Here is a 144179-nt window from a genome sequence, read left to right as displayed (position 1 = left end):
GCAGTGCAGTCAGTCCTGTGAGTGTACTGGCACCACTGGGGATGCAGTGCAGTGAGTCCAGAGAGTGCACTGGCACCACTGAGAATGCACTTCAGTGAGTCCAGAGAGTGCACTGGCACCAGTGGGGATGCAGTGCAGTGAGTCCAGAGAGTGCACTGGCACCAACAGGGATGCACTGCAGTGAGTCCAGAGAGTGCACTGGCACCACTGGGGATGCAGTGCAGTGAGTCCAGAGAGTGCACTGGCACCACTGGGGATGCAGTGCAGTGAGTCCAGAGAGTGCACTGACACCACTGGGGATGCAGTGCAGTGAGTCCACAGAGTGCACTGGCACCACTGGGGATGCAGTGCAGTGAGTCCAGAGAGTGCACTGGCACCACTGGGGATGCAGTGTAGTGAGTGCAGAGAGTGCACTGTGAACACTGGGGATGCAGTGCAGTGAGTCCAGAGACTGCACTGGCACCACTGGGGATGCAGTGCAGTGAGTCCAGAGTGTGCCCTGGCACCACTGGGGATGCACTGCAGTGAGTCCAGAGATTGCACTGGCACCACTGGGGATGCAGTGCAGTGAGTCCAGAGAGTGCACTGGCACCACTGGTGATGCAGTTTAGTGAGTCCAGAGAGTGCACTGGCACCAGAGGGAATGCACTGCAGTGAGTCCAGTGAGTGCACTGGCACCACTGTGGATGCACTGCAGTGAGTCCAGAGAGTGCACTGGCACCACTGGGGATGCAGTGCAGTGTGTCCAGAGAGTGCACTGGCACCACTGGGGATGCACTGCAGTGAGTCCAGAGAGTGCACTGGCACCACTGGGGATGCAGTGCAGTGAGTCCAGAGAGTGCACTGTCACCACTGGGGATGCAGTACAGTGAGTCCACAGAGTGCACTGGTACCAGTGGGGATGCAGTACAGTGAGTCCAGAGAGTGCAGTGGCACCACTGGGCATGCAGTGCAGTGAGTCCAGAGAGTGCACTGGCACCACTGGGGATGCACTTCAGTGACTCCAGAGAGTGCACTGGCACCACTGGGGATGCAGTGCAGTGAGGCCAAAGACTTCACTGGCAAAACTGGAGCTGCAGTGCAGTGAGTCCAGAGAGTGCACTGGCACCACTGGGGATGCAGTGCAGTGAGTCCAGAGATTGCACTGGCACCACCGGGGCTGCACTGCAGTGAGTCCAGAGAGTGCACTGGCACCACTGGGGATGCAGTACAGTGAGTCCAGAGAGTGCACTGGCACCACTGGGGATGCACTGCAGTTAGTCCAGAGAGTGCACTGTCACCACTGGGGATGCAGTACAGTGAGTCCACATAGTGCACTGGCACCAGTGGGGATGCAGTACAGTGAGTCCAGAGAGTGCACTGGCACCACTGGACATGCAGTGCAGTGAGTCCAGAGAGTGCACTGGCACCACTGGGGATGCACTTGAGTGACTCCACAGAGTGCACTGGCAACACTGGGGATGCAGTGCAGTGAGTCCAAAGACTTCACTGGCACCACTGGGGATGCAGTGCAGTGAGTCCAGAGAGTGCACTGGCACCACTGGGGATGCAGTGAAGTGAGTGCAGAGAGTGCACTGGCACCACTGGGGATGCACTGCAGTGAGTCCAGAGAGTGCACTGGCACCACTGGGGATGCAGTGCAGTGAGTCCAGAGAGTGCACTGGCACCACTGGGGATGCAGTGCAGTGAGTCCAGTGAGTGTACTGGCACCACTGGGGATGCACTTCAGTGAGCCCAGAGAGTGCACTGGCACCACTGAGAATGCACTTCAGTGAGTCCAGAGAGTGCACTGGCACCAATGGGGATGCACTGCAGTGAGTCCAGAGAGTGCACTAGCACCACTGGGGATGCAGTGCAGTGAATCCTGTGAGTACACTGGCACCACTGGGGATGCAGAGCAGTGAGTCCAGAGAGCTCACTGGCACCACTGGGGATGCAGTGCAGTGAGTCCAGAGAGTGCACTGGCACCACTGGAGATGCAGTACAGTGAGTCCAGTGAATGCACTGGAACCACTGGTGATGCAGTACAGTGAGTCCAGAGAGTGCACTGGCACCACATGTGATGCAGTGCAGTGAGTCCAGTGAGTGCACTGGCACCACTGGGGATGCAGTGCTGTGACTGCAGAGAGCGCACTGGCACCACTGGGGATGCAGTGCAGTCAGTCCAGTGAGTGCACTGGCACCACTGGGGGTGCAGTACAGTGAGTCCAGAGAGTGCACTGACACCACTGGGGATGCACTGCAGTGAGTCCAGACAGTGCACTGGCACCACTGGGGATGCAGTGCAGTGAGTCCAGAGACTGCACTGGCACCACTGGGGATGCACTGCAGTGAGACCAGAGAGTGCACTGGCACCACTGGGGATGCACTGCAGTGAGTCCAGAGAGTGCACTGGCACCACTGGGGATGCATTGCAGTTAGTCCAGAGAGTGCACTGTCACCAGTGGGGATGCAGTACAGTGAGTCCACATAGTGCACTGGCACCAGTGGGGATGCAGTACAGTGAGTCCAGTGAGTGCACTGGCACCACTGGACATGCACTTCAGTGACTCCACAGAGTGCACTGGCACCACTGGGGATGCAGTGCAGTGAGTCCAAAGACTTCACTGGCACCACTGGGGATGCAGTGCAGTGAGTCCAGAGAGTGCACTGGCACCACTGGGGATGCACTGCAGTGAGTCCAGAGAGTGCACTGGCACAACTGGGTATGCACTTCAATGAGTCCAGAGAGTGCACTGACACCACTGGGGATGCAGTGCAGTGAGTCCAGAGAGTGCTCTGGCACCACTGGGGATGCAGTGCAGTGAGCCCAGAGAGTGCTCTGGCACCACTGGGGATGCACTGCAGTGAGTCCAGAGAGTACACTGGCACCACTGGGGATGCAGTGCAGTGAGTCCAGAGAGTGCACTGGCACCACTGGGGATGCAGTCCAGTGAGTGCACTGGCACCACTGGAGATGCAGTGCTGTGACTCCAGAGAGCGCACTGGCACCACTGGGGCTGCAGTGCAGTCAGTCCAGTGAGTGCACTGGCACCACTGGGGGTGCAGTACAGTGAGTCCAGAGAGTGCACTGACACCACTGGGGATGCACTGCAGTGAGTCCAGACAGTGCACTGGCACCACTGGGGATGCAGTGCAGTGAGTCCAGAGACTGCACTGGCACCACTGGGGATGCACTGCAGTGAGACCAGAGAGTGCACTGGCACCACTGGGGATGCACTGCAGTGAGTCCAGAGAGTGCACTGGCACCACTGGGGATGCAGTGCAGTTAGTCCAGAGAGTGCACTGGCACCACTGGGGATGCAGTACAGTGAGTCCACATAGTGCACTGGCACCAGTGGGGATGCAGTACAGTGAGTCCAGAGAGTGCACTGGCACCACTGGACATGCACTTCAGTGACTCCACAGAGTGCACTGGCACCACTGGGGATGCAGTGCAGTGAGTCCAAAGACTTCACTGGCACCACTGGGGATGCAGTGCAGTGAGTCCAGAGAGTGCACTGGCACCACTGGGGATGCACTGCAGTGAGTCCAGAGAGTGCACTGGCACCACTGGGGATGCACTACAGTGAGTCCAGAGAGTGCACTGGCACCACTGGGGATGCAGTGCAGTGAGTCCAGTGAGTGTACTGGCACCACTGGGGATGCACTTCAGTGAGCCCAGAGAGTGCACTGGCACCACTGAGAATGCACTTCAGTGAGTCCAGAGAGTGCACTGGCACCACTGGGGATGCACTGCAGTGAGTCCAGAGAGTGCACTGGCACCACTGGGGATGCAGTGCAGTGAGTCCAGAGAGTGCACTGGCACCACTGGGGATGCACTGCAGTGAGTCCAGAGAGTGCACTGGCACCACTGGGGATGCACTGCAGTGAGTCCAGAGAGTGCACTGTCACCACTGGGGATGCAGTACAGTGAGTCCACAGAGTGCACTGGTACCAGTGGGAATGCAGTACAGTGAGTCCAGAGAGTGCACTGGCACCACTGGGCATGCAGTGCAGTGAGTCCAGAGAGTGCACTGGCACCACTGGGGATGCACTTCAGTGACTCCAGAGAGTGCACTGGCACCACTGGGGATGCAGTGCAGTGAGTCCAGAGAGTGCACTGGCACCACTGGCGATGCAGTACAGTGAGTCCAGAGATTGCACTGGCACCACTGGGGATGCAGTGCACTGAGTCCAGAGAGTGCACTGGCACCACTGGGGATGCAGTGCATTGAGTCCAGAGAGTGCACTGGCACAACTGGGTATGCACTTCAGTGAGTCCAGAGAGTGCACTTACACCACTGGGGATGCAGTGCAGTGAGTCCAGAGAGTGCAGTGGCACCACTGGGGATGCAGTGCAGTTAGTCCAGAGAGTGCTCTGGCACCACTGGGGATGCACTGCAGTGAGTCCAGAGAGTACACTGGCACCACTGGGGATGCAGTGCAGTGAGTCCAGAGAGTACACTGGCACCACTAGGGATGCAGTGCAGTGAGTCCAGAGAGTGCACTGGCACCACTGGGGATGCAGTCCAGTGAGTGCACTGGCACCACTGGGGATGCAGTGCAGTGACTGCAGAGAGTACACTGGCACCACCGGGGATTCACTGCAGTGAGTCCAGAGAGTGCACTGGCAACACCTGTGATGCAGTGCAGTGAGTCCAGTGAGTGCACTGGCACCACTGGGGATGTAGTGCTGTGACTCCAGAGAGCGCACTGGCACCACTGGGGATGCAGTGCAGTCAGTCCAGTGAGTGCACTGGCACCACTGGGGGTGCAGTACAGTGAGTCCAGAGAGTGCACTGACACCACTGGGGATGCACTGCAGTGCGTCCAGACAGTGCACTGGCACCACTGGGGATGCAGTGCAGTGAGTCCAGAGAGTGCACTGGCACCACAGGGGATGCACTGCAGTGAGACCAGAGAGTGCACTGGCACCACTGGGGATGCACTGCAGTGAGTCCAGAGAGTGCACTGTCACCACTGGGGATGCAGTACAGTGAGTCCACATAGTGCACTGGCACCAGTGGGGATGCAGTACAGTGAGTCCAGAGAGTGCACTGGCACCACTGGACATGCACTTCAGTGACTCCACAGAGTGCACTGGCACCACAGGGGATGCAGTGCAGTGAGTCTAAAGACTTCACTGGCACCACTGGGGATGCAGTGCAGTGAGTCCAGAGAGTGCACTGGCACCACTGGGGATGCACTGCAGTGAGTCCAGAGAGTGCACTGGCACAACTGGGTATGCACTTCAGTGAGTCCAGAGAGTGCACTGACACCACTGGGGATGCAGTGCAGTGAGTCCAGAGAGTGCAGTGGCACCACTGGGGATGCAGTGCAGTGAGTCCAGAGAGTGCTCTATTACCACTGGGGATGCACTGCAGTGAGTCCAGAGAGTACACTGGCACCACTGGGGATGCAGTGCAGTGAGTCCAGAGAGTGCACTGGCACCACTGGGGATGCAGTCCAGTGAGTGCACTGGCACCACTGGGGATGCAGTGCAGTGACTGCAGAGAGTACACTGGCACCACCGGGGATTCACTGCAGTGAGTCCAGAGAGTGCACTGGCACCACCTGTGATGCAGTGCAGTGAGTCCAGTGAGTACACTGGCACCACTGGGGATGCAGTGCTGTGACTCCAGAGAGCGCACTGGCACCACTGGGGCTGCAGTGCAGTGAGTCCAGAGAGTACACTGGCACCACTAGGGATGCAGTGCAGTGAGTCCAGAGAGTGCACTGGCACCACTGGGGATGCAGTCCAGTGAGTGCACTGGCACCACTGGGGATGCAGTGCAGTGACTGCAGAGAGTACACTGGCACCACCGGGGATTCACTGCAGTGAGTCCAGAGAGTGCACTGGCAACACCTGTGATGCAGTGCAGTGAGTCCAGTGAGTGCACTGGCACCACTGGGGATGTAGTGCTGTGACTCCAGAGAGCGCACTGGCACCACTGGGGATGCAGTGCAGTCAGTCCAGTGAGTGCACTGGCACCACTGGGGGTGCAGTACAGTGAGTCCAGAGAGTGCACTGACACCACTGGGGATGCACTGCAGTGCGTCCAGACAGTGCACTGGCACCACTGGGGATGCAGTGCAGTGAGTCCAGAGAGTGCACTGGCACCACAGGGGATGCACTGCAGTGAGACCAGAGAGTGCACTGGCACCACTGGGGATGCACTGCAGTGAGTCCAGAGAGTGCACTGTCACCACTGGGGATGCAGTACAGTGAGTCCACATAGTGCACTGGCACCAGTGGGGATGCAGTACAGTGAGTCCAGAGAGTGCACTGGCACCACTGGACATGCACTTCAGTGACTCCACAGAGTGCACTGGCACCACAGGGGATGCAGTGCAGTGAGTCTAAAGACTTCACTGGCACCACTGGGGATGCAGTGCAGTGAGTCCAGAGAGTGCACTGGCACCACTGGGGATGCACTGCAGTGAGTCCAGAGAGTGCACTGGCACAACTGGGTATGCACTTCAGTGAGTCCAGAGAGTGCACTGACACCACTGGGGATGCAGTGCAGTGAGTCCAGAGAGTGCAGTGGCACCACTGGGGATGCAGTGCAGTGAGTCCAGAGAGTGCTCTGGTACCACTGGGGATGCACTGCAGTGAGTCCAGAGAGTACACTGGCACCACTGGGGATGCAGTGCAGTGAGTCCAGAGAGTGCACTGGCACCACTGGGGATGCAGTCCAGTGAGTGCACTGGCACCACTGGGGATGCAGTGCAGTGACTGCAGAGAGTACACTGGCACCACCGGGGATTCACTGCAGTGAGTCCAGAGAGTGCACTGGCACCACCTGTGATGCAGTGCAGTGAGTCCAGTGAGTGCACTGGCACCACTGGGGATGCAGTGCTGTGACTCCAGAGAGCGCACTGGCACCACTGGGGCTGCAGTGCAGTCAGTCCAGTGAGTGCACTGGCACCACTGGGGGTGCAGTACAGTGAGTCCAGAGAGTGCACTGACACCACTGGGGATGCACTGCAGTGAGTCCAGACAGTGCACTGGCACCACTGGGGATGCAGTGCAGTGAGTCCAGAGACTGCACTGGCACCACTGGGGATGCACTGCAGTGAGACCAGAGAGTGCACTGGCACCACTGGGGATGCACTGCAGTGAGTCCAGAGAGTGCACTGGCACCACTGGGGATGCATTGCAGTTAGTCCAGAGAGTGCACTGTCACCACTGGTGATGCAGTACAGTGAGTCCACATAGTGCACTGGCACCAGTGGGGATGCAGTACAGTGAGTCCAGAGAGTGCACTGGCACCACTGGACATGCACTTCAGTGACTCCACAGAGTGCACTGGCACCACTGGGGATGCAGTGCAGTGAGTCCAAAGACTTCACTGGCACCACTGGGGATGCAGTGCAGTGAGTCCAGAGAGTGCACTGGCACCACTGGGGATGCACTGCAGTGAGTCCAGAGAGTGCACTGGCACCACTGGGGATGCACTACAGTGAGTCCAGAGAGTGCACTGGCACCACTGGGGATGCAGTGCAGTGAGTCCAGTGAGTGTACTGGCACCACTGGGGGTGCAGTACAGTGAGCCCAGAGAGTGCACTGGCACCACTGAGAATGCACTTCAGTGAGTCCAGAGAGTGCACTGGCACCACTGGGGATGCACTGCAGTGAGTCCAGAGAGTGCACTGGCACCAATGGGGATGCACTGCAGTGAGTCCAGAGAGTGCACTGGCACCACTGGGGATGCAGTGCAGTGAGTCCAGAGAGTGCACTGTCACCACTGGGGATGCAGTACAGTGAGTCCACAGAGTGCACTGGTACCAGTGGGAATGCAGTACAGTGAGTCCAGAGAGTGCACTGGCACCACTGGGCATGCAGTGCAGTGAGTCCAGAGAGTGCACTGGCACCACTGGGGATGCACTTCAGTGACTCCAGAGAGTGCACTGGCACCACTGGGGATGCAGTGCAGTGAGTCCAGAGAGTGCACTGGCACCACTGGTGATGCAGTACAGTGAGTCCAGAGAGTGCACTGGCACCACTGGGGATGCAGTGCAGTGAGTCCAGAGAGTGCACTGGCACCACTGGGGATGCACTACAGTGAGTCCAGAGATTGCACTGGCACCACTGGGGATGCAGTGCACTGAGTCCAGAGAGTGCACTGGCACCACTGGGGACGCAGTGCATTGAGTCCAGAGAGTGCACTGGCACAACTGGGTATGCACTTCAGTGAGTCCAGAGAGTGCACTGACACCACTGGGGATGCAGTGCAGTGAGTCCAGAGAGTGCAGTGGCACCACTGGGGATGCAGTGCAGTGAGTCCAGAGAGTGCACTGGCACCACTGGGGATGCAGTCCAGTGAGTGCACTGGCACCACTGGGGATGCAGTGCAGTGACTGCAGAGAGAGTACACTGGCCCCACAGGGGATTCACTGCAGTGAGTCCAGAGAGTGCACTGGCAATACCTGTGATGCAGTGCAGTGAGTCCAGTGAGTGCACTGGCACCACTGGGGATGCAGTGCTGTGACTCCAGAGAGCGCACTGGCACCACTGGGGATGCAGTGCAGTCAGTCCAGTGAGTGCACTGGCACCACTGGGGGTGCAGTACAGTGAGTCCAGAGAGTGCACTGACACCACTGGGGATGCACTGCAGTGAGTCCAGACAGTGCACTGGCACCACTGGGGATGCAGTGCAGTGAGTCCAGAGACTGCACTGGCACCACTGGGGATGCACTGCAGTGAGTCCAGAGAGTGCACTGGCACCACTGGGGATGCATTGCAGTTAGTCCAGAGAGTGCACTGTCACCACTGGGGATGCAGTACAGTGAGTCCACATAGTGCACTGGCACCAGTGGGGATGCAGTACAGTGAGTCCAGAGAGTGCACTGGCACCACTGGACATGCACTTCAGTGACTCCACAGAGTGCACTGGCACCACTGGGGATGCAGTGCAGTGAGTCTAAAGACTTCACTGGCACCACTGGGGATGCAGTGCAGTGAGTCCAGAGAGTGCACTGGCACCACTGGGGATGCACTGCAGTGAGTCCAGAGAGTGCACTGGCACCACTGGGGATGCACTACAGTGAGTCCAGAGAGTGCACTGGCACCACTGGGGATGCAGTGCAGTGAGTCCAGTGAGTGTACTGGCACCACTGGGGATGCACTTCAGTGAGCCCAGAGAGTGCACTGGCACCACTGAGAATGCACTGCAGTGAGTCCAGAGAGTGCACTGGCACCACTGGGGATGCACTGCAGTGAGTCCAGAGAGTGCACTAGCACCACTGGGGATGCAGTACAGTGAATCCTGTGAGTGCACTGGCACCACTGGAGATGCAGTGCAGTGAGTCCAGAGAGCTCACTGGCACCACTGGGGATGCAGTGCAGTGAGTCCAGAGAGTGCACTGGCACCACTGGAGATGCAGTACAGTGAGTCCAGTGAATGCACTGGAACCACTGGGGATGCAGTGCAGTGAGTCCAGAGAGTGCACTGGCACCACTGGGGATGCAGTGCAGTGAGTCCAGAGACTTCACTGGCACCACTGGGAATGCAGTGCAGTGAGTGCAGAGAGTGCACTGGCACCACTGGGGATGCAGTGCAGTGAGTCCAGAGAGTGCACTGGCGCCACTGGGGATGCACTGCAGTGAGTCCAGAGAGTGCACTGGCACCACTGGTGATGCACTGCAGTGAGTCCAGAGAGTGCACTGGCACCACTGGGGATGCAGTACAGTGAGTCCAGAGAGTGCACTGGCACCACTGGGGATGCACTGCAGTGAGTCCAGAGAGTGCACTGGCACCACTGGGGATGCACTGCAGTTAGTCCAGAGAGTGCACTGTCACCACTGGGGATGCAGTACAGTGAGTCCACATAGTGCACTGGCACCAGTGGGGATGCAGTACAGTGAGTCCAGAGAGTGCACTGGCACCACTGGACATGCAGTGCAGTGAGTCCAGAGAGTGCACTGGCACCACTGGGGATGCACTTCAGTGACTCCACAGAGTGCACTGGCACCACTGGGGATGCAGTGCAGTGAGTCCAAAGACTTCACTGGCACCACTGGGGATGCAGTGCAGTGAGTCCAGAGAGTGCACTGGCACCACTGGGGATGCACTGCAGTGAGTCCAGAGAGTGCACTGGCACCACTGGGGATGCACTACAGTGAGTCCAGAGAGTGCACTGGCACCACTGGGGATGCAGTGCAGTGAGTCCAGAGAGTGCACCGACACCACTGGGGATGCAGTGCAGTGAGTCCAGTGAGTGTACTGGCACCACTGGGGATGCACTTCAGTGAGCCCAGAGAGTGCACTGGCACCACTGAGAATGCACTTCAGTGACTCCAGAGAGTGCACTGGCACCACTGGGGATGCACTGCAGTGAGTCCAGAGACTGCACTAGCACCACTGGGGATGCAGTGCAGTGAATCCTGTGAGTACACTGGCACCACTGGGGATGCAGTGCAGTGAGTCCAGAGAGCTCACTGGCACCACTGGGGATGCAGTGCAGTGAGTCCAGAGAGTGCACTGGCACCACTGGAGATGCAGTACAGTGAGTCCAGTGAATGCACTGGAACCACTGGGGATGCAGTGCAGTGAGTCCAGAGAGTGCACTGGCACCACTGGGGATGCAGTGCAGTGAGTCCAGAGACTTCACTGGCACCACTGGGAATGCAGTGCAGTGAGTGCAGAGAGTGCACTGGCACCACTGGGGATGCAGTGCAGTGAGTCCAGAGAGTGCACTGGCGCCACTGGGGATGCAGTGCAGTGAGTCCAGAGAGTGCACTGGCACCACTGGTGATGCACTGCAGTGAGTCCAGAGAGTGCACTGGCACCACTGGGGATGCAGTACAGTGAGTCCAGAGAGTGCACTGGCACCACTGGGGATGCACTGCAGTGAGTCCAGAGAGTGCACTGGCACCACTGGGGATGCACTGCAGTTAGTCCAGAGAGTGCACTGTCACCAGTGGGGATGCAGTACAGTGAGTCCACATAGTGCACTGGCACCAGTGGGGATGCAGTACAGTGAGTCCAGAGAGTGCACTGGCACCACTGGACATGCAGTGCAGTGAGTCCAGAGAGTGCACTGGCACCACTGGGGATGCACTTCAGTGACTCCACAGAGTGCACTGGCACCACTGGGGATGCAGTGCAGTGAGTCCAAAGACTTCACTGGCACCACTGGGGATGCAGTGCAGTGAGTCCAGAGAGTGCACTGGCACCACTGGGGATGCACTGCAGTGAGTCCAGAGAGTGCACTGGCACCACTGGGGATGCACTACAGTGAGTCCAGAGAGTGCACTGGCACCACTGGGGATGCAGTGCAGTGAGTCCAGAGAGTGCACTGGCACCACTGGGGATGCAGTGCAGTGAGTCCAGTGAGTGTACTGGCACCACTGGGGATGCACTTCAGTGAGCCCAGAGAGTGCACTGGCACCACTGAGAATGCACTTCAGTGAGTCCAGAGAGTGCACTGGCACCACTGGGGATGCACTGCAGTGAGTCCAGAGACTGCACTAGCACCACTGGGGATGCAGTGCAGTGAATCCTGTGAGTACACTGGCACCACTGGGGATGCAGTGCAGTGAGTCCAGAGAGCTCACTGGCACCACTGGGGATGCAGTGCAGTGAGTCCAGACAGTGCACTGGCACCACTGGAGATGCTGTACAGTGAGACCAGTGAATGCACTGGAACCACTGGGGATGCAGTGCAGTGAGTCCAGAGAGTGCACTGGCACCACTGGTGATGCAGTGCAGTGAGTCCAGTGAGTGCACTGGTACCACTGGTCCTGCAGTGCAGTGATTCCAGAGAGTACACTGGCACCACTGGGGATGCAGTGCAGTGAGTCCAGAGAGTGCACTGGCACCACCGATGATGCAGTACAGTGAGTCCAGTGAAGTGCACTGGCACTACTGGGGATGTAGTGCAGTGACTCGAGAGAGTGCACTGGCACCACTGGGGATGCAGTGCAGTGAGTCCAGAGAGTGCACTGGCACCACTGGGGATGCAGTGCAGTGAGTCCAGAGAGTGCACTGGCAGCAGTGGGGATGCAGTGCAGTGAGTCCAGAGAGTGCACTGGCACTACTGGGGATGCAGTGCAGTGAGTCCAGAGACTTCACTGGCACCACTGGGAATGCAGTGCAGTGAGTGCAGAGAGTGCACTGGCACCACTGGGGATGCAGTGCAGTGAGTCCAGAGAGTGCACTGGCGCCACTGGGGATGCACTGCAGTGAGTCCAGAGAGTGCACTGGCACCACTGGGGATGCACTGCAGTGAGTCCAGAGAGTGCACTGGCACCACTGGGGATGCACTGCAGTGAGTCCAGAGAGTGCACTGGCACCACTGGGGATGCACTACAGTGAGTCCAGAGATTGCACTGGCACCACTGGTGATGCAGTGCAGTGAGTCCAGAGAGTGCACTGGCACCACTGGGGATGCACTGCAGTGAGTCCAGAGAGTGCACTGGCACCACTGGGGATGCAGTGCACTGAGTCCAGAGAGTGCACTGACACCACTGGGGATGCGGTGCAGTGAGTCCAGAGAGTGCACTGGCACCACTGGGGATGCAGTGCAGTGAGTCCAGAGAGTGCTCTGGCACCACTGGGGATGCAGTGCAGTGAGTCCAGAGACTGCACTGGCACCACTGGGGATGCACTGCAGTGAGTCCAGAGAGTGCACTGGCACCACTGGAGATGCACTGCAGTGAGTCCAGAGAGTGCACTGGCACCACTGGTGATGCAGTCCAGTGAGTCCAGAGAGTGCACTGGCACCACTGGGGATGCTGTGCAGTGAGTGCAGAGAGTGCACTGGTACCACCTGTGATGCAGTACAGTGTGTCCAGTGAGTGCACTGGCACCACTGGGGATGCAGTGCTGTGACTCCGGAGAGCGCACTGGCACCACTGGGGATGCAGTGTAGTCAGTCCAGTGAGTGCACTGGCACCACTGGGGATGCAGTGCAGTGAGTGCAGAGAGTGCAATGGCACCAATGGGGATGCACTTCAGTGAGTCCAGAGAGTGCACTGGCACCACTGGGGATGCAGTGCAGTGAGTCCAGAGATTGCACTGGCACCACTGGGGATGCAGTGCTGTGACTCCAGAGAGCGCACTGGCACCACTGGGGATGCAGTGCAGTGAGTCCAGAGAGTGCACTGGCACCACTGGGGATGCACTGCAGTGAGAGCAGAGAGTGCAATGGCACCAATGGGGATGCACTTCAGTGAGTCCAGAGAGTGCACTGGCACCACTGGGGATGCAGTGCAGTGAGTCCAGAGATTGCACTGGCACCACTGGGGATGCAGTGCTGTGACTCCAGAGAGCGCACTGGCACCACTGGGGATGCAGTGCAGTGAGTCCAGAGAGTGCACTGGCACCACTGGGGATGCACTGCAGTGAGTCCAGAGAGTGCACTGGCACCACTGGGGATGCAGTGCAGTGAGTCCAGAGAGTGCACTGGCACCACTGGGGCTGCAGTGCAGTGAGTCCAGAGAGTGCACTGGCACCACTGGGGATGCACTGCAGTGAGTCCAGAGATTGCACTGGCACCACTGGGGATGCAGTGCAGTGAGTGCAGAGAGTGCACTGGCACCACTGGGGATGCACTTCAGTGAGTTCAGAGAGTGCACTTGCACCACTGGGGATGGGTTTCAAGCCAACTGCATTAACCGCTCATGCTTCTTTCTTATGAGACGTTAGTAAACCAATTACATAGCCTTGTCAAGACTAAATCACAGGTAAAAATCCTGTACATCTCATGTGGCCAACCACTCCCAACTAGGATTCCAAGAACCAGGAGGTTCGGTGAAAATAGGGCTAGTGCTATTAGAGGGGTGATTATTAGGGTAAGCCCTAAGCTGTCTTTAATGGAGAAGTATGGGTGGAATGGGATTTTGTCGCAGTCTGATACGATTCCTAGTGGGTTATTTGAGCCTGATTCGTGTAGGAAGGTTAGGTGGACTAGGGTGATTCCTGCAATTAGGAAGGGCAGTAGGAAGTGGATGGCGAAGAATCGGGTTAAGGTTGGATTGTCTACTGAGAATCCTCCTCAGGCTCATTCTACTAGAGTTTGCCCAATGTACGGGATGGCTGAGAATAGGTTGGTGATTACGGTGGCCCCTCAGAATGACATTTGTCCTCATGGTAGGACATACCCTACGAAGGCAGTTGCTATTAGGGTGAGTAGGAGGATTACTCCTGTGTTTCAGGTTTCTTTGTATAGGTAGGAGCCGTAGTAGAGGCCTCGTCCGATGTGTAAGTAGATGCAGATAAAGAAGAGCGAAGCACCGTTGGCGTGGAGGTTGCGGATGAGCCATCCGTACTGGACGTCTCGGCATGTGTGAGCTACTGAGGAGAAGGCGAGTGAAGTGTCTGCGGTGTAGTGTATGGCTAGTAGCAGGCCTGTTAGGATTTGTGTGGCTAAGCAGATGGCTAGAAGGGAGCCGAAGTTTCATCAGGCAGAGATGTTGGAGGGGGCGGGTAGGTCGATTAGGGAGTTGTTGATTATTTTTAGTAGGGGATGGGATTTGCGGATGTTAGGGGCCATTAGTGAGTCTGTGTGTTATTAGGATTATTACCAGGATGGAGAGGGCGAAGGATCCTAGGTAGGCCTTAATTAGCCCTGTGTGTATTGAGGTTGCGGCTTTGCTTGCGGCTACTTGTAGTTCAGCAAGGCCCTCTGGCCCTATTTTTTTGAGTCAGGAGAGGTCGATCAAGTGTAGGGCAATGTTTTGTCCCTTTTCTAGTAGGTTTTTGGAGAAGAATCGGTGTACTAGGGGGTTGAAGTACCCTAATGCAGAGGAGAAGTTTATGAGGGGGTTTGGTTTGGGGTGAGTGAGGGTGTGTGTTATGTTCGATAGTTCTAGGGCTAGGATGATTCCTAGGATTGTTATGAGGATGGCAGCGGTTTTGGTGATAAGGGGTATGGTTATTGGGGGGGTTTTGGTTGGTGTGATGAAAGAGGTAATGATTATTCCTGCTGTAATGCTGCCTAGGGCGAGTCGGGTTAGGGGGGCGGTGATTAGTGGGTTGTTTTCGTTTATTGATACTATTGGGGGGATTCGGGTTTGTCCAGCTTGGACTAGGATGGTTATGCGGATGCTGTAGGTTGCGGTGAATGCTGTGGCTATAAGGGTTAGGAGTAGGGCTCAAGTATTTAGGTATGATGTGTTTAAGCTTTCGATGATGAGGTCTTTTGAGTAGAATCCGGCTAGGAATGGGGTTCCTATCAGCGCCAGGTTTCCGATGGTTAGGCAGGAAGTAGTGACTGGGAGTATTTTCTGTAGGCCTCCTATCTTTCGGATATCTTGTTCTCCGTTTAGGTTGTGGATGATAGACCCTGAGCATAGGAATAGTATGGCTTTAAAGAAGGCATGGGTTGAGATGTGTAGGAAGGCTAGTTGTGGGAGGTTTAGTCCGATAGTGACTATTATTAGTCCTAGTTGGCTGGATGTTGAGAAAGCAATGATTTTTTTGATGTCATTTTGGGTTAGGGCGCATGTGGCAGCGAATAGGGTTGATAGAGCACCTAGGCATAGGCAGGCAGTTAGGGCTGTCTGGTTGGTGGCTAGCAGGGGGTGCATGCGGATGAGCAGGAAGATTCCGGCTACTACTATGGTACTGGAGTGCAGTAGGGCTGATACTGGGGTGGGGCCTTCTATTGCTGCGGGCAGTCATGGGTGGAGTCCAAATTGGGCGGATTTTCCTGCGGCTGCGAGGATTAATCCTATGAGGGGGAGGATTGGGGTTTGGTGGGGGTGTACGGCTTGTTGGATCTCTCAGGTGTTGAATGTTGAAGCTAGTCATGCTATGCTCAGGGTCAGTCCGACGTCTCCGATTCGGTTGTAGATTACGGCTTGTAGGGCGGCGGTGTTGGCATCTGCTCGGCCTTGTCATCAGCCGATGAGAAGGAAGGACATGATTCCTACTCCTTCCCAGCCTACGAATAGGAGGAATATGTTGTTTGCGGTTGTTAGGAGGAGTATGGCGACTAGGAATGTCAGTAGGTAGGTGAAAAATTTTGTTACGTATGGCTCTGAGGCCATGTATCATATGGCGAATTGTAGGATTGATCATGTTACAAATAGGGCGATTGGAAGAAATGTTATTGAGTATTGGTCTATTTTTAGGCTCAGGGGGATTTTAAAGTTTATAATGAATTTTCACTCCCAGTGGCAGGTGACAGATTCTACTCCCGAGTAGATGAATGCGGTTGTAGGGGCTAGGCTAATTAGGAATGCGGTTTTAACAGCGCGGGTGGTGGCTTGTGGGGTGTTTTTAAAGTTTTTAAATAGAAATGGCAGGATGATTGGGGTTAGGAGGATTGTCAGCGTGAGTAGTGTGAGGGAGTTGATTAGTAGTGTGGGGTTCACTACTTTTACTTGGATTTGCACCAAGATGGGTGGTTCCTAAGACCAGTGGATTGCTGTTATCCTTTAAAAGTAAGGGGGCTGAGGTTTTAGGCTCAGATGTAAGAGTTAGCAGCTCTTGTTGGTTAAACCCTCCCCTCGGCAGGTAAGAAGGTTTGAACTTCTATTCTTAGAATCACAGTCTAATGTTTGGTTTAAACTATACTTGCATGAGGGGATTCCGGAGATCAGTTCGGGTTTGAGGATTAGGAGGAATATTGGGATAATGTGGAGTGTTATGAGCAGGTGTTCTCGCGTGGTTGAGTTTTGCATAGATGTGATGTGGGAGGGGATTGAGCCTCGTTGGGTCATTAGTAGTATGAATAAGGTGTAGGAGGCGGTTAGTAGGGTTGCGATTCCTGTTAGGATGATCGTGAAGGCAGATCAGTTGAATAAGGTGATTATAATGGTTAGCTCTGCTATGAGGTTTGTTGTTGGGGGTAAGGCTATGTTTGTTAGATTGGCCAGCAATCATCAGGTAGCTATGAGTGGTAGGAGAGGTTGTAGGCCTCGTGTGAGTAGTAGAATTCGGCTGTGCGTACGTTCATAGTTTGTGTTGGCTAGGCAGAATAGTATGGAGGAAGTTAGTCCATGGGAAATTATTAGGATCATTGCCCCTGAGAATGATCAGTGGGTTTGGATTATTCCTGCGGCGATAACTAGGCCTATGTGGCTAACGGATGAATAAGCGATTAGTGATTTTAGGTCTGTCTGTCGTAGGCAGATTGAGCTAGTCATTAGGGCGCCTCATAGGGCCAGGGTTAGGAAGGGGTAGTGCAGGAGGTTGGACAGTGGGCCCATAAATAGAGTGACTCGTATAATTCCGTATCCTCCTAGCTTTAGTAGTAGGGCGGCGAGGAGTATTGAGCCTGCGATGGGTGCTTCTACGTGGGCTTTTGGCAGTCAGAGGTGTAGGCCGTATAGTGGGGCTTTTACTATGAATGCTATGAGCAGTGCTAGACCTGTTAGTATTCCTGTCCATGAGGTGGATAGGGTTGGGTGGGTTAGTTGTAGGGTTGGCAGGTGCAGGGTGCCAATTTTCACGTATAGGTGTATGATTGTGATTAGCAGGGGTAGAGAGCTTACTGGCGTGTAGAATAGCAGGTAGATGCCAGCGCTTAGGCGTTCTGGTTGGTTCCCCCATCGGGTGATTAAGATTAGGGTGGGAATGAGGGTTGCTTCAAATGAGATGTAAAATAGTGCTAGTTCTGTGGTGGAAAAGGCTAGTAGGATGAATGGCTGGACTGCGACTAAGGTTGAGATAAAGATTCGTTTGCGTTGTAGGGGTTCTTGTTGCAGGTGGTTTTGGCTTGCTATGATTATGAGTGGGAGTAGTCAGCAGGATAGTACTAGGAGGGGGGATGAGATTTGGTCAATTCCTGTTCAGTTGGATAAAAATTTGTAGGGGTAGTAGGTTGGGATTAATCACTGTAGGCTTAGGGCAGCGATTAGGAGGCTGTATAAGGTGGTGTTAGTCCATAGAAATTTTGGTGGAGACAGCAGGGCTGTTGGAAGAAGTATGATTGTGGGTAGGATGATTTTTAGCATTGCAGGAGGTTTAGGTTGTGTAGATGGTCGGAGCCATGTGTGCGGGTGGAGGCTACTAGGATGGCCAGGCCTGTGCCCGCCTCACACGCTGAGAAGGTTAGCATGAGAATTGGTACCATGGTGAATGAGGAGACTTGGTTTTCGATGGATCATATTGATAGGCCTACGAATATCGATAATATTATGCTTTCAAGGCATAGTAGGGCGGATACTAGGTGGGTTCGGTGGAAGGCTAGTCCTAGTCCGCTGAAAATGAAGGCTGAGTAGAAGCTTAAATGTAGGGGCGACATAAGAAAGTTACAGGGTTGGCTGTAATCTGCTGGGTCGAAACCAGCTATCTTTTTGGTTAGACTAACTTTCTGTTATTCTGCTCATTCTAGGCCCCCTTGAATTCACTCGTAGGCCAGTCCGAGTGTTAGGAGAAGGAGGATCACTACAGTTCAGGTGAGGGTCATTAGGGGGGATTGGAGTTGGACGGCTCATGGCAGGGGGAGTAGGAGGGCGATTTCTAGGTCGAATAGGACGAACAGGATGGCTACTGAGGAAGAATCGGACTGAGAATGGTAATCGAGCAGATCCAAGTGGGTCGAATCCACATTCGTACGGTGAGAGTTTCTCTGAGTCGGGGTTTATTTGGGCGAGTCAGAAGTTTAATGCGGTTAGGGCGGCGCTTAGGATTGATGATAGGGCGAATATGAACATGAGTGCGTTCATTGCTCTCCTCTGGGTTTATACCAGATTCTAGAGATTGGAAGTCAATTGTAATTAATATACTAGAAGAGCAAGATCCTCATCAGTAGATGGTTATGTAGAGGAATAGTCAGATGACGTCTACGAAGTGTCAGTATCAGGCTGCTGCCTCGAATCCGAAGTGGTGGTCTGATGTAAAGTGGAACTTGATCAGTCGGAAGAGGCAGACGGTCAGGAAGGAGGATCCGATGATTACGTGGAGTCCGTGGAATCCAGTGGCAACGAAGAAGGTAGATCCGTAGACGCTATCGGCGATTGAGAATGGGGCTTCGTGGTATTCTATTGCTTGTAGGGCTGTGAAGTAGAATCCCAGGAGGATCGTTAGGGTTAGGGCGTGGATGGCGTGTTTTCGGTTTCCTTCTGTGATGCTGTGATGGGCTCACGTTACGGTAACGCCTGAGGCTAGTAGGATGGCTGTGTTTAGTAGGGGGACTTCTATCGGGTTGAGTGGTTTAATTCCTGTTGGGGGTCGTTGGCCTCCTAGTTCTGGGGTTGGGGCCAGGCTCGAGTGGAAGAACGCTCAGAAGAACCCTAAGAAGAAGAATGCTTCGGATGTGATGAAAAGGATTATGCCGTATCGTAGGCCTTTTTGGACTGTGGGAGTGTGATGGCCTTGGAAGGTGCTTTCTCGTACAATGTCTCGTCATCATTGGAGTATTACTAGGAGTATTGAGATGAGGCCTAGGGTTAGTAGTATGGATGAGTTGTAGTGGAATCACATGATTAATCCTGAGGTTGTGAGTAGGGCGGCGGCTGCCCCGAAGATTGGTCAAGGGCTTGGGTCAACTATGTGGTATGAGTGTGCTTGGTGTGCCATTAGATGTTTTCTTGTAAGTATAGGCTTAGAAGGAGCACGAAGACGTAGGCCTGGATTATGGCTACTGCTACTTCTAGGATGGTTAGGAGTAGTAGGATGATTATTGTTAGGATGGATACTGCAGGAAGGGTGGGTATTAATGCAATGGAGGCTGTAGAGATGAGTTGGATGAGTAAGTGTCCTGCTGTAAGGTTGGCTGTAAGGCGGACTCCGAGGGCTAGGGGGCGGATTAGTAGGCTGGTTGTTTCGATCAGGATTAGTGCGGGGATTAGGGGTGTAGGGGTACCTTCGGGTAATAGGTGGGCTAAAGAGGCTGATGGTTGGTTTCGTAGGCCTGTTAGTAGTGTGGCGAGCCATAGTGGGAAGGCTAGGGCTATGTTCATAGATAGTTGGGTGGTTGGGGTGAATGTATATGGAAGGAGGCCTAGAAGGTTGATTGTAAGAAGTATGATTATTAGGGATGTAAATATTATGGCTCATTTGTGGCCATTTTTGTTGAGTGGGACTATTAGTTGTTTTGTGATTAGGTGAAGGAGTCATGTTTGGATAGTAGAAAGGCGGTTGTTGATTCATCGGTTGTTTGGGGACGGGAATAGTAGGGCTGGGAAGAGTAGGGATAGTAGGATTAAGGGGATGCCGAATAGATTGGGGCTGGAAAATTGGTCAAAGAAGCTTAGGTTCATGGTCAGGATCATGGTGTGGGTTTGGTAGTGAGGGAGGTCTTATTTGATGGGGGGTTGGTTGTGGTGAAGGCTAGTAGTTTTGGTTGGATGAGGAGTGCTAGGGTTAATCAGGTTATAACTATGATTGAAAATCATGGTGCGGGGTTAAGCTGTGGCATATCATTAAGGAGGGGGAAGTCCCTCTTTGGCTAGCTTAAAAGGCTAGTGCTGTTGCATAGCTTCTTAATGATTAGGATGATGATAGAAGGGACGATCAGGCCTCGAAATGTGGGAGTGGGGTTGATTCTACTACAATGGGTATGTAGCTGTGATTAGCCCCGCAAATTTCTGAGCATTGTCCGTAAAAAATCCCAGGCCGGGTGGTAATGAATGAAGTTTGGTTTAGTCGGCCTGGGATTGCGTCTCTTTTAACTCCGAGCGTTGGGACTGCTCAGGAGTGGAGTACGTCTCCTGCAGTAATGATCACGCGGATGGGGGATTCTATTGGGATAACTACGCGGTGGTCAACTTCTAGCAGTCGGAAGTGGCCGTTGGGTAAGTCTGGGGTGGGCACTATGTAGGAGTCGAATGATAGGTCTTTGAAGTCTGTGTATTCGTAGCTTCAGTATCATTGGTGGCCGATGGCTTTTAGGGTGAGGTCTGGTTCATCGATTTTGTCCATTATGTAGAGGATTTGTAGGGATGGGAGGGCGAGGAGTACCAGGACGATAGCAGGTAGGATTGTCCAGATCAGCTCTACTTCTTGGGCGTCTACAGCATTGGACGAGAGTTTTTCTGTTAGTATGTGGGCGAAAAGGTAGAGAACTAGGCTGCAGATAGCTAGGGCAACGATTAGGGCGTGGTCGTGGAATTCAACGAGTTCTTCTATGATGGGTGATGAGGCGTCTTGGAATCCTAGTTGGGAGTGGTTGGCCACATGAGATGTACAGGATTTTTACCTGTGATTTAGTCTTGACAAGGCTATGTAATTGGTTTACTAACGTCTCATAAGAAAGAAGCATGAGCGGTTAATGCAGTTGGCTTGAAACCAGCATGTGAGGGTTCGATTCCTTCCTTTCTTGTACTTGGACGAAGGCCGGTTCCTCGAAAGTATGGTATGGGGGAGGGCAGCCGTGGATTCATTCAACGTTTGTGGTAGTTAGTTCTGGTTGTAGGACTTTTCGTTTGGCCGAAAAGGCTTCTCAGATGATGAATATTAGTATGATTACGGCTACTATTGAGATTAGGGAGCCGATGGAGGAAATGGTGTTTCATAGTGTGTAGGCGTCGGGATAGTCCGAGTATCGTCGGGGTATTCCTGCTAGGCCTAGGAAGTGCTGGGGGAAGAACGTTAGGTTTACTCCTGTAAATATTACCCCGAAGTGGGCTTTTGCTCATGTTTGGTGTAGGGTAAACCCAGTGAGTAGTGGGAATCAGTGAGTAAATCCTGCTAGAATGGCAAAGACGGCGCCTATGGATAGGACGTAGTGGAAGTGGGCAACTACGTAGTACGTGTCGTGCAGGGCGATGTCTAGGGAAGAGTTTGCAAGAACGATTCCTGTTAATCCTCCGATGGTAAATAGGAAGATAAATCCTAGAGCTCATAGTATTGGGGGGGTCTCATTTGATTGTTCCTCCGTGCAGGGTGGCTAGTCAGCTAAATACTTTGATTCCGGTAGGGATGGCAATGATTATAGTGGCTGATGTAAAGTAGGCTCGGGTATCAACGTCTATTCCTACTGTAAACATGTGGTGAGCTCAGACGATGAATCCTAGGAAGCCGATGGATAGTATGGCTCAGACTATTCCCATGTAGCCGAAGGGCTCCTTTTTGCCTGAGTAGTACGTGACTACGTGTGAGATGATTCCGAACCCCGGTAGGATCAGAATATAGACTTCTGGGTGTCCGAAGAATCAGAATAGGTGTTGGTACAGGATTGGGTCTCCTCCTCCAGCGGGGTCGAAGAATGTGGTGTTTAGGTTTCGATCAGTTAGTAATATTGTAATACCGGCGGCGAGTACGGGGAGTGATAGAAGGAGTAGGATGGCGGTAATTAGTACGGATCAGACAAATAGTGGGGTTTGGTATTGTGAGAGTGCGGGGGGTTTTATGTTGATGGCTGTGGTGATAAAGTTGATGGCCCCAAGGATGGAGGAGATACCGGCTAAGTGGAGTGAGAAGATAGCCAGGTCTACTGAAGCTCCGGCGTGGGCAAGGTCACCTGCTAGGGGAGGGTAGACAGTTCAGCCTGTGCCGGCGCCAGCTTCTACAGTGGATGAGGCTAGTAGGAGGAGGAATGATGGGGGGAGGAGTCAAAAGCTTATGTTGTTTATTCGCGGGAATGCTATGTCGGGGGCACCGATTATGAGGGGGACTAATCAGTTGCCGAATCCTCCGATCATGATGGGTATGACTATAAAGAAGCTTATTACAAAGGCGTGAGCGGTAACGATTACATTGTAAATTTGGTCGTCGCCTAGGAGAGTTCCTGGTTGTCCTAGTTCTGCGCGGATTAATAGGCTGAGTGCGGTGCCGACTATTCCTGCTCATGCCCCGAAGATGAGGTACAGGGTGCCAATATCCTTATGGTTAGTGGAAAATAGTCATCGGTTGATGAAGGTGACGGGTAAGATGGCTGAGTGTTGAAGCGTTAGGCTGTAGTCCTTTTTACAGAGGTTTAATTCCTCTTCTTATCGGCTCTGTAGTGAAATTCATGTTGAGTTGCAAGCTCATCGATGCGCACTAGGGTGCGTCAGGGTCTTTGTAGGCAGAAGCCAATTGGTTTAGGCATTTAGCTGTTAACTAGAGTTTTGTGGGATCGAAGCCCATCTGTCTAGGGAGGCTTTAGCTTAATTAAAGCGTCTGACTTGCATTCAGAAGATACAGGTTAATATTCTGTAAGTCTTAATGTGCAGAAACTAAGAGGGTTTAACTCTTATTTAAGGCTTTGAAGGCCTTCGGTTTGGGGTGTTATCCTAAGTTTCTAGACAATGGCATGTATTATTGGGGACAGGGGAAGTAAGAGGATTGATAGTGAGGCAAGGACCGCAGTAGGTGTGCTTGGGGCTTTGCTAGTGTATCATTGTTTTATGTGGTTAGAGGAGTTGGGGGGAAGGGTAATTGTTGAGTGGTATGCGAGGCGTAGGTAGAAGAAGAGGCTGAGCAGTGATAGCATGGCAATTGCCATGGCTGCTGGTGTTATTTCCTGTTTAGTTAGTTCTTGGATGATAAGTCACTTTGGTATAAAGCCTGTTAATGGGGGGAGGCCTGCTAGGGATAAAAGTACTAGTATTAGGGTGGCGTTTAGCACTGGGGTTTTTGTTCATGAGGTTGTGATCATGGATAGGTTAAGGGCTTTGATTTTGTTAAGGGCTAGGAATACGGCTGATGTTATGATTGTGTATAGGTAGAAGGTAAGTAAGGCCAATTTGGGGCTGTAAACTAGGATGATGGCGATTCAGCCTAAGTGGGAGATGGACGAGAAGGCTAGGATTTTGCGTGTTTGTGTTTGGTTCAGTCCTATTCAGCCTCCTAGTGCTGTTGAGGCTAGGGCCATGGCGGTGAGTAGAGCTGGGTCGAGGGATTTGGATGTTAGTAGGAGCAGGGTTAGTGGGGGGAATTTTATGAGGGTCGAGAGTAGCAGGGCTGTTATTAGTGGCGATCCTTGTAGTACTTCTGGGAATCAGAAGTGAAATGGCACTAGGCCCAGTTTAATAGCGATTGCTGCTGTCAGTAGTAGACAGGAGGTTGGGTGGTTTATTTGTGTGATGTCTCATTGGCCGGTGACTCAGGCATTGGTTATGCTAGAGAATAGGACCAGGGCGGAAGCAGCTGCTTGGGTTAGGAAGTATTTCGTTGCGGCTTCTACTGCTCGTGGGTGGTGGGATTTGGCAATTAGGGGAATGATGGCTAGTGCGTTGATCTCCAGTCCTGTCCAGGCCAGAACTCAGTGGTTGCTGGAAATTGTGATTGTGGTGCCCAAGATGAGGCTGAAGGTTATGATTGGGGTCGCGTAAGGGTTCATTAGTAGAGGAGGGGGTTAAACCATCATTTTCGGGGTATGGGCCCGATAGCTTGATTAGCTGACTCTACTAGAAAATAATATAAGGGAAGTATGGAGAATTTTGATTTCTCTTGTGTGGGTTCAATTCCTACTTTTCTAAGGTCAACAGGAAATGAGAGGGCTGTTATACCTCTATGTTCACTTTATCATAGTGACCCTTTGTAGTTCAGGCACATTTCCTTATGTAAGGAGGTAGGCCTGCATAGCAGATAGGTATGCTGATGTGTCAGAGGCACAGAGCTAGTGTGAGGGGTAGGAAGTTTTTTCATAGTAGGTGCATTAGTTGGTCATATCGGAATCGTGGGTATGAAGCTCGGACCCATAAGAAACCAGAAGATAGTAGGAGGACTTTTGTGGCTAGGATGACGGGGAATAGTTCTGTGGGTGGCCCTAGGGCGCTTGGGTTTAGGAATATGATGGCTGTAAGTGTATTTATTAGCATAATGTTCGCATATTCAGCTAGGAAGAATAAGGCGAAGGGTCCTGCGGCGTATTCAACGTTAAACCCTGAGACTAGCTCAGATTCACCCTCTGTGAGGTCAAAAGGAGCTCGGTTTGTCTCTGCTAGGGTGGATACGTATCATATTATTGCTAGGGGTCATGAGGAGAAAATGAAGTATAGAGGCTCCTGTGCGACGGCAAAGGAGCTGAGTGTGTAGCTTCCGCTTAGTATGATTATTGATAGCAGGATTATGGCCAGTGTCACTTCGTATGAAATGGTCTGTGCTACTGCCCGTAGGGCTCCGATTAGTGCGTATTTTGAGTTCGAGGCTCAGCCTGATCATAGGACTGAGTAGACGGCTAGGCTTGACATGGCTATTAGGAAGAGAACTCCGAGGTTTAGATCTGCTAGGGGAAATGGGAGTGGTAGTGGTGCTCAAGTGGTGAGGGCTAGGACAAGGGCTAGTATTGGTATCAGAATGAATAGAAGTGGGGAAGAGGTAGAGGGTCGGATGGGCTCTTTGGTAAATAGTTTCAGTCCGTCCGCAAATGGTTGAAGTAGGCCAAAAGGCCCGACAACGTTAGGGCCTTTGCGGGATTGTATGTAGCTTAGGATTTTCCGTTCTACTAGGGTTAGGAAGGCTACGGCAATCAGGATTGGGATGATGTATAGGAGGGATATAACGAGGCAGCTTAGTGTTGTTATTTGAATCATGGGTGAAGCTAGGGAGAGGATTTGAACCTCTGGGGAAAGGGCTTAAGCCTTCTGCACTTGCCGGGCTCTGCCACTCTAGCTGGTCCTTTTCTAGGATTGAAAGTGGTGGGGGAAGGCCCTCTTCACGGTTTAGTTGGTTTCACTGCTTAGAGGGGGGGGGCGTGCTTGTGGTATTGGCCCCACTTTCCCGGTCCTTTCGTACTGGGGAGAGTGTGTCATAGATAGAAACCGACCTGGATTGCTCCGGTCTGAACTCAGATCACGTAGGACTGTTAATCGTTGAACAAACGAACCCTTAATAGCGGCTGCACCATTAGGATGTCCTGATCCAACATCGAGGTCGTAAACCCCCCTGTCGATATGGGCTCTTGAGGGGGATTGCGCTGTTATCCCTGGGGTAGCTTGGTCCATTAATCAATTATATTGGGTCTGGTCACTGTTAGCACTTTGAGGGGTAGCTCTAGGTAAAGAGGTATGGTCTTGTTTTTGGAGGATTTGTTCTCCTCCAAGGTCGCCCCAACCGAAAAATATCGACCAGGCTCTGCGATGGTAGTGGCCCCAGTGGGGTTGATTGAGGATTCGCGGTGGTCGTTGATTTTTAAGTTCCACAGGGTCTTCTCGTCTTATGTTCACATCCCCGCTTTTGCACGGGGAGATCAATTTCACTGATTATCTGTGAGAGACAGTTAAGACCTCGTTTAGCCATTCATACAAGTCTCGATTTATGGGACAATTGATTGCGCTACCTTTGCACGGTTAGGATACCGCGGCCGTTAAACCTAAGTCACCGGGCAGGCATCACCTTCAATACTTGTTTAATTTGCTGAAGGCTATGTTTTTGGTAAACAGTCGGGCCTTATTAATTTGCCGAGTTCCTTTCACAGATTTTAATCGCTCTTATAGGCGCTCCTGAGTCGGGTTAACAGGGTTAGTTAATACGTGGTCTTGTAGGGGTTTTTGTATCTGTCTAGGTCTGTTAATAATGTTTCTATGTAAGCTTGCGCCGTTAGAGGGGTGTGGCCCTGAGTTACTTATTTTAGCATTAATTCTCCTATATTCATAGGTTGACCTGTTTGTGATAAGGGAATCATCTTATTTTGGTATTTTTAGGTGGTGGAGCTTTGACGCACTCTTTTTTGATGGCTGCTTTAGGGCCCACGGTAGGATCAGTAGTAAGAATTATCCGCTAGTCGAGGTTGTGTCCTTTTTTAATGGAGCTGTCCCTCCATTAAATAGCTCTTAATCATCTCATTAGGGTCCAGGATGTCCGGTAGGGAGGATTAAGGGGGAACTTAGATTCGTTTCACAGGTAACCAGCTATCACCCAGCTCGGTTGGCTTTTCACCTCTACTGACAAGTCATCCCACTCTTTTGCAACAGAGACGGGTTCGCTCTCTTTAACTGCTTGAAAGTAGCTCGCTTGGGTTTCGGGGGGGCAAACTTTAGTTCACTTTGCTTGGTTGTTCTCGCTAAACCATGATGCAAAAGGTACAAGGGTTGATCTTTGCTGTCTGTCGCTTTGATTGTTTCACTGCTATTTCATCTTTCCCTTACGGTACTGGGGTCTCTATCGCGTCTAAGTGTCTTTTCTATCGCCTATACTAAGACTGTAAAATGCTTTAGTTTAATTAGTTTAGTAAATTCTTTAGTTTTGGTGTACTATTTGTGTGGTTGAGCTAGAGGGGGGGCTTCAAGACGATCCGGTCTAGTAGATATCTTTCAGGTGTAAGCTGAGTGCTTTGGTGTTATAGCTACGTCTTGATATTCTAAGTACACCTTCCGGTACACTTACCTTGTTACGACTTACCTCATCTTCAGCGTATTTATGGTATTAGTTATGTGGGATGTGGCTTTTGAGGAGGGTGACGGGCGGTATGTACGTGCCCCAGGGCCGGCTTAAAGTAGGCTCTATTGTCCCACTTTACTGCTAAATCCGCCTTCCAGAAGTGGTTTCACGCTTCTTTCCGTGTGCCCTATGAATAGGGAATGTAGCCCATTTCTTCCACTCCATAGGCTATACCTTGACCTGTCTTATTAGCGGGGTGCTATTGTGTCCACTGTTGTGCTCTCATTCGAGGTGGGCTGGCGACGGCGGTATGTAGGCTGTGTTGGCAAGGGGTGGTTGGGTTAATCGGGGATTATCCCAATCCTGGTGGTTGCTGATTTCACGTGAGGAGTACGATTAATAAATCCGTCTGATACGAACTGCATGAGATATGTGGTGGAGAGTTGTTGTTGGAGCATGTCCTGTGAGCATTCATTAAAATGGGGTCTTGTTATGCGCTTGAGTGGAGTTGTATTGGGTGTTGTGGGGTATGGTCCTAGAACATTCATGCCGGGTGGTTTGGTAGGAGTGTGTTTAAGGGTTTAATGGCCGTGTACATGTATGGGTTTAGCACCTGCTTATAAGATAGTCCGTATATAATGTATATTACTGGTACTATAGTATGTATGTATATGGGGTATATAAATTTATGCACGAATATGCATAACCAAATACCCCCGCCTCGGGGGGGGAGGGGGGGGGGGGTTAAGCATAATGGCATAGATGGGGTAGAATTATTGGGGGCTTGCGGTTAGTTCCTGTAGTTGAGAACAATGGCGGCTTTTCGAGCCGCAGGCCTCGGGTAGTGTCCGGGCAGGAATAATGACTTATTTTATGTTTTTTTTAGGGATTTGCTTTGCGGTGGGTGTTTTGGGTGTGGCGTCGAATCCTTCGCCGTATTATGGGGTTGTTGGTTTGGTGTTAGCGTCTGTGGCGGGGTGCGGGTGGTTGCTGGGCCTTGGGGTTTCGTTCGTGGCTTTAGTGCTGTTTATGGTGTATTTGGGGGGTATGCTGGTGGTGTTTGTTTATTCAGTAGCTTTAGCAGCGGAGCCTTTCCCTGGGGCTTGGGGGGATTGACGGGTGATTGGATGTGCAGTAGCGTTTGTGGCAATTGTTTTTGGGGGGTTGGTGTTTGGGGGGTTTATGGGGGCTTGGAAGTTCGGGGTTTCTACTGTGAATAATGTTGGGGTGTTTGTTGTTCGGTCGGATTTTAGTGGAGTTTCCATGTTTTATTCACATGGGGCAGGGATGTTTTTAGTGGCGGGTTGGGGGCTGTTGTTGACTTTGTTTGTTGTATTGGAGCTTGTGCGGGGGTTGTCGCGGGGTGCTATTCGGGCGGTTTAGGGGTTAGGGTCAGAGAATAGTTTATTGAAAATGCCAGCTTTGGGAGCTGGAGATAAAGGTTTGAGTCCTTTTTTTCTGAGTTTGGGGTACTCTAAGAAGTGGTAAGTCTTCAATCTTTGGTTTACAAGACCAATGTTTTTATAAACTATTAGAGTATTTAGCAGTTGAGTATTTTGTTTTCTAGGGCGCTTGCGGCGGGGAGGAGAAATAGGAGGATAGTGAAGTAGGCGATTGAAGCGAGTTGGCCGATGATGATGAATGGGTGTTCGACGGGTTGGCTTCCTACTCATGTTAGGACGAGGAGGTCGGCGACTAGTACTCAGAATAGGAGCTGGGAGAGTGGTCGGAATGTTATTGCTCGTTGTTTTGATTTGTGCAGGAATGGGATTAGAAATAGGATCAGTACGGAGGCGGCCAGTGCTAATACGCCTCCTAGTTTATTTGGGATTGAACGTAGGATGGCGTAGGCGAATAGGAAGTATCATTCTGGCTTGATGTGTGGTGGGGTTACTAGTGGGTTTGCTGGGGTGAAGTTTTCTGGGTCTCCCAGGAGGTTAACCGCTCATGCTTCTTTCTTATGAGACGTTAGTAAACCAATTACATAGCCTTGTCAAGACTAAATCACAGGTAAAAATCCTGTACATCTCATGTGGCCAACCACTCCCAACTAGGATTCCAAGACGCCTCATCACCCATCATAGAAGAACTCGTTGAATTCCACGACCACGCCCTAATCGTTGCCCTAGCTATCTGCAGCCTAGTTCTCTACCTTTTAGCCCACATACTAACAGAAAAACTCTCGTCCAATGCTGTAGACGCCCAAGAAGTAGAGCTGATCTGGACAATCCTACCTGCTATCGTCCTGGTACTCCTCGCCCTCCCATCCCTACAAATCCTCTACATAATGGACGAAATCGATGAACCAGACCTCACCCTAAAAGCCATCGGCCACCAATGATACTGAAGCTACGAATACACAGACTTCAAAGACCTATCATTCGACTTCTACATAGTGCCCACCCCAGACTTACCCAACGGCCACTTCCGACTGCTAGAAGTTGACCACCGCGTAGTTATCCCAATAGAATCCCCCATCCGTGTGATCATTACTGCAGGAGACGTACTCCACTCCTGAGCAGTCCCAACGCTCGGAGTTAAAACAGACGCAATCCCAGGCCGACTAAACCAAACTTCATTCATTACCACCCGGCCTGGGATTTTTTACGGACAATGCTCAGAAATTTGCGGGGCTAATCACAGCTACATACCCATTGTAGTAGAATCAACCCCACTCCCACATTTCGAGGCCTGATCGTCCCTTCTATCATCATCCTAATCATTAAGAAGCTATGCAACAGCACTAGCCTTTTAAGCTAGCCAAAGAGGGACTTCCCCCTCCTTAATGATATGCCACAGCTTAACCCCGCACCATGATTTTCAATCATAGTTATAACCTGATTAACCCTAGCACTCCTCATCCAACCAAAACTACTAGCCTTCACCACAACCAACCCCCCATCAAATAAGACCTCCCTCACTACCAAACCCACACCATGATCCTGACCATGAACCTAAGCTTCTTTGACCAATTTTCCAGCCCCAATCTATTTGGCATCCCCTTAATCCTACTATCCCTACTCTTCCCAGCCCTACTATTCCCGTCCCCAAACAACCGATGAATCAACAACCGCCTTTCTACTATCCAAACATGACTCCTTCACCTAATCACAAAACAACTAATAGTCCCACTCAACAAAAATGGCCACAAATGAGCCATAATATTTACATCCCTAATAATCATACTTCTTACAATCAACCTTCTAGGCCTCCTTCCATATACATTCACCCCAACCACCCAACTATCTATGAACATAGCCCTAGCCTTCCCACTATGGCTCGCCACACTACTAACAGGCATGTTTAACCATGTACGTGCCCCAGGGCCGGCTTAAAGTAGGCTCTATTGTCCCACTTTACTGCTAAATCCGCCTTCCAGAAGTGGTTTCACGCTTCTTTCCGTGTGCCCTATGAATAGGGAATGTAGCCCATTTCTTCCACTCCATAGGCTATACCTTGACCTGTCTTATTAGCGGGGTGCTATTGTGTCCACTGTTGTGCTCTCATTCGAGGTGGGCTGGCGACGGCGGTATGTAGGCTGTGTTGGCAAGGGGTGGTTGGGTTAATCGGGGATTATCGATTGTAGAACAGGCTCCTCTAGGTGGGTTTGGGGCACCGCCAAGTCCTTAGAGTTTTAAGCGTTTGTGCTCGTAGTTCTCTGGCGGATACTTCGGTAAAGTAAGTATCAAGATTTAGGGCCAGGCATAGTGGGGTATCTAATCCCAGTTTGGGCCCTGGCTTTCGTGGGTTTAAATCAGTCGTTAGTTCCTAAGATCATCTTAATGGTGTGTTTAGGTGCATCTTGGGCTTATGACAGCTTAGTTGCATTTTGATCTTAGTTAGCTAGGATAGGCATTTTACCACTCTTTACGCCGTGTCAATAGGACGGTTGATTTGGGTTTCTTGTATGACCGCGGTGGCTGGCACAAGATTTACCAACCCTTGAAGTTAGGCTGTTGCTATAACTAAGTCAAGTTTGCACTCATTGCTTAATGTTAATTACTGCTGAATACCCGTGGGGGCGTGGCTTAGCGAGGCGTCTTGGGCTACTACTTGGGTGTGCCTGATACCCGCTCCTCAAGGCCTGTATGGGGGTAGGTGGTCGAGGGCGTTTACACTGGGGCGCGGATACTTGCATGTATATATTTAGCAAAAACCAACCGTAAGGTTAGGACTAAGTCTTTTGTCCGCAGGCATGTTTTATGCCATCTTGGCAACTTCAGTGCCATGCTTTGTGTTAAGCTATGTGGACGGGGGTGTGGTTAGCTGATAGTTGAGTGGTGAGTGAGAGTGAAGTATATGAAATTATTGCTTGTGTTTACTATTTTTAGTACTGGAGTTTCTCTAATAAGTTTAAGTTATTTTGTATGTGTTTGTGTGTATATATACATCGTTCCGATGATGTCATGGAAGGGATGATTAATGGAGTTTTAGAGGTAGTTTGCTGGGATTGGGCGATGAAGGTTTATGCTACATGGTGGTTAGCGAAAGTTTACTGGTTTAGTTTGTGAAGCGCAGGGGTTGCGCTTAATGATTTGTTGTTTTGTGCTATGTCCAACGAGCATTCATCCAATAGCCCCATTTAACCCGGAGGGTGGAGGTAACATTAACTGAATGTGGTCAAAGTGCATCAGTGTCAGGATGATTCCCCATATACGCCAACCGTCTCATCGAGGGACCCTTGAAATATAGGATAGGCCGTGAGGCAGGTGTGTCCAGGCTTAGATTGTGGGACCCCCGAGATCACTGGGAATAGCCACCTGTGAGGTAACCCCGGAAAAAATAAGAGGAACCAGAGGCGCCAAAAAGCTGGAACATGCCGCGATTACGCATTGAGAAGGTGAAAGTACTCACAGATGCCACTTTGAAGGGCAAGGAGGGGTGAGTGAACCCAATGGATGGCCCTGACCGAGGAACCAGAGGCGCAAAAATGTGAGGAGGGCGAGGGGTTTAGGGGGAACGTATGGGCCTGAAGCTAGTCATACCGGACATTATGTGCAACGGGTTGCTGATTTCACGTGAGGAGTACGATTAATAAATCCGTCTGATACGAACTGCATGAGATATGTGGTGGAGAGTTGTTGTTGGAGCATGTCCTGTGAGCATTCATTAAAATGGGGTCTTGTTATGCGCTTGAGTGGAGTTGTATTGGGTGTTGTGGGGTATGGTCCTAGAACATTCATGCCGGGTGGTTTGGTAGGAGTGTGTTTAAGGGTTTAATGGCCGTGTACATGTATGGGTTTAGCACCTGCTTATAAGATAGTCCGTATATAATGTATATTACTGGTACTATAGTATGTATGTATATGGGGTATATAAATTTATGCACGAATATGCATAACCAAATACCCCCGCCTCGGGGGGGGAGGGGGGGGGGGGTTAAGCATAATGGCATAGATGGGGTAGAATTATTGGGGGCTTGCGGTTAGTTCCTGTAGTTGAGAACAATGGCGGCTTTTCGAGCCGCAGGCCTCGGGTAGTGTCCGGGCAGGAATAATGACTTATTTTATGTTTTTTTTAGGGATTTGCTTTGCGGTGGGTGTTTTGGGTGTGGCGTCGAATCCTTCGCCGTATTATGGGGTTGTTGGTTTGGTGTTAGCGTCTGTGGCGGGGTGCGGGTGGTTGCTGGGCCTTGGGGTTTCGTTCGTGGCTTTAGTGCTGTTTATGGTGTATTTGGGGGGTATGCTGGTGGTGTTTGTTTATTCAGTAGCTTTAGCAGCGGAGCCTTTCCCTGGGGCTTGGGGGGATTGACGGGTGATTGGATGTGCAGTAGCGTTTGTGGCAATTGTTTTTGGGGGGTTGGTGTTTGGGGGGTTTATGGGGGCTTGGAAGTTCGGGGTTTCTACTGTGAATAATGTTGGGGTGTTTGTTGTTCGGTCGGATTTTAGTGGAGTTTCCATGTTTTATTCACATGGGGCAGGGATGTTTTTAGTGGCGGGTTGGGGGCTGTTGTTGACTTTGTTTGTTGTATTGGAGCTTGTGCGGGGGTTGTCACGGGGTGCTATTCGGGCGGTTTAGGGGTTAGGGTCAGAGAATAGTTTATTGAAAATGCCAGCTTTGGGAGCTGGAGATAAAGGTTTGAGTCCTTTTTTTCTGAGTTTGGGGTACTCTAAGAAGTGGTAAGTCTTCAATCTTTGGTTTACAAGACCAATGTTTTTATAAACTATTAGAGTATTTAGCAGTTGAGTATTTTGTTTTCTAGGGCGCTTGCGGCGGGGAGGAGAAATAGGAGGATAGTGAAGTAGGCGATTGAAGCGAGTTGGCCGATGATGATGAATGGGTGTTCGACGGGTTGGCTTCCTACTCATGTTAGGACGAGGAGGTCGGCGACTAGTACTCAGAATAGGAGCTGGGAGAGTGGTCGGAATGTTATTGCTCGTTGTTTTGATTTGTGCAGGAATGGGATTAGAAATAGGATCAGTACGGAGGCGGCCAGTGCTAATACGCCTCCTAGTTTATTTGGGATTGAACGTAGGATGGCGTAGGCGAATAGGAAGTATCATTCTGGCTTGATGTGTGGTGGGGTTACTAGTGGGTTTGCTGGGGTGAAGTTTTCTGGGTCTCCCAGGAGGTTAACCGCTCATGCTTCTTTCTTATGAGACGTTAGTAAACCAATTACATAGCCTTGTCAAGACTAAATCACAGGTAAAAATCCTGTACATCTCATGTGGCCAACCACTCCCAACTAGGATTCCAAGACGCCTCATCACCCATCATAGAAGAACTCGTTGAATTCCACGACCACGCCCTAATCGTTGCCCTAGCTATCTGCAGCCTAGTTCTCTACCTTTTAGCCCACATACTAACAGAAAAACTCTCGTCCAATGCTGTAGACGCCCAAGAAGTAGAGCTGATCTGGACAATCCTACCTGCTATCGTCCTGGTACTCCTCGCCCTCCCATCCCTACAAATCCTCTACATAATGGACGAAATCGATGAACCAGACCTCACCCTAAAAGCCATCGGCCACCAATGATACTGAAGCTACGAATACACAGACTTCAAAGACCTATCATTCGACTCCTACATAGTGCCCACCCCAGACTTACCCAACGGCCACTTCCGACTGCTAGAAGTTGACCACCGCGTAGTTATCCCAATAGAATCCCCCATCCGTGTGATCATTACTGCAGGAGACGTACTCCACTCCTGAGCAGTCCCAACGCTCGGAGTTAAAAGAGACGCAATCCCAGGCCGACTAAACCAAACTTCATTCATTACCACCCGGCCTGGGATTTTTTACGGACAATGCTCAGAAATTTGCGGGGCTAATCACAGCTACATACCCATTGTAGTAGAATCAACCCCACTCCCACATTTCGAGGCCTGATCGTCCCTTCTATCATCATCCTAATCATTAAGAAGCTATGCAACAGCACTAGCCTTTTAAGCTAGCCAAAGAGGGACTTCCCCCTCCTTAATGATATGCCACAGCTTAACCCCGCACCATGATTTTCAATCATAGTTATAACCTGATTAACCCTAGCACTCCTCATCCAACCAAAACTACTAGCCTTCACCACAACCAACCCCCCATCAAATAAGACCTCCCTCACTACCAAACCCACACCATGATCCTGACCATGAACCTAAGCTTCTTTGACCAATTTTCCAGCCCCAATCTATTTGGCATCCCCTTAATCCTACTATCCCTACTCTTCCCAGCCCTACTATTCCCGTCCCCAAACAACCGATGAATCAACAACCGCCTTTCTACTATCCAAACATGACTCCTTCACCTAATCACAAAACAACTAATAGTCCCACTCAACAAAAATGGCCACAAATGAGCCATAATATTTACATCCCTAATAATCATACTTCTTACAATCAACCTTCTAGGCCTCCTTCCATATACATTCACCCCAACCACCCAACTATCTATGAACATAGCCCTAGCCTTCCCACTATGGCTCGCCACACTACTAACAGGCATGTTTAACCATGTACGTGCCCCAGGGCCGGCTTAAAGTAGGCTCTATTGTCCCACTTTACTGCTAAATCCGCCTTCCAGAAGTGGTTTCACGCTTCTTTCCGTGTGCCCTATGAATAGGGAATGTAGCCCATTTCTTCCACTCCATAGGCTATACCTTGACCTGTCTTATTAGCGGGGTGCTATTGTGTCCACTGTTGTGCTCTCATTCGAGGTGGGCTGGCGACGGCGGTATGTAGGCTGTGTTGGCAAGGGGTGGTTGGGTTAATCGGGGATTATCGATTGTAGAACAGGCTCCTCTAGGTGGGTTTGGGGCACCGCCAAGTCCTTAGAGTTTTAAGCGTTTGTGCTCGTAGTTCTCTGGCGGATACTTCGGTAAAGTAAGTATCAAGATTTAGGGCCAGGCACAGTGGGGTATCTAATCCCAGTTTGGGCCCTGGCTTTCGTGGGTTTAAATCAGTCGTTAGTTCCTAAGATCATCTTAATGGTGTGTTTAGGTGCATCTTGGGCTTATGACAGCTTAGTTGCATTTTGATCTTAGTTAGCTAGGATAGGCATTTTACCACTCTTTACGCCGTGTCAATAGGACGGTTGATTTGGGTTTCTTGTATGACCGCGGTGGCTGGCACAAGATTTACCAACCCTTGAAGTTAGGCTGTTGCTATAACTAAGTCAAGTTTGCACTCATTGCTTAATGTTAATTACTGCTGAATACCCGTGGGGGCGTGGCTTAGCGAGGCGTCTTGGGCTACTACTTGGGTGTGCCTGATACCCGCTCCTCAAGGCCTGTATGGGGGTAGGTGGTCGAGGGCGTTTACACTGGGGCGCGGATACTTGCATGTATATATTTAGCAAAAACCAACCGTAAGGTTAGGACTAAGTCTTTTGTCCGCAGGCATGTTTTATGCCATCTTGGCAACTTCAGTGCCATGCTTTGTGTTAAGCTATGTGGACGGGGGTGTGGTTAGCTGATAGTTGAGTGGTGAGTGAGAGTGAAGTATATGAAATTATTGCTTGTGTTTACTATTTTTAGTACTGGAGTTTCTCTAATAAGTTTAAGTTATTTTGTATGTGTTTGTGTGTATATATACATCGTTCCGATGATGTCATGGAAGGGATGATTAATGGAGTTTTAGAGGTAGTTTGCTGGGATTGGGCGATGAAGGTTTATGCTACATGGTGGTTAGCGAAAGTTTACTGGTTTAGTTTGTGAAGCGCAGGGGTTGCGCTTAATGATTTGTTGTTTTGTGCTATGTCCAACGAGCATTCATCCAATAGCCCCATTTAACCCGGAGGGTGGAGGTAACATTAACTGAATGTGGTCAAAGTGCATCAGTGTCAGGATGATTCCCCATATACGCCAACCGTCTCATCGAGGGACCCTTGAAATATAGGATAGGCCGTGAGGCAGGTGTGTCCAGGCTTAGATTGTGGGACCCCCGAGATCACTGGGAATAGCCACCTGTGAGGTAACCCCGGAAAAAATAAGAGGAACCAGAGGCGCCAAAAAGCTGGAACATGCCGCGATTACGCATTGAGAAGGTGAAAGTACTCACAGATGCCACTTTGAAGGGCAAGGAGGGGTGAGTGAACCCAATGGATGGCCCTGACCGAGGAACCAGAGGCGCAAAAATGTGAGGAGGGCGAGGGGTTTAGGGGGAACGTATGGGCCTGAAGCTAGTCATACCGGACATTATGTGCAACTGGTTGCTGATTTCACGTGAGGAGTACGATTAATAAATCCGTCTGATACGAACTGCATGAGATATGTGGTGGAGAGTTGTTGTTGGAGCATGTCCTGTGAGCATTCATTAAAATGGGGTCTTGTTATGCGCTTGAGTGGAGTTGTATTGGGTGTTGTGGGGTATGGTCCTAGAACATTCATGCCGGGTGGTTTGGTAGGAGTGTGTTTAAGGGTTTAATGGCCGTGTACATGTATGGGTTTAGCACCTGCTTATAAGATAGTCCGTATATAATGTATATTACTGGTACTATAGTATGTATGTATATGGGGTATATAAATTTATGCACGAATATGCATAACCAAATACCCCCGCCTCGGGGGGGGAGGGGGGGGGGGGTTAAGCATAATGGCATAGATGGGGTAGAATTATTGGGGGCTTGCGGTTAGTTCCTGTAGTTGAGAACAATGGCGGCTTTTCGAGCCGCAGGCCTCGGGTAGTGTCCGGGCAGGAATAATGACTTATTTTATGTTTTTTTTAGGGATTTGCTTTGCGGTGGGTGTTTTGGGTGTGGCGTCGAATCCTTCGCCGTATTATGGGGTTGTTGGTTTGGTGTTAGCGTCTGTGGCGGGGTGCGGGTGGTTGCTGGGCCTTGGGGTTTCGTTCGTGGCTTTAGTGCTGTTTATGGTGTATTTGGGGGGTATGCTGGTGGTGTTTGTTTATTCAGTAGCTTTAGCAGCGGAGCCTTTCCCTGGGGCTTGGGGGGATTGACGGGTGATTGGATGTGCAGTAGCGTTTGTGGCAATTGTTTTTGGGGGGTTGGTGTTTGGGGGGTTTATGGGGGCTTGGAAGTTCGGGGTTTCTACTGTGAATAATGTTGGGGTGTTTGTTGTTCGGTCGGATTTTAGTGGAGTTTCCATGTTTTATTCACATGGGGCAGGGATGTTTTTAGTGGCGGGTTGGGGGCTGTTGTTGACTTTGTTTGTTGTATTGGAGCTTGTGCGGGGGTTGTCGCGGGGTGCTATTCGGGCGGTTTAGGGGTTAGGGTCAGAGAATAGTTTATTGAAAATGCCAGCTTTGGGAGCTGGAGATAAAGGTTTGAGTCCTTTTTTTCTGAGTTTGGGGTACTCTAAGAAGTGGTAAGTCTTCAATCTTTGGTTTACAAGACCAATGTTTTTATAAACTATTAGAGTATTTAGCAGTTGAGTATTTTGTTTTCTAGGGCGCTTGCGGCGGGGAGGAGAAATAGGAGGATAGTGAAGTAGGCGATTGAAGCGAGTTGGCCGATGATGATGAATGGGTGTTCGACGGGTTGGCTTCCTACTCATGTTAGGACGAGGAGGTCGGCGACTAGTACTCAGAATAGGAGCTGGGAGAGTGGTCGGAATGTTATTGCTCGTTGTTTTGATTTGTGCAGGAATGGGATTAGAAATAGGATCAGTACGGAGGCGGCCAGTGCTAATACGCCTCCTAGTTTATTTGGGATTGAACGTAGGATGGCGTAGGCGAATAGGAAGTATCATTCTGGCTTGATGTGTGGTGGGGTTACTAGTGGGTTTGCTGGGGTGAAGTTTTCTGGGTCTCCCAGGAGGTTAACCGCTCATGCTTCTTTCTTATGAGACGTTAGTAAACCAATTACATAGCCTTGTCAAGACTAAATCACAGGTAAAAATCCTGTACATCTCATGTGGCCAACCACTCCCAACTAGGATTCCAAGACGCCTCATCACCCATCATAGAAGAACTCGTTGAATTCCACGACCACGCCCTAATCGTTGCCCTAGCTATCTGCAGCCTAGTTCTCTACCTTTTAGCCCACATACTAACAGAAAAACTCTCGTCCAATGCTGTAGACGCCCAAGAAGTAGAGCTGATCTGGACAATCCTACCTGCTATCGTCCTGGTACTCCTCGCCCTCCCATCCCTACAAATCCTCTACATAATGGACGAAATCGATGAACCAGACCTCACCCTAAAAGCCATCGGCCACCAATGATACTGAAGCTACGAATACACAGACTTCAAAGACCTATCATTCGACTCCTACATAGTGCCCACCCCAGACTTACCCAACGGCCACTTCCGACTGCTAGAAGTTGACCACCGCGTAGTTATCCCAATAGAATCCCCCATCCGTGTGATCATTACTGCAGGAGACGTACTCCACTCCTGAGCAGTCCCAACGCTCGGAGTTAAAAGAGACGCAATCCCAGGCCGACTAAACCAAACTTCATTCATTACCACCCGGCCTGGGATTTTTTACGGACAATGCTCAGAAATTTGCGGGGCTAATCACAGCTACATACCCATTGTAGTAGAATCAACCCCACTCCCACATTTCGAGGCCTGATCGTCCCTTCTATCATCATCCTAATCATTAAGAAGCTATGCAACAGCACTAGCCTTTTAAGCTAGCCAAAGAGGGACTTCCCCCTCCTTAATGATATGCCACAGCTTAACCCCGCACCATGATTTTCAATCATAGTTATAACCTGATTAACCCTAGCACTCCTCATCCAACCAAAACTACTAGCCTTCACCACAACCAACCCCCCATCAAATAAGACCTCCCTCACTACCAAACCCACACCATGATCCTGACCATGAACCTAAGCTTCTTTGACCAATTTTCCAGCCCCAATCTATTTGGCATCCCCTTAATCCTACTATCCCTACTCTTCCCAGCCCTACTATTCCCGTCCCCAAACAACCGATGAATCAACAACCGCCTTTCTACTATCCAAACATGACTCCTTCACCTAATCACAAAACAACTAATAGTCCCACTCAACAAAAATGGCCACAAATGAGCCATAATATTTACATCCCTAATAATCATACTTCTTACAATCAACCTTCTAGGCCTCCTTCCATATACATTCACCCCAACCACCCAACTATCTATGAACATAGCCCTAGCCTTCCCACTATGGCTCGCCACACTACTAACAGGCATGTTTAACCATGTACGTGCCCCAGGGCCGGCTTAAAGTAGGCTCTATTGTCCCACTTTACTGCTAAATCCGCCTTCCAGAAGTGGTTTCACGCTTCTTTCCGTGTGCCCTATGAATAGGGAATGTAGCCCATTTCTTCCACTCCATAGGCTATACCTTGACCTGTCTTATTAGCGGGGTGCTATTGTGTCCACTGTTGTGCTCTCATTCGAGGTGGGCTGGCGACGGCGGTATGTAGGCTGTGTTGGCAAGGGGTGGTTGGGTTAATCGGGGATTATCGATTGTAGAACAGGCTCCTCTAGGTGGGTTTGGGGCACCGCCAAGTCCTTAGAGTTTTAAGCGTTTGTGCTCGTAGTTCTCTGGCGGATACTTCGGTAAAGTAAGTATCAAGATTTAGGGCCAGGCACAGTGGGGTATCTAATCCCAGTTTGGGCCCTGGCTTTCGTGGGTTTAAATCAGTCGTTAGTTCCTAAGATCATCTTAATGGTGTGTTTAGGTGCATCTTGGGCTTATGACAGCTTAGTTGCATTTTGATCTTAGTTAGCTAGGATAGGCATTTTACCACTCTTTACGCCGTGTCAATAGGACGGTTGATTTGGGTTTCTTGTATGACCGCGGTGGCTGGCACAAGATTTACCAACCCTTGAAGTTAGGCTGTTGCTATAACTAAGTCAAGTTTGCACTCATTGCTTAATGTTAATTACTGCTGAATACCCGTGGGGGCGTGGCTTAGCGAGGCGTCTTGGGCTACTACTTGGGTGTGCCTGATACCCGCTCCTCAAGGCCTGTATGGGGGTAGGTGGTCGAGGGCGTTTACACTGGGGCGCGGATACTTGCATGTATATATTTAGCAAAAACCAACCGTAAGGTTAGGACTAAGTCTTTTGTCCGCAGGCATGTTTTATGCCATCTTGGCAACTTCAGTGCCATGCTTTGTGTTAAGCTATGTGGACGGGGGTGTGGTTAGCTGATAGTTGAGTGGTGAGTGAGAGTGAAGTATATGAAATTATTGCTTGTGTTTACTATTTTTAGTACTGGAGTTTCTCTAATAAGTTTAAGTTATTTTGTATGTGTTTGTGTGTATATATACATCGTTCCGATGATGTCATGGAAGGGATGATTAATGGAGTTTTAGAGGTAGTTTGCTGGGATTGGGCGATGAAGGTTTATGCTACATGGTGGTTAGCGAAAGTTTACTGGTTTAGTTTGTGAAGCGCAGGGGTTGCGCTTAATGATTTGTTGTTTTGTGCTATGTCCAACGAGCATTCATCCAATAGCCCCATTTAACCCGGAGGGTGGAGGTAACATTAACTGAATGTGGTCAAAGTGCATCAGTGTCAGGATGATTCCCCATATACGCCAACCGTCTCATCGAGGGACCCTTGAAATATAGGATAGGCCGTGAGGCAGGTGTGTCCAGGCTTAGATTGTGGGACCCCCGAGATCACTGGGAATAGCCACCTGTGAGGTAACCCCGGAAAAAATAAGAGGAACCAGAGGCGCCAAAAAGCTGGAACATGCCGCGATTACGCATTGAGAAGGTGAAAGTACTCACAGATGCCACTTTGAAGGGCAAGGAGGGGTGAGTGAACCCAATGGATGGCCCTGACCGAGGAACCAGAGGCGCAAAAATGTGAGGAGGGCGAGGGGTTTAGGGGGAACGTATGGGCCTGAAGCTAGTCATACCGGACATTATGTGCAACGGGTTGCTGATTTCACGTGAGGAGTACGATTAATAAATCCGTCTGATACGAACTGCATGAGATATGTGGTGGAGAGTTGTTGTTGGAGCATGTCCTGTGAGCATTCATTAAAATGGGGTCTTGTTATGCGCTTGAGTGGAGTTGTATTGGGTGTTGTGGGGTATGGTCCTAGAACATTCATGCCGGGTGGTTTGGTAGGAGTGTGTTTAAGGGTTTAATGGCCGTGTACATGTATGGGTTTAGCACCTGCTTATAAGATAGTCCGTATATAATGTATATTACTGGTACTATAGTATGTATGTATATGGGGTATATAAATTTATGCACGAATATGCATAACCAAATACCCCCGCCTCGGGGGGGGAGGGGGGGGGGGTTAAGCATAATGGCATAGATGGGGTAGAATTATTGGGGGCTTGCGGTTAGTTCCTGTAGTTGAGAACAATGGCGGCTTTTCGAGCCGCAGGCCTCGGGTAGTGTCCGGGCAGGAATAATGACTTATTTTATGTTTTTTTTAGGGATTTGCTTTGCGGTGGGTGTTTTGGGTGTGGCGTCGAATCCTTCGCCGTATTATGGGGTTGTTGGTTTGGTGTTAGCGTCTGTGGCGGGGTGCGGGTGGTTGCTGGGCCTTGGGGTTTCGTTCGTGGCTTTAGTGCTGTTTATGGTGTATTTGGGGGGTATGCTGGTGGTGTTTGTTTATTCAGTAGCTTTAGCAGCGGAGCCTTTCCCTGGGGCTTGGGGGGATTGACGGGTGATTGGATGTGCAGTAGCGTTTGTGGCAATTGTTTTTGGGGGGTTGGTGTTTGGGGGGTTTATGGGGGCTTGGAAGTTCGGGGTTTCTACTGTGAATAATGTTGGGGTGTTTGTTGTTCGGTCGGATTTTAGTGGAGTTTCCATGTTTTATTCACATGGGGCAGGGATGTTTTTAGTGGCGGGTTGGGGGCTGTTGTTGACTTTGTTTGTTGTATTGGAGCTTGTGCGGGGGTTGTCACGGGGTGCTATTCGGGCGGTTTAGGGGTTAGGGTCAGAGAATAGTTTATTGAAAATGCCAGCTTTGGGAGCTGGAGATAAAGGTTTGAGTCCTTTTTTTCTGAGTTTGGGGTACTCTAAGAAGTGGTAAGTCTTCAATCTTTGGTTTACAAGACCAATGTTTTTATAAACTATTAGAGTATTTAGCAGTTGAGTATTTTGTTTTCTAGGGCGCTTGCGGCGGGGAGGAGAAATAGGAGGATAGTGAAGTAGGCGATTGAAGCGAGTTGGCCGATGATGATGAATGGGTGTTCGACGGGTTGGCTTCCTACTCATGTTAGGACGAGGAGGTCGGCGACTAGTACTCAGAATAGGAGCTGGGAGAGTGGTCGGAATGTTATTGCTCGTTGTTTTGATTTGTGCAGGAATGGGATTAGAAATAGGATCAGTACGGAGGCGGCCAGTGCTAATACGCCTCCTAGTTTATTTGGGATTGAACGTAGGATGGCGTAGGCGAATAGGAAGTATCATTCTGGCTTGATGTGTGGTGGGGTTACTAGTGGGTTTGCTGGGGTGAAGTTTTCTGGGTCTCCCAGGAGGTTAACCGCTCATGCTTCTTTCTTATGAGACGTTAGTAAACCAATTACATAGCCTTGTCAAGACTAAATCACAGGTAAAAATCCTGTACATCTCATGTGGCCAACCACTCCCAACTAGGATTCCAAGACGCCTCATCACCCATCATAGAAGAACTCGTTGAATTCCACGACCACGCCCTAATCGTTGCCCTAGCTATCTGCAGCCTAGTTCTCTACCTTTTCGCCCACATACTAACAGAAAAACTCTCGTCCAATGCTGTAGACGCCCAAGAAGTAGAGCTGATCTGGACAATCCTACCTGCTATCGTCCTGGTACTCCTCGCCCTCCCATCCCTACAAATCCTCTACATAATGGACGAAATCGATGAACCAGACCTCACCCTAAAAGCCATCGGCCACCAATGATACTGAAGCTACGAATACACAGACTTCAAAGACCTATCATTCGACTTCTACATAGTGCCCACCCCAGACTTACCCAACGGCCACTTCCGACTGCTAGAAGTTGACCACCGCGTAGTTATCCCAATAGAATCCCCCATCCGTGTGATCATTACTGCAGGAGACGTACTCCACTCCTGAGCAGTCCCAACGCTCGGAGTTAAAACAGACGCAATCCCAGGCCGACTAAACCAAACTTCATTCATTACCACCCGGCCTGGGATTTTTTACGGACAATGCTCAGAAATTTGCGGGGCTAATCACAGCTACATACCCATTGTAGTAGAATCAACCCCACTCCCACATTTCGAGGCCTGATCGTCCCTTCTATCATCATCCTAATCATTAAGAAGCTATGCAACAGCACTAGCCTTTTAAGCTAGCCAAAGAGGGACTTCCCCCTCCTTAATGATATGCCACAGCTTAACCCCGCACCATGATTTTCAATCATAGTTATAACCTGATTAACCCTAGCACTCCTCATCCAACCAAAACTACTAGCCTTCACCACAACCAACCCCCCATCAAATAAGACCTCCCTCACTACCAAACCCACACCATGATCCTGACCATGAACCTAAGCTTCTTTGACCAATTTTCCAGCCCCAATCTATTTGGCATCCCCTTAATCCTACTATCCCTACTCTTCCCAGCCCTACTATTCCCGTCCCCAAACAACCGATGAATCAACAACCGCCTTTCTACTATCCAAACATGACTCCTTCACCTAATCACAAAACAACTAATAGTCCCACTCAACAAAAATGGCCACAAATGAGCCATAATATTTACATCCCTAATAATCATACTTCTTACAATCAACCTTCTAGGCCTCCTTCCATATACATTCACCCCAACCACCCAACTATCTATGAACATAGCCCTAGCCTTCCCACTATGGCTCGCCACACTACTAACAGGCATGTTTAACCATGTACGTGCCCCAGGGCCGGCTTAAAGTAGGCTCTATTGTCCCACTTTACTGCTAAATCCGCCTTCCAGAAGTGGTTTCACGCTTCTTTCCGTGTGCCCTATGAATAGGGAATGTAGCCCATTTCTTCCACTCCATAGGCTATACCTTGACCTGTCTTATTAGCGGGGTGCTATTGTGTCCACTGTTGTGCTCTCATTCGAGGTGGGCTGGCGACGGCGGTATGTAGGCTGTGTTGGCAAGGGGTGGTTGGGTTAATCGGGGATTATCGATTGTAGAACAGGCTCCTCTAGGTGGGTTTGGGGCACCGCCAAGTCCTTAGAGTTTTAAGCGTTTGTGCTCGTAGTTCTCTGGCGGATACTTCGGTAAAGTAAGTATCAAGATTTAGGGCCAGGCATAGTGGGGTATCTAATCCCAGTTTGGGCCCTGGCTTTCGTGGGTTTAAATCAGTCGTTAGTTCCTAAGATCATCTTAATGGTGTGTTTAGGTGCATCTTGGGCTTATGACAGCTTAGTTGCATTTTGATCTTAGTTAGCTAGGATAGGCATTTTACCACTCTTTACGCCGTGTCAATAGGACGGTTGATTTGGGTTTCTTGTATGACCGCGGTGGCTGGCACAAGATTTACCAACCCTTGAAGTTAGGCTGTTGCTATAACTAAGTCAAGTTTGCACTCATTGCTTAATGTTAATTACTGCTGAATACCCGTGGGGGCGTGGCTTAGCGAGGCGTCTTGGGCTACTACTTGGGTGTGCCTGATACCCGCTCCTCAAGGCCTGTATGGGGGTAGGTGGTCGAGGGCGTTTACACTGGGGCGCGGATACTTGCATGTATATATTTAGCAAAAACCAACCGTAAGGTTAGGACTAAGTCTTTTGTCCGCAGGCATGTTTTATGCCATCTTGGCAACTTCAGTGCCATGCTTTGTGTTAAGCTATGTGGACGGGGGTGTGGTTAGCTGATAGTTGAGTGGTGAGTGAGAGTGAAGTATATGAAATTATTGCTTGTGTTTACTATTTTTAGTACTGGAGTTTCTCTAATAAGTTTAAGTTATTTTGTATGTGTTTGTGTGTATATATACATCGTTCCGATGATGTCATGGAAGGGATGATTAATGGAGTTTTAGAGGTAGTTTGCTGGGATTGGGCGATGAAGGTTTATGCTACATGGTGGTTAGCGAAAGTTTACTGGTTTAGTTTGTGAAGCGCAGGGGTTGCGCTTAATGATTTGTTGTTTTGTGCTATGTCCAACGAGCATTCATCCAATAGCCCCATTTAACCCGGAGGGTGGAGGTAACATTAACTGAATGTGGTCAAAGTGCATCAGTGTCAGGATGATTCCCCATATACGCCAACCGTCTCATCGAGGGACCCTTGAAATATAGGATAGGCCGTGAGGCAGGTGTGTCCAGGCTTAGATTGTGGGACCCCCGAGATCACTGGGAATAGCCACCTGTGAGGTAACCCCGGAAAAAATAAGAGGAACCAGAGGCGCCAAAAAGCTGGAACATGCCGCGATTACGCATTGAGAAGGTGAAAGTACTCACAGATGCCACTTTGAAGGGCAAGGAGGGGTGAGTGAACCCAATGGATGGCCCTGACCGAGGAACCAGAGGCGCAAAAATGTGAGGAGGGCGAGGGGTTTAGGGGGAACGTATGGGCCTGAAGCTAGTCATACCGGACATTATGTGCAACGGGTTGCTGATTTCACGTGAGGAGTACGATTAATAAATCCGTCTGATACGAACTGCATGAGATATGTGGTGGAGAGTTGTTGTTGGAGCATGTCCTGTGAGCATTCATTAAAATGGGGTCTTGTTATGCGCTTGAGTGGAGTTGTATTGGGTGTTGTGGGGTATGGTCCTAGAACATTCATGCCGGGTGGTTTGGTAGGAGTGTGTTTAAGGGTTTAATGGCCGTGTACATGTATGGGTTTAGCACCTGCTTATAAGATAGTCCGTATATAATGTATATTACTGGTACTATAGTATGTATGTATATGGGGTATATAAATTTATGCACGAATATGCATAACCAAATACCCCCGCCTCGGGGGGGGAGGGGGGGGGGGGTTAAGCATAATGGCATAGATGGGGTAGAATTATTGGGGGCTTGCGGTTAGTTCCTGTAGTTGAGAACAATGGCGGCTTTTCGAGCCGCAGGCCTCGGGTAGTGTCCGGGCAGGAATAATGACTTATTTTATGTTTTTTTTAGGGATTTGCTTTGCGGTGGGTGTTTTGGGTGTGGCGTCGAATCCTTCGCCGTATTATGGGGTTGTTGGTTTGGTGTTAGCGTCTGTGGCGGGGTGCGGGTGGTTGCTGGGCCTTGGGGTTTCGTTCGTGGCTTTAGTGCTGTTTATGGTGTATTTGGGGGGTATGCTGGTGGTGTTTGTTTATTCAGTAGCTTTAGCAGCGGAGCCTTTCCCTGGGGCTTGGGGGGATTGACGGGTGATTGGATGTGCAGTAGCGTTTGTGGCAATTGTTTTTGGGGGGTTGGTGTTTGGGGGGTTTATGGGGGCTTGGAAGTTCGGGGTTTCTACTGTGAATAATGTTGGGGTGTTTGTTGTTCGGTCGGATTTTAGTGGAGTTTCCATGTTTTATTCACATGGGGCAGGGATGTTTTTAGTGGCGGGTTGGGGGCTGTTGTTGACTTTGTTTGTTGTATTGGAGCTTGTGCGGGGGTTGTCGCGGGGTGCTATTCGGGCGGTTTAGGGGTTAGGGTCAGAGAATAGTTTATTGAAAATGCCAGCTTTGGGAGCTGGAGATAAAGGTTTGAGTCCTTTTTTTCTGAGTTTGGGGTACTCTAAGAAGTGGTAAGTCTTCAATCTTTGGTTTACAAGACCAATGTTTTTATAAACTATTAGAGTATTTAGCAGTTGAGTATTTTGTTTTCTAGGGCGCTTGCGGCGGGGAGGAGAAATAGGAGGATAGTGAAGTAGGCGATTGAAGCGAGTTGGCCGATGATGATGAATGGGTGTTCGACGGGTTGGCTTCCTACTCATGTTAGGACGAGGAGGTCGGCGACTAGTACTCAGAATAGGAGCTGGGAGAGTGGTCGGAATGTTATTGCTCGTTGTTTTGATTTGTGCAGGAATGGGATTAGAAATAGGATCAGTACGGAGGCGGCCAGTGCTAATACGCCTCCTAGTTTATTTGGGATTGAACGTAGGATGGCGTAGGCGAATAGGAAGTATCATTCTGGCTTGATGTGTGGTGGGGTTACTAGTGGGTTTGCTGGGGTGAAGTTTTCTGGGTCTCCCAGGAGGTTAACCGCTCATGCTTCTTTCTTATGAGACGTTAGTAAACCAATTACATAGCCTTGTCAAGACTAAATCACAGGTAAAAATCCTGTACATCTCATGTGGCCAACCACTCCCAACTAGGATTCCAAGACGCCTCATCACCCATCATAGAAGAACTCGTTGAATTCCACGACCACGCCCTAATCGTTGCCCTAGCTATCTGCAGCCTAGTTCTCTACCTTTTAGCCCACATACTAACAGAAAAACTCTCGTCCAATGCTGTAGACGCCCAAGAAGTAGAGCTGATCTGGACAATCCTACCTGCTATCGTCCTGGTACTCCTCGCCCTCCCATCCCTACAAATCCTCTACATAATGGACGAAATCGATGAACCAGACCTCACCCTAAAAGCCATCGGCCACCAATGATACTGAAGCTACGAATACACAGACTTCAAAGACCTATCATTCGACTCCTACATAGTGCCCACCCCAGACTTACCCAACGGCCACTTCCGACTGCTAGAAGTTGACCACCGCGTAGTTATCCCAATAGAATCCCCCATCCGTGTGATCATTACTGCAGGAGACGTACTCCACTCCTGAGCAGTCCCAACGCTCGGAGTTAAAAGAGACGCAATCCCAGGCCGACTAAACCAAACTTCATTCATTACCACCCGGCCTGGGATTTTTTACGGACAATGCTCAGAAATTTGCGGGGCTAATCACAGCTACATACCCATTGTAGTAGAATCAACCCCACTCCCACATTTCGAGGCCTGATCGTCCCTTCTATCATCATCCTAATCATTAAGAAGCTATGCAACAGCACTAGCCTTTTAAGCTAGCCAAAGAGGGACTTCCCCCTCCTTAATGATATGCCACAGCTTAACCCCGCACCATGATTTTCAATCATAGTTATAACCTGATTAACCCTAGCACTCCTCATCCAACCAAAACTACTAGCCTTCACCACAACCAACCCCCCATCAAATAAGACCTCCCTCACTACCAAACCCACACCATGATCCTGACCATGAACCTAAGCTTCTTTGACCAATTTTCCAGCCCCAATCTATTTGGCATCCCCTTAATCCTACTATCCCTACTCTTCCCAGCCCTACTATTCCCGTCCCCAAACAACCGATGAATCAACAACCGCCTTTCTACTATCCAAACATGACTCCTTCACCTAATCACAAAACAACTAATAGTCCCACTCAACAAAAATGGCCACAAATGAGCCATAATATTTACATCCCTAATAATCATACTTCTTACAATCAACCTTCTAGGCCTCCTTCCATATACATTCACCCCAACCACCCAACTATCTATGAACATAGCCCTAGCCTTCCCACTATGGCTCGCCACACTACTAACAGGCATGTTTAACCATGTACGTGCCCCAGGGCCGGCTTAAAGTAGGCTCTATTGTCCCACTTTACTGCTAAATCCGCCTTCCAGAAGTGGTTTCACGCTTCTTTCCGTGTGCCCTATGAATAGGGAATGTAGCCCATTTCTTCCACTCCATAGGCTATACCTTGACCTGTCTTATTAGCGGGGTGCTATTGTGTCCACTGTTGTGCTCTCATTCGAGGTGGGCTGGCGACGGCGGTATGTAGGCTGTGTTGGCAAGGGGTGGTTGGGTTAATCGGGGATTATCGATTGTAGAACAGGCTCCTCTAGGTGGGTTTGGGGCACCGCCAAGTCCTTAGAGTTTTAAGCGTTTGTGCTCGTAGTTCTCTGGCGGATACTTCGGTAAAGTAAGTATCAAGATTTAGGGCCAGGCACAGTGGGGTATCTAATCCCAGTTTGGGCCCTGGCTTTCGTGGGTTTAAATCAGTCGTTAGTTCCTAAGATCATCTTAATGGTGTGTTTAGGTGCATCTTGGGCTTATGACAGCTTAGTTGCATTTTGATCTTAGTTAGCTAGGATAGGCATTTTACCACTCTTTACGCCGTGTCAATAGGACGGTTGATTTGGGTTTCTTGTATGACCGCGGTGGCTGGCACAAGATTTACCAACCCTTGAAGTTAGGCTGTTGCTATAACTAAGTCAAGTTTGCACTCATTGCTTAATGTTAATTACTGCTGAATACCCGTGGGGGCGTGGCTTAGCGAGGCGTCTTGGGCTACTACTTGGGTGTGCCTGATACCCGCTCCTCAAGGCCTGTATGGGGGTAGGTGGTCGAGGGCGTTTACACTGGGGCGCGGATACTTGCATGTATATATTTAGCAAAAACCAACCGTAAGGTTAGGACTAAGTCTTTTGTCCGCAGGCATGTTTTATGCCATCTTGGCAACTTCAGTGCCATGCTTTGTGTTAAGCTATGTGGACGGGGGTGTGGTTAGCTGATAGTTGAGTGGTGAGTGAGAGTGAAGTATATGAAATTATTGCTTGTGTTTACTATTTTTAGTACTGGAGTTTCTCTAATAAGTTTAAGTTATTTTGTATGTGTTTGTGTGTATATATACATCGTTCCGATGATGTCATGGAAGGGATGATTAATGGAGTTTTAGAGGTAGTTTGCTGGGATTGGGCGATGAAGGTTTATGCTACATGGTGGTTAGCGAAAGTTTACTGGTTTAGTTTGTGAAGCGCAGGGGTTGCGCTTAATGATTTGTTGTTTTGTGCTATGTCCAACGAGCATTCATCCAATAGCCCCATTTAACCCGGAGGGTGGAGGTAACATTAACTGAATGTGGTCAAAGTGCATCAGTGTCAGGATGATTCCCCATATACGCCAACCGTCTCATCGAGGGACCCTTGAAATATAGGATAGGCCGTGAGGCAGGTGTGTCCAGGCTTAGATTGTGGGACCCCCGAGATCACTGGGAATAGCCACCTGTGAGGTAACCCCGGAAAAAATAAGAGGAACCAGAGGCGCCAAAAAGCTGGAACATGCCGCGATTACGCATTGAGAAGGTGAAAGTACTCACAGATGCCACTTTGAAGGGCAAGGAGGGGTGAGTGAACCCAATGGATGGCCCTGACCGAGGAACCAGAGGCGCAAAAATGTGAGGAGGGCGAGGGGTTTAGGGGGAACGTATGGGCCTGAAGCTAGTCATACCGGACATTATGTGCAACTGGTTGCTGATTTCACGTGAGGAGTACGATTAATAAATCCGTCTGATACGAACTGCATGAGATATGTGGTGGAGAGTTGTTGTTGGAGCATGTCCTGTGAGCATTCATTAAAATGGGGTCTTGTTATGCGCTTGAGTGGAGTTGTATTGGGTGTTGTGGGGTATGGTCCTAGAACATTCATGCCGGGTGGTTTGGTAGGAGTGTGTTTAAGGGTTTAATGGCCGTGTACATGTATGGGTTTAGCACCTGCTTATAAGATAGTCCGTATATAATGTATATTACTGGTACTATAGTATGTATGTATATGGGGTATATAAATTTATGCACGAATATGCATAACCAAATACCCCCGCCTCGGGGGGGGAGGGGGGGGGGGGTTAAGCATAATGGCATAGATGGGGTAGAATTATTGGGGGCTTGCGGTTAGTTCCTGTAGTTGAGAACAATGGCGGCTTTTCGAGCCGCAGGCCTCGGGTAGTGTCCGGGCAGGAATAATGACTTATTTTATGTTTTTTTTAGGGATTTGCTTTGCGGTGGGTGTTTTGGGTGTGGCGTCGAATCCTTCGCCGTATTATGGGGTTGTTGGTTTGGTGTTAGCGTCTGTGGCGGGGTGCGGGTGGTTGCTGGGCCTTGGGGTTTCGTTCGTGGCTTTAGTGCTGTTTATGGTGTATTTGGGGGGTATGCTGGTGGTGTTTGTTTATTCAGTAGCTTTAGCAGCGGAGCCTTTCCCTGGGGCTTGGGGGGATTGACGGGTGATTGGATGTGCAGTAGCGTTTGTGGCAATTGTTTTTGGGGGGTTGGTGTTTGGGGGGTTTATGGGGGCTTGGAAGTTCGGGGTTTCTACTGTGAATAATGTTGGGGTGTTTGTTGTTCGGTCGGATTTTAGTGGAGTTTCCATGTTTTATTCACATGGGGCAGGGATGTTTTTAGTGGCGGGTTGGGGGCTGTTGTTGACTTTGTTTGTTGTATTGGAGCTTGTGCGGGGGTTGTCGCGGGGTGCTATTCGGGCGGTTTAGGGGTTAGGGTCAGAGAATAGTTTATTGAAAATGCCAGCTTTGGGAGCTGGAGATAAAGGTTTGAGTCCTTTTTTTCTGAGTTTGGGGTACTCTAAGAAGTGGTAAGTCTTCAATCTTTGGTTTACAAGACCAATGTTTTTATAAACTATTAGAGTATTTAGCAGTTGAGTATTTTGTTTTCTAGGGCGCTTGCGGCGGGGAGGAGAAATAGGAGGATAGTGAAGTAGGCGATTGAAGCGAGTTGGCCGATGATGATGAATGGGTGTTCGACGGGTTGGCTTCCTACTCATGTTAGGACGAGGAGGTCGGCGACTAGTACTCAGAATAGGAGCTGGGAGAGTGGTCGGAATGTTATTGCTCGTTGTTTTGATTTGTGCAGGAATGGGATTAGAAATAGGATCAGTACGGAGGCGGCCAGTGCTAATACGCCTCCTAGTTTATTTGGGATTGAACGTAGGATGGCGTAGGCGAATAGGAAGTATCATTCTGGCTTGATGTGTGGTGGGGTTACTAGTGGGTTTGCTGGGGTGAAGTTTTCTGGGTCTCCCAGGAGGTTAACCGCTCATGCTTCTTTCTTATGAGACGTTAGTAAACCAATTACATAGCCTTGTCAAGACTAAATCACAGGTAAAAATCCTGTACATCTCATGTGGCCAACCACTCCCAACTAGGATTCCAAGACGCCTCATCACCCATCATAGAAGAACTCGTTGAATTCCACGACCACGCCCTAATCGTTGCCCTAGCTATCTGCAGCCTAGTTCTCTACCTTTTAGCCCACATACTAACAGAAAAACTCTCGTCCAATGCTGTAGACGCCCAAGAAGTAGAGCTGATCTGGACAATCCTACCTGCTATCGTCCTGGTACTCCTCGCCCTCCCATCCCTACAAATCCTCTACATAATGGACGAAATCGATGAACCAGACCTCACCCTAAAAGCCATCGGCCACCAATGATACTGAAGCTACGAATACACAGACTTCAAAGACCTATCATTCGACTCCTACATAGTGCCCACCCCAGACTTACCCAACGGCCACTTCCGACTGCTAGAAGTTGACCACCGCGTAGTTATCCCAATAGAATCCCCCATCCGTGTGATCATTACTGCAGGAGACGTACTCCACTCCTGAGCAGTCCCAACGCTCGGAGTTAAAAGAGACGCAATCCCAGGCCGACTAAACCAAACTTCATTCATTACCACCCGGCCTGGGATTTTTTACGGACAATGCTCAGAAATTTGCGGGGCTAATCACAGCTACATACCCATTGTAGTAGAATCAACCCCACTCCCACATTTCGAGGCCTGATCGTCCCTTCTATCATCATCCTAATCATTAAGAAGCTATGCAACAGCACTAGCCTTTTAAGCTAGCCAAAGAGGGACTTCCCCCTCCTTAATGATATGCCACAGCTTAACCCCGCACCATGATTTTCAATCATAGTTATAACCTGATTAACCCTAGCACTCCTCATCCAACCAAAACTACTAGCCTTCACCACAACCAACCCCCCATCAAATAAGACCTCCCTCACTACCAAACCCACACCATGATCCTGACCATGAACCTAAGCTTCTTTGACCAATTTTCCAGCCCCAATCTATTTGGCATCCCCTTAATCCTACTATCCCTACTCTTCCCAGCCCTACTATTCCCGTCCCCAAACAACCGATGAATCAACAACCGCCTTTCTACTATCCAAACATGACTCCTTCACCTAATCACAAAACAACTAATAGTCCCACTCAACAAAAATGGCCACAAATGAGCCATAATATTTACATCCCTAATAATCATACTTCTTACAATCAACCTTCTAGGCCTCCTTCCATATACATTCACCCCAACCACCCAACTATCTATGAACATAGCCCTAGCCTTCCCACTATGGCTCGCCACACTACTAACAGGCATGTTTAACCATGTACGTGCCCCAGGGCCGGCTTAAAGTAGGCTCTATTGTCCCACTTTACTGCTAAATCCGCCTTCCAGAAGTGGTTTCACGCTTCTTTCCGTGTGCCCTATGAATAGGGAATGTAGCCCATTTCTTCCACTCCATAGGCTATACCTTGACCTGTCTTATTAGCGGGGTGCTATTGTGTCCACTGTTGTGCTCTCATTCGAGGTGGGCTGGCGACGGCGGTATGTAGGCTGTGTTGGCAAGGGGTGGTTGGGTTAATCGGGGATTATCGATTGTAGAACAGGCTCCTCTAGGTGGGTTTGGGGCACCGCCAAGTCCTTAGAGTTTTAAGCGTTTGTGCTCGTAGTTCTCTGGCGGATACTTCGGTAAAGTAAGTATCAAGATTTAGGGCCAGGCACAGTGGGGTATCTAATCCCAGTTTGGGCCCTGGCTTTCGTGGGTTTAAATCAGTCGTTAGTTCCTAAGATCATCTTAATGGTGTGTTTAGGTGCATCTTGGGCTTATGACAGCTTAGTTGCATTTTGATCTTAGTTAGCTAGGATAGGCATTTTACCACTCTTTACGCCGTGTCAATAGGACGGTTGATTTGGGTTTCTTGTATGACCGCGGTGGCTGGCACAAGATTTACCAACCCTTGAAGTTAGGCTGTTGCTATAACTAAGTCAAGTTTGCACTCATTGCTTAATGTTAATTACTGCTGAATACCCGTGGGGGCGTGGCTTAGCGAGGCGTCTTGGGCTACTACTTGGGTGTGCCTGATACCCGCTCCTCAAGGCCTGTATGGGGGTAGGTGGTCGAGGGCGTTTACACTGGGGCGCGGATACTTGCATGTATATATTTAGCAAAAACCAACCGTAAGGTTAGGACTAAGTCTTTTGTCCGCAGGCATGTTTTATGCCATCTTGGCAACTTCAGTGCCATGCTTTGTGTTAAGCTATGTGGACGGGGGTGTGGTTAGCTGATAGTTGAGTGGTGAGTGAGAGTGAAGTATATGAAATTATTGCTTGTGTTTACTATTTTTAGTACTGGAGTTTCTCTAATAAGTTTAAGTTATTTTGTATGTGTTTGTGTGTATATATACATCGTTCCGATGATGTCATGGAAGGGATGATTAATGGAGTTTTAGAGGTAGTTTGCTGGGATTGGGCGATGAAGGTTTATGCTACATGGTGGTTAGCGAAAGTTTACTGGTTTAGTTTGTGAAGCGCAGGGGTTGCGCTTAATGATTTGTTGTTTTGTGCTATGTCCAACGAGCATTCATCCAATAGCCCCATTTAACCCGGAGGGTGGAGGTAACATTAACTGAATGTGGTCAAAGTGCATCAGTGTCAGGATGATTCCCCATATACGCCAACCGTCTCATCGAGGGACCCTTGAAATATAGGATAGGCCGTGAGGCAGGTGTGTCCAGGCTTAGATTGTGGGACCCCCGAGATCACTGGGAATAGCCACCTGTGAGGTAACCCCGGAAAAAATAAGAGGAACCAGAGGCGCCAAAAAGCTGGAACATGCCGCGATTACGCATTGAGAAGGTGAAAGTACTCACAGATGCCACTTTGAAGGGCAAGGAGGGGTGAGTGAACCCAATGGATGGCCCTGACCGAGGAACCAGAGGCGCAAAAATGTGAGGAGGGCGAGGGGTTTAGGGGGAACGTATGGGCCTGAAGCTAGTCATACCGGACATTATGTGCAACGGGTTGCTGATTTCACGTGAGGAGTACGATTAATAAATCCGTCTGATACGAACTGCATGAGATATGTGGTGGAGAGTTGTTGTTGGAGCATGTCCTGTGAGCATTCATTAAAATGGGGTCTTGTTATGCGCTTGAGTGGAGTTGTATTGGGTGTTGTGGGGTATGGTCCTAGAACATTCATGCCGGGTGGTTTGGTAGGAGTGTGTTTAAGGGTTTAATGGCCGTGTACATGTATGGGTTTAGCACCTGCTTATAAGATAGTCCGTATATAATGTATATTACTGGTACTATAGTATGTATGTATATGGGGTATATAAATTTATGCACGAATATGCATAACCAAATACCCCCGCCTCGGGGGGGGAGGGGGGGGGGGGTTAAGCATAATGGCATAGATGGGGTAGAATTATTGGGGGCTTGCGGTTAGTTCCTGTAGTTGAGAACAATGGCGGCTTTTCGAGCCGCAGGCCTCGGGTAGTGTCCGGGCAGGAATAATGACTTATTTTATGTTTTTTTTAGGGATTTGCTTTGCGGTGGGTGTTTTGGGTGTGGCGTCGAATCCTTCGCCGTATTATGGGGTTGTTGGTTTGGTGTTAGCGTCTGTGGCGGGGTGCGGGTGGTTGCTGGGCCTTGGGGTTTCGTTCGTGGCTTTAGTGCTGTTTATGGTGTATTTGGGGGGTATGCTGGTGGTGTTTGTTTATTCAGTAGCTTTAGCAGCGGAGCCTTTCCCTGGGGCTTGGGGGGATTGACGGGTGATTGGATGTGCAGTAGCGTTTGTGGCAATTGTTTTTGGGGGGTTGGTGTTTGGGGGGTTTATGGGGGCTTGGAAGTTCGGGGTTTCTACTGTGAATAATGTTGGGGTGTTTGTTGTTCGGTCGGATTTTAGTGGAGTTTCCATGTTTTATTCACATGGGGCAGGGATGTTTTTAGTGGCGGGTTGGGGGCTGTTGTTGACTTTGTTTGTTGTATTGGAGCTTGTGCGGGGGTTGTCACGGGGTGCTATTCGGGCGGTTTAGGGGTTAGGGTCAGAGAATAGTTTATTGAAAATGCCAGCTTTGGGAGCTGGAGATAAAGGTTTGAGTCCTTTTTTTCTGAGTTTGGGGTACTCTAAGAAGTGGTAAGTCTTCAATCTTTGGTTTACAAGACCAATGTTTTTATAAACTATTAGAGTATTTAGCAGTTGAGTATTTTGTTTTCTAGGGCGCTTGCGGCGGGGAGGAGAAATAGGAGGATAGTGAAGTAGGCGATTGAAGCGAGTTGGCCGATGATGATGAATGGGTGTTCGACGGGTTGGCTTCCTACTCATGTTAGGACGAGGAGGTCGGCGACTAGTACTCAGAATAGGAGCTGGGAGAGTGGTCGGAATGTTATTGCTCGTTGTTTTGATTTGTGCAGGAATGGGATTAGAAATAGGATCAGTACGGAGGCGGCCAGTGCTAATACGCCTCCTAGTTTATTTGGGATTGAACGTAGGATGGCGTAGGCGAATAGGAAGTATCATTCTGGCTTGATGTGTGGTGGGGTTACTAGTGGGTTTGCTGGGGTGAAGTTTTCTGGGTCTCCCAGGAGGTTAACCGCTCATGCTTCTTTCTTATGAGACGTTAGTAAACCAATTACATAGCCTTGTCAAGACTAAATCACAGGTAAAAATCCTGTACATCTCATGTGGCCAACCACTCCCAACTAGGATTCCAAGACGCCTCATCACCCATCATAGAAGAACTCGTTGAATTCCACGACCACGCCCTAATCGTTGCCCTAGCTATCTGCAGCCTAGTTCTCTACCTTTTAGCCCACATACTAACAGAAAAACTCTCGTCCAATGCTGTAGACGCCCAAGAAGTAGAGCTGATCTGGACAATCCTACCTGCTATCGTCCTGGTACTCCTCGCCCTCCCATCCCTACAAATCCTCTACATAATGGACGAAATCGATGAACCAGACCTCACCCTAAAAGCCATCGGCCACCAATGATACTGAAGCTACGAATACACAGACTTCAAAGACCTATCATTCGACTTCTACATAGTGCCCACCCCAGACTTACCCAACGGCCACTTCCGACTGCTAGAAGTTGACCACCGCGTAGTTATCCCAATAGAATCCCCCATCCGTGTGATCATTACTGCAGGAGACGTACTCCACTCCTGAGCAGTCCCAACGCTCGGAGTTAAAACAGACGCAATCCCAGGCCGACTAAACCAAACTTCATTCATTACCACCCGGCCTGGGATTTTTTACGGACAATGCTCAGAAATTTGCGGGGCTAATCACAGCTACATACCCATTGTAGTAGAATCAACCCCACTCCCACATTTCGAGGCCTGATCGTCCCTTCTATCATCATCCTAATCATTAAGAAGCTATGCAACAGCACTAGCCTTTTAAGCTAGCCAAAGAGGGACTTCCCCCTCCTTAATGATATGCCACAGCTTAACCCCGCACCATGATTTTCAATCATAGTTATAACCTGATTAACCCTAGCACTCCTCATCCAACCAAAACTACTAGCCTTCACCACAACCAACCCCCCATCAAATAAGACCTCCCTCACTACCAAACCCACACCATGATCCTGACCATGAACCTAAGCTTCTTTGACCAATTTTCCAGCCCCAATCTATTTGGCATCCCCTTAATCCTACTATCCCTACTCTTCCCAGCCCTACTATTCCCGTCCCCAAACAACCGATGAATCAACAACCGCCTTTCTACTATCCAAACATGACTCCTTCACCTAATCACAAAACAACTAATAGTCCCACTCAACAAAAATGGCCACAAATGAGCCATAATATTTACATCCCTAATAATCATACTTCTTACAATCAACCTTCTAGGCCTCCTTCCATATACATTCACCCCAACCACCCAACTATCTATGAACATAGCCCTAGCCTTCCCACTATGGCTCGCCACACTACTAACAGGCATGTTTAACCATGTACGTGCCCCAGGGCCGGCTTAAAGTAGGCTCTATTGTCCCACTTTACTGCTAAATCCGCCTTCCAGAAGTGGTTTCACGCTTCTTTCCGTGTGCCCTATGAATAGGGAATGTAGCCCATTTCTTCCACTCCATAGGCTATACCTTGACCTGTCTTATTAGCGGGGTGCTATTGTGTCCACTGTTGTGCTCTCATTCGAGGTGGGCTGGCGACGGCGGTATGTAGGCTGTGTTGGCAAGGGGTGGTTGGGTTAATCGGGGATTATCGATTGTAGAACAGGCTCCTCTAGGTGGGTTTGGGGCACCGCCAAGTCCTTAGAGTTTTAAGCGTTTGTGCTCGTAGTTCTCTGGCGGATACTTCGGTAAAGTAAGTATCAAGATTTAGGGCCAGGCATAGTGGGGTATCTAATCCCAGTTTGGGCCCTGGCTTTCGTGGGTTTAAATCAGTCGTTAGTTCCTAAGATCATCTTAATGGTGTGTTTAGGTGCATCTTGGGCTTATGACAGCTTAGTTGCATTTTGATCTTAGTTAGCTAGGATAGGCATTTTACCACTCTTTACGCCGTGTCAATAGGACGGTTGATTTGGGTTTCTTGTATGACCGCGGTGGCTGGCACAAGATTTACCAACCCTTGAAGTTAGGCTGTTGCTATAACTAAGTCAAGTTTGCACTCATTGCTTAATGTTAATTACTGCTGAATACCCGTGGGGGCGTGGCTTAGCGAGGCGTCTTGGGCTACTACTTGGGTGTGCCTGATACCCGCTCCTCAAGGCCTGTATGGGGGTAGGTGGTCGAGGGCGTTTACACTGGGGCGCGGATACTTGCATGTATATATTTAGCAAAAACCAACCGTAAGGTTAGGACTAAGTCTTTTGTCCGCAGGCATGTTTTATGCCATCTTGGCAACTTCAGTGCCATGCTTTGTGTTAAGCTATGTGGACGGGGGTGTGGTTAGCTGATAGTTGAGTGGTGAGTGAGAGTGAAGTATATGAAATTATTGCTTGTGTTTACTATTTTTAGTACTGGAGTTTCTCTAATAAGTTTAAGTTATTTTGTATGTGTTTGTGTGTATATATACATCGTTCCGATGATGTCATGGAAGGGATGATTAATGGAGTTTTAGAGGTAGTTTGCTGGGATTGGGCGATGAAGGTTTATGCTACATGGTGGTTAGCGAAAGTTTACTGGTTTAGTTTGTGAAGCGCAGGGGTTGCGCTTAATGATTTGTTGTTTTGTGCTATGTCCAACGAGCATTCATCCAATAGCCCCATTTAACCCGGAGGGTGGAGGTAACATTAACTGAATGTGGTCAAAGTGCATCAGTGTCAGGATGATTCCCCATATACGCCAACCGTCTCATCGAGGGACCCTTGAAATATAGGATAGGCCGTGAGGCAGGTGTGTCCAGGCTTAGATTGTGGGACCCCCGAGATCACTGGGAATAGCCACCTGTGAGGTAACCCCGGAAAAAATAAGAGGAACCAGAGGCGCCAAAAAGCTGGAACATGCCGCGATTACGCATTGAGAAGGTGAAAGTACTCACAGATGCCACTTTGAAGGGCAAGGAGGGGTGAGTGAACCCAATGGATGGCCCTGACCGAGGAACCAGAGGCGCAAAAATGTGAGGAGGGCGAGGGGTTTAGGGGGAACGTATGGGCCTGAAGCTAGTCATACCGGACATTATGTGCAACGGGTTGCTGATTTCACGTGAGGAGTACGATTAATAAATCCGTCTGATACGAACTGCATGAGATATGTGGTGGAGAGTTGTTGTTGGAGCATGTCCTGTGAGCATTCATTAAAATGGGGTCTTGTTATGCGCTTGAGTGGAGTTGTATTGGGTGTTGTGGGGTATGGTCCTAGAACATTCATGCCGGGTGGTTTGGTAGGAGTGTGTTTAAGGGTTTAATGGCCGTGTACATGTATGGGTTTAGCACCTGCTTATAAGATAGTCCGTATATAATGTATATTACTGGTACTATAGTATGTATGTATATGGGGTATATAAATTTATGCACGAATATGCATAACCAAATACCCCCGCCTCGGGGGGGGAGGGGGGGGGGGTTAAGCATAATGGCATAGATGGGGTAGAATTATTGGGGGCTTGCGGTTAGTTCCTGTAGTTGAGAACAATGGCGGCTTTTCGAGCCGCAGGCCTCGGGTAGTGTCCGGGCAGGAATAATGACTTATTTTATGTTTTTTTTAGGGATTTGCTTTGCGGTGGGTGTTTTGGGTGTGGCGTCGAATCCTTCGCCGTATTATGGGGTTGTTGGTTTGGTGTTAGCGTCTGTGGCGGGGTGCGGGTGGTTGCTGGGCCTTGGGGTTTCGTTCGTGGCTTTAGTGCTGTTTATGGTGTATTTGGGGGGTATGCTGGTGGTGTTTGTTTATTCAGTAGCTTTAGCAGCGGAGCCTTTCCCTGGGGCTTGGGGGGATTGACGGGTGATTGGATGTGCAGTAGCGTTTGTGGCAATTGTTTTTGGGGGGTTGGTGTTTGGGGGGTTTATGGGGGCTTGGAAGTTCGGGGTTTCTACTGTGAATAATGTTGGGGTGTTTGTTGTTCGGTCGGATTTTAGTGGAGTTTCCATGTTTTATTCACATGGGGCAGGGATGTTTTTAGTGGCGGGTTGGGGGCTGTTGTTGACTTTGTTTGTTGTATTGGAGCTTGTGCGGGGGTTGTCGCGGGGTGCTATTCGGGCGGTTTAGGGGTTAGGGTCAGAGAATAGTTTATTGAAAATGCCAGCTTTGGGAGCTGGAGATAAAGGTTTGAGTCCTTTTTTTCTGAGTTTGGGGTACTCTAAGAAGTGGTAAGTCTTCAATCTTTGGTTTACAAGACCAATGTTTTTATAAACTATTAGAGTATTTAGCAGTTGAGTATTTTGTTTTCTAGGGCGCTTGCGGCGGGGAGGAGAAATAGGAGGATAGTGAAGTAGGCGATTGAAGCGAGTTGGCCGATGATGATGAATGGGTGTTCGACGGGTTGGCTTCCTACTCATGTTAGGACGAGGAGGTCGGCGACTAGTACTCAGAATAGGAGCTGGGAGAGTGGTCGGAATGTTATTGCTCGTTGTTTTGATTTGTGCAGGAATGGGATTAGAAATAGGATCAGTACGGAGGCGGCCAGTGCTAATACGCCTCCTAGTTTATTTGGGATTGAACGTAGGATGGCGTAGGCGAATAGGAAGTATCATTCTGGCTTGATGTGTGGTGGGGTTACTAGTGGGTTTGCTGGGGTGAAGTTTTCTGGGTCTCCCAGGAGGTTAACCGCTCATGCTTCTTTCTTATGAGACGTTAGTAAACCAATTACATAGCCTTGTCAAGACTAAATCACAGGTAAAAATCCTGTACATCTCATGTGGCCAACCACTCCCAACTAGGATTCCAAGACGCCTCATCACCCATCATAGAAGAACTCGTTGAATTCCACGACCACGCCCTAATCGTTGCCCTAGCTATCTGCAGCCTAGTTCTCTACCTTTTAGCCCACATACTAACAGAAAAACTCTCGTCCAATGCTGTAGACGCCCAAGAAGTAGAGCTGATCTGGACAATCCTACCTGCTATCGTCCTGGTACTCCTCGCCCTCCCATCCCTACAAATCCTCTACATAATGGACGAAATCGATGAACCAGACCTCACCCTAAAAGCCATCGGCCACCAATGATACTGAAGCTACGAATACACAGACTTCAAAGACCTATCATTCGACTCCTACATAGTGCCCACCCCAGACTTACCCAACGGCCACTTCCGACTGCTAGAAGTTGACCACCGCGTAGTTATCCCAATAGAATCCCCCATCCGCGTGATCATTACTGCAGGAGACGTACTCCACTCCTGAGCAGTCCCAACGCTCGGAGTTAAAAGAGACGCAATCCCAGGCCGACTAAACCAAACTTCATTCATTACCACCCGGCCTGGGATTTTTTACGGACAATGCTCAGAAATTTGCGGGGCTAATCACAGCTACATACCCATTGTAGTAGAATCAACCCCACTCCCACATTTCGAGGCCTGATCGTCCCTTCTATCATCATCCTAATCATTAAGAAGCTATGCAACAGCACTAGCCTTTTAAGCTAGCCAAAGAGGGACTTCCCCCTCCTTAATGATATGCCACAGCTTAACCCCGCACCATGATTTTCAATCATAGTTATAACCTGATTAACCCTAGCACTCCTCATCCAACCAAAACTACTAGCCTTCACCACAACCAACCCCCCATCAAATAAGACCTCCCTCACTACCAAACCCACACCATGATCCTGACCATGAACCTAAGCTTCTTTGACCAATTTTCCAGCCCCAATCTATTTGGCATCCCCTTAATCCTACTATCCCTACTCTTCCCAGCCCTACTATTCCCGTCCCCAAACAACCGATGAATCAACAACCGCCTTTCTACTATCCAAACATGACTCCTTCACCTAATCACAAAACAACTAATAGTCCCACTCAACAAAAATGGCCACAAATGAGCCATAATATTTACATCCCTAATAATCATACTTCTTACAATCAACCTTCTAGGCCTCCTTCCATATACATTCACCCCAACCACCCAACTATCTATGAACATAGCCCTAGCCTTCCCACTATGGCTCGCCACACTACTAACAGGCATGTTTAACCATGTACGTGCCCCAGGGCCGGCTTAAAGTAGGCTCTATTGTCCCACTTTACTGCTAAATCCGCCTTCCAGAAGTGGTTTCACGCTTCTTTCCGTGTGCCCTATGAATAGGGAATGTAGCCCATTTCTTCCACTCCATAGGCTATACCTTGACCTGTCTTATTAGCGGGGTGCTATTGTGTCCACTGTTGTGCTCTCATTCGAGGTGGGCTGGCGACGGCGGTATGTAGGCTGTGTTGGCAAGGGGTGGTTGGGTTAATCGGGGATTATCGATTGTAGAACAGGCTCCTCTAGGTGGGTTTGGGGCACCGCCAAGTCCTTAGAGTTTTAAGCGTTTGTGCTCGTAGTTCTCTGGCGGATACTTCGGTAAAGTAAGTATCAAGATTTAGGGCCAGGCACAGTGGGGTATCTAATCCCAGTTTGGGCCCTGGCTTTCGTGGGTTTAAATCAGTCGTTAGTTCCTAAGATCATCTTAATGGTGTGTTTAGGTGCATCTTGGGCTTATGACAGCTTAGTTGCATTTTGATCTTAGTTAGCTAGGATAGGCATTTTACCACTCTTTACGCCGTGTCAATAGGACGGTTGATTTGGGTTTCTTGTATGACCGCGGTGGCTGGCACAAGATTTACCAACCCTTGAAGTTAGGCTGTTGCTATAACTAAGTCAAGTTTGCACTCATTGCTTAATGTTAATTACTGCTGAATACCCGTGGGGGCGTGGCTTAGCGAGGCGTCTTGGGCTACTACTTGGGTGTGCCTGATACCCGCTCCTCAAGGCCTGTATGGGGGTAGGTGGTCGAGGGCGTTTACACTGGGGCGCGGATACTTGCATGTATATATTTAGCAAAAACCAACCGTAAGGTTAGGACTAAGTCTTTTGTCCGCAGGCATGTTTTATGCCATCTTGGCAACTTCAGTGCCATGCTTTGTGTTAAGCTATGTGGACGGGGGTGTGGTTAGCTGATAGTTGAGTGGTGAGTGAGAGTGAAGTATATGAAATTATTGCTTGTGTTTACTATTTTTAGTACTGGAGTTTCTCTAAGTCCTAGGACTAGGAGGAAATGGTGTTTCATAGTGTGTAGGCGTCGGGATAGTCCGAGTATCGTCGGGGTATTCCTGCTAGGCCTAGGAAGTGCTGGGGGAAGAACGTTAGGTTTACTCCTGTAAATATTACCCCGAAGTGGGCTTTTGCTCATGTTTGGTGTAGGGTAAACCCAGTGAGTAGTGGGAATCAGTGAGTAAATCCTGCTAGAATGGCAAAGACGGCGCCTATGGATAGGACGTAGTGGAAGTGGGCAACTACGTAGTACGTGTCGTGCAGGGCGATGTCTAGGGAAGAGTTTGCAAGAACGATTCCTGTTAATCCTCCGATGGTAAATAGGAAGATAAATCCTAGAGCTCATAGTATTGGGGGGGGTCTCATTTGATTGTTCCTCCGTGCAGGGTGGCTAGTCAGCTAAATACTTTGATTCCGGTAGGGATGGCAATGATTATAGTGGCTGATGTAAAGTAGGCTCGGGTATCAACGTCTATTCCTACTGTAAACATGTGGTGAGCTCAGACGATGAATCCTAGGAAGCCGATGGATAGTATGGCTCAGACTATTCCCATGTAGCCGAAGAGCTCCTTTTTGCCTGAGTAGTACGTGACTACGTGTGAGATGATTCCGAACCCCGGTAGGATCAGAATATAGACTTCTGGGTGTCCGAAGAATCAGAATAGGTGTTGGTACAGGATTGGGTCTCCTCCTCCAGCGGGGTCGAAGAATGTGGTGTTTAGGTTTCGATCAGTTAGTAATATTGTAATACCGGCGGCGAGTACGGGGAGTGATAGAAGGAGTAGGATGGCGGTAATTAGTACGGATCAGACAAATAGTGGGGTTTGGTATTGTGAGAGTGCGGGGGGTTTTATGTTGATGGCTGTGGTGATAAAGTTGATGGCCCCAAGGATGGAGGAGATACCGGCTAAGTGGAGTGAGAAGATAGCCAGGTCTACTGAAGCTCCGGCGTGGGCAAGGTCACCTGCTAGGGGAGGGTAGACAGTTCAGCCTGTGCCGGCGCCAGCTTCTACAGTGGATGAGGCTAGTAGGAGGAGGAATGATGGGGGGAGGAGTCAAAAGCTTATGTTGTTTATTCGCGGGAATGCTATGTCGGGGGCACCGATTATGAGGGGGACTAATCAGTTGCCGAATCCTCCGATCATGATGGGTATGACTATAAAGAAGCTTATTACAAAGGCGTGAGCGGTAACGATTACATTGTAAATTTGGTCGTCGCCTAGGAGAGTTCCTGGTTGTCCTAGTTCTGCGCGGATTAATAGGCTGAGTGCGGTGCCGACTATTCCTGCTCATGCCCCGAAGATGAGGTACAGGGTGCCAATATCCTTATGGTTAGTGGAAAATAGTCATCGGTTGATGAAGGTGACGGGTAAGATGGCTGAGTGTTGAAGCGTTAGGCTGTAGTCCTTTTTACAGAGGTTTAATTCCTCTTCTTATCGGCTCTGTAGTGAAATTCATGTTGAGTTGCAAGCTCATCGATGCGCACTAGGGTGCGTCAGGGTCTTTGTAGGCAGAAGCCAATTGGTTTAGGCATTTAGCTGTTAACTAGAGTTTTGTGGGATCGAAGCCCATCTGTCTAGGGAGGCTTTAGCTTAATTAAAGCGTCTGACTTGCATTCAGAAGATACAGGTTAATATTCTGTAAGTCTTAATGTGCAGAAACTAAGAGGGTTTAACTCTTATTTAAGGCTTTGAAGGCCTTCGGTTTGGGGTGTTATCCTAAGTTTCTAGACAATGGCATGTATTATTGGGGACAGGGGAAGTAAGAGGATTGATAGTGAGGCAAGGACCGCAGTAGGTGTGCTTGGGGCTTTGCTAGTGTATCATTGTTTTATGTGGTTAGAGGAGTTGGGGGGAAGGGTAATTGTTGAGTGGTATGCGAGGCGTAGGTAGAAGAAGAGGCTGAGCAGTGATAGCATGGCAATTGCCATGGCTGCTGGTGTTATTTCCTGTTTAGTTAGTTCTTGGATGATAAGTCACTTTGGTATAAAGCCTGTTAATGGGGGGAGGCCTGCTAGGGATAAAAGTACTAGTATTAGGGTGGCGTTTAGCACTGGGGTTTTTGTTCATGAGGTTGTGATCATGGATAGGTTAAGGGCTTTGATTTTGTTAAGGGCTAGGAATACGGCTGATGTTATGATTGTGTATAGGTAGAAGGTAAGTAAGGCCAATTTGGGGCTGTAAACTAGGATGATGGCGATTCAGCCTAAGTGGGAGATGGACGAGAAGGCTAGGATTTTGCGTGTTTGTGTTTGGTTCAGTCCTATTCAGCCTCCTAGTGCTGTTGAGGCTAGGGCCATGGCGGTGAGTAGAGCTGGGTCGAGGGATTTGGATGTTAGTAGGAGCAGGGTTAGTGGGGGGAATTTTATGAGGGTCGAGAGTAGCAGGGCTGTTATTAGTGGCGATCCTTGTAGTACTTCTGGGAATCAGAAGTGAAATGGCACTAGGCCCAGTTTAATAGCGATTGCTGCTGTCAGTAGTAGACAGGAGGTTGGGTGGTTTATTTGTGTGATGTCTCATTGGCCGGTGACTCAGGCATTGGTTATGCTAGAGAATAGGACCAGGGCGGAAGCAGCTGCTTGGGTTAGGAAGTATTTCGTTGCGGCTTCTACTGCTCGTGGGTGGTGGGATTTGGCAATTAGGGGAATGATGGCTAGTGCGTTGATCTCCAGTCCTGTCCAGGCCAGAACTCAGTGGTTGCTGGAAATTGTGATTGTGGTGCCCAAGATGAGGCTGAAGGTTATGATTGGGGTCGCGTAAGGGTTCATTAGTAGAGGAGGGGGTTAAACCATCATTTTCGGGGTATGGGCCCGATAGCTTGATTAGCTGACTCTACTAGAAAATAATATAAGGGAAGTATGGAGAATTTTGATTTCTCTTGTGTGGGTTCAATTCCTACTTTTCTAAGGTCAACAGGAAATGAGAGGGCTGTTATACCTCTATGTTCACTTTATCATAGTGACCCTTTGTAGTTCAGGCACATTTCCTTATGTAAGGAGGTAGGCCTGCATAGCAGATAGGTATGCTGATGTGTCAGAGGCACAGAGCTAGTGTGAGGGGTAGGAAGTTTTTTCATAGTAGGTGCATTAGTTGGTCATATCGGAATCGTGGGTATGAAGCTCGGACCCATAAGAAACCAGAAGATAGTAGGAGGACTTTTGTGGCTAGGATGACGGGGAATAGTTCTGTGGGTGGCCCTAGGGCGCTTGGGTTTAGGAATATGATGGCTGTAAGTGTATTTATTAGCATAATGTTCGCATATTCAGCTAGGAAGAATAAGGCGAAGGGTCCTGCGGCGTATTCAACGTTAAACCCTGAGACTAGCTCAGATTCACCCTCTGTGAGGTCAAAAGGAGCTCGGTTTGTCTCTGCTAGGGTGGATACGTATCATATTATTGCTAGGGGTCATGAGGAGAAAATGAAGTATAGAGGCTCCTGTGCGACGGCAAAGGAGCTGAGTGTGTAGCTTCCGCTTAGTATGATTATTGATAGCAGGATTATGGCCAGTGTCACTTCGTATGAAATGGTCTGTGCTACTGCCCGTAGGGCTCCGATTAGTGCGTATTTTGAGTTCGAGGCTCAGCCTGATCATAGGACTGAGTAGACGGCTAGGCTTGACATGGCTATTAGGAAGAGAACTCCGAGGTTTAGATCTGCTAGGGGAAATGGGAGTGGTAGTGGTGCTCAAGTGGTGAGGGCTAGGACAAGGGCTAGTATTGGTATCAGAATGAATAGAAGTGGGGAAGAGGTAGAGGGTCGGATGGGCTCTTTGTAAATAGTTTCAGTCCGTCCGCAAATGGTTGAAGTAGGCCAAAAGGCCCGACAACGTTAGGGCCTTTGCGGGATTGTATGTAGCTTAGGATTTTCCGTTCTACTAGGGTTAGGAAGGCTACGGCAATCAGGATTGGGATGATGTATAGGAGGGATATAACGAGGCAGCTTAGTGTTGTTATTTGAATCATGGGTGAAGCTAGGGAGAGGATTTGAACCTCTGGGGAAAGGGCTTAAGCCTTCTGCACTTGCCGGGCTCTGCCACTCTAGCTGGTCCTTTTCTAGGATTGAAAGTGGTGGGGGAAGGCCCTCTTCACGGTTTAGTTGGTTTCACTGCTTAGAGGGGGGGGGCGTGCTTGTGGTATTGGCCCCACTTTCCCGGTCCTTTCGTACTGGGGAGAGTGTGTCATAGATAGAAACCGACCTGGATTGCTCCGGTCTGAACTCAGATCACGTAGGACTGTTAATCGTTGAACAAACGAACCCTTAATAGCGGCTGCACCATTAGGATGTCCTGATCCAACATCGAGGTCGTAAACCCCCCTGTCGATATGGGCTCTTGAGGGGGATTGCGCTGTTATCCCTGGGGTAGCTTGGTCCATTAATCAATTATATTGGGTCTGGTCACTGTTAGCACTTTGAGGGGTAGCTCTAGGTAAAGAGGTATGGTCTTGTTTTTGGAGGATTTGTTCTCCTCCAAGGTCGCCCCAACCGAAAAATATCGACCAGGCTCTGCGATGGTAGTGGCCCCAGTGGGGTTGATTGAGGATTCGCGGTGGTCGTTGATTTTTAAGTTCCACAGGGTCTTCTCGTCTTATGTTCACATCCCCGCTTTTGCACGGGGAGATCAATTTCACTGATTATCTGTGAGAGACAGTTAAGACCTCGTTTAGCCATTCATACAAGTCTCGATTTATGGGACAATTGATTGCGCTACCTTTGCACGGTTAGGATACCGCGGCCGTTAAACCTAAGTCACCGGGCAGGCATCACCTTCAATACTTGTTTAATTTGCTGAAGGCTATGTTTTTGGTAAACAGTCGGGCCTTATTAATTTGCCGAGTTCCTTTCACAGATTTTAATCGCTCTTATAGGCGCTCCTGAGTCGGGTTAACAGGGTTAGTTAATACGTGGTCTTGTAGGGGTTTTTGTATCTGTCTAGGTCTGTTAATAATGTTTCTATGTAAGCTTGCGCCGTTAGAGGGGTGTGGCCCTGAGTTACTTATTTTAGCATTAATTCTCCTATATTCATAGGTTGACCTGTTTGTGATAAGGGAATCATCTTATTTTGGTATTTTTAGGTGGTGGAGCTTTGACGCACTCTTTTTTGATGGCTGCTTTAGGGCCCACGGTAGGATCAGTAGTAAGAATTATCCGCTAGTCGAGGTTGTGTCCTTTTTTAATGGAGCTGTCCCTCCATTAAATAGCTCTTAATCATCTCATTAGGGTTCAGGATGTCCGGTAGGGAGGATTAAGGGGGAACTTAGATTCGTTTCACAGGTAACCAGCTATCACCCAGCTCGGTTGGCTTTTCACCTCTACTGACAAGTCATCCCACTCTTTTGCAACAGAGACGGGTTCGCTCTCTTTAACTGCTTGAAAGTAGCTCGCTTGGGTTTCGGGGGGGCAAACTTTAGTTCACTTTGCTTGGTTGTTCTCGCTAAACCATGATGCAAAAGGTACAAGGGTTGATCTTTGCTGTCTGTCGCTTTGATTGTTTCACTGCTATTTCATCTTTCCCTTACGGTACTGGGGTCTCTATCGCGTCTAAGTGTCTTTTCTATCGCCTATACTAAGACTGTAAAATGCTTTAGTTTAATTAGTTTAGTAAATTCTTTAGTTTTGGTGTACTATTTGTGTGGTTGAGCTAGAGGGGGGGCTTCAAGACGATCCGGTCTAGTAGATATCTTTCAGGTGTAAGCTGAGTGCTTTGGTGTTATAGCTACGTCTTGATATTCTAAGTACACCTTCCGGTACACTTACCTTGTTACGACTTACCTCATCTTCAGCGTATTTATGGTATTAGTTATGTGGGATGTGGCTTTTGAGGAGGGTGACGGGCGGTATGTACGTGCCCCAGGGCCGGCTTAAAGTAGGCTCTATTGTCCCACTTTACTGCTAAATCCGCCTTCCAGAAGTGGTTTCACGCTTCTTTCCGTGTGCCCTATGAATAGGGAATGTAGCCCATTTCTTCCACTCCATAGGCTATACCTTGACCTGTCTTATTAGCGGGGTGCTATTGTGTCCACTGTTGTGCTCTCATTCGAGGTGGGCTGGCGACGGCGGTATGTAGGCTGTGTTGGCAAGGGGTGGTTGGGTTAATCGGGGATTATCGATTGTAGAACAGGCTCCTCTAGGTGGGTTTGGGGCACCGCCAAGTCCTTAGAGTTTTAAGCGTTTGTGCTCGTAGTTCTCTGGCGGATACTTCGGTAAAGTAAGTATCAAGATTTAGGGCCAGGCATAGTGGGGTATCTAATCCCAGTTTGGGCCCTGGCTTTCGTGGGTTTAAATCAGTCGTTAGTTCCTAAGATCATCTTAATGGTGTGTTTAGGTGCATCTTGGGCTTATGACAGCTCAGTTGCATTTTGATCTTAGTTAGCTAGGATAGGCATTTTACCACTCTTTACGCCGTGTCAATAGGACGGTTGATTTGGGTTTCTTGTATGACCGCGGTGGCTGGCACAAGATTTACCAACCCTTGAAGTTAGGCTGTTGCTATAACTAAGTCAAGTTTGCACTCATTGCTTAATGTTAATTACTGCTGAATACCCGTGGGGGCGTGGCTTAGCGAGGCGTCTTGGGCTACTACTTGGGTGTGCCTGATACCCGCTCCTCAAGGCCTGTATGGGGGTAGGTGGTCGAGGGCGTTTACACTGGGGCGCGGATACTTGCATGTATATATTTAGCAAAAACCAACCGTAAGGTTAGGACTAAGTCTTTTGTCCGCAGGCATGTTTTATGCCATCTTGGCAACTTCAGTGCCATGCTTTGTGTTAAGCTATGTGGACGGGGGTGTGGTTAGCTGATAGTTGAGTGGTGAGTGAGAGTGAAGTATATGAAATTATTGCTTGTGTTTACTATTTTTAGTACTGGAGTTTCTCTAAGTCCTAGGACTAGGAGGAAATGGTGTTTCATAGTGTGTAGGCGTCGGGATAGTCCGAGTATCGTCGGGGTATTCCTGCTAGGCCTAGGAAGTGCTGGGGGAAGAACGTTAGGTTTACTCCTGTAAATATTACCCCGAAGTGGGCTTTTGCTCATGTTTGGTGTAGGGTAAACCCAGTGAGTAGTGGGAATCAGTGAGTAAATCCTGCTAGAATGGCAAAGACGGCGCCTATGGATAGGACGTAGTGGAAGTGGACACTATTTGTCTGATCCGTACTAATTACCGCCATCCTACTCCTTCTATCACTCCCCGTACTCGCCGCCGGTATTACAATATTACTAACTGATCGAAACCTAAACACCACATTCTTCGACCCCGCTGGAGGAGGAGACCCAATCCTGTACCAACACCTATTCTGATTCTTCGGACACCCAGAAGTCTATATTCTGATCCTACCGGGGTTCGGAATCATCTCACACGTAGTCACGTACTACTCAGGCAAAAAGGAGCCCTTCGGCTACATGGGAATAGTCTGAGCCATACTATCCATCAGCTTCCTAGGATTCATCGTCTGAGCTCACCACATGTTTACAGTAGGAATAGACGTTGATACCCGAGCCTACTTTACATCAGCCACTATAATCATTGCCATCCCTACCGGAATCAAAGTATTTAGCTGACTAGCCACCCTGCACGGAGGAACAATCAAATGAGACCCCCCCCAATACTATGAGCTCTAGGATTTATCTTCCTATTTACCATCGGAGGATTAACAGGAATCGTTCTTGCAAACTCTTCCCTAGACATCGCCCTGCACGACACGTACTACGTAGTTGCCCACTTCCACTACGTCCTATCCATAGGCGCCGTCTTTGCCATTCTAGCAGGATTTACTCACTGATTCCCACTACTCACTGGGTTTACCCTACACCAAACATGAGCAAAAGCCCACTTCGGGGTAATATTTACAGGAGTAAACCTAACATTCTTCCCCCAGCACTTCCTAGGCCTAGCAGGAATACCCCGACGATACTCGGACTATCCCGACGCCTACACACTATGAAACACCATTTCCTCCTAGTCCTAGGACTTAGAGAAACTCCAGTACTAAAAATAGTAAACACAAGCAATAATTTCATATACTTCACTCTCACTCACCACTCAACTATCAGCTAACCACACCCCCGTCCACATAGCTTAACACAAAGCATGGCACTGAAGTTGCCAAGATGGCATAAAACATGCCTGCGGACAAAAGACTTAGTCCTAACCTTACGGTTGGTTTTTGCTAAATATATACATGCAAGTATCCGCGCCCCAGTGTAAACGCCCTCGACCACCTACCCCCATACAGGCCTTGAGGAGCGGGTATCAGGCACACCCAAGTAGTAGCCCAAGACGCCTCGCTAAGCCACGCCCCCACGGGTATTCAGCAGTAATTAACATTAAGCAATGAGTGCAAACTTGACTTAGTTATAGCAACAGCCTAACTTCAAGGGTTGGTAAATCTTGTGCCAGCCACCGCGGTCATACAAGAAACCCAAATCAACCGTCCTATTGACACGGCGTAAAGAGTGGTAAAATGCCTATCCTAGCTAACTAAGATCAAAATGCAACTGAGCTGTCATAAGCCCAAGATGCACCTAAACACACCATTAAGATGATCTTAGGAACTAACGACTGATTTAAACCCACGAAAGCCAGGGCCCAAACTGGGATTAGATACCCCACTGTGCCTGGCCCTAAATCTTGATACTTACTTTACCGAAGTATCCGCCAGAGAACTACGAGCACAAACGCTTAAAACTCTAAGGACTTGGCGGTGCCCCAAACCCACCTAGAGGAGCCTGTTCTACAATCGATAATCCCCGATTAACCCAACCACCCCTTGCCAACACAGCCTACATACCGCCGTCGCCAGCCCACCTCGAATGAGAGCACAACAGTGGACACAATAGCACCCCGCTAATAAGACAGGTCAAGGTATAGCCTATGGAGTGGAAGAAATGGGCTACATTCCCTATTCATAGGGCACACGGAAAGAAGCGTGAAACCACTTCTGGAAGGCGGATTTAGCAGTAAAGTGGGGCAATAGAGCCTACTTTAAGCCGGCCCTGGGGCACGTACATGGTTAAACATGCCTGTTAGTAGTGTGGCGAGCCATAGTGGGAAGGCTAGGGCTATGTTCATAGATAGTTGGGTGGTTGGGGTGAATGTATATGGAAGGAGGCCTAGAAGGTTGATTGTAAGAAGTATGATTATTAGGGATGTAAATATTATGGCTCATTTGTGGCCATTTTTGTTGAGTGGGACTATTAGTTGTTTTGTGATTAGGTGAAGGAGTCATGTTTGGATAGTAGAAAGGCGGTTGTTGATTCATCGGTTGTTTGGGGACGGGAATAGTAGGGCTGGGAAGAGTAGGGATAGTAGGATTAAGGGGATGCCAAATAGATTGGGGCTGGAAAATTGGTCAAAGAAGCTTAGGTTCATGGTCAGGATCATGGTGTGGGTTTGGTAGTGAGGGAGGTCTTATTTGATGGGGGGTTGGTTGTGGTGAAGGCTAGTAGTTTTGGTTGGATGAGGAGTGCTAGGGTTAATCAGGTTATAACTATGATTGAAAATCATGGTGCGGGGTTAAGCTGTGGCATATCATTAAGGAGGGGGAAGTCCCTCTTTGGCTAGCTTAAAAGGCTAGTGCTGTTGCATAGCTTCTTAATGATTAGGATGATGATAGAAGGGACGATCAGGCCTCGAAATGTGGGAGTGGGGTTGATTCTACTACAATGGGTATGTAGCTGTGATTAGCCCCGCAAATTTCTGAGCATTGTCCGTAAAAAATCCCAGGCCGGGTGGTAATGAATGAAGTTTGGTTTAGTCGGCCTGGGATTGCGTCTCTTTTAACTCCGAGCGTTGGGACTGCTCAGGAGTGGAGTACGTCTCCTGCAGTAATGATCACGCGGATGGGGGATTCTATTGGGATAACTACGCGGTGGTCAACTTCTAGCAGTCGGAAGTGGCCGTTGGGTAAGTCTGGGGTGGGCACTATGTAGGAGTCGAATGATAGGTCTTTGAAGTCTGTGTATTCGTAGCTTCAGTATCATTGGTGGCCGATGGCTTTTAGGGTGAGGTCTGGTTCGTCGATTTCGTCCATTATGTAGAGGATTTGTAGGGATGGGAGGGCGAGGAGTACCAGGATGATAGCAGGTAGGATTGTCCAGATCAGCTCTACTTCTTGGGCGTCTACAGCATTGGACGAGAGTTTTTCTGTTAGTATGTGGGCTAAAAGGTAGAGAACTAGGCTGCAGATAGCTAGGGCAACGATTAGGGCGTGGTCGTGGAATTCAACGAGTTCTTCTATGATGGGTGATGAGGCGTCTTGGAATCCTAGTTGGGAGTGGTTGGCCACATGAGATGTACAGGATTTTTACCTGTGATTTAGTCTTGACAAGGCTATGTAATTGGTTTACTAACGTCTCATAAGAAAGAAGCATGAGCGGTTAACCTCCTGGGAGACCCAGAAAACTTCACCCCAGCAAACCCACTAGTAACCCCACCACACATCAAGCCAGAATGATACTTCCTATTCGCCTACGCCATCCTACGTTCAATCCCAAATAAACTAGGAGGCGTATTAGCACTGGCCGCCTCCGTACTGATCCTATTCCTAATCCCATTCCTGCACAAATCAAAACAACGAGCAATAACATTCCGACCACTCTCCCAGCTCCTATTCTGAGTACTAGTCGCCGACCTCCTCGTCCTAACATGAGTAGGAAGCCAACCCGTCGAACACCCATTCATCATCATCGGCCAACTCGCTTCAATCGCCTACTTCACTATCCTCCTATTTCTCCTCCCCGCCGCAAGCGCCCTAGAAAACAAAATACTCAACTGCTAAATACTCTAATAGTTTATAAAAACATTGGTCTTGTAAACCAAAGATTGAAGACTTACCACTTCTTAGAGTACCCCAAACTCAGAAAAAAAGGACTCAAACCTTTATCTCCAGCTCCCAAAGCTGGCATTTTCAATAAACTATTCTCTGACCCTAACCCCTAAACCGCCCGAATAGCACCCCGCAACAACCCCCGCACAAGCTCCAATACAACAAACAAAGTCAACAACAGCCCCCAACCCGCCACTAAAAACATCCCTGCCCCATGTGAATAAAACATGGAAACTCCACTAAAATCCGACCGAACAACAAACACCCCAACATTATTCACAGTAGAAACCCCGAACTTCCAAGCCCCCATAAACCCCCCAAACACCAACCCCCCAAAAACAATTGCCACAAACGCTACTGCACATCCAATCACCCGTCAATCCCCCCAAGCCCCAGGGAAAGGCTCCGCTGCTAAAGCTACTGAATAAACAAACACCACCAGCATACCCCCCAAATACACCATAAACAGCACTAAAGCCACGAACGAAACCCCAAGGCCCAGCAACCACCCGCACCCCGCCACAGACGCTAACACCAAACCAACAACCCCATAATACGGCGAAGGATTCGACGCCACACCCAAAACACCCACCGCAAAGCAAATCCCTAAAAAAAACATAAAATAAGTCATTATTCCTGCCCGGACACTACCCGAGGCCTGCGGCTCGAAAAGCCGCCATTGTTCTCAACTACAGGAACTAACCGCAAGCCCCCAATAATTCTACCCCATCTATGCCATTATGCTTAACCCCCCCCCCCCTCCCCCCCCGAGGCGGGGGTATTTGGTTATGCATATTCGTGCATAAATTTATATACCCCATATACATACATACTATAGTACCAGTAATATACATTATATACGGACTATCTTATAAGCAGGTGCTAAACCCATACATGTACACGGCCATTAAACCCTTAAACACACTCCTACCAAACCACCCGGCATGAATGTTCTAGGACCATACCCCACAACACCCAATACAACTCCACTCAAGCGCATAACAAGACCCCATTTTAATGAATGCTCACAGGACATGCTCCAACAACAACTCTCCACCACATATCTCATGCAGTTCGTATCAGACGGATTTATTAATCGTACTCCTCACGTGAAATCAGCAACCCGTTGCACATAATGTCCGGTATGACTAGCTTCAGGCCCATACGTTCCCCCTAAACCCCTCGCCCTCCTCACATTTTTGCGCCTCTGGTTCCTCGGTCAGGGCCATCCATTGGGTTCACTCACCCCTCCTTGCCCTTCAAAGTGGCATCTGTGAGTACTTTCACCTTCTCAATGCGTAATCGCGGCATGTTCCAGCTTTTTGGCGCCTCTGGTTCCTCTTATTTTTTCCGGGGTTACCTCACAGGTGGCTATTCCCAGTGATCTCGGGGGTCCCACAATCTAAGCCTGGACACACCTGCCTCACGGCCTATCCTATATTTCAAGGGTCCCTCGATGAGACGGTTGGCGTATATGGGGAATCATCCTGACACTGATGCACTTTGACCACATTCAGTTAATGTTACCTCCACCCTCCGGGTTAAATGGGGCTATTGGATGAATGCTCGTTGGACATAGCACAAAACAACAAATCATTAAGCGCAACCCCTGCGCTTCACAAACTAAACCAGTAAACTTTCGCTAACCACCATGTAGCATAAACCTTCATTGCCCAATCCCAGCAAACTACCTCTAAAACTCCATTAATCATCCCTTCCATGACATCATCGGAACGATGTATATATACACACAAACACATACAAAATAACTTAAACTTATTAGAGAAACTCCAGTACTAAAAATAGTAAACACAAGCAATAATTTCATATACTTCACTCTCACTCACCACTCAACTATCAGCTAACCACACCCCCGTCCACATAGCTTAACACAAAGCATGGCACTGAAGTTGCCAAGATGGCATAAAACATGCCTGCGGACAAAAGACTTAGTCCTAACCTTACGGTTGGTTTTTGCTAAATATATACATGCAAGTATCCGCGCCCCAGTGTAAACGCCCTCGACCACCTACCCCCATACAGGCCTTGAGGAGCGGGTATCAGGCACACCCAAGTAGTAGCCCAAGACGCCTCGCTAAGCCACGCCCCCACGGGTATTCAGCAGTAATTAACATTAAGCAATGAGTGCAAACTTGACTTAGTTATAGCAACAGCCTAACTTCAAGGGTTGGTAAATCTTGTGCCAGCCACCGCGGTCATACAAGAAACCCAAATCAACCGTCCTATTGACACGGCGTAAAGAGTGGTAAAATGCCTATCCTAGCTAACTAAGATCAAAATGCAACTAAGCTGTCATAAGCCCAAGATGCACCTAAACACACCATTAAGATGATCTTAGGAACTAACGACTGATTTAAACCCACGAAAGCCAGGGCCCAAACTGGGATTAGATACCCCACTATGCCTGGCCCTAAATCTTGATACTTACTTTACCGAAGTATCCGCCAGAGAACTACGAGCACAAACGCTTAAAACTCTAAGGACTTGGCGGTGCCCCAAACCCACCTAGAGGAGCCTGTTCTACAATCGATAATCCCCGATTAACCCAACCACCCCTTGCCAACACAGCCTACATACCGCCGTCGCCAGCCCACCTCGAATGAGAGCACAACAGTGGACACAATAGCACCCCGCTAATAAGACAGGTCAAGGTATAGCCTATGGAGTGGAAGAAATGGGCTACATTCCCTATTCATAGGGCACACGGAAAGAAGCGTGAAACCACTTCTGGAAGGCGGATTTAGCAGTAAAGTGGGACAATAGAGCCTACTTTAAGCCGGCCCTGGGGCACGTACATACCGCCCGTCACCCTCCTCAAAAGCCACATCCCACATAACTAATACCATAAATACGCTGAAGATGAGGTAAGTCGTAACAAGGTAAGTGTACCGGAAGGTGTACTTAGAATATCAAGACGTAGCTATAACACCAAAGCACTCAGCTTACACCTGAAAGATATCTACTAGACCGGATCGTCTTGAAGCCCCCCCTCTAGCTCAACCACACAAATAGTACACCAAAACTAAAGAATTTACTAAACTAATTAAACTAAAGCATTTTACAGTCTTAGTATAGGCGATAGAAAAGACACTTAGACGCGATAGAGACCCCAGTACCGTAAGGGAAAGATGAAATAGCAGTGAAACAATCAAAGCGACAGACAGCAAAGATCAACCCTTGTACCTTTTGCATCATGGTTTAGCGAGAACAACCAAGCAAAGTGAACTAAAGTTTGCCCCCCCGAAACCCAAGCGAGCTACTTTCAAGCAGTTAAAGAGAGCGAACCCGTCTCTGTTGCAAAAGAGTGGGATGACTTGTCAGTAGAGGTGAAAAGCCAACCGAGCTGGGTGATAGCTGGTTACCTGTGAAACGAATCTAAGTTCCCCCTTAATCCTCCCTACCGGACATCCTGAACCCTAATGAGATGATTAAGAGCTATTTAATGGAGGGACAGCTCCATTAAAAAAGGACACAACCTCGACTAGCGGATAATTCTTACTACTGATCCTACCGTGGGCCCTAAAGCAGCCATCAAAAAAGAGTGCGTCAAAGCTCCACCACCTAAAAATACCAAAATAAGATGATTCCCTTATCACAAACAGGTCAACCTATGAATATAGGAGAATTAATGCTAAAATAAGTAACTCAGGGCCACACCCCTCTAACGGCGCAAGCTTACATAGAAACATTATTAACAGACCTAGACAGATACAAAAACCCCTACAAGACCACGTATTAACTAACCCTGTTAACCCGACTCAGGAGCGCCTATAAGAGCGATTAAAATCTGTGAAAGGAACTCGGCAAATTAATAAGGCCCGACTGTTTACCAAAAACATAGCCTTCAGCAAATTAAACAAGTATTGAAGGTGATGCCTGCCCGGTGACTTAGGTTTAACGGCCGCGGTATCCTAACCGTGCAAAGGTAGCGCAATCAATTGTCCCATAAATCGAGACTTGTATGAATGGCTAAACGAGGTCTTAACTGTCTCTCACAGATAATCAGTGAAATTGATCTCCCCGTGCAAAAGCGGGGATGTGAACATAAGACGAGAAGACCCTGTGGAACTTAAAAATCAACGACCACCGCGAATCCTCAATCAACCCCACTGGGGCCACTACCATCGCAGAGCCTGGTCGATATTTTTCGGTTGGGGCGACCTTGGAGGAGAACAAATCCTCCAAAAACAAGACCATACCTCTTTACCTAGAGCTACCCCTCAAAGTGCTAACAGTGACCAGACCCAATATAATTGATTAATGGACCAAGCTACCCCAGGGATAACAGCGCAATCCCCCTCAAGAGCCCATATCGACAGGGGGGTTTACGACCTCGATGTTGGATCAGGACATCCTAATGGTGCAGCCGCTATTAAGGGTTCGTTTGTTCAACGATTAACAGTCCTACGTGATCTGAGTTCAGACCGGAGCAATCCAGGTCGGTTTCTATCTATGACACACTCTCCCCAGTACGAAAGGACCGGGAAAGTGGGGCCAATACCACAAGCACGCCCCCCCCCCTAAGCAGTGAAACCAACTAAACCGTGAAGAGGGCCTTCCCCCACCACTTTCAATCCTAGAAAAGGACCAGCTAGAGTGGCAGAGCCCGGCAAGTGCAGAAGGCTTAAGCCCTTTCCCCAGAGGTTCAAATCCTCTCCCTAGCTTCACCCATGATTCAAATAACAACACTAAGCTGCCTCGTTATATCCCTCCTATACATCATCCCAATCCTGATTGCCGTAGCCTTCCTAACCCTAGTAGAACGGAAAATCCTAAGCTACATACAATCCCGCAAAGGCCCTAACGTTGTCGGGCCTTTTGGCCTACTTCAACCATTTGCGGACGGACTGAAACTATTTACCAAAGAGCCCATCCGACCCTCTACCTCTTCCCCACTTCTATTCATTCTGATACCAATACTAGCCCTTGTCCTAGCCCTCACCACTTGAGCACCACTACCACTCCCATTTCCCCTAGCAGATCTAAACCTCGGAGTTCTCTTCCTAATAGCCATGTCAAGCCTAGCCGTCTACTCAGTCCTATGATCAGGCTGAGCCTCGAACTCAAAATACGCACTAATCGGAGCCCTACGGGCAGTAGCACAGACCATTTCATACGAAGTGACACTGGCCATAATCCTGCTATCAATAATCATACTAAGCGGAAGCTACACACTCAGCTCCTTTGCCGTCGCACAGGAGCCTCTATACTTCATTTTCTCCTCATGACCCCTAGCAATAATATGATACGTATCCACCCTAGCAGAGACAAACCGAGCTCCTTTTGACCTCACAGAGGGTGAATCTGAGCTAGTCTCAGGGTTTAACGTTGAATACGCCGCAGGACCCTTCGCCTTATTCTTCCTAGCTGAATATGCGAACATTATGCTAATAAATACACTTACAGCCATCATATTCCTAAACCCAAGCGCCCTAGGGCCACCCACAGAACTATTCCCCGTCATCCTAGCCACAAAAGTCCTCCTACTATCTTCTGGTTTCTTATGGGTCCGAGCTTCATACCCACGATTCCGATATGACCAACTAATGCACCTACTATGAAAAAACTTCCTACCCCTCACACTAGCTCTGTGCCTCTGACACATCAGCATACCTATCTGCTATGCAGGCCTACCTCCTTACATAAGGAAATGTGCCTGAACTACAAAGGGTCACTATGATAAAGTGAACATAGAGGTATAACAGCCCTCTCATTTCCTGTTGACCTTAGAAAAGTAGGAATTGAACCCACACAAGAGAAATCAAAATTCTCCATACTTCCCTTATATTATTTTCTAGTAGAGTCAGCTAATCAAGCTATCGGGCCCATACCCCGAAAATGATGGTTTAACCCCCTCCTCTACTAATGAACCCTTACGCGACCCCAATCATAACCTTCAGCCTCATCTTGGGCACCACAATCACAATTTCCAGCAACCACTGAGTTCTGGCCTGGACAGGACTGGAGATCAACGCACTAGCCATCATTCCCCTAATTGCCAAATCCCACCACCCACGAGCAGTAGAAGCCGCAACGAAATACTTCCTAACCCAAGCAGCTGCTTCCGCCCTGGTCCTATTCTCTAGCATAACCAATGCCTGAGTCACCGGCCAATGAGACATCACACAAATAAACCACCCAACCTCCTGTCTACTACTGACAGCAGCAATCGCTATTAAACTGGGCCTAGTGCCATTTCACTTCTGATTCCCAGAAGTACTACAAGGATCGCCACTAATAACAGCCCTGCTACTCTCGACCCTCATAAAATTCCCCCCACTAACCCTGCTCCTACTAACATCCAAATCCCTCGACCCAGCTCTACTCACCGCCATGGCCCTAGCCTCAACAGCACTAGGAGGCTGAATAGGACTGAACCAAACACAAACACGCAAAATCCTAGCCTTCTCGTCCATCTCCCACTTAGGCTGAATCGCCATCATCCTAGTTTACAGCCCCAAATTGGCCTTACTTACCTTCTACCTATACACAATCATAACATCAGCCGTATTCCTAGCCCTTAACAAAATCAAAGCCCTTAACCTATCCATGATCACAACCTCATGAACAAAAACCCCAGTGCTAAACGCCACCCTAATACTAGTACTTTTATCCCTAGCAGGCCTCCCCCCATTAACAGGCTTTATACCAAAGTGACTTATCATCCAAGAACTAACTAAACAGGAAATAACACCAGCAGCCATGGCAATTGCCATGCTATCACTGCTCAGCCTCTTCTTCTACCTACGCCTCGCATACCACTCAACAATTACCCTTCCCCCCAACTCCTCTAACCACATAAAACAATGATACACTAGCAAAGCCCCAAGCACACCTACTGCGGTCCTTGCCTCACTATCAATCCTCTTACTTCCCCTGTCCCCAATAATACATGCCATTGTCTAGAAACTTAGGATAACACCCCAAACCGAAGGCCTTCAAAGCCTTAAATAAGAGTTAAACCCTCTTAGTTTCTGCACATTAAGACTTACAGAATATTAACCTGTATCTTCTGAATGCAAGTCAGACGCTTTAATTAAGCTAAAGCCTCCCTAGACAGATGGGCTTCGATCCCACAAAACTCTAGTTAACAGCTAAATGCCTAAACCAATTGGCTTCTGCCTACAAAGACCCTGACGCACCCTAGTGCGCATCGATGAGCTTGCAACTCAACATGAATTTCACTACAGAGCCGATAAGAAGAGGAATTAAACCTCTGTAAAAAGGACTACAGCCTAACGCTTCAACACTCAGCCATCTTACCCGTCACCTTCATCAACCGATGACTATTTTCCACTAACCATAAGGATATTGGCACCCTGTACCTCATCTTCGGGGCATGAGCAGGAATAGTCGGCACCGCACTCAGCCTATTAATCCGCGCAGAACTAGGACAACCAGGAACTCTCCTAGGCGACGACCAAATTTACAATGTAATCGTTACCGCTCACGCCTTTGTAATAAGCTTCTTTATAGTCATACCCATCATGATCGGAGGATTCGGCAACTGATTAGTCCCCCTCATAATCGGTGCCCCCGACATAGCATTCCCGCGAATAAACAACATAAGCTTTTGACTCCTCCCCCCATCATTCCTCCTCCTACTAGCCTCATCCACTGTAGAAGCTGGCGCCGGCACAGGCTGAACTGTCTACCCTCCCCTAGCAGGTGACCTTGCCCACGCCGGAGCTTCAGTAGACCTGGCTATCTTCTCACTCCACTTAGCCGGTATCTCCTCCATCCTTGGGGCCATCAACTTTATCACCACAGCCATCAACATAAAACCCCCCGCACTCTCACAATACCAAACCCCACTATTTGTCTGATCCGTACTAATTACCGCCATCCTACTCCTTCTATCACTCCCCGTACTCGCCGCCGGTATTACAATATTACTAACTGATCGAAACCTAAACACCACATTCTTCGACCCCGCTGGAGGAGGAGACCCAATCCTGTACCAACACCTATTCTGATTCTTCGGACACCCAGAAGTCTATATTCTGATCCTACCGGGGTTCGGAATCATCTCACACGTAGTCACGTACTACTCAGGCAAAAAGGAGCCCTTCGGCTACATGGGAATAGTCTGAGCCATACTATCCATCGGCTTCCTAGGATTCATCGTCTGAGCTCACCACATGTTTACAGTAGGAATAGACGTTGATACCCGAGCCTACTTTACATCAGCCACTATAATCATTGCCATCCCTACCGGAATCAAAGTATTTAGCTGACTAGCCACCCTGCACGGAGGAACAATCAAATGAGACCCCCCCCAATACTATGAGCTCTAGGATTTATCTTCCTATTTACCATCGGAGGATTAACAGGAATCGTTCTTGCAAACTCTTCCCTAGACATCGCCCTGCACGACACGTACTACGTAGTTGCCCACTTCCACTACGTCCTATCCATAGGCGCCGTCTTTGCCATTCTAGCAGGATTTACTCACTGATTCCCACTACTCACTGGGTTTACCCTACACCAAACATGAGCAAAAGCCCACTTCGGGGTAATATTTACAGGAGTAAACCTAACGTTCTTCCCCCAGCACTTCCTAGGCCTAGCAGGAATACCCCGACGATACTCGGACTATCCCGATGCCTACACACTATGAAACACCATTTCCTCCTAGTCCTAGGACTTAGAGAAACTCCAGTACTAAAAATAGTAAACACAAGCAATAATTTCATATACTTCACTCTCACTCACCACTCAACTATCAGCTAACCACACCCCCGTCCACATAGCTTAACACAAAGCATGGCACTGAAGTTGCCAAGATGGCATAAAACATGCCTGCGGACAAAAGACTTAGTCCTAACCTTACGGTTGGTTTTTGCTAAATATATACATGCAAGTATCCGCGCCCCAGTGTAAACGCCCTCGACCACCTACCCCCATACAGGCCTTGAGGAGCGGGTATCAGGCACACCCAAGTAGTAGCCCAAGACGCCTCGCTAAGCCACGCCCCCACGGGTATTCAGCAGTAATTAACATTAAGCAATGAGTGCAAACTTGACTTAGTTATAGCAACAGCCTAACTTCAAGGGTTGGTAAATCTTGTGCCAGCCACCGCGGTCATACAAGAAACCCAAATCAACCGTCCTATTGACACGGCGTAAAGAGTGGTAAAATGCCTATCCTAGCTAACTAAGATCAAAATGCAACTGAGCTGTCATAAGCCCAAGATGCACCTAAACACACCATTAAGATGATCTTAGGAACTAACGACTGATTTAAACCCACGAAAGCCAGGGCCCAAACTGGGATTAGATACCCCACTATGCCTGGCCCTAAATCTTGATACTTACTTTACCGAAGTATCCGCCAGAGAACTACGAGCACAAATGCTTAAAACTCTAAGGACTTGGCGGTGCCCCAAACCCACCTAGAGGAGCCTGTTCTACAATCGATAATCCCCGATTAACCCAACCACCCCTTGCCAACACAGCCTACATACCGCCGTCGCCAGCCCACCTCGAATGAGAGCACAACAGTGGACACAATAGCACCCCGCTAATAAGACAGGTCAAGGTATAGCCTATGGAGTGGAAGAAATGGGCTACATTCCCTGTTCATAGGGCACACGGAAAGAAGCGTGAAACCACTTCTGGAAGGCGGATTTAGCAGTAAAGTGGGACAATAGAGCCTACTTTAAGCCGGCCCTGGGGCACGTACATGGTTAAACATGCCTGTTAGTAGTGTGGCGAGCCATAGTGGGAAGGCTAGGGCTATGTTCATAGATAGTTGGTTGGTTGGGGTGAATGTATATGGAAGGAGGCCTAGAAGGTTGATTGTAAGAAGTATGATTATTAGGGATGTAAATATTATGGCTCATTTGTGGCCATTTTTGTTGAGTGGGACTATTAGTTGTTTTGTGATTAGGTGAAGGAGTCATGTTTGGATAGTAGAAAGGCGGTTGTTGATTCATCGGTTGTTTGGGGACGGGAATAGTAGGGCTGGGAAGAGTAGGGATAGTAGGATTAAGGGGATGCCAAATAGATTGGGGCTGGAAAATTGGTCAAAGAAGCTTAGGTTCATGGTTAGGATCATGGTGTGGGTTTGGTAGTGAGGGAGGTCTTATTTGATGGGGGGTTGGTTGTGGTGAAGGCTAGTAGTTTTGGTTGGATGAGGAGTGCTAGGGTTAATCAGGTTATAATTATGATTGAAAATCATGGTGCGCGGTTAAGCTGTGGCATATCATTAAGGAGGGGGAAGTCCCTCTTTGGCTAGCTTAAAAGGCTAGTGCTGTTGCATAGCTTCTTAATGATTAGGATGATGATAGAAGGGACGATCAGGCCTCGAAATGTGGGAGTGGGGTTGATTCTACTACAATGGGTATGTAGCTGTGATTAGCCCCGCAAATTTCTGAGCATTGTCCGTAAAAAATCCCAGGCCGGGTGGTAATGAATGAAGTTTGGTTTAGTCGGCCTGGGATTGCGTCTCTTTTAACTCCGAGCGTTGGGACTGCTCAGGAGTGGAGTACGTCTCCTGCAGTAATGATCACGCGGATGGGGGATTCTATTGGGATAACTACGCGGTGGTCAACTTCTAGCAGTCGGAAGTGGCCGTTGGGTAAGTCTGGGGTGGGCACTATGTAGGAGTCGAATGATAGGTCTTTGAAGTCTGTGTATTCGTAGCTTCAGTATCATTGGTGGCCGATGGCTTTTAGGGTGAGGTCTGGTTCGTCGATTTCGTCCATTATGTAGAGGATTTGTAGGGATGGGAGGGCGAGGAGTACCAGGACGATAGCAGGTAGGATTGTCCAGATCAGCTCTACTTCTTGGGCGTCTACAGCATTGGACGAGAGTTTTTCTGTTAGTATGTGGGCTAAAAGGTAGAGAACTAGGCTGCAGATAGCTAGGGCAACGATTAGGGCGTGGTCGTGGAATTCAACGAGTTCTTCTATGATGGGTGATGAGGCGTCTTGGAATCCTAGTTGGGAGTGGTTGGCCACATGAGATGTACAGGATTTTTACCTGTGATTTAGTCTTGACAAGGCTATGTAATTGGTTTACTAACGTCTCATAAGAAAGAAGCATGAGCGGTTAACCTCCTGGGAGACCCAGAAAACTTCACCCCAGCAAACCCACTAGTAACCCCACCACACATCAAGCCAGAATGATACTTCCTATTCGCCTACGCCATCCTACGTTCAATCCCAAATAAACTAGGAGGCGTATTAGCACTGGCCGCCTCCGTACTGATCCTATTCCTAATCCCATTCCTGCACAAATCAAAACAACGAGCAATAACATTCCGACCACTCTCCCAGCTCCTATTCTGAGTACTAGTCGCTGACCTCCTCGTCCTAACATGAGTAGGAAGCCAACCCGTCGAACACCCATTCATCATCATCGGCCAACTCGCTTCAATCGCCTACTTCACTATCCTCCTATTTCTCCTCCCCGCCGCAAGCGCCCTAGAAAACAAAATACTCAACTGCTAAATACTCTAATAGTTTATAAAAACATTGGTCTTGTAAACCAAAGATTGAAGACTTACCACTTCTTAGAGTACCCCAAACTCAGAAAAAAAGGACTCAAACCTTTATCTCCAGCTCCCAAAGCTGGCATTTTCAATAAACTATTCTCTGACCCTAACCCTAAACCGCCCGAATAGCACCCCGCAACAACCCCCGCACAAGCTCCAATACAACAAACAAAGTCAACAACAGCCCCCAACCCGCCACTAAAAACATCCCTGCCCCATGTGAATAAAACATGGAAACTCCACTAAAATCCGACCGAACAACAAACACCCCAACATTATTCACAGTAGAAACCCCGAACTTCCAAGCCCCCATAAACCCCCCAAACACCAACCCCCCAAAAACAATTGCCACAAACGCTACTGCACATCCAATCACCCGTCAATCCCCCCAAGCCCCAGGGAAAGGCTCCGCTGCTAAAGCTACTGAATAAACAAACACCACCAGCATACCCCCCAAATACACCATAAACAGCACTAAAGCCACGAACGAAACCCCAAGGCCCAGCAACCACCCGCACCCCGCCACAGACGCTAACACCAAACCAACAACCCCATAATACGGCGAAGGATTCGACGCCACACCCAAAACACCCACCGCAAAGCAAATCCCTAAAAAAAACATAAAATAAGTCATTATTCCTGCCCGGACACTACCCGAGGCCTGCGGCTCGAAAAGCCGCCATTGTTCTCAACTACAGGAACTAACCGCAAGCCCCCAATAATTCTACCCCATCTATGCCATTATGCTTAACCCCCCCCCCCTCCCCCCCCGAGGCGGGGGTATTTGGTTATGCATATTCGTGCATAAATTTATATACCCCATATACATACATACTATAGTACCAGTAATATACATTATATACGGACTATCTTATAAGCAGGTGCTTATGTACACGGCCATTAAACCCTTAAACACACTCCTACCAAACCACCCGGCATGAATGTTCTAGGACCATACCCCACAACACCCAATACAACTCCACTCAAGCGCATAACAAGACCCCATTTTAATGAATGCTCACAGGACATGCTCCAACAACAACTCTCCACCACATATCTCATGCAGTTCGTATCAGACGGATTTATTAATCGTACTCCTCACGTGAAATCAGCAACCCGTTGCACATAATGTCTGGTATGACTAGCTTCAGGCCCATACGTTCCCCCTAAACCCCTCGCCCTCCTCACATTTTTGCGCCTCTGGTTCCTCGGTCAGGGCCATCCATTGGGTTCACTCACCCCTCCTTGCCCTTCAAAGTGGCATCTGTGAGTACTTTCACCTTCTCAATGCGTAATCGCGGCATGTTCCAGCTTTTTGGCGCCTCTGGTTCCTCTTATTTTTTCCGGGGTTACCTCACAGGTGGCTATTCCCAGTGATCTCGGGGGTCCCACAATCTAAGCCTGGACACACCTGCCTCACGGCCTATCCTATATTTCAAGGGTCCCTCGATGAGACGGTTGGCGTATATGGGGAATCATCCTGACACTGATGCACTTTGACCACATTCAGTTAATGTTACCTCCACCCTCCGGGTTAAATGGGGCTATTGGATGAATGCTCGTTGGACATAGCACAAAACAACAAATCATTAAGCGCAACCCCTGCGCTTCACAAACTAAACCAGTAAACTTTCGCTAACCACCATGTAGCATAAACCTTCATCGCCCAATCCCAGCAAACTACCTCTAAAACTCCATTAATCATCCCTTCCATGACATCATCGGAACGATGTATATATACACACAAACACATACAAAATAACTTAAACTTATTAGAGAAACTCCAGTACTAAAAATAGTAAACACAAGCAATAATTTCATATACTTCACTCTCACTCACCACTCAACTATCAGCTAACCACACCCCCGTCCACATAGCTTAACACAAAGCATGGCACTGAAGTTGCCAAGATGGCATAAAACATGCCTGCGGACAAAAGACTTAGTCCTAACCTTACGGTTGGTTTTTGCTAAATATATACATGCAAGTATCCGCGCCCCAGTGTAAACGCCCTCGACCACCTACCCCCATACAGGCCTTGAGGAGCGGGTATCAGGCACACCCAAGTAGTAGCCCAAGACGCCTCGCTAAGCCACGCCCCCACGGGTATTCAGCAGTAATTAACATTAAGCAATGAGTGCAAACTTGACTTAGTTATAGCAACAGCCTAACTTCAAGGGTTGGTAAATCTTGTGCCAGCCACCGCGGTCATACAAGAAACCCAAATCAACCGTCCTATTGACACGGCGTAAAGAGTGGTAAAATGCCTATCCTAGCTAACTAAGATCAAAATGCAACTGAGCTGTCATAAGCCCAAGATGCACCTAAACACACCATTAAGATGATCTTAGGAACTAACGACTGATTTAAACCCACGAAAGCCAGGGCCCAAACTGGGATTAGATACCCCACTATGCCTGGCCCTAAATCTTGATACTTACTTTACCGAAGTATCCGCCAGAGAACTACGAGCACAAACGCTTAAAACTCTAAGGACTTGGCGGTGCCCCAAACCCACCTAGAGGAGCCTGTTCTACAATCGATAATCCCCGATTAACCCAACCACCCCTTGCCAACACAGCCTACATACCGCCGTCGCCAGCCCACCTCGAATGAGAGCACAACAGTGGACACAATAGCACCCCGCTAATAAGACAGGTCAAGGTATAGCCTATGGAGTGGAAGAAATGGGCTACATTCCCTATTCATAGGGCACACGGAAAGAAGCGTGAAACCACTTCTGGAAGGCGGATTTAGCAGTAAAGTGGGACAATAGAGCCTACTTTAAGCCGGCCCTGGGGCACGTACATACCGCCCGTCACCCTCCTCAAAAGCCACATCCCACATAACTAATACCATAAATACGCTGAAGATGAGGTAAGTCGTAACAAGGTAAGTGTACCGGAAGGTGTACTTAGAATATCAAGACGTAGCTATAACACCAAAGCACTCAGCTTACACCTGAAAGATATCTACTAGACCGGATCGTCTTGAAGCCCCCCCTCTAGCTCAACCACACAAATAGTACACCAAAACTAAAGAATTTACTAAACTAATTAAACTAAAGCATTTTACAGTCTTAGTATAGGCGATAGAAAAGACACTTAGACGCGATAGAGACCCCAGTACCGTAAGGGAAAGATGAAATAGCAGTGAAACAATCAAAGCGACAGACAGCAAAGATCAACCCTTGTACCTTTTGCATCATGGTTTAGCGAGAACAACCAAGCAAAGTGAACTAAAGTTTGCCCCCCCGAAACCCAAGCGAGCTACTTTCAAGCAGTTAAAGAGAGCGAACCCGTCTCTGTTGCAAAAGAGTGGGATGACTTGTCAGTAGAGGTGAAAAGCCAACCGAGCTGGGTGATAGCTGGTTACCTGTGAAACGAATCTAAGTTCCCCCTTAATCCTCCCTACCGGACATCCTGAACCCTAATGAGATGATTAAGAGCTATTTAATGGAGGGACAGCTCCATTAAAAAAGGACACAACCTCGACTAGCGGATAATTCTTACTACTGATCCTACCGTGGGCCCTAAAGCAGCCATCAAAAAAGAGTGCGTCAAAGCTCCACCACCTAAAAATACCAAAATAAGATGATTCCCTTATCACAAACAGGTCAACCTATGAATATAGGAGAATTAATGCTAAAATAAGTAACTCAGGGCCACACCCCTCTAACGGCGCAAGCTTACATAGAAACATTATTAACAGACCTAGACAGATACAAAAACCCCTACAAGACCACGTATTAACTAACCCTGTTAACCCGACTCAGGAGCGCCTATAAGAGCGATTAAAATCTGTGAAAGGAACTCGGCAAATTAATAAGGCCCGACTGTTTACCAAAAACATAGCCTTCAGCAAATTAAACAAGTATTGAAGGTGATGCCTGCCCGGTGACTTAGGTTTAACGGCCGCGGTATCCTAACCGTGCAAAGGTAGCGCAATCAATTGTCCCATAAATCGAGACTTGTATGAATGGCTAAACGAGGTCTTAACTGTCTCTCACAGATAATCAGTGAAATTGATCTCCCCGTGCAAAAGCGGGGATGTGAACATAAGACGAGAAGACCCTGTGGAACTTAAAAATCAACGACCACCGCGAATCCTCAATCAACCCCACTGGGGCCACTACCATCGCAGAGCCTGGTCGATATTTTTCGGTTGGGGCGACCTTGGAGGAGAACAAATCCTCCAAAAACAAGACCATACCTCTTTACCTAGAGCTACCCCTCAAAGTGCTAACAGTGACCAGACCCAATATAATTGATTAATGGACCAAGCTACCCCAGGGATAACAGCGCAATCCCCCTCAAGAGCCCATATCGACAGGGGGGTTTACGACCTCGATGTTGGATCAGGACATCCTAATGGTGCAGCCGCTATTAAGGGTTCGTTTGTTCAACGATTAACAGTCCTACGTGATCTGAGTTCAGACCGGAGCAATCCAGGTCGGTTTCTATCTATGACACACTCTCCCCAGTACGAAAGGACCGGGAAAGTGGGGCCAATACCACAAGCACGCCCCCCCCCTCTAAGCAGTGAAACCAACTAAACCGTGAAGAGGGCCTTCCCCCACCACTTTCAATCCTAGAAAAGGACCAGCTAGAGTGGCAGAGCCCGGCAAGTGCAGAAGGCTTAAGCCCTTTCCCCAGAGGTTCAAATCCTCTCCCTAGCTTCACCCATGATTCAAATAACAACACTAAGCTGCCTCGTTATATCCCTCCTATACATCATCCCAATCCTGATTGCCGTAGCCTTCCTAACCCTAGTAGAACGGAAAATCCTAAGCTACATACAATCCCGCAAAGGCCCTAACGTTGTCGGGCCTTTTGGCCTACTTCAACCATTTGCGGACGGACTGAAACTATTTACAAAGAGCCCATCCGACCCTCTACCTCTTCCCCACTTCTATTCATTCTGATACCAATACTAGCCCTTGTCCTAGCCCTCACCACTTGAGCACCACTACCACTCCCATTTCCCCTAGCAGATCTAAACCTCGGAGTTCTCTTCCTAATAGCCATGTCAAGCCTAGCCGTCTACTCAGTCCTATGATCAGGCTGAGCCTCGAACTCAAAATACGCACTAATCGGAGCCCTACGGGCAGTAGCACAGACCATTTCATACGAAGTGACACTGGCCATAATCCTGCTATCAATAATCATACTAAGCGGAAGCTACACACTCAGCTCCTTTGCCGTCGCACAGGAGCCTCTATACTTCATTTTCTCCTCATGACCCCTAGCAATAATATGATACGTATCCACCCTAGCAGAGACAAACCGAGCTCCTTTTGACCTCACAGAGGGTGAATCTGAGCTAGTCTCAGGGTTTAACGTTGAATACGCCGCAGGACCCTTCGCCTTATTCTTCCTAGCTGAATATGCGAACATTATGCTAATAAATACACTTACAGCCATCATATTCCTAAACCCAAGCGCCCTAGGGCCACCCACAGAACTATTCCCCGTCATCCTAGCCACAAAAGTCCTCCTACTATCTTCTGGTTTCTTATGGGTCCGAGCTTCATACCCACGATTCCGATATGACCAACTAATGCACCTACTATGAAAAAACTTCCTACCCCTCACACTAGCTCTGTGCCTCTGACACATCAGCATACCTATCTGCTATGCAGGCCTACCTCCTTACATAAGGAAATGTGCCTGAACTACAAAGGGTCACTATGATAAAGTGAACATAGAGGTATAACAGCCCTCTCATTTCCTGTTGACCTTAGAAAAGTAGGAATTGAACCCACACAAGAGAAATCAAAATTCTCCATACTTCCCTTATATTATTTTCTAGTAGAGTCAGCTAATCAAGCTATCGGGCCCATACCCCGAAAATGATGGTTTAACCCCCTCCTCTACTAATGAACCCTTACGCGACCCCAATCATAACCTTCAGCCTCATCTTGGGCACCACAATCACAATTTCCAGCAACCACTGAGTTCTGGCCTGGACAGGACTGGAGATCAACGCACTAGCCATCATTCCCCTAATTGCCAAATCCCACCACCCACGAGCAGTAGAAGCCGCAACGAAATACTTCCTAACCCAAGCAGCTGCTTCCGCCCTGGTCCTATTCTCTAGCATAACCAATGCCTGAGTCACCGGCCAATGAGACATCACACAAATAAACCACCCAACCTCCTGTCTACTACTGACAGCAGCAATCGCTATTAAACTGGGCCTAGTGCCATTTCACTTCTGATTCCCAGAAGTACTACAAGGATCGCCACTAATAACAGCCCTGCTACTCTCGACCCTCATAAAATTCCCCCCACTAACCCTGCTCCTACTAACATCCAAATCCCTCGACCCAGCTCTACTCACCGCCATGGCCCTAGCCTCAACAGCACTAGGAGGCTGAATAGGACTGAACCAAACACAAACACGCAAAATCCTAGCCTTCTCGTCCATCTCCCACTTAGGCTGAATCGCCATCATCCTAGTTTACAGCCCCAAATTGGCCTTACTTACCTTCTACCTATACACAATCATAACATCAGCCGTATTCCTAGCCCTTAACAAAATCAAAGCCCTTAACCTATCCATGATCACAACCTCATGAACAAAAACCCCAGTGCTAAACGCCACCCTAATACTAGTACTTTTATCCCTAGCAGGCCTCCCCCCATTAACAGGCTTTATACCAAAGTGACTTATCATCCAAGAACTAACTAAACAGGAAATAACACCAGCAGCCATGGCAATTGCCATGCTATCACTGCTCAGCCTCTTCTTCTACCTACGCCTCGCATACCACTCAACAATTACCCTTCCCCCCAACTCCTCTAACCACATAAAACAATGATACACTAGCAAAGCCCCAAGCACACCTACTGCGGTCCTTGCCTCACTATCAATCCTCTTACTTCCCCTGTCCCCAATAATACATGCCATTGTCTAGAAACTTAGGATAACACCCCAAACCGAAGGCCTTCAAAGCCTTAAATAAGAGTTAAACCCTCTTAGTTTCTGCACATTAAGACTTACAGAATATTAACCTGTATCTTCTGAATGCAAGTCAGACGCTTTAATTAAGCTAAAGCCTCCCTAGACAGATGGGCTTCGATCCCACAAAACTCTAGTTAACAGCTAAATGCCTAAACCAATTGGCTTCTGCCTACAAAGACCCTGACGCACCCTAGTGCGCATCGATGAGCTTGCAACTCAACATGAATTTCACTACAGAGCCGATAAGAAGAGGAATTAAACCTCTGTAAAAAGGACTACAGCCTAACGCTTCAACACTCAGCCATCTTACCCGTCACCTTCATCAACCGATGACTATTTTCCACTAACCATAAGGATATTGGCACCCTGTACCTCATCTTCGGGGCATGAGCAGGAATAGTCGGCACCGCACTCAGCCTATTAATCCGCGCAGAACTAGGACAACCAGGAACTCTCCTAGGCGACGACCAAATTTACAATGTAATCGTTACCGCTCACGCCTTTGTAATAAGCTTCTTTATAGTCATACCCATCATGATCGGAGGATTCGGCAACTGATTAGTCCCCCTCATAATCGGTGCCCCCGACATAGCATTCCCGCGAATAAACAACATAAGCTTTTGACTCCTCCCCCCATCATTCCTCCTCCTACTAGCCTCATCCACTGTAGAAGCTGGCGCCGGCACAGGCTGAACTGTCTACCCTCCCCTAGCAGGTGACCTTGCCCACGCCGGAGCTTCAGTAGACCTGGCTATCTTCTCACTCCACTTAGCCGGTATCTCCTCCATCCTTGGGGCCATCAACTTTATCACCACAGCCATCAACATAAAACCCCCCGCACTCTCACAATACCAAACCCCACTATTTGTCTGATCCGTACTAATTACCGCCATCCTACTCCTTCTATCACTCCCCGTACTCGCCGCCGGTATTACAATATTACTAACTGATCGAAACCTAAACACCACATTCTTCGACCCCGCTGGAGGAGGAGACCCAATCCTGTACCAACACCTATTCTGATTCTTCGGACACCCAGAAGTCTATATTCTGATCCTACCGGGGTTCGGAATCATCTCACACGTAGTCACGTACTACTCAGGCAAAAAGGAGCCCTTCGGCTACATGGGAATAGTCTGAGCCATACTATCCATCGGCTTCCTAGGATTCATCGTCTGAGCTCACCACATGTTTACAGTAGGAATAGACGTTGATACCCGAGCCTACTTTACATCAGCCACTATAATCATTGCCATCCCTACCGGAATCAAAGTATTTAGCTGACTAGCCACCCTGCACGGAGGAACAATCAAATGAGACCCCCCCCAATACTATGAGCTCTAGGATTTATCTTCCTATTTACCATCGGAGGATTAACAGGAATCGTTCTTGCAAACTCTTCCCTAGACATCGCCCTGCACGACACGTACTACGTAGTTGCCCACTTCCACTACGTCCTATCCATAGGCGCCGTCTTTGCCATTCTAGCAGGATTTACTCACTGATTCCCACTACTCACTGGGTTTACCCTACACCAAACATGAGCAAAAGCCCACTTCGGGGTAATATTTACAGGAGTAAACCTAACGTTCTTCCCCCAGCACTTCCTAGGCCTAGCAGGAATACCCCGACGATACTCGGACTATCCCGACGCCTACACACTATGAAACACCATTTCCTCCTAGTCCTAGGACTTAGAGAAACTCCAGTACTAAAAATAGTGAAAAAAAAGAAGTGAAACCACTTCTGGAAGGCGGATTTAGCAGTAAAGTGGGACAATAGAGCCTACTTTAAGCCGGCCCTGGGGCACGTACATACCGCCCGTCACCCTCCTCAAAAGCCACATCCCACATAACTAATACCATAAATACGCTGAAGATGAGGTAAGTCGTAACAAGGTAAGTGTACCGGAAGGTGTACTTAGAATATCAAGACGTAGCTATAACACCAAAGCACTCAGCTTACACCTGAAAGATATCTACTAGACCGGATCGTCTTGAAGCCCCCCCTCTAGCTCAACCACACAAATAGTACACCAAAACTAAAGAATTTACTAAACTAATTAAACTAAAGCATTTTACAGTCTTAGTATAGGCGATAGAAAAGACACTTAGACGCGATAGAGACCCCAGTACCGTAAGGGAAAGATGAAATAGCAGTGAAACAATCAAAGCGACAGACAGCAAAGATCAACCCTTGTACCTTTTGCATCATGGTTTAGCGAGAACAACCAAGCAAAGTGAACTAAAGTTTGCCCCCCCGAAACCCAAGCGAGCTACTTTCAAGCAGTTAAAGAGAGCGAACCCGTCTCTGTTGCAAAAGAGTGGGATGACTTGTCAGTAGAGGTGAAAAGCCAACCGAGCTGGGTGATAGCTGGTTACCTGTGAAACGAATCTAAGTTCCCCCTTAATCCTCCCTACCGGACATCCTGAACCCTAATGAGATGATTAAGAGCTATTTAATGGAGGGACAGCTCCATTAAAAAAGGACACAACCTCGACTAGCGGATAATTCTTACTACTGATCCTACCGTGGGCCCTAAAGCAGCCATCAAAAAAGAGTGCGTCAAAGCTCCACCACCTAAAAATACCAAAATAAGATGATTCCCTTATCACAAACAGGTCAACCTATGAATATAGGAGAATTAATGCTAAAATAAGTAACTCAGGGCCACACCCCTCTAACGGCGCAAGCTTACATAGAAACATTATTAACAGACCTAGACAGATACAAAAACCCCTACAAGACCACGTATTAACTAACCCTGTTAACCCGACTCAGGAGCGCCTATAAGAGCGATTAAAATCTGTGAAAGGAACTCGGCAAATTAATAAGGCCCGACTGTTTACCAAAAACATAGCCTTCAGCAAATTAAACAAGTATTGAAGGTGATGCCTGCCCGGTGACTTAGGTTTAACGGCCGCGGTATCCTAACCGTGCAAAGGTAGCGCAATCAATTGTCCCATAAATCGAGACTTGTATGAATGGCTAAACGAGGTCTTAACTGTCTCTCACAGATAATCAGTGAAATTGATCTCCCCGTGCAAAAGCGGGGATGTGAACATAAGACGAGAAGACCCTGTGGAACTTAAAAATCAACGACCACCGCGAATCCTCAATCAACCCCACTGGGGCCACTACCATCGCAGAGCCTGGTCGATATTTTTCGGTTGGGGCGACCTTGGAGGAGAACAAATCCTCCAAAAACAAGACCATACCTCTTTACCTAGAGCTACCCCTCAAAGTGCTAACAGTGACCAGACCCAATATAATTGATTAATGGACCAAGCTACCCCAGGGATAACAGCGCAATCCCCCTCAAGAGCCCATATCGACAGGGGGGTTTACGACCTCGATGTTGGATCAGGACATCCTAATGGTGCAGCCGCTATTAAGGGTTCGTTTGTTCAACGATTAACAGTCCTACGTGATCTGAGTTCAGACCGGAGCAATCCAGGTCGGTTTCTATCTATGACACACTCTCCCCAGTACGAAAGGACCGGGAAAGTGGGGCCAATACCACAAGCACGCCCCCCCCCTCTAAGCAGTGAAACCAACTAAACCGTGAAGAGGGCCTTCCCCCACCACTTTCAATCCTAGAAAAGGACCAGCTAGAGTGGCAGAGCCCGGCAAGTGCAGAAGGCTTAAGCCCTTTCCCCAGAGGTTCAAATCCTCTCCCTAGCTTCACCCATGATTCAAATAACAACACTAAGCTGCCTCGTTATATCCCTCCTATACATCATCCCAATCCTGATTGCCGTAGCCTTCCTAACCCTAGTAGAACGGAAAATCCTAAGCTACATACAATCCCGCAAAGGCCCTAACGTTGTCGGGCCTTTTGGCCTACTTCAACCATTTGCGGACGGACTGAAACTATTTACCAAAGAGCCCATCCGACCCTCTACCTCTTCCCCACTTCTATTCATTCTGATACCAATACTAGCCCTTGTCCTAGCCCTCACCACTTGAGCACCACTACCACTCCCATTTCCCCTAGCAGATCTAAACCTCGGAGTTCTCTTCCTAATAGCCATGTCAAGCCTAGCCGTCTACTCAGTCCTATGATCAGGCTGAGCCTCGAACTCAAAATACGCACTAATCGGAGCCCTACGGGCAGTAGCACAGACCATTTCATACGAAGTGACACTGGCCATAATCCTGCTATCAATAATCATACTAAGCGGAAGCTACACACTCAGCTCCTTTGCCGTCGCACAGGAGCCTCTATACTTCATTTTCTCCTCATGACCCCTAGCAATAATATGATACGTATCCACCCTAGCAGAGACAAACCGAGCTCCTTTTGACCTCACAGAGGGTGAATCTGAGCTAGTCTCAGGGTTTAACGTTGAATACGCCGCAGGACCCTTCGCCTTATTCTTCCTAGCTGAATATGCGAACATTATGCTAATAAATACACTTACAGCCATCATATTCCTAAACCCAAGCGCCCTAGGGCCACCCACAGAACTATTCCCCGTCATCCTAGCCACAAAAGTCCTCCTACTATCTTCTGGTTTCTTATGGGTCCGAGCTTCATACCCACGATTCCGATATGACCAACTAATGCACCTACTATGAAAAAACTTCCTACCCCTCACACTAGCTCTGTGCCTCTGACACATCAGCATACCTATCTGCTATGCAGGCCTACCTCCTTACATAAGGAAATGTGCCTGAACTACAAAGGGTCACTATGATAAAGTGAACATAGAGGTATAACAGCCCTCTCATTTCCTGTTGACCTTAGAAAAGTAGGAATTGAACCCACACAAGAGAAATCAAAATTCTCCATACTTCCCTTATATTATTTTCTAGTAGAGTCAGCTAATCAAGCTATCGGGCCCATACCCCGAAAATGATGGTTTAACCCCCTCCTCTACTAATGAACCCTTACGCGACCCCAATCATAACCTTCAGCCTCATCTTGGGCACCACAATCACAATTTCCAGCAACCACTGAGTTCTGGCCTGGACAGGACTGGAGATCAACGCACTAGCCATCATTCCCCTAATTGCCAAATCCCACCACCCACGAGCAGTAGAAGCCGCAACGAAATACTTCCTAACCCAAGCAGCTGCTTCCGCCCTGGTCCTATTCTCTAGCATAACCAATGCCTGAGTCACCGGCCAATGAGACATCACACAAATAAACCACCCAACCTCCTGTCTACTACTGACAGCAGCAATCGCTATTAAACTGGGCCTAGTGCCATTTCACTTCTGATTCCCAGAAGTACTACAAGGATCGCCACTAATAACAGCCCTGCTACTCTCGACCCTCATAAAATTCCCCCCACTAACCCTGCTCCTACTAACATCCAAATCCCTCGACCCAGCTCTACTCACCGCCATGGCCCTAGCCTCAACAGCACTAGGAGGCTGAATAGGACTGAACCAAACACAAACACGCAAAATCCTAGCCTTCTCGTCCATCTCCCACTTAGGCTGAATCGCCATCATCCTAGTTTACAGCCCCAAATTGGCCTTACTTACCTTCTACCTATACACAATCATAACATCAGCCGTATTCCTAGCCCTTAACAAAATCAAAGCCCTTAACCTATCCATGATCACAACCTCATGAACAAAAACCCCAGTGCTAAACGCCACCCTAATACTAGTACTTTTATCCCTAGCAGGCCTCCCCCCATTAACAGGCTTTATACCAAAGTGACTTATCATCCAAGAACTAACTAAACAGGAAATAACACCAGCAGCCATGGCAATTGCCATGCTATCACTGCTCAGCCTCTTCTTCTACCTACGCCTCGCATACCACTCAACAATTACCCTTCCCCCCAACTCCTCTAACCACATAAAACAATGATACACTAGCAAAGCCCCAAGCACACCTACTGCGGTCCTTGCCTCACTATCAATCCTCTTACTTCCCCTGTCCCCAATAATACATGCCATTGTCTAGAAACTTAGGATAACACCCCAAACCGAAGGCCTTCAAAGCCTTAAATAAGAGTTAAACCCTCTTAGTTTCTGCACATTAAGACTTACAGAATATTAACCTGTATCTTCTGAATGCAAGTCAGACGCTTTAATTAAGCTAAAGCCTCCCTAGACAGATGGGCTTCGATCCCACAAAACTCTAGTTAACAGCTAAATGCCTAAACCAATTGGCTTCTGCCTACAAAGACCCTGACGCACCCTAGTGCGCATCGATGAGCTTGCAACTCAACATGAATTTCACTACAGAGCCGATAAGAAGAGGAATTAAACCTCTGTAAAAAGGACTACAGCCTAACGCTTCAACACTCAGCCATCTTACCCGTCACCTTCATCAACCGATGACTATTTTCCACTAACCATAAGGATATTGGCACCCTGTACCTCATCTTCGGGGCATGAGCAGGAATAGTCGGCACCGCACTCAGCCTATTAATCCGCGCAGAACTAGGACAACCAGGAACTCTCCTAGGCGACGACCAAATTTACAATGTAATCGTTACCGCTCACGCCTTTGTAATAAGCTTCTTTATAGTCATACCCATCATGATCGGAGGATTCGGCAACTGATTAGTCCCCCTCATAATCGGTGCCCCCGACATAGCATTCCCGCGAATAAACAACATAAGCTTTTGACTCCTCCCCCCATCATTCCTCCTCCTACTAGCCTCATCCACTGTAGAAGCTGGCGCCGGCACAGGCTGAACTGTCTACCCTCCCCTAGCAGGTGACCTTGCCCACGCCGGAGCTTCAGTAGACCTGGCTATCTTCTCACTCCACTTAGCCGGTATCTCCTCCATCCTTGGGGCCATCAACTTTATCACCACAGCCATCAACATAAAACCCCCCGCACTCTCACAATACCAAACCCCACTATTTGTCTGATCCGTACTAATTACCGCCATCCTACTCCTTCTATCACTCCCCGTACTCGCCGCCGGTATTACAATATTACTAACTGATCGAAACCTAAACACCACATTCTTCGACCCCGCTGGAGGAGGAGACCCAATCCTGTACCAACACCTATTCTGATTCTTCGGACACCCAGAAGTCTATATTCTGATCCTACCGGGGTTCGGAATCATCTCACACGTAGTCACGTACTACTCAGGCAAAAAGGAGCCCTTCGGCTACATGGGAATAGTCTGAGCCATACTATCCATCGGCTTCCTAGGATTCATCGTCTGAGCTCACCACATGTTTACGGTAGGAATAGACGTTGATACCCGAGCCTACTTTACATCAGCCACTATAATCATTGCCATCCCTACCGGAATCAAAGTATTTAGCTGACTAGCCACCCTGCACGGAGGAACAATCAAATGAGACCCCCCCAATACTATGAGCTCTAGGATTTATCTTCCTATTTACCATCGGAGGATTAACAGGAATCGTTCTTGCAAACTCTTCCCTAGACATCGCCCTGCACGACACGTACTACGTAGTTGCCCACTTCCACTACGTCCTATCCATAGGCGCCGTCTTTGCCATTCTAGCAGGATTTACTCACTGATTCCCACTACTCACTGGGTTTACCCTACACCAAACATGAGCAAAAGCCCACTTCGGGGTAATATTTACAGGAGTAAACCTAACGTTCTTCCCCCAGCACTTCCTAGGCCTAGCAGGAATACCCCGACGATACTCGGACTATCCCGACGCCTACACACTATGAAACACCATTTCCTCCATCGGCTCCCTAATCTCAATAGTAGCCGTAATCATACTAATATTCATCATCTGAGAAGCCTTTTCGGCCAAACGAAAAGTCCTACAACCAGAACTAACTACCACAAACGTTGAATGAATCCACGGCTGCCCTCCCCCATACCATACTTTCGAGGAACCGGCCTTCGTCCAAGTACAAGAAAGGAAGGAATCGAACCCTCACATGCTGGTTTCAAGCCAACTGCATTAACCGCTCATGCTTCTTTCTTATGAGACATTAGTAAACCAATTACATAGCCTTGTCAAGACTAAATCACAGGTAAAAATCCTGTACATCTCATGTGGCCAACCACTCCCAACTAGGATTCCAAGACGCCTCATCACCCATCATAGAAGAACTCGTTGAATTCCACGACCACGCCCTAATCGTTGCCCTAGCTATCTGCAGCCTAGTTCTCTACCTTTTCGCCCACATACTAACAGAAAAACTCTCGTCCAATGCTGTAGACGCCCAAGAAGTAGAGCTGATCTGGACAATCCTACCTGCTATCGTCCTGGTACTCCTCGCCCTCCCATCCCTACAAATCCTCTACATAATGGACGAAATCGATGAACCAGACCTCACCCTAAAAGCCATCGGCCACCAATGATACTGAAGCTACGAATACACAGACTTCAAAGACCTATCATTCGACTCCTACATAGTGCCCACCCCAGACTTACCCAACTGCCACTTCCGACTGCTAGAAGTTGACCACCGCGTAGTTATCCCAATAGAATCCCCCATCCGCGTGATCATTACTGCAGGAGACGTACTCCACTCCTGAGCAGTCCCAACGCTCGGAGTTAAAACAGACGCAATCCCAGGCCGACTAAACCAAACTTCATTCATTACCACCCGGCCTGGGATTTTTTACGGACAATGCTCAGAAATTTGCGGGGCTAATCACAGCTACATACCCATTGTAGTAGAATCAACCCCACTCCCACATTTCGAGGCCTGATCGTCCCTTCTATCATCATCCTAATCATTAAGAAGCTATGCAACAGCACTAGCCTTTTAAGCTAGCCAAAGAGGGACTTCCCCCTCCTTAATGATATGCCACAGCTTAACCGCGCACCATGATTTTCAATCATAATTATAACCTGATTAACCCTAGCACTCCTCATCCAACCAAAACTACTAGCCTTCACCACAACCAACCCCCCATCAAATAAGACCTCCCTCACTACCAAACCCACACCATGATCCTGACCATGAACCTAAGCTTCTTTGACCAATTTTCCAGCCCCAATCTATTTGGCATCCCCTTAATCCTACTATCCCTACTCTTCCCAGCCCTACTATTCCCGTCCCCAAACAACCGATGAATCAACAACCGCCTTTCTACTATCCAAACATGACTCCTTCACCTAATCACAAAACAACTAATAGTCCCACTCAACAAAAATGGCCACAAATGAGCCATAATATTTACATCCCTAATAATCATACTTCTTACAATCAACCTTCTAGGCCTCCTTCCATATACATTCACCCCAACCACCCAACTATCTATGAACATAGCCCTAGCCTTCCCACTATGGCTCGCCACACTACTAACAGGCCTACGAAACCAACCATCAGCCTCTTTAGCCCACCTATTACCCGAAGGTACCCCTACACCCCTAATCCCCGCACTAATCCTGATCGAAACAACCAGCCTACTAATCCGCCCCCTAGCCCTCGGAGTCCGCCTTACAGCCAACCTTACAGCAGGACACTTACTCATCCAACTCATCTCTACAGCCTCCATTGCATTAATACCCACCCTTCCTGCAGTATCCATCCTAACAATAATCATCCTACTACTCCTAACCATCCTAGAAGTAGCAGTAGCCATAATCCAGGCCTACGTCTTCGTGCTCCTTCTAAGCCTATACTTACAAGAAAACATCTAATGGCACACCAAGCACACTCATACCACATAGTTGACCCAAGCCCTTGACCAATCTTCGGGGCAGCCGCCGCCCTACTCACAACCTCAGGATTAATCATGTGATTCCACTACAACTCATCCATACTACTAACCCTAGGCCTCATCTCAATACTCCTAGTAATACTCCAATGATGACGAGACATTGTACGAGAAAGCACCTTCCAAGGCCATCACACTCCCACAGTCCAAAAAGGCCTACGATACGGCATAATCCTTTTCATCACATCCGAAGCATTCTTCTTCTTAGGGTTCTTCTGAGCGTTCTTCCACTCGAGCCTGGCCCCAACCCCAGAACTAGGAGGCCAATGACCCCCAACAGGAATTAAACCACTCAACCCGATAGAAGTCCCCCTACTAAACACAGCCATCCTACTAGCCTCAGGCGTTACCGTAACGTGAGCCCATCACAGCATCACAGAAGGAAACCGAAAACACGCCATCCACGCCCTAACCCTAACGATCCTCCTGGGATTCTACTTCACAGCCCTACAAGCAATAGAATACCACGAAGCCCCATTCTCAATCGCCGATAGCGTCTACGGATCTACCTTCTTCGTTGCCACTGGATTCCACGGACTCCACGTAATCATCGGATCCTCCTTCCTGACCGTCTGCCTCTTCCGACTGATCAAGTTCCACTTTACATCAGACCACCACTTCGGATTCGAGGCAGCAGCCTGATACTGACACTTCGTAGACGTCATCTGACTATTCCTCTACATAACCATCTACTGATGAGGATCTTGCTCTTCTAGTATATTAATTACAATTGACTTCCAATCTCTAGAATCTGGTATAAACCCAGAGGAGAGCAATGAACGCACTCATGTTCATATTCGCCCTATCATCAATCCTAAGCGCCGCCCTAACCGCATTAAACTTCTGACTCGCCCAAATAAACCCCGACTCAGAGAAACTCTCACCGTACGAATGTGGATTCGACCCACTTGGATCTGCTCGATTACCATTCTCAGTCCGATTCTTCCTCAGTAGCCATCCTGTTCGTCCTATTCGACCTAGAAATCGCCCTCCTACTCCCCCTGCCATGAGCCGTCCAACTCCAATCCCCCCTAATGACCCTCACCTGAACTGTAGTGATCCTCCTTCTCCTAACACTCGGACTGGCCTACGAGTGAATTCAAGGGGGCCTAGAATGAGCAGAATAACAGAAAGTTAGTCTAACCAAAAAGATAGCTGGTTTCGACCCAGCAGATTACAGCCAACCCTGTAACTTTCTTATGTCGCCCCTACATTTAAGCTTCTACTCAGCCTTCATTTTCAGCGGACTAGGACTAGCCTTCCACCGAACCCACCTAGTATCCGCCCTACTATGCCTTGAAAGCATAATATTATCGATATTCGTAGGCCTATCAATATGATCCATCGAAAACCAAGTCTCCTCATTCACCATGGTACCAATTCTCATGCTAACCTTCTCAGCGTGTGAGGCGGGCACAGGCCTGGCCATCCTAGTAGCCTCCACCCGCACACATGGCTCCGACCATCTACACAACCTAAACCTCCTGCAATGCTAAAAATCATCCTACCCACAATCATACTTCTTCCAACAGCCCTGCTGTCTCCACCAAAATTTCTATGGACTAACACCACCTTATACAGCCTCCTAATCGCTGCCCTAAGCCTACAGTGATTAATCCCAACCTACTACCCCTACAAATTTTTATCCAACTGAACAGGAATTGACCAAATCTCATCCCCCCTCCTAGTACTATCCTGCTGACTACTCCCACTCATAATCATAGCAAGCCAAAACCACCTGCAACAAGAACCCCTACAACGCAAACGAATCTTTATCTCAACCTTAGTCGCAGTCCAGCCATTCATCCTACTAGCCTTTTCCACCACAGAACTAGCACTATTTTACATCTCATTTGAAGCAACCCTCATTCCCACCCTAATCTTAATCACCCGATGGGGGAACCAACCAGAACGCCTAAGCGCTGGCATCTACCTGCTATTCTACACGCCAGTAAGCTCTCTACCCCTGCTAATCACAATCATACACCTATACGTGAAAATTGGCACCCTGCACCTGCCAACCCTACAACTAACCCACCCAACCCTATCCACCTCATGGACAGGAATACTATCAGGTCTAGCACTGCTCATAGCATTCATAGTAAAAGCCCCACTATACGGCCTACACCTCTGACTGCCAAAAGCCCACGTAGAAGCACCCATCGCAGGCTCAATACTCCTCGCCGCCCTACTACTAAAGCTAGGAGGATACGGAATTATACGAGTCACTCTATTTATGGGCCCACTGTCCAACCTCCTGCACTACCCCTTCCTAACCCTGGCCCTATGAGGCGCCCTAATGACTAGCTCAATCTGCCTACGACAGACAGACCTAAAATCACTAATCGCTTATTCATCCGTTAGCCACATAGGCCTAGTTATCGCCGCAGGAATAATCCAAACCCACTGATCATTCTCAGGGGCAATGATCCTAATAATTTCCCATGGACTAACTTCCTCCATACTATTCTGCCTAGCCAACACAAACTATGAACGTACGCACAGCCGAATTCTACTACTCACACGAGGCCTACAACCTCTCCTACCACTCATAGCTACCTGATGATTGCTGGCCAATCTAACAAACATAGCCTTACCCCCAACAACAAACCTCATAGCAGAGCTAACCATTATAATCACCTTATTCAACTGATCTGCCTTCACGATCATCCTAACAGGAATCGCAACCCTACTAACCGCCTCCTACACCTTATTCATACTACTAATGACCCAACGAGGCTCAATCCCCTCCCACATCACATCTATGCAAAACTCAACCACGCGAGAACACCTGCTCATAACACTCCACATTATCCCAATATTCCTCCTAATCCTCAAACCCGAACTGATCTCCGGAATCCCCTCATGCAAGTATAGTTTAAACCAAACATTAGACTGTGATTCTAAGAATAGAAGTTCAAACCTTCTTACCTGCCGAGGGGAGGGTTTAACCAACAAGAGCTGCTAACTCTTACATCTGAGCCTAAAACCTCAGCCCCCTTACTTTTAAAGGATAACAGCAATCCACTGGTCTTAGGAACCACCCATCTTGGTGCAAATCCAAGTAAAAGTAGTGAACCCCACACTACTAATCAACTCCCTCACACTACTCACGCTGACAATCCTCCTAACCCCAATCATCCTGCCATTTCTATTTAAAAACTTTAAAAACACCCCACAAGCCACCACCCGCGCTGTTAAAACCGCATTCCTAATTAGCCTAGCCCCTACAACCGCATTCATCTACTCGGGAGTAGAATCTGTCACCTGCCACTGGGAGTGAAAATTCATTATAAACTTTAAAATCCCCCTGAGCCTAAAAATAGACCAATACTCAATAACATTTCTTCCAATCGCCCTATTTGTAACATGATCAATCCTACAATTCGCCATATGATACATGGCCTCAGAGCCATACGTAACAAAATTTTTCACCTACCTACTGACATTCCTAGTCGCCATACTCCTCCTAACAACCGCAAACAACATATTCCTCCTATTCGTAGGCTGGGAAGGAGTACGAATCATGTCCTTCCTTCTCATCGGCTGATGACAAGGCCGAGCAGATGCCAACACCGCCGCCCTACAAGCCGTAATCTACAACCGAATCGGAGACGTCGGACTGACCCTGAGCATAGCATGACTAGCTTCAACATTCAACACCTGAGAGATCCAACAAGCCGTACACCCCCACCAAACCCCAATCCTCCCCCTCATAGGATTAATCCTCGCAGCCGCAGGAAAATCCGCCCAATTTGGACTCCACCCATGACTGCCCGCAGCAATAGAAGGCCCCACCCCAGTATCAGCCCTACTGCACTCCAGTACCATAGTAGTAGCCGGAATCTTCCTGCTCATCCGCATGCACCCCCTGCTAGCCACCAACCAGACAGCCCTAACTGCCTGCCTATGCCTAGGTGCTCTATCAACCCTATTCGCTGCCACATGCGCCCTAACCCAAAATGACATCAAAAAAATCATTGCTTTCTCAACATCCAGCCAACTAGGACTAATAATAGTCACTATCGGACTAAACCTCCCACAACTAGCCTTCCTACACATCTCAACCCATGCCTTCTTTAAAGCCATACTATTCCTATGCTCAGGGTCTATCATCCACAACCTAAACGGAGAACAAGATATCCGAAAGATAGGAGGCCTACAGAAAATACTCCCAGTCACTACTTCCTGCCTAACCATCGGAAACCTGGCGCTGATAGGAACCCCATTCCTAGCCGGATTCTACTCAAAAGACCTCATCATCGAAAGCTTAAACACATCATACCTAAATACTTGAGCCCTACTCCTAACCCTTATAGCCACAGCATTCACCGCAACCTACAGCATCCGCATAACCATCCTAGTCCAAGCTGGACAAACCCGAATCCCCCCAATAGTATCAATAAACGAAAACAACCCACTAATCACCGCCCCCCTAACCCGACTCGCCCTAGGCAGCATTACAGCAGGAATAATCATTACCTCTTTCATCACACCAACCAAAACCCCCCCAATAACCATACCCCTTATCACCAAAACCGCTGCCATCCTCATAACAATCCTAGGAATCATCCTAGCCCTAGAACTATCGAACATAACACACACCCTCACTCACCCCAAACCAAACCCCCTCATAAACTTCTCCTCTGCATTAGGGTACTTCAACCCCCTAGTACACCGATTCTTCTCCAAAAACCTACTAGAAAAGGGACAAAACATTGCCCTACACTTGATCGACCTCTCCTGACTCAAAAAAATAGGGCCAGAGGGCCTTGCTGAACTACAAGTAGCCGCAAGCAAAGCCGCAACCTCAATACACACAGGGCTAATTAAGGCCTACCTAGGATCCTTCGCCCTCTCCATCCTGGTAATAATCCTAATAACACACAGACTCACTAATGGCCCCTAACATCCGCAAATCCCATCCCCTACTAAAAATAATCAACAACTCCCTAATCGACCTACCCGCCCCCTCCAACATCTCTGCCTGATGAAACTTCGGCTCCCTTCTAGCCATCTGCTTAGCCACACAAATCCTAACAGGCCTGCTACTAGCCATACACTACACCGCAGACACTTCACTCGCCTTCTCCTCAGTAGCTCACACATGCCGAGACGTCCAGTACGGATGGCTCATCCGCAACCTCCACGCCAACGGTGCTTCGCTCTTCTTTATCTGCATCTACTTACACATCGGACGAGGCCTCTACTACGGCTCCTACCTATACAAAGAAACCTGAAACACAGGAGTAATCCTCCTACTCACCCTAATAGCAACTGCCTTCGTAGGGTATGTCCTACCATGAGGACAAATGTCATTCTGAGGGGCCACCGTAATCACCAACCTATTCTCAGCCATCCCGTACATTGGGCAAACTCTAGTAGAATGAGCCTGAGGAGGATTCTCAGTAGACAATCCAACCTTAACCCGATTCTTCGCCATCCACTTCCTACTGCCCTTCCTAATTGCAGGAATCACCCTAGTCCACCTAACCTTCCTACACGAATCAGGCTCAAATAACCCACTAGGAATCGTATCAGACTGCGACAAAATCCCATTCCACCCATACTTCTCCATTAAAGACAGCTTAGGGCTTACCCTAATAATCACCCCTCTAATAGCACTAGCCCTATTTTCACCGAACCTCCTGGTTCTTGGAATCCTAGTTGGGAGTGGTTGGCCACATGAGATGTACAGGATTTTTACCTGTGATTTAGTCTTGACAAGGCTATGTAATTGGTTTACTAACGTCTCATAAGAAAGAAGCATGAGCGGTTAATGCAGTTGGCTTGAAACCCATCCCCAGTGGTGCAAGTGCACTCTCTGAACTCACTGAAGTGCATCCCCAGTGGTGCCAGTGCACTCTCTGCACTCACTGCACTGCATCCCCAGTGGTGCCAGTGCAATCTCTGGACTCACTGCAGTGCATCCCCAGTGGTGCCAGTGCACTCTCTGGACTCACTGCACCGCAGCCCCAGTGGTGCCAGTGCACTCTCTGGACTCACTGCACTGCATCCCCATTGGTGCCATTGCACTCTCTGCTCTCACTGCAGTGCATCCCCAGTGGTGCCAGTGCACTCTCTGGACTCACTGCACTGCATCCCCAGTGGTGCCAGTGCGCTCTCTGGAGTCACAGCACTGCATCCCCAGTGGTGCCAGTGCAATCTCTGGACTCACTGCACTGCATCCCCAGTGGTGCCAGTGCACTCTCTGGACTCACTGAAGTGCATCCCCATTGGTGCCATTGCACTCTCTGCACTCACTGCACTGCATCCCCAGTGGTGCCAGTGCGCTCTCCGGAGTCACAGCACTGCATCCCCAGTGGTGCCAGTGCACTCACTGGACACACTGTACTGCATCACAGGTGGTACCAGTGCACTCTCTGCACTCACTGCACAGCATCCCCAGTGGTGCCAGTGCATTCACTGGACTCACTGGACTGCATCACCAGTGGTGCCAGTGCACTCTCTGGACTCACTGCAGTGCATCACCAGTGGTGCCAGTGCACTCTCTGGACTCACTGCAGTGCATCCCCAGTGGTGCCAGTGCAGTCTCTGGACTCACTGCACTGCATCCCCAGTGGTGCCAGAGCACTCTCTGGACTCACTGCACTGCATCCCCAGTGGTGCCAGTGCACTCTCTGGACTCACTGCACCGCATCCCCAGTGGTGTCAGTGCACTCTCTGGACTCAGTGCACTGCATCCCCAGTGGTGCCAGTGCACTCTCTGGACTCACTGCAGTGCATCCCCAGTGGTGCCAGTGCACTCTCTGGACTCACTGCACTGCATCACCAGTGGTGCCAGTGCAATCTCTGGACTCACTGTAGTGCATCCCCAGTGGTGCCAGTGCACTCTCTGGACTCACTGCAGTGCATCCCCAGTGGTGCCAGTGCACTCTCTGGACTCACTGCAGTGCATCCCCAGTGGTGCCAGTGCACTCTCAGGACTCACTGCACTGCATCCCCAGTGGCGCCAGTGCACTCTCTGGACTCACTGCACTGCATCCCCAGTGGTGCCAGTGCACTCTCTGCACTCACTGCACTGCATTCCCAGTGGTGCCAGTGAAGTCTCTGGACTCACTGCACTGCATCCCCAGTGGTGCCAGTGCACTCTCTGGACTCACTGCACTGCATCCCCACTGCTGCCAGTGCACTCTCTGGACTCACTGCACTGCATCCCCAGTGGTGCCAGTGCACTCTCTGGACTCACTGCACTGCATCCCCAGTGGTGCCAGTGCACTCTCTCGAGTCACTGCACTACATCCCCAGTAGTGCCAGTGCACTTCACTGGACTCACTGTACTGCATCATCGGTGGTGCCAGTGCACTCTCTGGACTCACTGCACTGCATCCCCAGTGGTGCCAGTGTACTCTCTGGACTCACTGCACTGCAGGACCAGTGGTACCAGTGCACTCACTGGACTCACTGCACTGCATCACCAGTGGTGCCAGTGCACTCTCTGGACTCACTGCACTGCATCCCCAGTGGTTCCAGTGCATTCACTGGACTCACTGTACAGCATCTCCAGTGGTGCCAGTGCACTCTCTGGACTCACTGCACTGCATCCCCAGTGGTGCCAGTGAGCTCTCTGGACTCACTGCACTGCATCCCCAGTGGTGCCAATGTACTCACAGGATTCACTGCACTGCATCCCCAGTGGTGCTAGTGCAGTCTCTGGACTCACTGCAGTGCATCCCCAGTGGTGCCAGTGCACTCTCTGGACTCACTGAAGTGCATTCTCAGTGGTGCCAGTGCACTCTCTGGGCTCACTGAAGTGCATCCCCAGTGGTGCCAGTACACTCACTGGACTCACTGCACTGCATCCCCAGTGGTGCCAGTGCACTCTCTGGACTCACTGCACTGCATCCCCAGTGGTGCCAGTGCACTCTCTGGACTCACTGTAGTGCATCCCCAGTGGTGCCAGTGCACTCTCTGGACTCACTGCACTGCATCCCCAGTGGTGCCAGTGCACTCTCTGGACTCACTGCACTGCATCCCCAGTGGTGCCAGTGAAGTCTTTGGACTCACTGCACTGCATCCCCAGTGGTGCCAGTGCACTCTGTGGAGTCACTGAAGTGCATCCCCAGTGGTGCCAGTGCACTCTCTGGACTCACTGCACTGCATGTCCAGTGGTGCCAGTGCACTCTCTGGACTCACTGAAGTGCATTCTCAGTGGTGCCAGTGCACTCTCTGGGCTCACTGAAGTGCATCCCCAGTGGTGCCAGTACACTCACTGGACTCACTGCACTGCATCCCCAGTGGTGCCAGTGCACTCTCTGGACTCACTGCACTGCATCCCCAGTGGTGCCAGTGCACTCTCTGGACTCACTGTAGTGCATCCCCAGTGGTGCCAGTGCACTCTCTGGACTCACTGCAGTGCATCCCCAGTGGTGCCAGTGCACTCTCTGGACTCACTGCACTGCATCCCCAGTGGTGCCAGTGAAGTCTTTGGACTCACTGCACTGCATCCCCAGTGGTGCCAGTGCACTCTGTGGAGTCACTGAAGTGCATCCCCAGTGGTGCCAGTGCACTCTCTGGACTCACTGCACTGCATGTCCAGTGGTGCCAGTGCACTCTCTGGACTCACTGTACTGCATCCCCACTGGTGCCAGTGCACTATGTGGACTCACTGTACTGCATCCCCAGTGGTGACAGTGCACTCTCTGGACTAACTGCAGTGCATCCCCAGTGGTGCCAGTGCACTCTCTGGACTCACTGCAGTGCATCCCCAGTGGCGCCAGTGCACTCTCTGGACTCACTGCACTGCATCCCCAGTGGTGCCAGTGCACTCTCTGCACTCACTGCACTGCATTCCCAGTGGTGCCAGTGAAGTCTCTGGACTCACTGCACTGCATCCCCAGTGGTGCCAGTGCACTCTCTGGACTCACTGCACTGCATCCCCAGTGGTTCCAGTGCATTCACTGGACTCACTGTACTGCATCTCCAGTGGTGCCAGTGCACTCTCTGGACTCACTGCACTGCATCCCCAGTGGTGCCAGTGAGCTCTCTGGACTCACTGCACTGCATCCCCAGTGGTGCCAGTGCACTCACAGGATTCACTGCACTGCATCCCCAGTGGTGCTAGTGCACTCTCTGGACTCACTGCAGTGCATCCCCAGTGGTGCCAGTGCACTCTCTGGACTCACTGCAGTGCATTCTCAGTGGTGCCAGTGCACTCTCTGGGCTCACTGAAGTGCATCCCCAGTGGTGCCAGTACACTCACTGGACTCACTGCACTGCATCCCCAGTGGTGCCAGTGCACTCTCTGGACTCACTGTAGTGCATCCCCAGTGGTGCCAGTGCACTCTCTGGACTCACTGCAGTGCATCCCCAGTGGTGCCAGTGCACTCTCTGGACTCACTGCACTGCATCCCCAGTGGTGCCAGTGAAGTCTTTAGACTCACTGCACTGCATCCCCAGTGGTGCCAGTGCACTCTGTGGAGTCACTGAAGTGCATGTCCAGTGGTGCCAGTGCACTCTCTGGACTCACTGTACTGCATCCCCACTGGTGCCAGTGCACTATGTGGACTCACTGTACTGCATCCCCAGTGGTGACAGTGCACTCTCTGGACTAACTGCAATGCATCCCCAGTGGTGCCAGTGCACTCTCTGGACTCACTGCAGTGCATCCCCAGTGGTGCCAGTGCACTCTCTGGTCTCACTGCAGTGCATCCCCAGTGGTGCCAGTGCAGTCTCTGGACTCACTGCACTGCATCCCCAGTGTGCCAGTGCACTGTCTGGACTCACTGCAGTGCATCCCCAGTGGTGTCAGTGCACTCTCTGGACTCACTGTACTGCACCCCCAGTGGTGCCAGTGTACTCACTGGACTCACTGCACTGCATCTCCAGTGCTGCCAGTGCACTCTCATGACTCACAGCACTGCATCCCCAGTGGTGCCAGTGCACTCACTGGACTCACTGCACTGCATCACAGGTATTGCCAGTGCACTCTCTGGACTCACTGCAGTGAATCCCCTGTGGGGCCAGTGTACTCTCTGCAGTCACTGCACTGCATCCCCAGTGGTGCCAGTGCACTCACTGGACTGCATCCCCAGTGGTGCCAGTGCACTCTCTGGACTCACTGCACTGCATCCCCAGTGGTGCCACTGCACTCTCTGGACTCAGTGCACTGCATCCCCAGTGGTGTCAGTGCACTCTCTGGACTCACTGAAGTGCATACCCAGTTGTGCCAGTGCACTCTCTGGACTCAATGCACTGCGTCCCCAGTGGTGCCAGTGCACTCTCTGGACTCAGTGCACTGCATCCCCAGTGGTGCCAGTGCAATCTCTGGACTCACTGTAGTGCATCCCCAGTGGTGCCAGTGCACTCTCTGGACTCACTGCAGTGCATCCCCAGTGGTGCCAGTGCACTCTCTGGACTCACTGTACTGCATCACCAGTGGTGCCAGTGCACTCTCTGGACTCACTGCACTGCATCCCCAGTGGTGCCAGTGCACTCTCTGGAGTCACTGAAGTGCATCCCCAGTGGTGCCAGTGCACTCTCTGGACTCACTGCACTGCATGCCCAGTGGTGCCAGTGCACTCTCTGGACTCACTGTACTGCATTCCCACTGGTACCAGTGCACTCTGTGGACTCACTGTACTGCATCCCCAGTGGTGACAGTGCAATCTCTGGACTCACTGCACTGCATCCCCAGTGGTGCCAGTGCACTCTCTGGACTCACTGCAGTGCATCCCCATTGGTGCCAGTGCACTCTCTGGACTCACTGCAGTGCATCCCCAGTGGTGCCAGTGCACTCTCTGGACTCACTGAAGTGCATTCTCAGTGGTGCCAGTGCACTCTCTGGGCTCACTGAAGTGCATCCCCAGTGGTGCCAGTACACTCACTGGACTCACTGCACTGCATCCCCAGTGGTGCCAGTGCACTCTCTGGACTCACTGTAGTGCATCCCCAGTGGTGCCAGTGCACTCTCTGGACTCACTGCAGTGCATCCCCAGTGGTGCCAGTGCACTCTCTGGACTCACTGCACTGCATCCCCAGTGGTGCCAGTGAAGTCTTTGGACTCACTGCACTGCATCCCCAGTGGTGCCAGTGCACTCTGTGGAGTCACTGAAGTGCATGTCCAGTGGTGCCAGTGCACTCTCTGGACTCACTGTACTGCATCCCCACTGGTGCCAGTGCACTATGTGGACTCACTGTACTGCATCACCAGTGGTGACAGTGCACTCTCTGGACTAACTGCAATGCATCCCCAGTGGTGCCAGTGCACTCTCTGGACTACCTGCAGTGCATCCCCAGTGGTGCCAGTGCACTCTCTGGTCTCACTGCAGTGCATCCCCAGTGGTGCCAGTGCAGTGTCTGGACTCACTGCACTGCATCCCCAGTGGTGCCAGTGCACTGTCTGGACTCACTGCAGTGCATCCCCAGTGGTGTCAGTGCACTCTCTGGACTCACTGTACTGCACCCCCAGTGGTGCCAGTGCACTCACTGGACTGACTGCACTGTAGCCCCAGTGGTGCCAGTGCGCTCTCTGGAGTCACAGCACTGCATCCCCAGTGGTGCCAGTGCACTCACTGGACTCACTGCACTGCATCACAGGTGGTGCCAGTGCACTCTCTGGACTCACTGCAGTGAATCCCCGGTGGTGCCAGTGTACTCTCTGCAGTCACTGCACTGCATCCCCAGTGGTGCCAGTGCACTCACTGGACTGCATCCCCAGTGGTGCCAGTGCACTCTCTGGACTCACTGCACTGCATCCCCAGTGGTGCCAGTGTACTCTCTGGACTCACTGCAGTGCATCCCCAGTGGTGCCAGAGCACTCTCTGGACTCACTGCACTGCATCCCCAGTGGTGCCACTGCACTCTCTGGACTCACTGCACTGCATCCCCAGTGGTGTCAGTGCACTCTCTGGACTCACTGAAGTGCATACCCAGTTGTGCCAGTGCACTCTCTGGACTCACTGCAGTGCATCCCCAGTGGTGCCAGTGCACTCTCTGGACTCACTGCACTGCATCCCCAGTGGTGCCAGTGAAGTCTTTAGACTCACTGCACTGCATCCCCTGTGGTGCCAGTGCACTCTGTGGAGTCACTGAAGTGCATGTCCAGTGGTGCCAGTGCACTCTCTGGACTCACTGTACTGCATCCCCACTGGTGCCAGTTCACTATGTGGACTCACTGTACTGCATCCCCAGTGGTGACAGTGCACTCTCTGGACTAACTGCAATGCATCCCCAGTGGTACCAGTGCACTCTCTGGACTCACTGCAGTGCATCCCCAGTGGTGCCAGTGCACTCTCTGGTCTCACTGCAGTGCATCCCCTGTGGTGCCAGTGCACTCTCTGGACTCACTGCACTGCATCCCCAGTGGTGCCAGTGCACTGTCTGGACGCACTGCAGTGCATCCCCAGTGGTGTCAGTGCACTCTCTGGACTCACTGTACTGCACCCCCAGTGGTGCCAGTGCACTCACTGGACTGACTGCACTGCATCCCCAGTGGTGCCAGTGCGCTCTCTGGAGTCACAGCACTGCATCCCCAGTGGTGCCAGTGCACTCACTGGACTCACTGCACTGCATCACAGGTGTTGCCAGTGCACTCTCTGGACTCACTGCAGTGAATCCCCGGTGGTGCCAGTGTACTCTCTGCAGTCACTGCACTGCATCCCCAGTGGTGCCAGTGCACTCACTGGACTGCATCCCCAGTGGTGCCAGTGCACTCTCTGGACTCACTGCACTGCATCCCTAGTGGTGCCAGTGTACTCTCTGGACTCACTGCAGTGCATCCCCAGTGGTGCCAGTGTACTCTCTGGACTCACTGCAGTGCATCCCCAGTGGTGCCAGAGCACTCTCTGGACTCACTGCACTGCATCCCCATTGGTGCCACTGCACTCTCTGGACTCACTGCACTGCATCCCCAGTGGTGTCAGTGCACTCTCTGGACTCACTGAAGTGCATACCCAGTTGTGCCAGTGCACTCTCTGGACTCAATGCACTGCATCCCCAGTGGTGCCAGTGCACTCTCTGGACTCAGTGCACTGCATCCCCAGTGGTGCCAGTGCAATCTCTGGACTCACTGTACTGCATCACCAGTGGTGCCAGTGCACTCTCTGGACTCACTGCACTGCATCCCCAGTGGTGCCAGTGCACTCTCTGGACTCACTGCACTGCATCCCCAGTGGTGCCAGTGCACTCTCTGGAGTCACTGAAGTGCATCCCCAGTGGTGACAGTGCACTCTCTGGACTCACTGCACTGCATGCCCAGTGGTGCCAGTGCACTCTCTGGACTCACTGTACTGCATTCCCACTGGTACCAGTGCACTCTGTGGACTCACTGTACTGCATCCCCAGTGGTGACAGTGCACTCTCTGGACTCACTGCAGTGCATCCCCAGTGGTGCCAGTGCACTCTCTGGACTCACTGCAGTGCATCCCCAGTGGTGCCAGTGCACTCTCTGGACTCACTGCACTGCATCCCCAGTGGTGCCAGTGCACTCTCTGGACTCACTGCACTGCATCCCCAGTGGTGCCAGTGCACTCTCTGGACTCACTGAAGTGCATTCTCAGTGGTGCCAGTGCACTCTCTGGGCTCACTGAAGTGCATCCCCAGTGGTGCCAGTACACTCACTGGACTCACTGCACTGCATCCCCAGTGGTGCCAGTGCACTCTCTGGACTCACTGTAGTGCATCCCCAGTGGTGCCAGTGCACTCTCTGGTCTCACTGCAGTGCATCCCCAGTGGTGCCAGTGCACTCTCTGGACTCACTGCACTGCATCCCCAGTGGTGCCAGTGAAGTCTTTGGACTCACTGCACTGCATCCCCAGTGGTGCCAGTGCACTCTGTGGAGTCACTGAAGTGCATCTCCAGTGGTGCCAGTGCACTCTCTGGACTCACTGTACTGCATCCCCACTGGTGCCAGTGCACTATGTGGACTCACTGTACTGCATCCCCAGTGGTGCCAGTGCACTCTCTGGACTAACTGCACTGCATCCCCAGTGGTGCCAGTGCACTCTCTGGACTCACTGCAGTGCATCCCCAGTGGTGCCAGTGCACTCTCTGGTCTCACTGCAGTGCATCCCCAGTGGTGCCAGTGCAGTCTCTGGACTCACTGCACTGCATCCCCAGTGGTGCCAGTGCACTGTCTGGACTCACTGCAGTGCATCCCCAGTGGTGCCAGTGCACTCTCTGGACTCACTGAAGTGCATTCTCAGTGGTGCCAGTGCACTCTCTGGACTCACTGAAGTGCATTCTCAGTGGTGCCAGTGCACTCTCTGGGCTCACTGAAGTGCATCCCCAGTGGTGCCAGTACACTCACTGGACTCACTGCACTGCATCCCCAGTGGTGCCAGTGCACTCTCTGGACTCACTGTAGTGCATCCCCAGTGGTGCCAGTGCACTCTCTGGACTCACTGCACTGCATCCCCAGTGGTGCCAGTGAAGTCTTTGGACTCACTGCACTGCATCCCCAGTGGTGCCAGTGCACTCTGTGGAGTCACTGAAGTGCATGTCCAGTGGTGCCAGTGCACTCTCTGGACTCACTGTACTGCATCCCCACTGGTGCCAGTGCACTATGTGGACTCACTGTACTGCATCACCAGTGGTGACAGTGCACTCTCTGGACTAACTGCAATGCATCCCCAGTGGTGCCAGTGCACTCTCTGGACTCACTGCAGTGCATCCCCAGTGGTGCCAGTGCACTCTCTGGTCTCACTGCAGTGCATCCCCAGTGGTGCCAGTGCAGTCTCTGGACTCACTGCACTGCATCCCCAGTGGTGCCAGTGCACTGTCTGGACTCACTGCAGTGCATCCCCAGTGGTGTCAGTGCACTCTCTGGACTCACTGTACTGCACCCCCAGTGGTGCCAGTGCACTCACTGGACTGACTGCACTGCAGCCCCAGTGGTGCCAGTGCGCTCTCTGGAGTCACAGCACTGCATCCCCAGTGGTGCCAGTGCACTCACTGGACTCACTGCACTGCATCACAGGTGGTGCCAGTGCACTCTCTGGACTCACTGCAGTGAATCCCCGGTGGTGCCAGTGTACTCTCTGCAGTCACTGCACTGCATCCCCAGTGGTGCCAGTGCACTCACTGGACTGCATCCCCAGTGGTGCCAGTGCACTCTCTGGACTCACTGCACTGCATCCCCAGTGGTGCCAGTGTACTCTCTGGACTCACTGCAGTGCATCCCCAGTGGTGCCAGAGCACTCTCTGGACTCACTGCACTGCATCCCCAGTGGTGCCACTGCACTCTCTGGACTCACTGCACTGCATCCCCAGTGGTGCCAGTGCACTCTCTGGACTCACTGAAGTGCATACCCAGTTGTGCCAGTGCACTCTCTGGACTCACTGCAGTGCATCCCCAGTGGTGCCAGTGCACTCTCTGGACTCACTGCACTGCATCCCCAGTGGTGCCAGTGAAGTCTTTAGACTCACTGCACTGCATCCCCTGTGGTGCCAGTGCACTCTGTGGAGTCACTGAAGTGCATGTCCAGTGGTGCCAGTGCACTCTCTGGACTCACTGTACTGCATCCCCACTGGTGCCAGTGCACTATGTGGACTCACTGTACTGCATCCCCAGTGGTGACAGTGCACTCTCTGGACTAACTGCAATGCATCCCCAGTGGTGCCAGTGCACTCTCTGGACTCACTGCAGTGCATCCCCAGTGGTGCCAGTGCACTCTCTGGTCTCACTGCAGTGCATCCCCTGTGGTGCCAGTGCACTCTCTGGACTCACTGCACTGCATCCCCAGTGGTGCCAGTGCACTGTCTGGACGCACTGCAGTGCATCCCCAGTGGTGTCAGTGCACTCTCTGGACTCACTGTACTGCACCCCCAGTGGTGCCAGTGCACTCACTGGACTGACTGCACTGCATCCCCAGTGGTGCCAGTGCGCTCTCTGGAGTCACAGCACTACATCCCCAGTGGTGCCAGTGCACTCACTGGACTAACTGCACTGCATCACAGGTGTTGCCAGTGCACTCTCTGGACTCACTGCAGTGAATCCCCGGTGGTGCCAGTGTACTCTCTGCAGTCACTGCACTGCATCCCCAGTGGTGCCAGTGCACTCACTGGACTGCATCCCCAGTGGTGCCAGTGCACTCTCTGGACTCACTGCACTGCATCCCTAGTGGTGCCAGTGTACTCTCTGGACTCACTACACTGCATCCCCAGTGGTGCCAGTGTACTCTCTGGACTCACTGCACTGCATCCCCAGTGGTGCCACTGCACTCTCTGGACTCACTGCACTGCATCCCCAGTGGTGTCAGTGCACTCTCTGGACTCACTGAAGTGCATACCCAGTTGTGCCAGTGCACTCTCTGGACTCAATGCACTGCATCCCCAGTGGTGCCAGTGCACTTTCTGGACTCAGTGCACTGCATCCCCAGTGGTGCCAGTGCAATCTCTGGACTCACTGTACTGCATCACCTGTGGTGCCAGTGCACTCTCTGGACTCACTGCACTGCATCCCCAGTGGTGCCAGTGCACTCTCTGGACTCACTGCACTGCATCCCCAGTGGTGCCAGTGCACTCTGTGGAGTCACTGAAGTGCATCCCCAGTGGTGCCAGTGCACTCTCTGGACTCACTGCAATGCATGCCCAGTGGTGCCAGTGCACTCTCTGGACTCACTGTACTGCATTCCCACTGGTACCAGTGCACTCTGTGGACTCACTGTACTGCATCCCCAGTGGTGACAGTGCACTCTCTGGACTCACTGCAGTGCATCCCCAGTGGTGCCAGTGCACTCTCTGGACTCACTGCAGTGCATCCCCAGTGGTGCCAGTGCACTCTCTGGACTCACTGCACTGCATCCCCAGTGGTGCCAGTGCACTCTCTGGACTCACTGCAGTGCATCCCCAGTGGTGCCAGTGCACTCTCTGGACTCACTGAAGTGCATTCTCAGTGGTGCCAGTGCACTCTCTGGGCTCACTGAAGTGCATCCCCAGTGGTGCCAGTACACTCACTGGACTCACTGCACTGCATCCCCAGTGGTGCCAGTGCACTCTCTGGACTCACTGTAGTGCATCCCCAGTGGTGCCAGTGTACTCTCTGGACTCACTGCAGTGCATCCCCAGTGGTGCCAGTGCACTCTCTGGACTCACTGCACTGCATCCCCAGTGGTACCAGTGCACTCTCTGGACTCACTGCAGTGCATCCCCAGTGGTGCCAGTGCACTCTCTGGTCTCACTGCAGTGCATCCCCTGTGGTGCCAGTTCACTATGTGGACTCACTGTACTGCATCCCCACTGGTGCCAGTGCACTATGTGGACTCACTGTACTGCATCCCCAGTGGTGCCAGTGCACTCTCTGGACTAACTGCACTGCATCCCCAGTGGTGCCAGTGCACTCTCTGGACTCACTGCAGTGCATCCCCAGTGGTGCCAGTGCACTCTCTGGTCTCACTGCAGTGCATCCCCAGTGGTGCCAGTGCAGTCTCTTGACTCACTGCACTGCATCCCCAGTGGTGCCAGTGCACTGTCTGGACTCACTGCAGTGCATCCCCAGTGGTGTCAGTGCACTCTCTGGACTCACTGTACTGCAACCCCAGTGGTGCCAGTGCACTCACTGGACTGACTGCACTGCAGCCCCAGTGGTGCCAGTGCGCTCTCTGGAGTCACAGCACTGCATCCCCAGTGGTGCCAGTGCACTCACTGGACTCACTGCACTGCATCACAGGTGGTGCCAGTGCACTCTCTGGACTCACTGCAGTGAATCCCCGGTGGTGCCAGTGTACTCTCTGCCGTCACTGCACTGCATCCCCAGTGGTGCCAGTGTACTCACTGGACTGCATCCCCAGTGGTGCCAGTGCACTCTCTGGACTCACTGCACTGCATCCCCAGTGGTGCCAGTGTACTCTCTGGACTCACTGCAGTGCATCCCCAGTGGTGCCAGAGCACTCTCTGGGCTCACTGCACTGCATCCCCAGTGGTGCCACTGCACTCTCTGGACTCACTGCACTGCATCCCCAGTGGTGTCAGTGCACTCTCTGGACTCATTGAAGTGCATACCCAGTTGTGCCAGTGCACTCTCTGGACTCACTGCAGTGCATCCCCAGTGGTGCCAGTGCACTCTCTGGACTCACTGCACTGCATCCCCAGTGGTGCCAGTGAAGTCTTTGGACTCACTGCACTGCATCCCCAGTGGTGCCAGTGCACTCTGTGGAGTCACTGAAGTGCATGTCCAGTGGTGCCAGTGCACTCTCTGGACTCACTGTACTGCATCCCCACTGGTGCCAGTGCACTATGTGGACTCACTGTACTGCATCCCCAGTGGTGACAGTGCACTCTCTGGACTAACTGCAATGCATCCCCAGTGGTGCCAGTGCACTCTCTGGACTCACTGCAGTGCATCCCCAGTGGTGCCAGTGCACTCTCTGGTCTCACTGCAGTGCATCCCCAGTGGTGCCAGTGCAGTCTCTGGACTCACTGCACTGCATCCCCAGTGGTGCCAGTGCACTGTCTGGACTCACTGCAGTGCATCCCCAGTGGTGTCAGTGCACTCTCTGGACTCACTGTACTGCACCCCCAGTGGTGCCAGTGCACTCACTGGACTGACTGCACTGCATCCCCAGTGGTGCCAGTGCGCTCTCTGGAGTCACAGCACTGCATCCCCAGTGGTGCCAGTGCACTCACTGGACTCACTGCACTGCATCACAGGTGGTGCCAGTGCACTCTCTGGACTCACTGCAGTGAATCCCCGGTGGTGCCAGTGTACTCACTGCAGTCACTGCACTGCATCCCCAGTGGTGCCAGTGCACTCACTGGACTGCATCCCCAGTGGTGCCAGTGCACTCTCTGGACTCACTGCACTGCATCCCCAGTGGTGCCAGTGTACTCTCTGGACTCACTGCAGTGCATCCCCAGTGGTGCCAGAGCACTCTCTGGACTCACTGCACTGCATCCCCAGTGGTGCCAGTGCACTCTCTGGACTCACTGCACTGCATCCCCAGTGGTGCCAGTGCACTCTCTGGACTCAGTGCACTGCATCCCCAGTGGTGCCAGTGCAATCTCTGGACTCACTGTAGTGCATCCCCAGTGGTGCCAGTGCACTCTCTGGACTCACTGCAGTGCATCCCCAGTGGTGCCAGTGCACTCTCTGGACTCACTGTACTGCATCCCCAGTGGTGCCAGTGCACTCTCTGGACTCAGTGCACTGCATCCCCAGTGGTGCCAGTGCAATCTCTGGACTCACTGTAGTGCATCCCCAGTGGTGCCAGTGCACTCTCTGGACTCACTGCAGTGCATCCCCAGTGGTGCCAGTGCACTCTCTGGACTCACTGTACTGCATCCCCAGTGGTGCCAGTGCACTCTCTGGACTCACTGCACTGCATCCCCAGTGGTGCCAGTGCACTCTCTGGAGTCACTGAAGTGCATCCCCAGTGGTGCCAGTGCACTCTCTGGACTCACTGCACTGCATGCCCAGTGGTGCCAGTGCACTCTCTGGACTCACTGTACTGCATTCCCACTGGTACCAGTGCACTCTGTGGACTCACTGTACTGCATCCCCAGTGGTGACAGTGCACTCTCTGGACTCACTGCAGTGCATCCCCAGTGGTGCCAGTGCACTCTCTGAACTCACTGCAGTGCATCCCCAGTGGTGCCAGTGCACTCTCTGGACTCACTGCACTGCATCCCCAGTGGTGCCAGTGCACTCTCTGGACTCACTGCAGTGCATCCCCAGTGGTGCCAGTGCACTCTCTGGACTCACTGAAGTGCATTCTCAGTGGTGCCAGTGCACTCTCTGGGCTCACTGAAGTGCATCCCCAGTGGTGCCAGTACACTCACTGGACTCACTGCACTGCATCTCCAGTGGTGCCAGTGCACTCTCTGGACTCACTGTAGTGCATCCCCAGTGGTGCCAGTGCACTCTCTGGACTCACTGCAGTGCATCCCCAGTGGTGCCAGTGCACTCTCTGGACTCACTGCAGTGCATCCCCAGTGGTGCCAGTGAAGTCTTTGGACTCACTGCAGTGCATCCCCAGTGGTGCCAGTGCACTCTGTGGAGTCACTGAAGTGCATGTCCAGTGGTGCCAGTGCACTCTCTGGACTCACTGTACTGCATCCCCACTGGTGCCAGTGCACTATGTGGACTCACTGTACTGCATCCCCAGTGGTGCCAGTGCACTCTCTGGACTAACTGCAATGCATCCCCAGTGGTGCCAGTGCACTCTCTGGACTCACTGCAGTGCATCCCCAGTGGTGCCAGTGCACTCTCTGGTCTCACTGCAGTGCATCCCCAGTGGTGCCAGTGCAGTCTCTGGACTCACTGCACTGCATCCCCAGTGGTGCCAGTGCACTGTCTGGACTCACTGCAGTGCATCCCCAGTGGTGTCAGTGCACTCTCTGGACTCACTGTTCTGCACCCCCAGTGGTGCCAGTGCACTCACTGGACTGACTGCACTGCAGTCCCAGTGGTGCCAGTGCGCTCTCTGGAGTCACAGCACTGCATGCCCAGTGGTGCCAGTGCACTCACTGGACTCACTGCACTGCATCACAGGTGGTGCCAGTGCACTCTCTGGACTCACTGCAGTGAATCCCCGGTGGTGCCAGTGTACTCTCTGCAGTCACTGCACTGCATCCCCAGTGGTGCCAGTGCACTCACTGGACTGCATCCCCAGTGGTGCCAGTGCACTCTCTGGACTCACTGCACTGCATCCCCAGTGGTGCCAGTGCACTCTCTGGACTCACTGCACTGCATCCCCAGTGGTGTCAGTGTACTCTCTGGACTCACTGCAGTGCATCCCCAGTGGTGCCAGAGCACTCTCTGGACTCACTGCACTGCATCCCCAGTGGTGCCACTGCACTCTCTGGACTCACTGCACTGCATCCCCAGTGGTGTCAGTGCACTCTCTGGACTCACTGAAGTGCATACCCAGTTGTGCCAGTGCACTCTCTGGACTCAATGCACTGCATCCCCAGTAGTGCCAGTGCACTCTCTGGACTCACTGCACTGCATCCCCAGTGCTGCCAGTGCAATCTCTGGACTCACTGTAGTGCATCCCCAGTGGTGCCAGTGCACTCTCTGGACTCACTGCACTGCATCCCCAGTGGTGCCAGTGCACTCTCTGGACTCACTGCACTGCATCCCCAGTGGTGCCAGTGCACTCTCTGGACTCACTGCACTGCATCCCCAGTGGTGCCAGTGCACTCTCTGGAGTCACTGAAGTGCATCCCCAGTGGTGCCAGTGCACTCTCTGGACTCACTGCACTGCATGCCCAGTGGTGCCAGTGCACTCTATGGACTCACTGTACTGCATCCCCACTGGTACCAGTGCACTCTGTGGACTCACTGTACTGCATCCCCAGTGGTGACAGTGCACTCTCTGGACTCACTGCAGTGCATCCCCAGTGGTGCCAGTGCACTCTCTGGACTCACTGCACTGCATCCCCAGTGGTGCCAGTGCACTCTCTGGACTCACTGCACTGCATCCCCAGTGGTGCCAGTGCACTCTCTGGACTCACTGCACTGCATCCCCAGTGGTGCCAGTGCACTCTCTGGACTCACTGCAGTGCATCCCCAGTGGTGCCAGTGCACTCTCTGGACTCACTGCAGTGCATCCCCAGTGGTGCCAGTGCACTCTCTGGACTCACTGCACTGCATCCCCAGTGGTACCAGTGCACTCTCTGGACTCACTGCAGTGCATCCACAGTGGTGCCAGTGCACTCACTGGACTCACTGCAGTGCATTGCCTCTGGTGCCAGTGCACTCTCTGGACTCACTGCACTGCATCCCCAGTGGTGCCAGTGCACTCTCTGGACTCACTGCACTGCATCACCAGTGGTGCTAGTGCACTCTCTGGACTCACTGAGGTGCATCCCCAGTGGTGCCAGTGCACTCTCTGGAGTCACTGAAGTGCATCCCCAGTGGTGCCAGTGCACTCTCTGGACTCACTGCAGTGCATCCCCACTGGTGCCAGTGCACTCTCTGGACTCACTGCAGTGCATCCCCACTGGTGCCAGTGCACTCACTGTACTCACTGCAGTGCATCCCCACTGGTGCCAGTGCACTCTCTGGACTCACTGCACTGCATCCCCAGTGGTGCCAGTGCAATCTCTGGACTCACTGCACTGCATCCCCAGTGGTTCCAGCGCACTCTCTGGACTCACTGCACTGCATCCCCAGTGGTGCTAGTGCACTCTGTGGACTCACTGCAGTGCATCCCCAGTGGTGCCAGTGCACTCTCTGGACTCACTGAAGTGCATTCTCAGTGGTGCCAGTGCACTCTCTGGACTCACTTCAGTACATCCCCAGTGGTGCCAGTGCACTCTCTGGACTCACTTCAGTGCATCCCCAGTGGTGCCAGTGCACTCTCTGGACTCACTTCAGTGCATCCCCAGTGGTGCCAGTGCACTCTCTGGACTCACTGCAGTGCATCCGCAGTGGTGCCATTGCACTCTCTGGACTCACTGCACTGCATCTCCAGTGGTGCCAGTGCACTCTCTGGACTCACTGCACTGCATCCCCAGTGGTGCCAGTGCACTCTCTTGAGTCACTGCACTGCATCCCCTGTGGTGCAAGAGCACTCTCTGGACTCACAGCACTGCATCCCCAGTGGTGCTAGTGTACTGTGTGGACTCACTGTACTGCATCCCCAGTGGTGCCAGTGCAATCTCTGGACTCACTGCAGTGCATCCCCAGTGGTGCCAGTGCACTCTCAGGACTCACTGCACTGCATCCCCAGTGGTGCCAGTGCACTCTCTGGACTCACTGCAGTGCATCCCCAGTGGTGCCAGTGCACTCTCTGGACTCATTGAAGTGCATTCTCAGTGGTGCCAGTGCACTCTCTGGACTCACTGCAGTGCATCCCCAGTGGTGCCAGTACACTCACTGGACTCACTGCACTGCATCCCCAGTGGTGCCAGTGCACTCTCTGGACTCACTAAACTGCATCACCAGTGGTGCCACTGCACTCTCTGGACTCACTGCACTGCTTCCACAGTGGTGCCAGTGCACTCACTGGACTCACTGCAGTGCATCCCCAGTGGTGCCAGTGCACTCTCTGGGCTCACTGCAGTGCATCCCCAGTGGTGCCAGTGCACTCTCTGGACTCACTGCACTGCATCCCCAGTGGTGCCAGTGCGCTCTCTGGAGTCACAGCACTGCATCCCCAGTGGTGCCAGTGCAATCTCTGGACTCAGTGCACTGCATCCCCAGTGGTGCCAGTGCACTCTCTGGACTCACTGCACTGCATCCCCGGTGGTGCCAGTGCAGTCTCTGGAGTAACTGCACTGCATCCCCACTGGTGCCAAAGCACTCTCTGGACTTCCAGCACCGCATCCCCAGTGGTGCCAGTGCACTCTCTGGACTCAGTGCACTGCATGCCCAGTGGTGCCAGTGCACTCTCTGGACTCACTGTACTGCATACCCACTGGTGCCAGTGCACTCTGTGGACTCACTGTACTGCATCCCCAGTGGTGCCAGTGCACTCTCTGGACTCACTGCAGAGCATCCCCTCTGGTGCCAGTGCACTCTCTGGACTCACTGCAGTGCATCCCCAGTGGTGCCAGTGCACTCTCTGGACTCACTGCTCTGAAGCCCCAGTGGTGCCAGTGCTCTCTCTGGACTCACTGCACTGCATCCCCAGTGGTGCCAGTGCACTCTCTGGACTCACTGCACTGCATCCCCAGTGGTGCCAGTGCACTCTCTGGACTCACTGCAGTGCATCCCCAGTGGTGCCAGTGCACTGTCTGGACTCACTGCAGTGCATCCCCAGTGGTGCCAGTGCACTCTCTGGACTCACTGTACTGCACCCCCAGTGGTGCCAGTGCACTCACTGGACTGACTGCACTGCATCCCCAGTGGTGCCAGTGCACTCTCTGGACTCACTGCACTGCATCTCCTCTGGTGCCAGTGTACTCTCTGGACTCACTGCACTGCATCCCCAGTCCTGCCAGTGCACTCACTGGACTCACTGGACACATCCCCAGTGGTGCCAGTGCACTCTCTGGACTCACTGCACTGCATCCCCAGTGGTGCCAGTGCACTCTCTGGACTCACTGCACTGCATCCCCACTGGTGCCTGTGTACTCTCTGGACTCACTGCAGTGCATCCCCAGTGGTGCCAGTGCACTCTCTGGACTCACTGCACTGCATCCCCACTGGTGCCAGTGCACTCTCTGGACTCACTGAAGTGCATCCCCAGTTGTGCCAGTGCACTCTCTGGACTCAATGCACTGCATCCCCAGTGGTGCCAGTGCACTCTCTGGACTCACTGCACTGCATCCCCAGTGGTGCCAGTGCAATCTCTGGACTCACTGTAGTGCATCCCCAGTGGTGCCAGTGCACTCTCTGGACTCACTGCAGTGCATCCCCAGTGGTGCCAGTGCACTCTCTGGACTCACTGTACTGCATCACCAGTGGTGCCAGTGCACTCTCTGGACTCACTGCAGTGCATTCCCAGTGGTGCCAGTGCACTCTTTGGACTCACTGCACTGCAGCCCCATTGGTGCCAGTGCACTCTCTGGACTCACTGCACTGCATCCCCGGTGGTGCCAGTGCACTCTCTGGACTCACTGCACTGCATCCCCAGTGGTGCCAGTGCACTCTCTGCACTCACTTCTCTGCATTCCCAGTGGTGCCAGTGAAGTCTCTGGACTCACTGCACTGCATGCCCAGTGGTGCCAGTGCAATCTCTGGACTCACTGCAGTGCATCACCAGTGGTGCCAGTGCACTCTCTGGACTCACTGCACTGCATCCCCAGTGGTGCCAGTGCACTCTCTGGACTCACTGCAGTGCATCCCCAGTGGTGCCAGTGCACTCTCTGGACTCACTGCACTGCATCCCCAGTGGTGCAAGTGCACTCTCTCGAGTCACTGCACTACATCCCCAGTGGTGCCAGTGCACTCACGGGACTCACTGCACTGCATCATCTGTGGTGCCAGTGCACTCTCTGGACTCACTGCAATGCATCCCCAGTGGTGCCAGTGCACTCTCTGGACTGACTGCACTGCATCCCCAGTGGTGCCAGTGCACTCTCTGGACTCACTGCACTGCATCCCCAGTGGTGCCAGTGCACTCTCTGGACTCACTGCACTGCATCCCCAGTGGTGCCAGTGCACTCTGTGGACTCACTGCACTGCATCCCCAGTGGTGACAGTGCACTCTCTGGACTCACTGCAGTGCATCCCCAGTGGTGACAGTGCACTCTCTGGACTCACTGCAGTGCATCCCCAGTGGTGCCAGTGCACTCTCTAGACTCACTGCACTGCATCCCCAGTGGTGCCAGTGCAGTCTCTGGAGTAACTGCAGTGCATCCCCACTGGTGCCAAAGCACTCTCTGGACTCCCGGCACCGCATCCCCAGTGGTGCCAGTGCACTCTCTGGACTCACTGCAGTGCATCCCCAGTGGTGCCAGTGCACTCTCTGGACTGACTGCACTGCATCCCCAGTGGTGCAAGTGCACTCTCTCGAGTCACTGCACTACATCCCCAGTGGTGCCAGTGCACTCACGGGACTCACTGCACTGCATCATCTGTGGTGCCAGTGCACTCTCTGGACTCACTGCAATGCATCCCCAGTGGTGCCAGTGCACTCTCTGGACTGACTGCACTGCATCCCCAGTGGTGCCAGTGCACTCTCTGGACTCACTGCACTGCATCCCCAGTGGTGCCAGTGCACTCTCTGGACTCACTGCACTGCATCCCCAGTGGTGCCAGTGCACTCTGTGGACTCACTGCACTGCATCCCCAGTGGTGACAGTGCACACTCTGGACTCACTGCACTGCATCCCCAGTGGTGCCAGTGCACTCTCTGGACTCACTGCAGTGCATCCCCAGTGGTGCCAGTGCACTCTCTAGACTCACTGCACTGCATCCCCAGTGGTGCCAGTGCAGTCTCTGGAGTAACTGCAGTGCATCCCCACTGGTGCCAAAGCACTCTCTGGACTCCCGGCACCGCATCCCCAGTGGTGCCAGTGCACTCTCTGGACTCACTGCACTGAATCCCCAGTGGTGCCAGTGCACTCTCTGGACTCACTGCACTACATCCCCAGTGGTGCCAGTGCACTCTCTGGACTCACTGCAGTGCATCCCCAGTGGTGCCAGTGCACTCTCTGGTCTCACTGCAGTGCATCCCCAGTGGTGCCAGTGCAGTCTCTGGACTCACTGCACTGCATCCCCAGTGGTGCCAGTGCACTGTCTGGACTCACTGCAGTGCATCCCCAGTGGTGTCAGTGCACTCTCTGGACTCACTGTACTGCACCCCCAGTGGTGCCAGTGCACTCACTGGACTGACTGCACTGCAGTCCCAGTGGTGCCAGTGCGCTCTCTGGAGTCACAGCACTGCATCCCCAGTGGTGCCAGTGCACTCACTGGACTCACTGCACTGCATCACAGGTGGTGCCAGTGCACTCTCTGGACTCACTGCAGTGAATCCCCGGTGGTGCCAGTGTACTCTCTGCAGTCACTGCACTGCATCCCCAGTGGTGCCAGTGCACTCACTGGACTGCATCCCCAGTGGTGCCAGTGCACTCTCTGGACTCACTGCACTGCATCCCCAGTGGTGCCAGTGCACTCTCTGGACTCACTGCACTGCATCCCCAGTGGTGTCAGTGTACTCTCTGGACTCACTGCAGTGCATCCCCAGTGGTGCCAGAGCACTCTCTGGACTCACTGCACTGCATCCCCAGTGGTGCCACTGCACTCTCTGGACTCACTGCACTGCATCCCCAGTGGTGTCAGTGCACTCTCTGGACTCACTGAAGTGCATACCCAGTTGTGCCAGTGCACTCTCTGGACTCAATGCACTGCATCCCCAGTAGTGCCAGTGCACTCTCTGGACTCACTGCACTGCATCCCCAGTGCTGCCAGTGCAATCTCTGGACTCACTGTAGTGCATCCCCAGTGGTGCCAGTGCACTCTCTGGACTCACTGCACTGCATCCCCAGTGGTGCCAGTGCACTCTCTGGACTCACTGCAGTGCATCCCCAGTGGTGCCAGTGCACTCTCTGGACTCACTGCACTGCATCCCCAGTGGTGCCAGTGCACTCTCTGGAGTCACTGAAGTGCATCCCCAGTGGTGCCAGTGCACTCTCTGGACTCACTGCACTGCATGCCCAGTGGTGCCAGTGCACTCTCTGGACTCACTGTACTGCATCCCCACTGGTACCAGTGCACTCTGTGGACTCACTGTACTGCATCCCCAGTGGTGACAGTGCACTCTCTGGACTCACTGCAGTGCATCCCCAGTGGTGCCAGTGCACTCTCTGGACTCACTGCAGTGCATCCCCAGTGGTGCCAGTGCACTCTCTGGACTCACTGCACTGCATCCCCAGTGGTGCCAGTGCACTCTCTGGACTCACTGCACTGCATCCCCAGTGGTGCCAGTGCACTCTCTGGACTCACTGCAGTGCATCCCCAGTGGTGCCAGTGCACTCTCTGGACTCACTGCAGTGCATCCCCAGTGGTGCCAGTGCACTCTCTGGACTCACTGCACTGCATCCCCAGTGGTACCAGTGCACTCTCTGGACTCACTGCAGTGCATCCACAGTGGTGCCAGTGCACTCACTGGACTCACTGCAGTGCATTGCCTCTGGTGCCAGTGCACTCTCTGGACTCACTGCACTGCATCCCCAGTGGTGCCAGTGCACTCTCTGGACTCACTGCACTGCATCACCAGTGGTGCTAGTGCACTCTCTGGACTCACTGAGGTGCATCCCCAGTGGTGCCAGTGCACTCTCTGGAGTCACTGAAGTGCATCCCCAGTGGTGCCAGTGCACTCTCTGGACTCACTGCAGTGCATCCCCACTGGTGCCAGTGCACTCTCTGGACTCACTGCAGTGCATCCCCACTGGTGCCAGTGCACTCACTGTACTCACTGCAGTGCATCCCCACTGGTGCCAGTGCACTCTCTGGACTCACTGCACTGCATCCCCAGTGGTGCCAGTGCAATCTCTGGACTCACTGCACTGCATCCCCAGTGGTTCCAGCGCACTCTCTGGACTCACTGCACTGCATCCCCAGTGGTGCTAGTGCACTCTGTGGACTCACTGCAGTGCATCCCCAGTGGTGCCAGTGCACTCTCTGGACTCACTGAAGTGCATTCTCAGTGGTGCCAGTGCACTCTCTGGACTCACTTCAGTGCATCCCCAGTGGTGCCAGTGCACTCTCTGGACTCACTTCAGTGCATCCCCAGTGGTGCCAGTGCACTCTCTGGACTCACTTCAGTGCATCCCCAGTGGTGCCAGTGCACTCTCTGGACTCACTGCAGTGCATCCGCAGTGGTGCCATTGCACTCTCTGGACTCACTGCACTGCATCTCCAGTGGTGCCAGTGCACTCTCTGGACTCACTGCACTGCATCCCCAGTGGTGCCAGTGCACTCTCTTGAGTCACTGCACTGCATCCCCTGTGGTGCAAGAGCACTCTCTGGACTCACAGCACTGCATCCCCAGTGGTGCTAGTGCACTGTGTGGACTCACTGTACTGCATCCCCAGTGGTGCCAGTGCAATCTCTGGACTCACTGCAGTGCATCCCCAGTGGTGCCAGTGCACTCTCAGGACTCACTGCACTGCATCCCCAGTGGTGCCAGTGCACTCTCTGGACTCACTGCAGTGCATCCCCAGTGGTGCCAGTGCACTCTCTGGACTCATTGAAGTGCATTCTCAGTGGTGCCAGTGCACTCTCTGGACTCACTGCAGTGCATCCCCAGTGGTGCCAGTACACTCACTGGACTCACTGCACTGCATCCCCAGTGGTGCCAGTGCACTCTCTGGACTCACTAAACTGCATCACCAGTGGTGCCACTGCACTCTCTGGACTCACTGCACTGCTTCCACAGTGGTGCCAGTGCACTCACTGGACTCACTGCAGTGCATCCCCAGTGGTGCCAGTGCACTCTCTGGGCTCACTGCAGTGCATCCCCAGTGGTGCCAGTGCACTCTCTGGACTCACTGCACTGCATCCCCAGTGGTGCCAGTGCGCTCTCTGGAGTCACAGCACTGCATCCCCAGTGGTGCCAGTGCAATCTCTGGACTCAGTGCACTGCATCCCCAGTGGTGCCAGTGCACTCTCTGGACTCACTGCACTGCATCCCCGGTGGTGCCAGTGCAGTCTCTGGAGTAACTGCACTGCATCCCCACTGGTGCCAAAGCACTCTCTGGACTTCCAGCACCGCATCCCCAGTGGTGCCAGTGCACTCTCTGGACTCAGTGCACTGCATGCCCAGTGGTGCCAGTGCACTCTCTGGACTCACTGTACTGCATACCCACTGGTGCCAGTGCACTCTGTGGACTCACTGTACTGCATCCCCAGTGGTGCCAGTGCACTCTCTGGACTCACTGCAGAGCATCCCCTCTGGTGCCAGTGCACTCTCTGGACTCACTGCAGTGCATCCCCAGTGGTGCCAGTGCACTCTCTGGACTCACTGCTCTGAAGCCCCAGTGGTGCCAGTGCTCTCTCTGGACTCACTGCACTGCATCCCCAGTGGTGCCAGTGCACTCTCTGGACTCACTGCACTGCATCCCCAGTGGTGCCAGTGCACTCTCTGGACTCACTGCAGTGCATCCCCAGTGGTGCCAGTGCACTGTCTGGACTCACTGCAGTGCATCCCCAGTGGTGCCAGTGCACTCTCTGGACTCACTGTACTGCACCCCCAGTGGTGCCAGTGCACTCACTGGACTGACTGCACTGCATCCCCAGTGGTGCCAGTGCACTCTCTGGACTCACTGCACTGCATCTCCTCTGGTGCCAGTGTACTCTCTGGACTCACTGCACTGCATCCCCAGTCCTGCCAGTGCACTCACTGGACTCACTGGACACATCCCCAGTGGTGCCAGTGCACTCTCTGGACTCACTGCACTGCATCCCCAGTGGTGCCAGTGCACTCTCTGGACTCACTGCACTGCATCCCCACTGGTGCCTGTGTACTCTCTGGACTCACTGCAGTGCATCCCCAGTGGTGCCAGTGCACTCTCTGGACTCACTGCACTGCATCCCCACTGGTGCCAGTGCACTCTCTGGACTCACTGAAGTGCATCCCCAGTTGTGCCAGTGCACTCTCTGGACTCAATGCACTGCATCCCCAGTGGTGCCAGTGCACTCTCTGGACTCACTGCACTGCATCCCCAGTGGTGCCAGTGCAATCTCTGGACTCACTGTAGTGCATCCCCAGTGGTGCCAGTGCACTCTCTGGACTCACTGCAGTGCATCCCCAGTGGTGCCAGTGCACTCTCTGGACTCACTGTACTGCATCACCAGTGGTGCCAGTGCACTCTCTGGACTCACTGCAGTGCATTCCCAGTGGTGCCAGTGCACTCTTTGGACTCACTGCACTGCAGCCCCATTGGTGCCAGTGCACTCTCTGGACTCACTGCACTGCATCCCCGGTGGTGCCAGTGCACTCTCTGGACTCACTGCACTGCATCCCCAGTGGTGCCAGTGCACTCTCTGCACTCACTTCTCTGCATTCCCAGTGGTGCCAGTGAAGTCTCTGGACTCACTGCACTGCATGCCCAGTGGTGCCAGTGCAATCTCTGGACTCACTGCAGTGCATCACCAGTGGTGCCAGTGCACTCTCTGGACTCACTGCACTGCATCCCCAGTGGTGCCAGTGCACTCTCTGGACTCACTGCAGTGCATCCCCAGTGGTGCCAGTGCACTCTCTGGACTCACTGCACTGCATCCCCAGTGGTGCAAGTGCACTCTCTCGAGTCACTGCACTACATCCCCAGTGGTGCCAGTGCACTCACGGGACTCACTGCACTGCATCATCTGTGGTGCCAGTGCACTCTCTGGACTCACTGCAATGCATCCCCAGTGGTGCCAGTGCACTCTCTGGACTGACTGCACTGCATCCCCAGTGGTGCCAGTGCACTCTCTGGACTCACTGCACTGCATCCCCAGTGGTGCCAGTGCACTCTCTGGACTCACTGCACTGCATCCCCAGTGGTGCCAGTGCACTCTGTGGACTCACTGCACTGCATCCCCAGTGGTGACAGTGCACTCTCTGGACTCACTGCAGTGCATCCCCAGTGGTGACAGTGCACTCTCTGGACTCACTGCAGTGCATCCCCAGTGGTGCCAGTGCACTCTCTAGACTCACTGCACTGCATCCCCAGTGGTGCCAGTGCAGTCTCTGGAGTAACTGCAGTGCATCCCCACTGGTGCCAAAGCACTCTCTGGACTCCCGGCACCGCATCCCCAGTGGTGCCAGTGCACTCTCTGGACTCACTGCAGTGCATCCCCAGTGGTGCCAGTGCACTCTCTGGACTGACTGCACTGCATCCCCAGTGGTGCAAGTGCACTCTCTCGAGTCACTGCACTACATCCCCAGTGGTGCCAGTGCACTCACGGGACTCACTGCACTGCATCATCTGTGGTGCCAGTGCACTCTCTGGACTCACTGCAATGCATCCCCAGTGGTGCCAGTGCACTCTCTGGACTGACTGCACTGCATCCCCAGTGGTGCCAGTGCACTCTCTGGACTCACTGCACTGCATCCCCAGTGGTGCCAGTGCACTCTCTGGACTCACTGCACTGCATCCCCAGTGGTGCCAGTGCACTCTGTGGACTCACTGCACTGCATCCCCAGTGGTGACAGTGCACACTCTGGACTCACTGCACTGCATCCCCAGTGGTGCCAGTGCACTCTCTGGACTCACTGCAGTGCATCCCCAGTGGTGCCAGTGCACTCTCTAGACTCACTGCACTGCATCCCCAGTGGTGCCAGTGCAGTCTCTGGAGTAACTGCAGTGCATCCCCACTGGTGCCAAAGCACTCTCTGGACTCCCGGCACCGCATCCCCAGTGGTGCCAGTGCACTCTCTGGACTCACTGCACTGAATCCCCAGTGGTGCCAGTGCACTCTCTGGACTCACTGCACTACATCCCCAGTGGTGCCAGTGCACTCTCTGGACTCACTGAACTGCATCCCCAGTGGTGCCAGTGCACTCTCTGGACTCACTGCACTGCATCCCCAGTGGTGCCAGTGCACTCTCTGGGCTCACTGCACTGCATCCCCAGTGGTGCCAGTGAACTCTCTGGACTCACTGCACTGCTTCCCCAGTGGTGCCAGTGCACTCTCTGGACTCACCGCACTGCATCCCCAGTGGTGCCAGTGCACTCACTGGACTCACTGCAGTGCATCCCCACTGGTGCCAGTGCACTCTCTGGACTCACTGCACTGCATCCCCAGTGGTTCCAGCGCACTCTCTGGACTCACTGCACTGCATCGCCAGTGGTGCTAGTGCACTCTGTGGACTCACTGCAGTGCATCCCCAGTGGTGCCAGTGCACTCTCTGGACTCACTGAAGTGCATTCTCAGTGGTGCCAGTGCACTCTCTGGACTCACTTCAGTGCATCCCCAGTGGTGCCAGTACACTCTCTGGACCCACTGCAGTGCATCCCCAGTGGTGCCAGTGCACTCTCTGGACTCACTGCACTGCATCCCCAGTGGAGCCAGTGCACTCTCTGGACTCACTGCAGTGCATCCGCAGTGGTGCCATTGCACTCTCTGGACTCACTGCACTGCATCTCCAGTGGTGCCAGTGCACTCTGTGGACTCACTGCACTGCATCCCCAGTGCTGCCAGTGCACTCTCTTGAGTCACTACACTGCATCCCCTGTGGTGCAAGAGCACTCTCTGGACTCACAGCAGTGCATCACCAGTGGTGCCAGTGCACTCTCTGGACTCACTGCACTGCATCCCCAGTGGTGCCAGTGCACTCTCTAGACTCACTGCACTGCATCCCCAGTGGTGCTAGTGCACTGTGTGGACTCACTGTACTGCATTCCCGGTGGTGCCAGTGCAATCTCTGGACTCACTGCAGTGCATCCCCAGTGGTGCCAGTGCACTCTCAGGACTCACTGCACTGCATCCCCAGTGGTGCCAGTGCACTCTCTGGACTCACTGCACTGCATCCCCAGTAGTGACAGTGCACTCTCTGGACTCACTGCACTGCATCCCCAGTGGTGCCAGTGCACTCTCTGGACTCACTGCACTGCATCCCCAGTAGTGCCAGTGCACTCTCTGGACTCACTGCACTGCATCCCCAGTGGTGCCAGTGCACTCACTGGAGTCACTGCACTGCATCCCCAGTGGTGCCAGTGCACTCTCTGGACTCACTGCACTGCATCCCCAGTGGTGCCAGTGCACTCTCTGGACTCACTTCAGTGCATCCCCAGTGGTGCCAGTGCAGTCTCTGGACTCACTGCAGTGCATCCCCACTGGTGCCAAAGCACTCTCTGGACTCACTGCAGTGCATCCCCAGTGGTGCCACTGCACTCTCTGGACTCACTGCAGTGCATCCCCAGTGGTGCCAGTGCACTCTCTGGACTCATTGAAGTGCATTCTCAGTGGTGCCAGAGCACTCACTGGATTCACTGCAGTGCATCCCCAGTGGTGCCAGTGCACTCTCTGGACTCACTGCACTGCATCCCCAGTGGTGCCAGTGCGCTCTCTGGAGTCACAGCACTGCATCCCCAGTGGTGCCAGTGCAATCTCTGGACTCACTGCACTGCATCCCCAGTGGTGCCAGTGCACTCTCTGGACTCACTGCACTGCATCCCCGGTGGTGCCAGTGCAGTCTCTGGAGTAACTGCACTGCATCCCCACTGGTGCCAAAGCACTCTCTGGACTCCCAGCACCGCATCCCCAGTGGTGCCAGTGCACTCTCTGGACTCACTGCACTGCATACCCAGTGGTGCCAGTGCACTCTCTGGACTCACTGCACTGCATCCCCAGTGGTGCCAGTGCACTCTCTGGACTCACTGCAGTGCATCCCCACTGGTGTCACTGCACTCTCTGGACTCACTGCAGTGCATCCCCAGTGGTGCCAGTGCACTCTCTGGACTCACTGAAGTGCATTCTCAGTGGTGCCAGTGCACTCTCTGGACTCACTGCAGTGCATCCCCATTGGTGCCAGTACACTCACTGGACTCACTGCACTGCATCCCCAGTGGTGCCAGTGCACTCTGTTGAGTCACTGAAGTGCATCACCAGTGGTGCCAGTGCACTCTCTGGACTCACTGCACTGCATCCCCAGTGGTGCCTGTGCGCTCTCTGGAGTCACAGCACTGCATTCTCAGTGGTGCCAGTGCACTCTCTGGACTCACTGCAGTGCATCCCCAGTGGTGCCAGTGCACTCTCTGGACTTACTGCACTGCATCCCCAGTGGTGCCAGTGCGCTCTCTGGAGTCACAGCACTGCATCCCCAGTGGTGCCAGTGCAATCTCTGGACTCAGTGCACTGCATCCCCAGTGGTGCCAGTGCACTCACTGGACTGACTGCAGTGCATCCCCACTGGTGCCAGTGCACTCTCTGGGCTCACTGCAGTGCATCCCCAGTGGTGCCAGTGCACTCTCTGGACTCACTGCACTGCATCCCCAGTGGTGCCTGTGCGCTCTCTGGAGTCACAGCACTGCATTCTCAGTGGTGCCAGTGCACTCTCTGGACTCACTGCAGTGCATCCCCAGTGGTGCCAGTGCACTCTCTGGACTTACTGCACTGCATCCCCAGTGGTGCCAGTGCGCTCTCTGGAGTCACAGCACTGCATCCCCAGTGGTGCCAGTGCAATCTCTGGACTCAGTGCACTGCATCCCCAGTGGTGCCAGTGCACTCTCTGGACTCACTGCACTGCATCCCCGGTGGTGCCAGTGCAGTCTCTGGAGTAACTGCACTGCATCCCCACTGGTGCCAAAGCACTCTCTGGACTTCCAGCACCGCATCCCCAGTGGTGCCAGTGCACTCTCTGGACTCACTGCACTGCATGCCCAGTGGTGCCAGTGCACTCTCTGGACTCACTGTACTGCATACCCACTGGTGCCAGTGCACTCTGTGGACTCACTGTACTGCATCCCCAGTGGTGCCAGTGCACTCTCTGCACTCACTGCAGTGCATCCCCAGTGGTGCCAGTGCACTCTCTGGACTCACTGCAGTGCATCCCCAGTGGTGCCAGTGCACTCTCTGGACTCACTGCACTGAAGCCCCAGTGGTGCCAGTGCACTCTCTGGACTCACTGCACTGCATCCCCAGTGGTGCCAGTGCACACTCTGGACTCACTGCACTGCATCCCCAGTGGGGCCAGTGCACTCTCTGGACTCACTGCAGTGCATCCCCAGTGGTGCCAGTGCACTGTCTGGACTCACTGCAGTGCATCCCCAGTGGTGCCAGTGCACTCTCTGGACTCACTGTACTGCACCCCCAGTGGTGCCAGTGCACTCACTGGACTGACTGCACTGCATCCCCAGTGGTGCCAGTGCACTCTCTGGACTCACTGCACTGCATCCCCACTGGTGCCAGTGTACTCTCTGGACTCACTGCACTGCATCCCCAGTGGTGCCAGTGCACTCACTGGACTCACTGGACACATCCCCAGTGGTGCCAGTGCACTCTCTGGACTCACTGCAGTGCATCCCCAGTGGTGCCAGTGCACTCTCTGGACTCACTGCACTGCATCCCCACTGGTGCCAGTGTACTCTCTGGACTCACTGCAGTGCATCCCCAGTGGTGCCAGTGCACTCTCTGGACTCACTGCACTGCATCCCCACTGGTGCCAGTGCACTCTCTGGACTCACTGAAGTGCATCCCCAGTTGTGCCAGTGCACTCTCTGGACTCAATGCACTGCATCCCCAGTGCTGCCAGTGCACTCTCTGGACTCACTGCACTGCATCCCCAGTGGTGCCAGTGCAATCTCTGGACTCACTGTAGTGCATTCCCAGTGGTGCCAGTGCACTCTCTGGACTCACTGCAGTGCATCCCCAGTGGTGCCAGTGCACTCTCTGGACTCACTGTACTGCATCACCAGTGGTGCCAGTGCACTCTCTGGACTCACTGCAGTGCATTCCCAGTGGTGCCAGTGCACTCTTTGGACTCACTGCACTGCAGCCCCATTGGTGCCAGTGCACTCTCTGGACTCACTGCACTGCATCACAGGTGGTGCCAGTGCACTCTCTGGACTCACTGCACTGCATCCCCAGTGGTGCCAGTGCACTCTCTGGACTCACTGCACTGCATCCCCAGTGGTGCCAGTGCACTCTCTGCACTCACTTCTCTGCATTCCCAGTGGTGCCAGTGAAGTCTCTGGACTCACTGCACTGCATGCCCAGTGGTGCCAGTGCAATCTCTGGACTCACTGCAGTGCATCACCAGTGGTGCCACTGCACTCTCTGGACTCACTGCACTGCATCCCCAGTGGTGCCAGTGCACTCTCTGGACTCACTGCAGTGCATCCCCAGTGGTGCCAGTGCACTCTCTGGACTCACTGCACTGCATCCCCAGTGGTGCAAGTGCACTCTCTCGAGTCACTGCACTACATCCCCAGTGGTGCCAGTGCACTCACTGGACTCACTGTACTGCATCATCTGTGGTGCCAGTGCACTCTCTGGACTCACTGCAATGCATCCCCAGTGGTGCCAGTGCACTCTCTGGACTCACTGCACTGCATCCCCAGTGGTGCCAGTGCACTCTCTGGACTCACTGCACTGTATCCCCAGTGGAGCCAGTGCACTCACTGGATTCACTGCAGTGCATCCCCAGTGGTGCCAGTGCACTCTCTGGACTCACTGCACTGCATCCCCAGTGGTGCCAGTGCACTCTGTGGACTCACTGCACTGCATCCCCAGTGGTGACAGTGCACTCTCTGGACTCACTGCAGTGCATCCCCAGTGGTGACAGTGCACTCTCTGGACTCACTGCAGTGCATCCCCAGTGGTGCCAGTGCACTCTCTGGACTCACTGCACTGCATCCCCAGTGGTGCCAGTGCAGTCTCTGGAGTAACTGCAGTGCATCCCCACTGGTGCCAAAGCACTCTCTGGACTCCCGGCACCGCATCCCCAGAGGTGCCAGAGCACTCTCTGGACTCACTGCACTGCATCCCCAGTGGTGCCAGTGCACTCACTGGAGTCACAGCACTGCATCACCAGTGGTGCCAGTGCACTCTCTGGACTCACTGCACTGCAGCCCCAGTGGTGCCAGTGCACTCTCTGGACTCACTGAAGTGCATTCTCAGTGGTGACAGTGCACTCTCTGGACTCAATGCAGTGCATCCCCAGTGGTGCCAGTACACTCACTGGACTCACTGCACTGCATCCCCAGTGGTGCCAGTGCACTCTCTGGACTCACTAAACTGCATCACCAGTGGTGCCTCTGCACTCTCTGGACTCACTGCACTGCTTCCCCAGTGGTGCCAGTGCACTCTCTGGACTCACTGCACTGCATCCCCAGTGGTGCCAGTGCACTCTCTGGACTCACTGCACTGCATCCCCAGTGGTGCCTGTGCGCTCTCTGGAGTCACAGCACTGCATCCCCAGTGGTGCCAGTGCAATCTCTGGACTCACTGCACTGCATCCCCAGTGGTGGCAGTGCACTCTCTGGACTCACCGAAGTGCATTCTCAGTGGTGCCAGTGCACTCTCTGGACTCACTGCACTACATCCCCAGTGGTGCCAGTGCACTCTCTGGACTCACTGAACTGCATCCCCTGTGGTGCCAGTGTACTCTCTGGACTCACAGCACTACATTCCCAGTGGTGCCACTGCACTCTCTGGACTCACTGCACTGCATCGCCAGTGCACTCTATGGACTCACTGCAGGGCATCCCCGGTGGAGCCAGTGTACTCTCAGGACTCACTGCAGTGCCTTCCCTGTGGTGCCAGTGCACTCTCTGGACTCACTGCACTGCATCCCCAGTGGTGCCAGTGCACTCTCTGGACTTACTGCACTGCACCCCAATGCTGCCAGTGCACTCTCTGGACTCACTGCACTGCATCCCCAGTGTGCCAGTGCACTCTCTGGACTCACTGCACTGCATCACCTGTGGTGCCAGTGCACTCTCTGGACTCACTGCACCGCATCCGCAGTCGTGCCAGTGCACTCTCTGGACTCACTGCAGCGCATCCCCAGTGGTGCCAGTGCACTCTCTGGAGTGACTGCAGTGCATCCCCAGTGGTGCCAGTGCACTCTCTGGACTCACTGCGCTGCATCCCCAGTTGTGCCAATGCACTCTCTGGACTCACTGCAGCGCATCCCCAGTGGTGCCAGTGCACTCTCTGGAGTGACTGCAGTGCATCCCCAGTGGTGCCAGTGCACTCTCTGGACTCACTGCACTGCATCCCCAGTGGTGCCAGTGCACTCTCTGGACTCACTGAAGTGCATTCTCAGTGGTGACAGTGCACTCTCTGGACTCAATGCAGTGCATCCCCAGTGGTGCCAGTACACTCACTGGACTCACTGCACTGCATCCCCAGTGGTGCCAGTGCACTCTCTGGACTCACTAAACTGCATCACCAGTGGTGCCTCTGCACTCTCTGGACTCACTGCACTGCTTCCCCAGTGGTGCCAGTGCACTCACTGGACTCACTGCAGTGCATCCCCAGTGGTGCCAGTGCACTCTCTGGACTCACTGCAGTGCATCCCCAGTGGTGCCAGTGCACTCTCTGGACTCACTGCACTGCATCCCCAGTGGTGCCTGTGCGCTCTCTGGAGTCACAGCACTGCATCCCCAGTGGTGCCAGTGCAATCTCTGGACTCACTGCACTGCATCCCCAGTGGTGCCAGTGCACTCTCTGGACTCACCGAAGTGCATTCTCAGTGGTGCCAGTGCACTCTCTGGACTCACTGCACTACATCCCCAGTGGTGCCAGTGCACTCTCTGGACTCACTGAACTGCATCCCCAGTGGTGCCAGTGTACTCTCTGGACTCACAGCACTACATCCCCAGTGGTGCCACTGCACTCTCTGGACTCACTGCACTGCATCGCCAGTGCACTCTATGGACTCACTGCAGGGCATCCCCGGTGGAGCCAGTGTACTCTCAGGACTCACTGCAGTGCCTTCCCTGTGGTGCCAGTGCACTCTCTGGACTCACTGCACTGCATCCCCAGTGGTGCCAGTGCACTGTCTGGACTTACTGCACTGCACCCCAATGCTGCCAGTGCACTCTCTGGACTCACTGCACTGCATCCCCAGTGTGCCAGTGCACTCTCTGGACTCACTGCACTGCATCACCTGTGGTGCCAGTGCACTCTCTGGACTCACTGCACCGCATCCGCAGTCGTGCCAGTGCACTCTCTAGAGTCACTGCGCTGCATCCCCAGTTGTGCCAATGCACTCTCTGGACTCACTGCAGCGCATCCCCAGTGGTGCCAGTGCACTCTCTGGAGTGACTGCAGTGCATCCCCAGTGGTGCCAGTGCACTCTCTGGACTCACTGCAGTGCATCCCCAGTGGTGCCAGTGCACTCTCTGGACTCACTGCACTGCATCCCCAGTGGTGCCAGTGCACTCTCTGGACTCACTGCACTGCTTCCCCAGTGGTGCCAGTGCACTCTCTGGACTCACTGCAGTGCATTCCCGGTGGTGCCAGTGCACTCTCTGGACTCACTGCAGTGCATCCCCAGTGGTGCTAGTGCACTCTGGACTCACTGCAGTGCATCCCCAGTGGTGACAGTGCACTCTCTGGACTCACTGCACTGCATACCAAGTGGTGCCAGTGCACTCTCTGGACTCACTGTACTGCATCCCCAGTGGTGCCAGTGCACTCTCTGGACTCACCGCACTGCAACCTGAGTGATGCCAGTGCACTCTCTGGACTCACTGCACCGCATCCCCAGTGGTGCCAGTGCACTCTCTGGACTCACTGCACTGCATCCCCAGTGGTGCCAGTGCACTCTCTAGACTCACTGCACTGCATCCCAGGTGGTGCCAGTGCACTCTCTGGACTCACTGCAGTGCATCCCCAGTGGTGCCAGTGCACTCTCTGGAGTAACTGCACTGCATCCCCACTGGTGCCAAAGCACTCTCTGGACTCCCAGCACCGCATCCCCAGTGGTGCCATTGCACTCTCTGGACTCACTGCACTGCATCCCCAGTGGTGCCAGTGCACTCTCTGGACTCACTGCACTGCATCCCCAGTGGTGCCAGTGCACTCTCTGGACTCACTGCACTGCATCCCCAGTGGTGTCACTGCACTCTCTGGACTCACTGCAGTGCATCCCCAGTGTTGCCAGTGCACTCTCTGGACTCACTGAAGTGCATTCTCAGTGGTGCCAGTGCACTCTCTGGACTCACTGCAGTGCATCCCCAGTGGTGCCAGTACACTCACTGGACTCACTGCACTGCATCCCCAGTGGTGCCAGTGCACTCTCTGGACTCACTAAACTGCATCACCAGTGGTGCCACTGCACTCTCTGGACTCACTGCACTGCTTCCCCAGTGGTGCCAGTGCACTCACTGGACTGACTGCAGTGCATCCCCACTGGTGCCAGTGCACTCTATGGGCTCTCTGCAGTGCATCCCCAGTGGTGCCAGTGCACTCTCTGGACTCACTGCACTGCATCCCCAGTGGTGCCTGTGCGCACTCTGGAGTCACAGCACTGCATTCTCAGTGGTGCCAGTGCACTCTCTGGACTCACTGCACTGCATCCCCAGTGGTGCCAGTGCACTCTCTGGACTCACTGAACTGCATTCCCAGTGCTGCCAGTGCACTCTCTGGACTCACTGCACTGCATCCCCAGTGCTGCCAGTGCACTCTCTGGACTCACTGCACTGTATCCCCAGTGGTGCCACTGCACTCTCTGGACTCACTGCACTGCATCCCCAGTGGTGCCAGTGCACTCACTGGACTCACTGCAGTGCATCCCCAGTGGTGCCAGTGCACTCTCTGGAGTCACTGCACTGCATCCCCAGTGGTGCCAGTGCACTCTCTGGACTCACTGCACTGCATCCCCAGTGGTTCCAGCGCACTCTCTGGACTCACTGCACTGCATCCCCAGTGGTTCCAGCGCACTCTCTGGACTCACTGAAGTGCATCCCCAGTGGTGCCAGTACACTCTCTGGACTCACTGCAATGCATCCCCAATGGTGCCAGTGCACTCTCTGGACTCACTGCAGTGCATCCCCAGTAGAGCCAGTGCACTCTCTGGACTCACTGCAGTGCATCCGCAGTGGTGCCATTGCACTCTCTGGACTCACTGCACTGCATCCCCAGTGGTGCCAGTGCACTCTCTGGACTCACTGCACTGCATCCCCAATGGTGCCAGTGCACTCTCTGGACTCACTGAAGTGCATTCTCAGTGGTGCCAGTGCACTCTCTGGACTCACTGCAGAGCATCCCCAGTGGTGCCAGTGCAATCTCTGGACTCACTGCACTGCATCCCCAGTGGTGCCAGTGCACTCTCTGGACTCACTGAAGTGCATTCTCAGTGGTGCCAGTGCACTCTCTGGACTCACTGCTCTGCATCCCCAGTGGTGCCAGTGCACTCTCTGGACTCACTGCAGAGCATCCCCAGTGGTGCCAGTGCACTCTCTGGACTCACTGCACTGCATCCCCAGTAGTCACAGTGCACTCTCTGGATTCACTGCAGTGCATCCCCAGTGGGGCCAGTGCACTCTCTGGACTCACTGCGC

At 51.1% G+C, this 144179-nt stretch overlaps 4 long non-coding RNA genes across 4 annotated transcripts; 1 reads left to right on the top strand and 3 right to left on the bottom strand.

The window, feature by feature from the left end:
- Window positions 1–27100: 27100 nt before the first annotated feature.
- LOC310890711 lies at window positions 27101–31266 on the bottom strand. Its single transcript, XR_014577281.1, has 2 exons — window positions 30486–31266; window positions 27101–27263 (listed from the first exon to the last, which is right to left on the bottom strand). It is a non-coding gene; the product is annotated as an uncharacterized lncRNA (long non-coding RNA).
- A 7845-nt stretch (window positions 31267–39111) lies between these two features.
- LOC310890708 lies at window positions 39112–102810 on the bottom strand. Its single transcript, XR_014577278.1, has 2 exons — window positions 102465–102810; window positions 39112–39682 (listed from the first exon to the last, which is right to left on the bottom strand). It is a non-coding gene; the product is annotated as an uncharacterized lncRNA (long non-coding RNA).
- On the top strand, window positions 66767–80568 carry LOC310890712. The gene is made up of 2 exons (XR_014577282.1): window positions 66767–66960; window positions 80400–80568. It is a non-coding gene; the product is annotated as an uncharacterized lncRNA (long non-coding RNA).
- LOC310890709 lies at window positions 71577–101146 on the bottom strand. Its single transcript, XR_014577279.1, has 2 exons — window positions 100872–101146; window positions 71577–71861 (listed from the first exon to the last, which is right to left on the bottom strand). It is a non-coding gene; the product is annotated as an uncharacterized lncRNA (long non-coding RNA).
- Window positions 102811–144179: the final 41369 nt, after the last annotated feature.

This window comes from Anser anser (assembly GCF_964211835.1).
Source record: "Anser anser genome assembly, contig: HAP1_SCAFFOLD_34, whole genome shotgun sequence".
NCBI classification, from domain to species: Eukaryota; Metazoa; Chordata; class Aves; order Anseriformes; family Anatidae; genus Anser; species Anser anser.
This window is presented reverse-complemented; position numbering and strand designations above follow the sequence as displayed.